Source organism: Pristis pectinata, chromosome 13, assembly GCF_009764475.1.
Source record: "Pristis pectinata isolate sPriPec2 chromosome 13, sPriPec2.1.pri, whole genome shotgun sequence".
NCBI classification, from domain to species: domain Eukaryota; kingdom Metazoa; phylum Chordata; class Chondrichthyes; order Rhinopristiformes; family Pristidae; genus Pristis; species Pristis pectinata.
Genome location: NC_067417.1, coordinates 38,544,902 through 38,689,080, shown reverse-complemented (window position 1 = coordinate 38,689,080; position 144,179 = coordinate 38,544,902). Strand labels below are relative to the sequence as shown.

Sequence of the window (144,179 nt, the reverse complement as noted above, 5' to 3'; positions counted from 1 at the left end):
AACAGGGGACAAAAAGTTACTGTGTGTCATTGGTGTGAAATAATGAGCTGATGCCACACAATTCAGAATTGAGGGATGAGATCATATGGGGATTCAGTGTCAACCGTACAGCAGAAGCGAGACTAATGGTGTGGAGAAGAGGGGGGTGCTGAGAGGTTGCTACAGTATTCAAAACAATGTCTGCTCTAATGATGGGCAGGTTGCAGGATCTACCTAATAAAATGCAAGAAGTGATTCAAGTTATTACCATGAGAAAAAAATTGAGTACATTTCAACAAAAATGGATCACAGATAAAAGGTCAAGACTTTAGCAAAGAGGATCAAAGGAACTAAAAAAAAGTATTTTTATGCACAGATCATTGGTTTTGTATACCAGCTGGGTAGCGTGAATTATGTCACCGCTTCATAATTTAGATTTTCCTTCATTAGTTTCTTTTCACTGCTCAGTTCTCCACATAATCCACCAATCATTGACTTGGGGGGAGGGGTGAAGAACAAACGACCACCTGCACCAAAAATTATCCAAATAAAACTCTTGCCGTACCTACATGAAGGGTGACAAGCCTACCTAGAACCAACGAGCCTTACATACTCCTTTTCAATGCTTGATACCTAATATCAGACTTCTCATATCTCTCCTCCTTACATTCATTACTTATTACTAATGTCTTCTCCTCTATGAACTTTCTTATCTATTATTATTAAATTAAAATGCTTCCCAAACACAACAATGTCTGACTTGGTGGAGTTCAGTGGGCAGGTTCCCCGAATGGGGAATTGCAATAAGTTCCTTCTCTATCAGCTTCCCAGGGAGTCCAAGGTCAAAGCATAGTTAAGAAGTCCCTGAAGAAGATCGGCCAGCAGGTTGTGCCCAACTGTCTGACAATCAAAGGCGTAATGCCAGCAATGCAGCACAGAACTGCTGGAATTTCCCAACAGGTTCCACTCCATAAACTCACTCTCCACAGATGCTGCATTATTTATATTTCCAACATCTTCTCCTTTTATTTGAGATTCCCAGAATCTGCTTATTGTGTTTTAGTAGCAGAAACGTTGGGACCAGCTATTTTCAATGATTTTGGCAGGATAAGTGTGAGGGAGAAAGCCCTGGCAACAGGACTGCCAATGTACTGGAAGGATTTTTAACAAGGAATTTACAGTAAAAAGGTGTCACTGGCAGGGCCAACATTCAAAGTCCATCCCTAACTTCCCTTGAGAAAGTGCTGGTGAGTTGATTCCTTGATTCCACAAACTGCTGTCTGGGGAGTTCCAGGATCTAGACCCAGTCACAATGTCAAGCGAAGAGCGAAATCGCAGAGAACCCAAATGCAACGCACCAGTACGAGACTGGAGTCGGGATGCTTCCTCGGAACCGGACGCAGGCAGTGACCGGAAGGAATCTTGCCTCAGGGCTCTGAAGCAGAGCCCCAACACAGAAACAGCAAAAGCAGGACTGCTCTAGAGTTGACAGCTCTAAGCAACCAGGAGACAAAGTATACCCAAAGGCTGACCAATACTCTGGCAACTAGTGCTAGTGAAACCAGGGTTCTTATGCTAGTCTCCTGATGGGGCTCAGGTGTGTGTCGTTATGTGATTAGTAGTGCATGGGCTCCATGTGTTGCACGACAAGGTACCATCAATGGAGCCGAATCGATGGCCAGCACTCGGAACCATGACAGAAGGGCATGTGATATATTTCAAAGTTAGCTCAGTGTGCAAGTTGGTGGAAGGTCCTCTCATCTGCCTTGTCCTCCTTAGAGGGTAAAGGCCTGCGGTAGTGTTGGTAGATAGTTACCATGCATTTTGTGGATGGTGCACACTGCAGCCATGGTGCACCAGCAATAGCAGGAATGAATGCTTCCAGTGTCAATCAAGCAGACTGCTTTGTCTTAGATATTGTTGAGTTTCTGTGTGTTTTGGAGATGCCATTCTCTAGGCTGGTAGAGAAAATTCCATTCCATTGCACGACTGATTTGTCCTTTGTAAATTGTGGAAATGTTTTGGGAAGTCAGGAGATGAGTCTCTCACTGCAGCATACCCAGCCTCTAAGCTGCTCTTGCAGACACAGTATTTAACTGGCTGGTCTAGTTAACCTTCTGGTTGATAATGACCCCCGGGATGTCGATAGTAAGAAAACTCAATAATCATAATGCCAATGAATATCAAGCTTAAATGGTCAAATTCACTCTTATTAGAGATGCCCATTGCCTGGGATTGGTGCATGAACATTACTTGTGACTTGGCAACACATGGCTGAATGCTACCTAGACTTCATGCATTTTCTGAGGAGTTGCAAGTGAAATTGAATATTGTGCAATTATCAGCAAATATCCCCCCTTCTGCCTTTATTATGGAAGCAAGGCTATTGATAACTACTGCAGTGATGTCCAAGGGTCCAACAACCACAACCTCCTTCCTTTGTGTAAAGTATGGCTCTGACCACGGGAGAGATTGTCCTTGGTTCCCATTGACTTCAGTTTTCACCAGGTCTTCTTGGGTAAAATACTGCCGTGATTTAGGATGTTAAAGGGAAAGAACCCCACTTTCCGGGATATAACTTGCTGGGTAGACTCTAAGGAAAGGAAATATATTGACTCAAAAGAAAAAGGCCAGAAAGTAACTTCTCTGAGCCTGTTGTCCCAAATTATGGAACATAAGATGTAGGAGTATAATGAAAGAAGCTATCACAACACAAGAAAAGGCGGGATCACCAATCCTAAGGTGCCACCTGCAGAATCTTTCCACCCTTGGTTTTATCTATTGTTTTACTTTTCACTTCCTAAGCATGAGGGTACACTCAAAATCCTGCAAAGGGCCCCTTGGGATTATGAAGGTGTCCTATATGTGTAAACATTTTCGAGTGCCCTATGTGTGTAAACATTTTTCAGTTAGAATGGGCACCTTATGAGTTTACACACAGTACTTGGTACCAAACAGCTGAGACCACATCAGGGAGATGATATTTTCAGATCACGTGTGAAGGAAGGAGCAGCCCCTGTCGTCGCGACAGCATGCCTCTACTGCAGCTTTCAGAAATTAAAAATGCATTAAATTCTATGATTTTCCTGGCATGACTGGTACAGACAAATCCGGATTAATATGTTTCTGGGAAACCAAGATAATATGCTTTTATCGGCTGTCATATTCTAACCTCCAAGCAAGAACCACATAACTCTGTATATCTGAATGCAAGTTTATTATAAAATAGTTTGCACAGGGGAACTGCTCGCACCAATACCTCTAACTTCCTCTGATGCACAGGTTTCAGTCACAATTGAATGTAAACATATGCATGTGTTTTCAGTCAATGCATTGTTTTGCCTGTTACCACAGAGTAAGTACTGATGAAGCAAAAAACAAAATGCTGGAGGATCTCAGCAGGTCAGGCAGCATCTGTGGAGGGAAATGGGCAGTCGAAGTTTCGGGTCAAGACCAGATGAAGGGTCTCAACCCAAACTGTCGACTGTCCATTTCCTCCACAATGCTGCCTGACCTACTGAGTTCCAGATATCTTTTGCTCCAGATTACAACATCTGCAGTCTCTTGTGTCTTCAAGTACTGATGAGGATTTTAATGTTATGCATCCAAGGACCTCATTCTACACTAATTCACTACGGGGCTCCAGCTCTTGAAGGACACCTGATGATTAAACATTACCAGAAGCAGAAGTTGTTCCTGAGATCTGATGTAATGTTTATGAGAGAACAGGCCACTAGTTTTATTGACCGTGATTTCAAATTCTGGTTATGAGTCATAGAGTCATAGAACAATACAGCACAGAGACAGGCCCTTCAGTCCATGCCGACCACGGTGCCCACCCAGCTGGTCCCAATTTCCTGCATTCAGCCCATATCTCTCTAAGCCCCGCCCCTCCATGTACCGATCCAAGTGCTTCTTAAATGATACTATTGTACCTGCCTCAACCACTTCCTCTGGCAGCTCGTTCCATATACTCACCAACCTCTGCGTGAAAAAGTTGCCCCTCAGGTCACTTATAAATCATTCCCCTCTCACCCTAAACCTACGCCCCCTGGTTTTGGACTCCCCTACCCTGGGGAAAAGACTGTTACCCTCCACTTTATCTATGCCTCTCGTAATTTTAAACATTTCTATAAGGTCACCCCTCATTCTCCTACATTCCAAGGGATAAAGATCTAGCCTCGCCAACCTCTCCCTATAACTCAGGCCCTCTAATCCTGGCAACATCTTCATAAATCTTTTCTGCACTCTTTCCAGCTTAACCACGTCTTTCCTATAACGGTGACCAAAACTGTACATAGTAATCTAAACGCGGCCTCACCAATAACTTATACAACTGCAACATAATGTCCCAACTCCTATACTCAATGCCCTGACTGATGGCCAGTGTGCTAGACGCCTGTTGCACAACCCTGTCTACCCCGTGACACCACTTTCAATGAACTATGCACTTGTACTCCTAGGTCCCTCTGTTCCATTACACTCCCTAGCGCCCGTCCTATGCTGGTTTGACTTTCCAAAATGCATCACCTCACACTTTTCCGTATTGAAATCCATTTGCCAATCCTTGGCCCACTTCCCTAACTGATCAAGATCCCCCTGTAATTTACAATAACCTTCTTCACTATCAACACCACCTCCCAATTTTGCATCATCCGCAAACTTACTGATCAAGCCTTGTGCATTCGCATCCAAATCATTTATATAAATAACGAATAACAAGGGTTCCAACACCGACCCCTGCGGCACACCACTAGTCACCAACCTCCATTCCGAGTAACAACCTCTGCTTCCTACCTCTGAGCCAATTTTGAATCCATCTAACCAGCTTTCCCTGGATTCCAAGGGACCCAACCTTCCAGACCAGCCCACCACGCGAGACCTTGTCAAAGGCCTTGCTAAAGTCCAAATAGACAACATCCACTACCCTACCCTCATCTACCTTTTTTGTTACCTCTTCAAAAAACTCTACAGGGTTGGTCAATCATGACTTTCCACGCACAATGCCATGCTGACTCCTCCTAATCAGACACTGTCTGTCCAAATGCTGGTAGATCCTGTCCCTCAGAATTCCCTCCAGTAACTTCCCCACTCCTGACGTCAGGCTGACTGGCCTGTAGGTCCCTGGCTTGTCTTTGCTAAAACAATGGAACAACATTAGCCACCTTCCAGTCTTCAGGAACTTCACCAGTGGCTAATGATGAAGCCAATATCTCCGGAAGGCCCTTCGCAATTTCTCCTCTAGCCTTCCACAAGGTCCAAGGATGCACTTGGTCAGGCCCTGGGGATTTATCCACCTTACGGTGCTGGAAGGCTACAAATACCTCTTCACTGGTAATATGAATTTCCTCCAAAACATCTCCATCAGTTCCCCTAATTTCTTGAGCAATCATGATTTTCTCCTCAGTGAACACCGAGGAGAAATATTAGTTAAAAATCCCACCCATCTCCTGCAGCTCAAGGCAGCCCTGCTAATCTCCAAGGGGATCCACTCTCTCCTCTTTATATAGCTACAGACCCTTTTGGGATTTTCCTGAACCTTACTTGCCAGATCCATCTCATACGCTCTCTTTGCCCTCCTGATTTCCCTCTTTAAAGTATTCTTAATCTTTTTATGATCATCAAGGGATTCACTCATCCCCAACCTCCTAAACCCAATTTATGCTTCCTTCTTTTTCTTATCCAGAGCCTCAATATCTCTCATCAGCCAAGGTTCCCAAAACTAGCCAGGTTTACCCTTCACCCTGACAGGAACATGCTGCTCCCAGACTCCTGATATCACACTCTTAAAAACCTCCCACTTGCTTTTTGTTCCTTTCCCTTCAAACAGGAGGGAATTGAGATGCAGACAGAGGCCATCTGGAGCTGAGAGCAAGCGGGACTGGCATGAGTTGGCCAAGGTAATAAGGACCCAGGGGCAGTGCGCACACACACACACACACACACACACACACACACACACACACACACACACACACACACACACACACACACACCTTCTTATGGGTCCCCAGCCATAATCTGTCCTGCTTCTAATGCCCGTCCTCCACCAAAGTGAACCAGATGCATTTTTATACTCAACAGAGTGATTTTGTGGTCACCATTACTGATTGTAATTTAGCTTTAGATAAGTAATTGAATTGAAATTCCACAGATGCCATGGTAGAACTTGAACTTGTCTCCAGACAATTCGTCAAAATCTCAGGATTACTAATTCCGTAACATTCCTACTTTATACTGGATTGTGGAGCATGTTGTTGAGGATTCCCTGTATGAGAGGATCTCACACAGGAAGATATCTTTTTAAAAGGAAGGAACTTGACTTTCCAGAAAGACTGGATCTGTGTATATGCAAGAGAAAATGGCGTGTCACCAGTGACAAACTCTGTGAAATAGGTAGCCGCTCTGAGAAAAAAAATGGGGAGAAACAGAGAAAGGTGACTCACACCAATGAAGGAAGGGGAGGGGGAACAAAACTGGGTGACGGGGAGGCTGGGGTGTGATTGGAACGAGGGAACCTGGGTGGATCACCTGCCAGCCCCTGCCTTACCCCTCCCTCTCAGCTCTATACCAGCTATCTCCCCTCTGCACTCTCAGTGCTGACGCAGGGTCTCAATCTGAAATGACAGCCATCCCTCTGCCTCCACAGATGCTGCCTGACCCACTGAGTTGCTCCAGCAATTTGCTTTTTTCTCCTAAGTACAAGATAAAATAATTTAAAGAAGCATGTTATCAGGGTACTTTGCATAGTATCTGAAAAAATTCAAATGCACGGTGTATATAAAGAACATTGTGCTGCATGACAACATTTCCAGGCCCTAGATTACTAATCTAGAAAACAGGAGTTCAAAGATTACCACAGCAGTTTGGGGATTTGAATTCAATTTTAAAGTGAAAATGGAAAGCTGGATAAAAGGTGACTTTTAAGATTAAATTACTAAGACCCCTATTTTTAGGGTAGAAAACTTGTCGTCTTTACTTGATTGTAGTTACATGGGGCACAACACCCACAAAGTTGACACTTTGCTTCCCTCTGAATTATTCTGCCAAATATCACACTGCAGCCGTTGGAGGAGGAGACTGCTCTAACATAGTAAATATCAGACAAGATGGTGGAGGAACTCAGCAGGTCAGGCAGCATTTGTGGAGGGAAATGGACAGTTGACATTTCGGGTCGGGACCCTTCATCAGGACTGAAAGATAAAGGGGAGATGGCCAGTACGAAGAGGTGAGGGGGAGCGCTGGGGCAAGACCTGGCAAGTAATAGGTGGATCCATGTGTGGAGGGGTGATAGGCAAATGGAGGAGGGAAGGAGGGAAGAAAAGAAACAGGGTGACGGAGGGGGACTGGTGTGGGTGTAGGAGGAACTGAGTAGATCATGAGGAGAGAGCCCCCCCATCACCCCTCTTTCTGTAGGGCAGGCACGGTAGTGTAGCGGTCAGCACAACGCTTTACAGCGCCAGCGACCCGAGTTCAATACCGGCCACTGCCTGTAAGGAGTTTGTACGTTCTCCCTGTGTCTGCGTGGGTTTCCTCCGGGGGCTCCGGTTTCCTCCCACGTTCCAAAGACGTACGGGTTAGGAAGTAGTGGGCGCGCTACGTTGGCGCCGGAAGCGTGGCGACACTCGCGGGCTGCCCCCAAAACACTCTACGCAAAAGATGCATGTCACTGTGTGTTTGGATGTACCTGTGACTAATAAAGATCTTATCTTATCCCCTCCTCCAACCACACCATCTGCCCATCACCCACACACTCCCTCCACTGTTCCCACCTGCCCTCCCCACCTCCCTTTTGGTTCCATGCTCTACCTTCCTTTCCTATCATACTCCATCGCCTGTAGCCCCTTGTTGCCTGCACCTATCACTGCCCACTGTTGTTATTTCCACTCTTCCCTCCTCATCAACCTATCACCCTATCGCTTGCCAGCTCTTGCCCCACCCGTTCCCCTCACCTCTTTATTCTCGCCATCTCCCCTCTATCTGTCAGTCCAAGTGAAGGGTCTCAACCTGAAACATCGACTCTCCATTTCCTTCCAAACAGCGATGAGTCGGTGTGCAGGAAGGAGATAGAGAGCTCAGTGGAATGGTGTCATGACAACAATCTTGCCCTCAATGTCAGCAAAACAAAAGAGCTGGTCACTGACTTCAGGAAAGAGGGTGGTGTACATGCACCTGTCCACATCAATGGTGCTGAGGTTGAGAGGGTTGACAGCTTCAAGTTCCTAGGAGTGAACATCACCAATAGCCTGTCCTGGTCCAAACACGTAGATGCCACAGCTAAGGAAGCTCACTAGCACCTCTACTTCCTCAGGAGGCTAAAGAAATTTGGCATGTCCCCTTTGACACTCACCAACTTTTATCAATGCACCATAGAAAGCATCCTATCTGGATGTATCACAGCTTGGTATGGCAACTGCTCTGCCCGGGACCGCAAGAAACTGCAGAGAGTTGTGGACACAGCCCAGCGCATCACGGACACCAGTCTCCCCTCCTTGGACTCTGCCTATACCTCTCGCTGCCTTGGTGAAGCAACCAGCATAATCAAAGACCCCACCCACCCGGGTAATTCTCTCTTCTCCCCTCTCTCATCAGGCAGAAGATACAGGAGCCTGAGGGCATATACTACCAGGTCCAAGGACAGCTTCTATCCCACTGTTATAAGACTATTGAATGGTTCCCTTATACGATGAGATGGACTCTTGACCTCCCAATCTACCTTGTTATAACCTTGCACCTTATTGTTTACCTGCAATGCACTTCCCTGTAGCTCTGTATTCTGTTATTGTTTTTACCCTGTACTACCTCAATGCACTGTGTAATGAATTGATCTGTACAAATGGTATGCAAGACAGATTTTTCACTGTATCTTGGTACATGTGACAATAATAAAGCAATACCAATACCTACACAGGTGCTGCCTGACCCGCTGAGTTCCTCCAGCATCTTGTTTGTTGCTCCAGACTCCAGCATCTGCAGTCTGTTGTGTCTCCATAGTAAATATCAGACCTGCCGCTGATGTTCACTTCCTACAAAGACTTCTTAATACATCAATTTGCAACAAAGTGTGTCCAATTTCCTGTAGTAGGCTTACAACCTATTGAAGCTGCTTATAGACCAAAAACTGGAAATAGATGCCAAAGGGAAGAGACCTTCATTTAATTAAAATTGGATGCAAGCTTCAGTGTTAGGATTTGAGAAGATGATATATTATTTCACTGCTGATTAATTTCCTACATTGATGGGCTCTTATTGATTTGAGCTTTGGATAGAAGGCTGCAGAATATCTAAGAATAGTAAAGTGGTTCCTTGAACTTCACACAAGTGGTCATATTCACTGATTGGGCAATCTTTTTTATAAAGCTACAGACAGAGTTAGAGAAAGTAATGTCAGACAGTGACAAACACCAGCCTGAAATTTTCAGAGATTAATGTTATTCATATGACAATGGCTATTGGCCTAATTTGCCATGGTGAGATTACTCACATGGTTGGACTGGTGAAAGGAGCACATTGGCGGAAAGTCAAAATTAGCAAAGTCAAATTTAGAGAACAACTATTGAAAGGAAATATTCCAGTAAATGACTAAAATTCTGGCAGTCATTCAAGGGAAAAATGGCACACAAGCCATAGGCCTAGAAATTTTAGGGAGCCTTAAGGATGCGTTGGAATGACATATTTACGGTAGGCTAATGAACCTTTTGGGATTGACTCATTTTCTTGAACTTCATTTGCTGCTGAGCATCAGGCACCTTTGCAACTGAAAATGTGTCATGTGGCCCTCCTCTAAAGGCTGGGATCAGAGGGTTGAACAGTCCCAATCTAGGAGACGGGGTGTGGTGGAGGTGGAGGAGGAACACACTGCAAGTGTTGTTGTAGAGGATGTGGAGGGATCAGAGGAGCAGGAATTCAGAACTTGAAGGGGTGGAAAGCATCAGGTCCAGACAGGGAAGGGGTGTGGGTTGTTGATGTAGATCAGGAGTCAGGGGTTGCTTTCATTTACAGCCCTCCCTGGTTGTCTCTGCAGGAATAAAACAATGTTTTCCCAGGAGTGCCCACTGCCAGAAGTCCCAGGGCAGTGTGGTCAGTTCCTCTGCAATGCTTCAAGAGGAGCAATGCATGGGAAATGACATCAACCTGTGGATTCCTGGTGTGGAATTCACACTGGGATCTGAAAAGTGGCACAGGACTTGCGGCGTTCAGTCACATTTTCAGAGTTGCGCACAATGACCCTCATACAAAAAGTAAACAGTGTCATTCAATTGAACTTCCAGGCAATGGTTTGTTTTAAGGTCAGAGGGATATTGAAGAACAGACAAGCAAGGGAATGGGAAATCTGAGGGCAGGCAAGCGACAGAGCACTCTTCTCCCTCATTGCAACCTGCTCAATACCCACTGCGGTGATTTTATCATTGGCTAATAATGCTGGATATGAGAAACTGCAGACAAAACTCAGGTCACAATTGACAATGAGACAAACAAAAACCTGCATTTATAAAGCAACTTTCACATTCCTTTCAGGGCATCCCAAAGTGCTTTACAGCCAATGAAGTACTTCTGAATTTTAGTCACCGTCGTAATGTAGGAAACAAAGCAGCCGATTTGCTAGGTCCCTCAACAGCAATGCAATAATAGCAGCATAATCTGTTTTAGTAATGTTGATTGGAGAATAAATATTGGCAGGGTCACCAGGGAAAACTCCCCAGCTCTTCCTTGAAATAGTGCCATAGAATCTTTAACCTGAGAGGGCAGGTGGGTCTTGACTTAAGATTTCATCTGAAAGACGGCACCTCTGCCAGGTTCCCTCAGTACTGCACTGCAACGTCAGCCTGGAGGTTTGTGCCAGCTCACACCTGGACTGCCTCTGAATGGTGTCTGCATGGTGGCTGGAGGTGTCCTTGTATGTGAAAGCTCATCTCTACCTCTGCTCCTCTGTTGCTGTGAACACCAGGAAAAGATTCTCGTTGCTAGGGTCATGTGCCAGGACTTCCAAAAGCAATTGGTCATCCCAACAGATGAAAAAAATTGGACATCATTGGCTGCTTTTTACCCACACTTGTGTTCTTTCATACAGTGCCACGGAGAGAGTGTCACCATGGCCATTGTGTCCTCTGCAGGCACCTTCCAAATGTTAGTTTCTTAGTGAAGACAGGGACCATCTTTTGGGAAGAAAAGCTTTCACTGGGACTGATTTTCCACCAAAGTAAGATGTGTTTACTCTGCCTGCAGGTGTCAAGATGTCAAAGTGCATCAATCATGCAGCCTGCACCGTCTGCCTCCTTGAACAATACCAAACATTCATCCCAAATAGACCTTCTTTATATCTGTGGACCAAATGCCAGAGTAGCAGGAGTGACATGCAAGACCAAAAAGTGAACCATTAAATGGCAGGTGAATCAAATACCACTTGTTGTTGACACGTTTCAGAATGGCAAGACTCAAAAACTCAGCACTTTTCTGCCAGTTCAGAATCCCCACTTACTTCCAAATACTGGCAGACTGATTTATTTCATAACAACTGGTAGTATCAGATCAAGAGGATCTTTGGATTTTCCACACGAGAATAAGTTTAGATTATAATGTTTCCTCTACTTCTTCTGACCTTGAGAATAATGAATTAGAACCTGACATGTGATTTGATACCACATCATCACAGTGCATACAAGTAATGTTCTAATCTGCAGGGAAGACACTGCATGTACCTTGACTATATTTAACGAGGGAAAGACTTACTTCACTTCACAGAATCCCAGGAGGTCTCATTTCTAACAGAATCTACTCATTATTCTGGTACAAGCATACTGTGTTACCTTCCTCACAGTCATTGCAACTTTTATGGCTTGCATTGATGGGGGAAGACTAAACGGGAGCTTAATTTTCAACAGATGCCTTCTTGAGAAATTCATTTTTTAATTGAGACTTTATTTCCATTGGAGATGGACTAGTGGACAAGTCCTGGACAAGCAGGTCACCAAGTTCAAATGTTCCCATGCTGTCAACTGTGAATATATTATTACCAGGATTAGTCAGTTAAAATAGAATTTGATTTAAGGCCAGACCGGTCTATTAAACCATATTTCATGTGAAATGTGAATAAGAGCCATATTAAATACAGTTTGTCTGGAAGGGCACTGGGAAAAGGCTAATGATAACTGAGGGAGACTATCTCTCACTACAAACAGATGATGAAATGCAGATATCTTCATTTCTACTGTACCTTAAGGATTTTTTCCATCAGATGGAATGAAATCTTGAGAATAGTCACATTACAGATAAGTGATTCTCTTAGACCCTGACCTTAATACCTTAGAATCCAATGAATAATCTCTGCTTATGAAACAACACCATTTAAATCACAGGCAAGCATCAGTCCATTTTATTGAAGAGTCATTTAACATTATCTGAAATGCATTCCCATTATCGATCTTGATTTCAATACAGCATTGAACTACTATTACTGTCTAATTTTCAGGATACATGCCCTTAGGACATATGGCATAATATTGGGCTGTTGATGTGTAGGTGAAAGTTGTCATTTTGATCAAAAATGAGCATGTTGTTGTTATATCAGATTTTGCTTTTGTTCTATTTTTCTTTCCAGCAGTGGTACAAAATAATTTTAATGGATTTGAATGTATTAACTATTGGAATTGTTAGATAGAATAAAAGGAGTAGGTTCACCTTCTGCTATCCTCGTACAATAATAATGAAGTTAGTGGTCAATCCTGGCAAGTTTGGCTTTGGGAGATAGTGAATTAGCAACCTTCATTACATCTCCCCAGACTATAATGGAAATAAAAAGTAGGTGAATGTAAAACAAGGTAGTTTCAGTCACACAACTTTCACAGACCAACCTTGGTACTCACAGCTATTGAGCCACAGTTACCTCAGTAATGAGGGTTGCCTTGGAGATGTTGCTGGGTAAAAGTAATCAAACAATTAACCATTCCCCTCTGTAGCTACCTCTTCCAAAATTATAACAGATCTTCTCAGTTGGTGGAATAATTAAGAGGCAAGTGACAAAACTGTGAGAAAGCTACACACATTAAACAATTGCACGGTCAATTTCACCCAAAGGGCTATCTTCTATCCTAATGGGTATACATCTTGCAAATTAGGCAGTTATCTGGGTCAACACTTTTAAATCCAATGCACTATTCTGTGACCACCACAAATAAATCCAGAAAATTAGCGAGGGATAATCTGCCTCTTCAGAATCCATGCTGGCTTGAATCTAACTGGGCCCTACATCTTCCTTAAGCCACACCCCATAAAAGTTACAACACTCTCACAATTGAGAAGAAACTCATTTATAAGGCTCGTATGTTGCCTATTATTGAAAAATGGATGTCCATTGATTACCTTCTGCCACATTGGGATGTTACTGGATTCTAATGAACTTCAGCAAGATGAGAGACAATCTGTTTAGCCAACTCTAAAATCCTTTAATGTGAGTGGCAATGTTCATCAAACTGTCAACAATCTCTCTGACGCCTTTGTTTAGGTAACCGATGCTTGATTTTTACTGCTTTAAGCTCCAGGACAATTCAATGTCGCTTCATGGATTCTCATCAAATAGAACATTTAAAAGCCTTGGGGGTGAATTTCTTTGGGTTGAGGGGAGGATTACTCATCATAATTTTGGCAGAATATTCCTCATGCCCAGAAATTCCTCATGACAATTCAGTGAGATACCAACATAACCTAGAAATTGTAATCACCAAACTTTTTATAAAAAGCATTTTATCCTTCCTTATTCATGAGCAGGAAGATATTCTTACTGTTAATTGTGTTTCAAGGACAGATACATTATCATCCATGGCATTATTTATGGTGGGTTGGAAAATGTACTGATTCACAAGGCCAACAACACTATGCCATGTAATGCACAATATATCATTCAACTGGAGTTGCAATTGACTGATAACACAATTGTTCTAAGTAGGCACCTCTTGAACTCAGACTTATTGCTGTTGTTTAGATTCCAAGGCCTTATAGATGCAATATTTAGGTGGCCGGTCCAGTTAAGTTTCTGGTCAATGGTAAACCCAATGGACGGTGATAACAATGGACTCAGTGATAGTAATGCCATTGAATTTCCAAGAAAAATGGTAAGAACCTTTTGTTAGAGATAGACATATCCTGGTACTTGAGATATGAATGTCAGTTGCTAGTTTTCAGTCCAAGACTGAATGTTATCTAGGTCTTGTTGCACATGGATGTGGACTGATTCATTTTCTGAGGAGTCCTGAATGGAAAAGAACATTGTGCAATCAATAAACATCTCCACTTCTGACCTTGTGATTGAATGTAAGTCATTAATGAAACAGCTATAGATGTTAGACCCCAGCCACTGTCCAGAACAACAGCTGTAGTGATGTGTCTAAGCTGGAATGTTGGACATCCAGCAACCACAAACATCGACTTTTGTGCAAGGTGTCACTCCAACCATCGGAGAGGTTTCCCCCTGATGCCCAGCAATCTCAGTTGATCAGGGCTACTTGATGGCGGAGTCAAATGCCACTTTGATATCAAGAAGAGTCACTGTCACCTTTTGTTTAGAAGCATAAAACGGCAAGAGTTTTAAATTATTGAGGAAAATAACTAGCGATATTATTGGCCTCACCAGGGAAAGGAAATCCTCTTTATTCTTAGTTTTATTTTGTGTAAAACTGCTTCAACAGTGCAGCTTGTGTAATGCACATTAACAATAAAAGGAATTTGAAATAATGAACTGCATATTAATTCCTTTGGTTTCTTCAGACTTACACATCCATCAACCTCAGCAATTCCTTCCAGATTTCTTCCATATGTTAATGTTTTTGTCAATACAGTTATTCTGCATGAATACAGTTAGATGATCATTGTTCTTTAGCCCAAATTTGCCATGTTGGTCTCACATCCTTTGACACACTTAATCCTGATTCAGATTTCATTACTCCACCATTATGGAAGAAAATGAGAGAAGCTGATGCAGCAAAATAATGGAAGAGATGACTATTTGTTACGTTCACACATGGGCACAAGGGGATAGTAGGAAACTGAGGTAAGTAATACTGCCCCACATTCTTACTGGCTGAGGAGAACTAACCTAATGCAGGCTAAAAATTAAACCTGCACTTGCTCTTATCCATTGAACTGCCAGAGGAGTCTAAATATGTAAAAAGTATAAGCAGTCCTTAATATAAATTTGTGTATGTCTGTTCCAGATGTTTAGATGTAAAATACATTTAAATAGATAAATATATGGCAAGCCCATCAATATGCAACTATATGTACACTGACAATATGACAGAACCAGAATCAACAGCTATTACCTTAGCAGTACCTGGAAATAACTGCCTGGATCATTCTGTATGCAGTAAAATGACTCCATATGTGCAGAATGCTGGGGTATCACTCCGGTCTTAAAACAGTAGCTACCACCAGCTGCCACTATCTCATTTGCTCACCCGCCATTTTTCTGCACAACCAAAAACATATATATTTGAGTGAAGCAAATTAGTAATTTGCACAATGTTTGTCACGTGGCAGGGAGGTGGGAGTGATTTAACATTCCAAATTGAAACTGGCTTAGTAGCTCTCTACTTACATTGCATTTTTCAGGGGATCTTCAAATGATACAGCAGAGAAGGAGATCATTTTGTGCTGGGTCTAATTGGGCTCTTTCATGGCCCAGCAATGTCTTTTCCTTTTGCTCGTTTATTCAATGTTTCTTTGAAAAGAGAAAAATGGTGATAAGTCTGTTTTAACCTCTCTTTCAGGAAATGCATTTCAGATCATACCAACTCAATGGTTTAAAAAAAAACTCCCCTTATTGCCCATCATTCTTTTGCCATTCACCTTAAGTCTGTGTCCTTTGGTTATCAATCTATCTGCCACCTAAAATAGTTGCTTCTTATTTACTCTGTCAAGACCATTCTTGACTTCGAACACCTCTATCAAATCTCCCCTGGACCTTGGAACAGCTGTAAGTTCTCCACCTAACTGGTAACATTCTTGTAAATCTCATCTCTACCTTCTCCAAGGCTTTGACATCCAAATGTGGTGGTTCATATTGAACAAATTATAGCAGCTGAGGTGAAACTAGTACACCATACTGGTGCAGCATTATTTCTTTGCCTTGGTACAATATTCCACTATTGATATGGACAGGGATTCCCTTTGCTCTTTTTAAAAGTCTTCTCAACTTCTCCTGCCAGCTTCAAATATTTATTTGCATGCAACCCTAATCTTTGTTCCTACGCTCCCTTCAAAATTGTATCATTTAGTCCATATTGTCTCTCTTCGTTCTTACCACAAAACATAATCACTTCAGCATTGCTTCAGCTGTCATTTGTCTGCCCATTTTACAAGTCCGTCAGTGACCTCCTGAAGCCCGTTGCTGTCCTCCTGTTTGCCAGATTGCTGAGATTTGTTTCATCTTAAAACTTTAGACTGATCCAGGTAACTAATATCTATCAGAGAGCTACTGTAGCCCTCCCGCAGCCTGAAACCTTTCGGTATATTAGTTAGTTTTGTACCCATGCTATTATTGCCCTTGGCTCCAAACTTGCTGATGTCTCTTGTGTGATTTTTTTCAAATTCCACCTAGAATATCAAAACACTATCTTCATCAACTCTCTTTTACTTCAAAGAACTAATCAAAATCAGTTAAGCATGATTTATCTCTGACAAATCAATGCAGCCTTTCATTTATTAGTTCATAATTTTTCAAAAGCCAAATAGTTATATCTCTTGATTATTGTTTCTCAATATTCCCCCAAAATTGACATTTGATGGGATGGTAGCATTTAAAATTTTGGCCAGAACTTCTGTAATTTCCACCTCAGTAACCAATGATACATCTCTTCTGGACCTACTGACATTTCTACTTGAGGACAGGGAACCTATTAGGTACATGATCTGTAGGCATTTTTATCTTATCAATATTGCCACTGCCTCCCCTTTACTGCTGCATTGATGTCATCCTTAGATACAAAGCACGCAATCTGAGCTTAACCACTCCTTTACATCTACGGGATGACCTTTGTACCCTGCACAGCCTCTCCCATCATTTGACCATTCCTTACAATAATTATATGTTTATGATAGATTTTTCATTTTCTTTTTTAGTTCGCAACTAATCTATTTTTATACTCTCATTCCCTTTGGTAAATCTCCTCTCTTTGTATCAAACATACAAAGGTTATCGGCCTCCTTTATCTATCCTATTTTTAATCTCTGCATCTTCTGTTATTTTGGAACCTCTAGCTTTGGCTACCCGTCTCTTCTTTCTGATAGGAATGTATCTGCACTGTACCCAAACTACTTCCTGTTGTTGAAGGACAATATTGTCCGCCAACCCTTAATTCCAAGCCACATGCCAAATCAATTCACTGACATTAACCTTCCTCCAGTTAAATATGTTTTGTGTTTGTTCCATAATTATTCTGAATCTGGTAATGTTTTTGTCAGTGCTCCCAAAATGCTCTTCCTCTCAAATATGCTGTACTTCCCCTCTTCAGTCCCCAGAACCACATCCAACACTATTTCCCTTCTGATCAAGAAAGTTTTCATGTTCAAGCATTACTCTCCCTTCTTCCCATTTACAGATTTACCCTCCCTGCATTAGGGTCATTGAAATCCTCTGTTATCATTCAGTTCCTGGATCTATCTATAACTTGCCTATAAATTTACTCATGCGTCTCCTTCCGACTTTTTTTTCCTTTTCCAAAGGTGGTTTATTCAGTGATTACAGAATCACATTAATACAATATTACAGTACTTAATGATTCACACTATTTACAGTTTCAAATTATAACACAGGGTCATCACTATTCAGAATGCACTCAAGTCCCTGTGGCGCCCCCCGGTCCCAGAAATCCCCCATTGTCCGTCCTTCCAACATTTTGATGCCAACTATGGTAGTTCATCCATTGTTCTCAAACTGCAACAAGATAGGCTCTGTTTTGTTCCCCCTCCTTGACCACATAAACACAACACTGCTGGCCTTCACTTCTTCCTTCAATTTTTCCTGACTAGCATATCACCAAGAATATTAATTCTCCCTTTCTTTGAGTCAGGCCTCTGCAATATGCCAGTATTATTGTTCCATGTGGTGACTTTTGCCAATAGCTCCCCAATCCTATTTACTATTCTCTGTGCAATTTTGTAGATGAAGTTTTAACCCACCGTTGAATGTTTCACATTTGTTCTCCATCTGATCCCTCATCAGCATTTTGCTCCTGAATACAAATCTGCTGTGAAGTTTGGACCATCAATCAAAATAATCCAGCCCCAGTAATGTGATACATTCTCAAAATAATTAGATTTGTGATAGCACTAATTTAAAGGGCTTTTAACAATATGAACATTATACACTTTGCCAGAACAAGTTACTTCACTGAAAAATGACATTGTACATCACTAGGTTAAAACATTCAATAACTGATCAATGAAGAGAGCAGATTCTCTGGATTAACACTGGAACAAATCCAAACATAATATTTTGAGATTATGTCGGCCTGTTAGCCTACCAAGGAAAAGTGGACACAGAAGTCCCCAGGGAATTTAATTTAACAGGTCATGGAAAGTAATTAATTGGCCATTGATGTTACCAATTTAATACTCTGTTTTGGATGTTGTGCTATCTGCTTTCTGGTTTTAAAAAGCAAACCTTAATTATTAGCTTGAACTTTATTGCACTTGTGTTAGGCATTAGCTGTCTGTCTGCGTATCTTGATACAACAAAGTAATTTTTTTCAAAAGGGTATGGAATAGATGGCATCAGTGATGAATTATCAAGCCAGGTAACAAACCTCAATTTGCCTCAGGCACTACATGATAATTGAATTGATTATGTTTTATTGGAATTAAAGTCAAACAAAAGGTTTCAAGTGTTAAGAAAATCCACTCCAGACTACTCACACACTGAAAACTTACTTCTAAATACCCTGTGCTCTCCCAACAACTAATTCTCTTTTATGTTTTGAATAGTGATCTCTGTAACTGGTATAGACATATGAATGATAGGAAATCCCGGTGAGTAAAACTGGTTATGTGTCTGGGGCTTTGTAATGATGGGGCCTTGCCACACTTAAAAGTAACCAGATTCTATTGAATATTCATAAACCTATGAGCTATGAGTGAGCAGCCAAAGCTCAGAGGCTGTTTGCATCCTAATTCCAGTCTACAGTAAATAGTATGAATGGGATTTTTTTTAATTGTGAATGTAAACCAAATAAGTAATAGAGGAATGAATTAAAATGGAAAGAAAATAAAAATTGTACAAAGCTGTATTTTCTGCCATTAATGCCCAATTTCACCTACTTTAGAGTTTGTACTTTATGTTGGTAAATCCCCTTCCCGATAGGCTTGTCGTGTATAGTTCTGTAAGAGCAAAGAAGCAGACCATTCGGTCCATCAAATCAATGTTGTTGCTGTTAATCCTCCACATCAACCTAACAGCACCTAACTTCAACTCACCCCTCCTTCTTCTGAATGCCAATCCACTTAACTCTGAACGTACCCATGATTCATACAGGTACTTTAATGGGCTGCCAAAGTTTGATGTTCCACATCACACGATGGACATGAAGGTGGTAAGCCAGTTTTACTAAAGATCAGGCAGTGCTATTTACTCACATATGAAATGCTGCTTATCTGTTTATTTCCCCACCTCCTGTACTTCCTTTGCCCTGCTAACTTCACTCTCACTACCAAATGTGAGGAGTTCACAGACTTTATGTCTGGGTGCATGCTTAATGAGGGGCTGTAACTCCATAACCTGCTGTCTCATCTCTTCCTCCACCCAGAGAATGTTCCGATGGAAAGTGCATCCCTAAAGAAGGCTTTAGTGATGCTACCCACAACGGAAGAACCTAATGGCAGTCAATGTCTGGCCCAGTTATTACAAATGGACACTTGAATGGCAGTACTGATATCCAGGAAGCTCTAATCCCAACACTGGTCATCAACTGAAAGAGCAGAAGCCACGTAAAGGATAGAGAAAGGTGAAACATGGTAAACAACTAACCACAATTAATTGTTCTTCATTATCCCATTTAATATTCCTATATATCTAACACAACTAGGTTACTAACACAGTTTCTTTATGTTAATGTTCACTACATGGAGATGGTGGTGAAGTTACTACTGCAATGCTCCTTTAATCTGGCAATTTTGTAATCTAGGAACCTGTATCCTCATAATGCAGCTGCATATATCACTCCATCCCTCATCAAAGCTTCTTTCAAAACTTCAGTACATAAAATCAACAACCCAGCAACCACACTGCAAAATTCCTCTCTACAGCACATGTAACCTCCAGCCTAGCAACAGAAGACGGACTAATAGTTGTTGAACTTTAGACCAAATCAATCCACTGGAATGGCATTTTCCATTCTTATATTCCAACAGGATTTGAATAAAGAATAAAATGGGTCATCAGCAGCCTCAGAGGTTAAGCTATTCCTAAACTGATTCTATATTAATGAGAAAAAAAGAAACATCTGCTACAAAATATGCCCTATGTTACCCAGTGTGGCCTACTTACCGTAAAGGTTGGGATATAAGTCGCACTGATGTACTAGCTGCCTCTCCCTTCGGGGGGGGGGGGGGGGAGTTTCAATTTTTGTGAAAACATCTTCCTTGAGTCTAAAATGTCTTAGCTTTTTTCCTCCTATTACCTTTGGATGGATCAACAGTGAAAAGGAAATCAATTCAAATTTTTAACTCCTATTTATTACATTAATAATGTGCTGTGTTTGGTTTTGTAATTCATCAAGGTTCAGTAAAATAGGAACAAGCATGAAAGACAAACATTGAATTCTGCCAACCTAACTTTATTATAGGAACATAGGTGTGGTCTGAAGGGCGGCACAACATGGTGGGCCAAAGGGCCTGTATTGTGCTGTATTGTTCTATGGTTCTAACATGAAGGTGTATTAGTCATACGGATGCACAAATTGCATCCTATCCCCTCTTCCGAAAACACCCAGTAAGTCAACTTATCATCCAGTATTTGCTCTAATGACTACTACACAGCAGTGCTATTGTAAAATAAGGTAAAGATAGAGGGACTTTGAAATTGGGATCAGTCACAGACATAATTTGGAAGCTCTGTGGCCTCTTAAAGCATAAAATTGACAACTAGCACATTCATTCCCAACAGGGCACACCAGATAATACACTTGTAAAGAGTCTTGCGCGCAACATTTAGCAGGACGCAGGGTAGACAGACTATGATATTAAGCAGTGCCAAATGCAGCCTGTGCCCTCTTAGCACTGTAAAGACGACCATGGTGATAAATAGCATAAAAGATTCTAGCAGCCCTTCCAAACCACAGCCACCCCTGCACCTCCACACACCCTCCCCCATTCCTTTTCCTTGCACGCCTAATCAATTTCAGTGAATGGAATCACAAACTACTTATAGGTTACCACTTCCAGTTGTTGTACTACTCAACGTATTTGGAGTGCTTTTCACAAGTGATGCAATACACATCAGTGATGTGGCTGCATTGTGGTTGAATAGCTGCCAGTATGTGTTAGCAGTGAGATGTGGGTGCAAAGTTTGTAACAGTGCTCCCTGTGTAAGAATGAGATAGAATGAATGTTTCCTGATGGATACAGAAAAACGTAGGTGAGTGATAGAGATAGGGAGAAAAGAGCAGAAGATGCCTGCAGGTCCTTGGGCTATTCTACGGACCACCTTCGCTTCCCAGTTTTCAGAGGGTGTATCCGGGGTGCTTCCAACTTTCCTCAAAGTACAGATCTACTTTTCAACTCTTCTACCAAGACTTCCAGTCGGTATCCTTCCCATCCGGCAATCAGCAAGCACGGGTTAATCACACTGCAATCTATACAACTGTTTTCAGCAGCCAACCAAATTCAACCCTGCAGTTCTACAACAAAATGCTGAAAACTCCAAGCAGATCAAGCATCATCTATTTGAAAGAAAAGCAATGTTAATGTTTCAGGTCAAAGATCCTTATTAGAATTTCTGCCTAGGATTTCCAGCATTTTCTGGTTTAGTTTCACATTTTCAACATTTGTAAATTTATTTGATTTTCATAACTCTTGAAGTTATTTTAGCTGATTTAATTTTTCTTTTATTATTGGAAGCGTGCAGCTGATATCATTTTCCTTGTGTTAACAGTGTCATCTTGAATTATAATGTGCTTTTTCCTTTCCTATTGAACAAATTGGTTAGTTGGTTTATTATTGTCATATGTACTAAGGTACAGTGAAAAACTTAGTTCTGCATGTCATCCATACAGATCATTTCATCACATCAGTACATCAAGGTAGTACAGAGGAAAAGCAATAACAGAATGGTTAATAGACCTTAATAGAATTTGTTAATAGACCTTAATATTGTGCAAGCATATGGTTTAGGCATTGTTTATATTTGTCCAATTTACCAAAAAAATTTCAGCCTTCAAAGACCAAGAAGGAGGCAGGCCAATTATCCATACATTTTCACAAAGATAAGGAAAGGACGGTGAAAGATCACCATTGTCAAATGCCATGGTGAAGGTCAATAGCTAATGACTGCCGCTCACTGTGTGTTGAAGGGAAACAGCAACATTAATAACTTTTACTATGCAAATTTCATAGTTTCTGTGTACAGCTCAGTTATCAAGAAGATCAAATGTTTAAAAAACAGGAATATGTGTGCTTTCAATAGTAATAGATTTTGATACCATCTCCTCAGAGCAGCATAGATATCGGCATTCATCTCATGAACATTAATTCCCTCTGCTCCAAGTGGGCTGAAGTAGAACCAATAGAAACCAATCAGCCCATCAGGTCTGTAGCTACTTTTCTCCAGAACTATTTAGAATTAATGGGATTTCTCCACTTCCTTTCCATTACCTTGTATCTTACATTGCATACATTTCATGAGCTTTCTCTGATAAGATGCAATGGTTTCCAACTCAAAGCTTCCTGCAGCAAATCATTCTGGGCCCTGCAAAAAGAAATTTGTCAACACTTCATTTTAAGTTATGTTGGTAATCCCTCATCATTGACTTAGCAATCAAAGGAAAAAGTATTTCCTTATTCGCTCTGGTCAAACCCATTCAGAATTTTACAATCTTCTCATTGTCTTAACTATGGGGAATCTCTGCATATAATTAAAATCACTATGGCAAAAATATGCCAAATCTTCTGTTTGATGTCAATGTTCTTTCTCAACTGGATAGACACGGTACTTTGTGGACCAGCCAATCTTATGTACAGATTTATCATTCCGTCCTTGTCCTTCGTGACTCAGCATTTGGTTCTACATAAGAGGGACACCATTTATTAAAGAAATAAGGAAATGTTTCATCAATCAGAGGACTGTGAATCTGTACCCCAGAGTACTGTGATACAATTGTTGAGGGGTGACTGGATTCTTGGATATCAAGAGAATCAAGAAATATGGAAAGAATGGGAGAAAGAAAATCAGTCATGATCATATTGATTAGCCCAAAGATCCTGAAAGACCAAATGACCTACTCCGACTCCTTTATTTTGTGATCCTGTTCATAATATACAAAAATTAAGTACGTGTTATCTGAGAACAGATTGTCAGGAAATCCACTGTTAGGTGACTACATTTTAATGGAGTATATTCACAATGTGATTCAGATGTACGGAGTAAATCAACTCTGCCTGACACACTTAACATAGTTTAACATCATTGTTGCGTGGTACAACCATACGGCAGAGTTCATGAAGGGCACGGCTTTTGAAAATGAGTCAATGTTCACAAACCCAGAATAGAATGAAAATGAGCATCTTCAGGTGCTGCTAGTTTAGGCAGAGCTGGATTAGCTGATGGTTCCTGTGTAAAATCACCCGCGGAAATAAGACAGCTGGTGAATGTGAAATATTAATGGGTTGAGGCTGCAGGAAGTAATAGAAGAATCTGAGAAGAAAATCAATCCAAATCTCCACGGTTATATAAAGAGAAGCAAACAATTCAGGGAATGAATTACTGGATTTGGCATCCAAGAGTCCCGTTCAACTACCTAATAATCGAAGGAATCGACAGATGACAGAAGCAATGCAAGAAAGAGAATGATACCGCATTAATAGAGCCCTGACCTAAAATTCATGATACAGATGCTAAATGGTATTCATAACCCTGGAGAGGTTATGAATACCAGTGCAAGTATTGATAAATAAAATAGTTTAGCTCTACTAAACCATGGATTGTGGTGTCACAGGTATAATACTGTACACTTCCTTTGAGTCTGAATTTTTTGTGTTTGTTGTCAATGTGTTTTTAAGTCAGCAACAGGCAGTATTGACAGCACTGAGGATAGTTTATTTCCAGGTTTCAAATTTTTAAATGGAATGGGCAAGTTTATGTAGACAGTAAAGTAGTAAAGGGGTGGCTAAGTTGGGGTCCTAGGCAGAAGGTACAGAAGCCTGAAGTCCCACACCACCAGGTTCAGGAACAGCTACTTCCCTTCAACCATTCAGTTCTTGAACCAACCGGCAAAACCCTAATCACTACAGTTTAGCAACACTATGACCACTTCGATCACTTTGCACTAAAATGGACATTTTTTTGTTCTAATTGTGTTCCTTCTTGTAAAAATTGTGTACAATTTATGTTTAATTTATGTTTTTCTTGTGAATGCTGCTTATATGGTGCTATGTGCCTGTGATGCTGCTGCAAGTAAGTTTTTCATTGCACCTGTGCACACATGTACTTGCGCATATGACAATAAACTTGACTTTGATTTTGAAGGCATCAGCTTATTTTTTTATATATATACAGCATGGTAACAGGCCCTTCTGACCCAATGAGCCTGTGCCACCCAATTACACCCATGTTAACCTACTAACGTGGGAGGAAACCAGATCACCTGGAGGAAACCCACACAGTCATGGGGAGAACATACAAACTCCTTACAGACAACAGCCGGAATTGAACCCCAATCGCTGGCACTGTAGTAGCATTACGCTAACCACTACACTACTGTGCCGCCTACATTTGGAACATGAAGCCACCTTGATAAAGGAGATGAAGCCAACACTGAGAATCAACGTCGAGGTTCCATTAAGAAACTGATCTCCACTTGAATTCCCTGCCAGGTCTCATTCAAGAAGGTACGTGGGTGCTATCTTGGTACGTTAACCAGTGCCCCTCCTTACAGTGACTGCTTGGGAGTCAAAGAATTAAGTACTTCTTAAAACAAGGAGTGTTTTGCTCATGACACAGTGGAACAAAAAAATTACTCTGTGACTCAAAATAATGTTTTGCGACTGGCACAGGGTAATTTTTTCTTTCCACTGAGCAAAATAGTTTGGCAAACGCTATTTAAGAAATTCAGCTGTCAGTTTTAACTACTTCACTTTTAACTCAAATTAGAAGCTGAAGTGCATAAAGCATTAAATGCAATGAATATGGTAAAGATACAGATTGAGTTACATCATGAGACCAAATCCATCGCTCAACATGAGCATCCAGATCCATTAACAGGGAGAGCAATCAATCAGCCAACCTGCCCTCATTGTTGCAACCATCCAACCTCAGACCCCGATTCCAGGCTGCACCATGAGAGCAGGAGTCCCAACAGTCACATCCCTGCAGGCAGACCCACTCCTTGATCAAAGTTTTTGATTGACAAATAAACTATCCATTCCCAGTCGGGTCAGGATTGACTTTTTAAATACTATCCCATCCCTCTGACATATCAGTGCAAAATTAGCGATTAAGATGTATGTTTAGGACAACAAAAATTAAGCATTTTTATTGTCCAGGAACAAACATTCAAGAGTATTCGTATCAAAGCACAAAACACACCCAGTTCAATCCCCAGCCTGGGATGATATAGCTGGGGTCAGCTGATGACTAGCCTCATTATCGCTGCGCTGAGCAGGAAAGCAGACAGTCTGCACAAATTATCTGATCATTATCTCACTGACTGTGAGGTGCTTTGCAATGTCTTCAGCCCATTTTCCTTTAATCTCTCCACCCAAGATCAGCAAAGTATCTTCATCTGCTCCCGGACTTGTTGCACAGATGTGCCCCATCCTCCACCCTCATCTTGCTGCAGGGGTGGCTGTCGGCACCTCAGTTTCAAAGGAGGGCCACCCTTCCTTCAAAGGTCTCCCACTGAAGCTGCTTCACGATCTGAAGCATGCTCTCCTCACATCTTCCCACAGGACAGCTGTATGGGGAAGCGGCTAAAACCTCTGAACACAGCAAGTGGCCACAATACATTGTAATATTATATAAAAGCCTGATTCAAATTATGGCATGAGATTTGCTCAATGCTTGGAATATACACAAAGCCCAAAGAGCTGCAAGCCCAGTCAACTGATGCCATTGCACCACATTATCTGGCCATGTAACCAGCATCTTTTGGAGAAGGGAGAGGAAAAGGCCTGGAAAGTGAAAGAGGAGAGACTGGAATATACTTTAAAAGTATGCATTCCAATCTCACTTGGCTCAATGCTGATGTTACACCACAGAATCATGACAATTCTTCAATGTGGCTGCATTGAAAAAAAGAACATTACAGCCCAGTAAATGCAAGAAGGGATATTCAGCAGACACGACCAAAGAAATAAAGAAAGGCATACAATAGACTTTTACACAATCAGAATTTTACCACAGAAGACAACACTCATAAATAGTTATACAACTAGATTTATTCTAAAAATGTAACTTTTTTTTACATTTATCAAGGTAATGCAACATAAATAACCAAATACAATTAACATGAAAATATGAACTAAAATTAATTTCACAACATGCTGTTCAATAATGCAATGGTATCATTTCCATTGTTTCCCTCATAACACCAACAGCGCGTTCCTTTTTCAATTACTTACACACTTGCAGAAAATTGGTTTTGACTTTATCATTTGGTCTGTGGTTTATTAATATTACAATGCAAATATGTTTAACCAGAAAATATTTTTTGTTACCCAAATGTATCTGGGTGTCATATATGGTCTTTGTATATAGTCTAAAAATTCATATATTTATACAGAAAATGCTTGAATCTCAATAGAAAATGCTTAATTTGATTTCATTGTATTTCATTATGGCAGATTCTTACACTACCCATAAAGATTTTCTATTGTTTTATTGATCTTTGAATCTTCCTGAGTAAAATTTAAGCACGCACACATTGAAAGACATTATCACAGACAAAAGTCATAATAATGTTCACCGTTAACAACAGCTAGAGCTCATTCTTTTAATGTGATCAATGGATTCAGTGCACTGTCTAATAGGACTATGAAGCTCTGCAATGAATCAAGGCAATATCATTAAGCAGTAGTCAGTAGCCATGCTTCCATTCACTTAGCCATCTGGGACCAGAAACTAGGCAAAGAATGCACATTGCCTCAAATGTCCATCATATAATGGTAGAACCTCACTATATTGAATGTAGTTTCCATTTCTGTTATGAGTACATAGTTTTATAAGATGGTCAAGTCCCTTCTCTGTATAAGTGAATTATTAGTCTCTTTATTTCCCACAGTAATGAGCAATATACTTGATTCACTTCAATTGGCTCACTTTTTATTTTTCACCTCTTTCCTTGAAATTGATCACAGTATCATGAAGAGCGAGCAAGCTTTCCTACTGCAGGACCAGCTAGTCCAGATCCTGCTGTGCAGATTAAGGAGCCTTCTGATTCCCTTAACATGCCAGTGTAATTGATTTCATTTGAATGGCTACCTCTCCTCACACTATTGGAAAAGCAGCAACAAGAATGCAAGAAATCATCATGTCTGTGCCATGGTAGCTGGCACTTTCTGGCTTAATTTCCATCACCCACATGGACAATAGCAGCAGGTGTACTTCCAAACGCCGGCAGAGAGATGTTAAAGACAAGTCTACATTCTTGCATTGTAAGTGGAGAACAGTGCATTCAGTCAACACAGCTGAGGCATCAGTGCTGGTGGTCCTTGACAGACTCCCATGAACTCTGTTACCCGAGGCAAGGGTGGCATGGTAATAGCAAGTCTACAGCTTCATCCACTTGAAGGGATTCAAAATCAAAAGGTTTGAAGAGACAAAATAAAGTCGGGCTGACTCCTCAAGTGGTAATGAGTCACGACAGAAGGTGCTTTCTTAATTGACAATTTTGTTGTTATTCTGTTGTTGTGTTTAAAGCTAGATGAGAGTGTTTAAAATCCATCTGGTTAATGGGAGAGGAGGAGCAGTGGGAGAGAAGGAACTTAGAACTGACAAAGTTCCTGGAATCCATGCAAAGCTCAGCAACAACTTATAACATTGCAAATAGATTTCCCAAGGTCATCTTTTCATCTCTCAGTAAAAAGCGAACTGAATGCTTTGTTACTCATTTAACCAAAACAACAGAATTGTCAGGGGGTTCCAGCTCTTGATCTTTCTGTTACTGAAATATTCCAATGCATCTCTCTGTAAACTGCCAGAAACTAAAAGCAGCTTAAAAAAAAGCAAGAACTTTGCAACCATATTCCCATTCTGTTGATAAATAAATACTGTCTGTTTATACATCATTGTTCATCAGATGTTCGGAAAACCACCAGCAGCCTAGACTGTGTGGAACCCATTGCTCACAAGTGGCTTTTGTCCAGCAGACCCAAAGCAATGAGTTGTCAATGCCCAGATCAAATAAAGCAGTGCTTTTCTGGTCAACAAGAGAATTCTGATACTGTCTAGGAATCCTGAATTAAGAAATAAATAATGAAGGAACAATCAAGTTTCACTGTAGCTAGTTGTACTTCACATTCACTTTGCTGCTGTAGGTTTAATATTTCATTTAGGACAGGGTCCTAACCAGTGAAGTCTCTGCTGTGTCTGTGTATTACAAATTTGTGTGAAATGGGTTCCATTTAATGAAATTTCCCACAGTTTTCCTCTAGGATACATGAGAGGTATCAATAAAATTGTCCAAAGTATCATTTTCATAGTGCCAGCCCCTGTGTGCTAAACTCAGAAGCACCAGTTAATTTGGATGCACTGTTAATTCCCCAAGCTTCACTTCACTGTCTAACGAACATAATATCCCTCTAAGTGCCATCATAGATTCAGCTCAACCATTTGTTTTACATTCTCCTGGTGTTGTACATGAGATCAGTGCCCTGGTTTTATCTTTCTACCACATATGAACACATAATTTCCATGACATAGTTTTCAAACTGCATGTACATAATATTACAATTAAGAATGAGCACTTGATGGCAAGATTGCATATGCAATGACATCAGCAAAACTACTGCATATTGATAGACTTCATATCTTAGATTCGTATTTAAGTAACCAACATCTATAATTTAAGCTACCGACTTACCATGTGATATAAACAGAAAGTATGACGAGAAGCTGCAGGACACCAATTGCATAAATCCCATTTGTACACAGTGTATCTCACTTCAAGGTCAGGTCAATGTGTTCGTGAAATATGAATTATGCACCTTTCTTCATGCTATGAATTTTTTGTTCCCTCTTCTGCTGAATTTCCTGCCTCTTCTGCCCCTCTCCTAAAAGTATTATCTCCTTACCTTGTCGATGGTTCCACTGGAGCTTTGCTCCTGTGATAATGGCTTATGTATGAGCACAGCCAGTGAAAGCCTCCCCAGCGCAACAGCAATTACAGATACACCCACACTTTACAGTGTAATACAGCACAGAAACAGGCCCTTCAGCCCACCAAGTCTGAGCCAACCGTCAACACCCATTTACATTAATCCTACACTAATCCACGTTCCCAGCAGATTCCACCACTCGCCTATACACAAGGCTCAATTTAAGATGGCCCATTAACCGACCAACCCCCCCAACTTTAGGATGTGGGAGGAAACTGGAACACCAAGGGGAAACCCATGCAGTCACAAGGAGAATGCACAAGCTCCACAAAAGACAACACCCGAGGTCAGGATTGAACCCAGGTCGTTGGAACTGTGAGGAAGCAGCTCTACCAGCTGCACCACCTTGTGCTGGCTTCTCTTCCTTTCATGCAACGTAGTCAACCATCCACCCTCACCTGAAGGAGTGTCACTGGCTTCCATCTACGAGTGGGACCACTGGCTGAGTCATCCCACCTCTCTGAAGTGAACACAACAATTGCAAGAGATCAGGTTGTCCATTTTAGTACAGACTAGGACATGAGCAAACCTGGGACTTTCATGGTTAAAGCAGACCAAAAGTGGGCTACAGCATGATACAGCAACACCACCCCACAGTACACTCCATTGTCAGCATTATCCTATGGCAGACAAGCTCATGTGTTTTTGACTGGGAGTTTACCCATTGGGTAAGGAGCAGGCAGTCTAGGACTCTAAGGTCTGTAGCAGAACATTGCCATAACTGTTTTCATTGTAGTAAAGGTGAAGAAAATCAAACACATGGTGGATCTCTGTGCCCCAAGGTTCACTAATACAGCAGTGGAAATACTGTTGAAGCAAAAGAACCAAAGAATGGAAACTTTTTTGATGCATTACTCCTGGCAGGACATCCCACAGACAAAGGAAGGAGCTAGTTGGAGCACTGACCGTCAATGCAACCCACAGTAATATAGCGCAGGAAGAAGCTTAATGATGTTACCAGGTCAGGCAAAATAGGCAAGAATGCCTCCTGAGAATGCACTGTAGTGAGAAAGTCAATGCTTGCAATGACTGACTCCTTTAATTGCTCCCCATCAGTGCCTGTAAAGCAATTGGCTCTATTTTTATTTATTTCTCAGCATGTGCATTTCTCAGTAGGTCAGCATTTAGTGGTGATCCCAGATCAGTACAACTGAGGTGGAACCTGCTAGGGCGTCTCAGAGTGAACCACATTGGTGGCTCTGGAATCAAATAGGCCAGTTCAGCCAAGGATGGCAGATTATATTCTCTGATAGACATCTGTGAACCAGATGCATTTTTATGACAATGCAATAGTTTTATGGTCCTCATTATTACTATTTGATCTTTAAATTCCAGATTAAGCTGCCACAGTGAGATTTGAACTCAGGTCTCTAAATTGTCATTCCAGGCTTCTGAGTTACGAGTGCGGTAACCTAGCCATTGCACCATACAGCAATATGAAGTTCTATAAGACCCAAGAAGTGTTTCTTCCTTCACATCCTACATTACTTTTCATAGAATTTAATCAGCTCGCTGATCCTGTGATCACTCAGTAAGGAGTGCATGCTGACATTTGCCAGTTACTGCATGTTGTGCTTGAGAAAGGTCATTCTCACTTTTGACATTTTTATCCAAGGACAAAGCAGCCCACAACCTGCGAGGTTCACAAACCTCAAGCTGTCACCCTTTAAACTGTACTAATCCCCCTTCTCCTCATCTCTCTGACACAGCCTTCTTCCTTCCTCAATCCCTCCTGCTGCCCTTTGCCGTCCCTGAGCTGTGTCTCTGTCTCGCAGGCATTCTCTCCTGTCGTCAATCCTGCTTCCAAACACTGGTGCACAAAATACACAGTAAATTCACATGGTAGGATTATGAACTCATTTCACTCCACTGACACTCATATGATGCCTGGACTTCTAATATTTTTGTCAGGTGGGGTTGAGATACAGAATAAAATCCTCAAGGCAGTTCATTAAGGAAATTGATCCAATGATCCAAGATCCAATTACTGAATAAAACATCTGTCTTCATTGTTGAATAACATTGTGCCCGATTATTCATCATTCATCACACTTAAGTGGAGGTTAATATCTGGCTTGACTAGTAATGAGATTTAAATGTTTTAGAATACTTGCATGAGATATTTTAATATTAATGTCCATAGTACTGTGCTCTGTAGGGATATCAGACCCTGCACAAAATAAATTTGATTAAAGCAATCTTTTTGGTTTCCAGCATGTTTTAAAATATATACAAGATTTCCAGGTTTATTCTGTGGTGATGACACAGAACCATGCCCAAATTTTAATGGTGAATGTGGATCTCAAATAAATTCAGGTTCATGATAAACTAAAGCCACAGACTGCAGAGAACTTACTTGAATTCTTTGCTTAACTACCCCAGCGTGAAACTCAGACCTTTTGTTCCCGATCATGTCAGGATCCACCTTACACCAGGTTGAACTTCCTAGGCAGAGCATTCAAGGAGCTGCAGTCCTGTTACAGACAAAACAGAAATCTTTCCTGTATGTTGCACCTGTAAATGCCTCAGATTGTCCTCCAATACTTCACAGCCAATGAAGTAATCTGAGGTCCTTCTGAAATACAGGAAACTTGGCAGCCAATTAGAATTGTGCACAGCAAGTTCCCAGAAACAGCAATGTGATGATAAACTGATAATCCATTTTGGAGATTGAGGCATAATTCTCCACCTCTCCTCATCAGAATGTTACCAAAGTATCTTTAATGTCAACCCAAGAGGGCAGACTGTGCCATGGTTTAACATCTCACTGGAAGAAGGTACCTTTGACAATAAAGCACTCCCTCCCTTGGACTTACAGAAGTATCATCCCAGATTTTTGTCAGCCTACTGGGCTAAACTTGGTTTGGAAATAGCAATTAGCCATTTCGGTAAATGAAATGATGTACAGAATCAAATCTTAAATCTCTGTTTTGGTGCTGGACAATACCAGGAATTTGTCAAAATAACTTCAATCAATAGAGCCTGAAAGGAAAGCTTCAAGACAGATCGACAAAATAGCTGGACGATGACAGTCTGCGTTATAAGAAAGGCCAACATCGAATATTTTAAACCTTCTCTACCAAATATGCCAAATGAAAGGTCAGACACTTAATTTAACATGGGATGAGGCAAAACCCCCTTCAATCCCCTGTAGAAAATAAATCTTACAACTACTGTGCTTGTGACGCATTTCAGAATTGTCTGAATAAACCTCTATTAGCTAATTAATTTCAAAAACAACTTTACATGGAATTACATGTTATTGTAATTATTCTGCCCCTTGGTACATGCTAATGTTTATGATTCACAGAAGCAGCTACACATCCCTTTCTCATCCATTTCTATAAGCTTACCTTTCAACTCCTTTCTCCATCATGTGATTAGCTGGCATCTCCTTAAATGCACTGAGCTTACCTTTAAATGCACTGGATGCAGTTATACAGCAATGCAGTAAAACATTACTGGTTTGTAATTAGATTAACACTGACAATGAGCCAAGGGAGGAGGCCTCACAACAGGTTAAGCCTGCTTTTTCAAAAGATCATTTTAAAGGAGAGGTGGTGAAGCAGGAGGGCAATCTCTCGAGTAGACGACAGATTAGAAGAGTCACCAATACCTAACTAAATTAATCCAGATGTTATTATTTGTATGTGCTATCTCCTACTTCCCCAAAGTATTGATCATGCCCTATTTCTGGTCAAAACAGTCCATTTGTGAGCAGTATCAGAACTTCCCCCATGCATGTGCCAATACCATTTCTTAAGCACACTTACGTTACGCAGGTTCTCAGTCTTTGCTTCAACTGTCACACAAAATGCCAATATTTTGAATCCAGTAAAATGCTTAAGAAAAGTAAACTTTTTCACTAACTGTTTTCCAGTCTTCACCTTAACTGGAAAGCATCACCATAGACAGCATCCTATCCAGATGCATCACGGCTTGGTACGGCAACTGCTCTGTCCAGGACCGCAAGAAACTGCAGAGAGTCGTGGACACAGCTCAGCACATCACAGACACCAGCCTCCCCTCCAGGGACTCTGTCTACACCTCTCACTGCCTTGGGAAAACAGTCAACATAATCAAAGATCCCTCCCACCCCTGACATTCTCTCTTCACCCCCCTTTCATCGGGCAGAAGATACAAAAGCTCGAAAACACACACCACCAGACTCAAGGACAGCTTCCATCCCATTGTTATAAAACTTTTGAATGGACCTCTTGTACGATAAAGATAAACTCTTGACCTCACAATCTACCTCGTCATGGCCCTTGCACCTTATTGTCAACCTGTACTGTACTTTCTCTGTAACTGTAACACTATTTCTGCATTCTGTTATTGCATTGCCCTTTGTGCTATCTCAGTGTACTTATGTGATGAAATCATCTGTATGGATTGCATGCAAAACAAAGTTTTTCACTGTACCTCAGTACATGTGAGAATAATAAACCAATTACCAATTAACTTGTAAAGGAAGGAGTGATCAGAGCAAAACACAAGGTCAAATAATGCATTCACACTTTCTACAACTTCCTGATACTTTTTAAACTTGCATTTACTTTCCCATTAAAATTGCAATCAGGAAAAATAGAAGTTTAAATGACTGTTGCTAGATTTCTAGATGTGTTCAAAAACATCAAGGACATCTTCAAGAGACGGTGCCTCAAGAAGGCAGCATCCATCATTAAAGACCCTCACCACCTGGGACACGCCCTCCTCTCGTTACGACCATCAGGGAGGAGGTACAGGAGCCTGAAGAGCCGCACTCAATGATTCATGGAACAACTTCTTCCCCTCTGCCATCAGAGGTCTGAACAGTCCATGAACTCATGAACACTTTTTGCACTATATATTTATTTTTGTAATTTATATACTTTATGCCTTGTACTGTACTGCTGCCGTAAAACAACAAATTTCACATCATATGTCAGTGATAATAAATCTGATTCTGATTATGATTCTGAACATTTAGATATGAGGTCTGAGCCCAGGTGAGCTCATGTGGTAAGGATAAAATGAATGTACTAAATAGTTATTCAGATTTGTATATAGCTACTCAAAGGAACAGCATCTGCAAAGTTAGAAGCATCTTAAAACTATTCTTCAAGAGAATTTCCCCTTCATTTTTTTTCTTTAAGTATTTCTTCTACTTTTCAATATTCTGGCCAGACCCATCTCATCCCAGTCTACTTTGGAGAAAAAGTGCAGAAAGAAAGGTCACTTTGTTTTTTCCCACTGGTACTGTCACAGTATCACGAGCTGAGGGTGACTGGAGATATCTAGGGTTGGGCGATGCTTGTCAGCTCAGCCTCCCACCGAGAACACAGTCCGACAGTTACAAACGTATAATTCAGCTGGTTACTAATTGATAAATATTACCTGTAATTGCAAGTAACATGCTGAAGGTATAGCGCTGCAAAGCTGTTCACAGAGAATTATAAAACAGATTATCAGGTTATTATTTCATTGCTGTTTGAGGGACCTTGTTGTACAGAGTGATTGCTGCATCTTCATTTCTGTTTACAAGTGATTTCACTTAAAATATTGTCCTTCATTAGCTGGGAAGTACTTTGGCCTAAGGGTAGCAAAAGTTGTTAAACAAATGCAACTTCATTCTTCTCTACACTTTCTCAATTTGATTGCTGCCTGTGCGGCCACAGATACTAAACTTATAGTTAGATTTATTACTATTACTGCAACAGGGAACTGATCTTATTTTGTTAATAACTTTGTACCCAGACAGGGATCCTCAGTTAGGTAAGACACACATTGTCGAAGTGAATAATGTATATCTAATTTCTATTTACCATTTTTATCTTCATATTTCTACATATTAAAGAAAAAAGAACACTAAAATATATAGGCATACTCATTCTCCATTTTGCTATAATATTATCACATCTCAATCTAACAAAATTGGAACATTTTCACTCCATTAACTGTAGCAGTTCTTAGCAGAAATTGGTGAGAACTGTAGCAGCTCAACTACCTTCACAAGAGCAACTAGGAATCCCTTATGAGCAGCTCATATGTCAAGAATGAATTAAGAAACATTCTCTGTTATGTTGTGGACAAGGAAATTATCTTTCCACTCTCTTTCTGCTACTGTCTTATCATTTGGTGTGAGGTGCGTCTTTGAGAAATAATATGTATCAATACACGGTACATAGCAACAGTTTAAGAGTAAATTAATTTCTAGCTCATTTGTTGTTTAATAGAAAAAAATCACCAAATCTACTTGAAGACAAATAATAATCATATTATTAAACAAAATGGGTTTGTTTTGAGGAAGATTACATTTGGTGACAACCCTTTCAGTCTGCCAAAGAGGAGATGATTAGGTAATACCCTTGTCAATCAAGCTTGGTGATCACATTAACGTAAGTAGCTGAATTTGACCTCATGCACATAATTTACGGGTAACCATCCTCCACTCACTGTATTTTACTGGGGAAATTACCCTTCTTTTCCTGAGAGAAATTGCTGTAGTCTGCTAGGGAGTACATTGGCTTTGTTTGCTGTGCTATAGACTATTTACAGTGAGTCACACATGCCACCATACCATGGTGTTGGCAATAAATATCTGAGAAAGTTCAGGCATGCCCAGAGATACCACAGTACACACAGCTTATCTGGTGCAGCTCAAATACTAGAACGCAGTGTGAACTTCTTTCAGTCACGGGACCTCTGGTACCGTTAGGGAAAGCAGGCCATGTTAAATAGGAGAAAGACTCACTGAAATTGTGACTTTCTCTGTGCACTCATGTGACACACAAATTCTCCTCTCCCTCCGTTATTGATTAGTCAATGGCAGACTGGTATCCTGCTCAAGGGCTCTCACAGGGCTTCTTCTAGTTGCTGGGAGGCCACAGATATCCCAAGTTCAATTGCTAGTTTGAGCTGAGCTCACCTCATCTACCACTGCTAATCAACCCTGCAGGCACCACAATATCAGTTGCAGGGAGACACCAAACAATGGGATTTGTAAGATCCACACTACTTCAATGTGAATATGATGCACCAAATGTAACTGACCATCTAATTATCAAATGTAACTAACCATTCCATTATCATAATGTTAGCTTTTCCTTCACAAGGAGATTGGCATCTTCCAATACATATCTGTTGGGCACTACGTATACCAGAGCATAAAGAAACCATTTGCAATCAACTCTCACCCTCTCAAGCCTCTAAGACCTTTTGAAGCTTTATGGCTTGCACCATGACTCCTAGATCAGTGCACATCTGTGGAGACCATAGCAGCATTGATCATTTATTTGTTTCATGGTCCTGTTGGCTGATGTTGGTCTGGATGTCAGGAAACCTTCCTGCTCCTCTTCAACTAGTGATTTAAGATCCTCAGCATCCATCTAATTGATGGGATCAGGGAGAGGGCCCTTCAGTTTAGCATTCTCTGCCCCTCTGGTGTGATAACTACACTGAGACTACACTTAGATTATGTTCACATGTCCTAGCAAAGGTTTCAGCCGATGACTAATGTGGAGACCATGGCCAACAAAGCCAAAATGACCAAAGGCAGCAAACATGCAAGTGAGTCCTTCCATTTCTCCACATAATTGCACATTAACCAATTCATTCAGATTCCCAATACAAAGGCACATCTTCTTACTGTTCCTACTTCCATTGATTGGTTGAGAAAATCATAACCTTGACCTCCCCTTGGTTTCATGCCACTCTCTTCTTTAACCCCTTCTTCCCATAACCCACTGAAATTTGTTGAGATGCTTTTCCACAGTTACCGAGAGTCCTCCCCAGATCGAGTTTCTCACTTTGGGGAGCAGCATAACCAAGGAACGCCTTGTCCTCAGCGGTCTGACACCCCCCCCCCAAGTAACTAAACGTCATTCGGGGTGGGCACATTGCCTAATGGTTCCACCCCAATGCAGAGGCACTGAGATCCCCCCAACACGCCCTGTCTGAGAGCAGCTACTTCAGTCCAGAGCAAGGATTGCACCCTCTGTGCTACATATTTGCCCACTAGTCTACACTGGCAGCTACTTTTATATTTGTGTATCAAATCATCTAAAGGTTTGAGCTGTGTGGCTTTGAATGAAACATATATTACATTAGTGTCGTTCCAATGTCACATGGAAAGAACTGTCCTTAATAGACAGAGAGATGCAATATCCAAAGACAACCGAACATTGGCCAATCTTTGTGCCTGTGTCCAGAGTCATCAGAGTCTTGTCTCTCTGGTGAAGGGAGCTGACCCTGAGGGCCTGGTTGGGTAACTTTGCTACAAGTTGACCACCAGCACAGCAATGGACAGGACAGGGGTTGTAAGGCCACACCACAGGGAGCCAGCGGAGCCCGTCAGACTCTCTCTGTTCGATTCACTCCCATCTGAGCTTTCCATGGTGCCAGACGGCCTGACCCTCAGACTGCACAGCTCATGCAAGTTGCCTTGGAACTGCAATTTCCTGGACTCCTTCCTCAGCGACTCCCAGATGGAGGCTGCATCCTCTGGACAACCTTCCAGAACCGAGTCTGCACACGCGTGGAAATCATCCCAGGACCTGGAGACAGAAGCACAGACAGGAGTAACTTGATCTACTCGGGTAGTGTAAAAGGTGCAAGCACAAGATAAGATCCTGGGAAACAGCTCAATCCAGAACTCCCATGAAGCATCAATGGGAAAAGGAGTCCGTTACAACATCACTATCGAGTAACCCCATTGATTCATCTCAAGAGCCTGCTGTTTACTGGGGTGCCAAGTAATGTAATGCCACCATCAACCCTGACTCAGGGGCTTCCCTGAGCCATCTTCCCCTTGCCTTGGCCGTGTATACTCCCCACAGTTTATCTCAGGTGCCATGAAGACTTTCCCACTCTTGGCATCGGACAGCGATAGTTGTGGGCAAGGAGGGGATAGATTTCCACTTTTGTGCGACTATGGACCGGATCATGAATCCAAATAAATAGGTCCATAGAGTTATACAGCACGGAAGCAGGCCCTTCAGCCCAACTCATCCATTCTGACCAAGATGCCCATCTAAGCTGATCCTTTTTGCTTGCATTTGGCCCATATCCCTCCACACCTTTCCTATCCATGTACCTGACCAAATGGTTTTTTTTAATGTTGTAATTGTACCTGTGCACCTCCTCTGGCAGCTTGTTCCATCTGCTCAGTATCTCTGTGAAAAACTTGCCTCTCAGGTCCCCTTTAAATCTTTCCCCTCTCACCTTAAACGTATGTCCTCTAGTTTTAGACTCCCCTGCCCTGGGAAATAGATTCTGACCATCTACCCTATTTATGCCCCTCATGACTTTAATAAACGTCTATAAGGTCATCTCTCAGCCTCCTCTGCTCCAGGGCAAAGAGTCCCAGCTAATCCAGTCTCTCCTTATAACTCAAGCCCTCCAATCCCAGCAACATCCTTTGAATCTTTGCTGCAGCCTCTCGAGCTTAATCACATCCTTCCTACAGTGGGAGAATACAAAAGTGATGCGGCAAGTAATGGCAGAGGGAGATAGAAGCAGCAATCTCAAGCAGTTGTCTGCAGATAAAAAGCAAACGAAAATCAGGTTCTGTCAATGTATGAAAAATGAATTCTGTCGAAGGGTCTCTGATCTGAGATGTTAAATGTTTCTGTTTCCACAGACTCCCTGACCAGCATTTTCCGTTTTTAATTACGTTAAGAAATGTATGATGAACAAAAGCCAGGGGTAAGAGAGTCAGAAAGGATTCCATGATAAAATCGTTGCCACACCTCTCAACGTGCCTTTGCAATTGGTCCTTAGGGTAAGGGTTGGCACTTTTCGGCAAAGGCTGCACCCGTGATGAAGGGGACAGTGTAAGTGGCGGGAACAATTGCATCTGATGAAGTGTTTCTCCTTTCAAGAGATCAAACCTTCCTCTAACCTTCTAAATTATTAAATGAATTCATTATGTTTAGATAGATCGTTTAAAATTTAGCAAATAATCAACATTATTTTTAAATGGATAGTTAGCTAATTATAGAAAACAACCAGAAATATGATGATAAAATTTACTGAATTATTAATTACAAAATCAGTAAGATAATTTATTTAAAACAAGTTTTTATTACTAAATGTACCGAATAAACTTTTTATAAGATTTGGACCGTGAATTAAATTATAAAACTGAATTCCAGCTTAGAGGAATGTAAACTAAATACTCTGTAGGAAATGAATGTATTTAGGAAGTAACTTTAATTAGAAGACTGAACAGGTAACTACTTGGGATAGCACGTTAGTTATAAGGTGGAGGGCAACAGTTCACTGGATGTCCTGTGAGAAATGTCCTGTAATTTGAGAACATAGAAATAATGAAGAGCACATGCACAGCTGGGAAGGAGAAATCACTTGGAGTGAGAGGTGGGGTATGTTGGAGTGGAAAGTATGGTCCTGCAGATCAAGCTGGATTATAAATTGTTTGCCGGACATCTGAACTATCTTGGAAATTATCAATCCAAGAGCAATTTTCTTTTTACTATTAATATTTTTCCAATTGTAGCAATTTTTGTGTTTGTTAAAACACACGAAAGCTGTTACTGCTCTGTGCTGGCTCTGTAGGTTCAGTGGTTTGATTTTTTAACATTGTCACGTTATGGCAGTGATAAATGAGGAGGAAGGTTGCAGATGGTGGGGAAGTGATGCAAAAGGAAAGGAAGGATCACCGCCTGTCTCTTCATCAGCAGATGGAATGTGAACTATCACCTTGGAGCCAGACTGAGCCTTGGTGGAGCACAAGATCCGTGAGGCACCAACAGCCAGCTGGGGTCCACATGTAAGGACGTCGGCCAGGATCCTGTGGTCAGTGTAGGAACAGCAGTGTCCTGAGTGCTGGCAGTCACTGTGGGATCTCCCTGCTCTTTGGCCCAGAGTGGGGAGATATATTGAAGAAATAAAACCATGGCATTCACCCACACAAAGGGCTTGCATTTCTATGGCACCTTTCATGACCTCAGGATGTCCCAAACCACCCTACAGTCAATGAAGAACCTTTGAACTGTACTCACTATTCATATTACAACACAGAAGGAGGCTATTCACCCCTTCAAGTCTCTGCTAGCTCTCACATCAATCCCATCAATCTCACTCCCCCACCTACTTCCCTGCAGCTTATTCTCTCTCACATGCCTCTCAACTCTCACAAAAGACCATGTCTTCTCTTGCTGTCTCCATTAATCCACGGACCTGATAACCTGGTTTATAGCTAATCCCTGGGCCCCACATTATCGGAGATATTCCGTTAATCCTATCCATCCCTCTCCTATCCTCCCTGCAACATTATATTAACTTATTTTCCCTCCTTCCCAGTTCTGACAGAAAGTTTTCAACCTGTGAAGATAACTCTGTTTCTCTCTCCACAGGTGCTGCCTGACCTGCTGAGTGTTTCCAGCATTTTCTGTTTCTGTTTCGGATTTCCAGCATCTGCAGTTTTTTTTAATTTTCACCTGCCCCATATCCTCCAACCAGTCACCCACATCCAGAGCTATTTATATGGGTTCTGTAAAGAATAAGAGCAATGCAGAGAGGTTTATGGGAGAGGGGGGAGAGTTCCAGTGCTTAGAATCTTTACAGGTAGATGTACGTTTGCTTGAATAAATTCAGAGATGTGACTGAATAATTGGAGGAGTGTAAATATCTTGGAGGATGGTGGGGCTGGTGGTCATTAATAAGACAGTGAGAGCTTGGGCCATGCAAGGAACAAAGATGAGGTTTTTAAGGTCAAGTCAATGCCAAAGTGAGTGTCAACATAAGCTTGAAACCATGGGATGAATGAGTGATTGGGAAAGAGTTAATTCAGATAGTAACAGCAGAGTGCTCAATAAGATGAGGGGTTTAAACACCTTATCTAAAAACCAGTCCCCCTGAATGTGGCCCTCCCTCAGTATTGCATTGGGATGTTGGCTTTCTGTGTTATGGTCATCTAAGGGATAGGACTTGAACCCAAAGGTACTGACTCAGAGGCAAGGGTGCATCTAACGGAGCCATGGCTTCCAGTTAAACACAGCCATGGAAATGTCTGAACAGCACTGGCCCTTCCTGCCCACAGAGACAAACCATCACTTCTCTTAAAGCAGTTACAGACACTGGGGAATGCACTACACTGTGAAGGGACAAAGTGGTGGGAGGTAGTTTTAATTGTCGGACTTTGCAGGATAATTGTGGGATTAGCTGGGAGACACAAACAAACTGCTGGAGGAGCTCAGCGGGTCGAGCAGCATCTGTGGGAGGAAGGGAATTCCACAGTTGCTGCCTGACCCGCTGAGTTCCTCCAGCAGACTGTTTGTTGCTGTAGATTCCAGTATCTGCAGTCTCTTGCGTCTCCAGATTAGCTGGGAGTGTTAGCTTCAATATTACTCCCCAGTGACCTCAGACTTTAAAATCTGCATTACACCTGCCTTTGTGGGGACATTTCTCTGATTTGCGGATTGAAAGATGACAGACAGCAGCTGGTGGGGGAGGGGTACCTGGAGGGGAGCCACGAGAGGAGAGGGGTGTGGCTACATCAGAACTGTGACCAGGGTTCCAGTGACCAGCTGGGAGAACACTGGAGTTTGAAACCAAATTAGTTGAAAAGGGAATGGATTGTCCAGTGAGGGTCCTTGTAAGGGATGAGGGGCACATTGTGTGCCAGGAGCAATGAGGAAATACTATTCTAATTTTGGAGCAAACAGACCAGCGTTCCTATCCTCCCCTTCATTTAAGATTCATTCACTTTTATTGATTGTCACATCTGCAGCCGACTGCCTGAAAGGTGAACTTGCGCACTTTCAGATCTTGAACAGACAGCTCAGTCACAGCAAAGGTCAGTTAAGGGTCACAGTTTTTGCAGTAAGGAGAAATTGCCAGCCCCAGCAGTGGTGGTCAGATAACGAAGGCCATGTTGTTGTTGTTCTTGCTGCTTCCTGTCCTCCCTTCAACAGGGGACAATGTTGGAGTGGAGCAAATTCACCCTCAGCATTGGAGACCAGACTCTAATTCTTTGAGAATGTAGGTGGTGTTTGGAAGTCTGATCTCCACAGTCAGGTTGCCACAGTTGAAATGGAACATCTCCATAGACTGTGCTTCTCTATCAGTTAAGGATGATTGGTGACACACTTGTCAAATTACATGGATTTCAATCACAGGTTGCTCAAACATTTAACTGAGTAGGCAAAAATAACAATTGCTACAGCTAGTTTGCGAAATGAAAGCACTTGGTTCGATTCTCCAAATCTGGCTGAGTTAAATGCACTTGCCCACGTTCTACTGTGTTGACCACTTTGGGTAAGTTTCAAATGAGAAATGATATCCATTGTAGAAAATTCCCGTGCCTGCTGGGCCATAAACCTGGTGTTGCTGCAACATTTCAAGGTCTGCCACAAGTTAAAGGTCCGCACGATTGGGTAGACGGGACATCGATGTCGCCAGTGTTCAGGAAGGGAGAGTTTGCCCCATGTCCCTGATGGGACCATTCAGATTCTCCTGGGAGAATCAAGCAGAGCAGGGAGACCAAGGAGAAGAAATAGACACTGACCAGTATTAACAGCAAACTCACCACTGCAGGTACCAACACAACGGCACAAGTGGTTTAATAATTTCAATGGGTTAGTCAATATAAATGAAAGTACCATCAATGCAATGTTTAAAGTATTCATGACACTTACTCCAATAACAACATGAAACTATTTTCTATGTTTGTCACCAAATGGCCTACATTTAAATTCCCACTGTGTTTGATGAATTTTAACTTTTGCAGTTTACTGGAAAACAAAATCAATGAAGTGAATGGAAGTAAAAAGTAAGTAGTATAAAGAAAACACAGCGCGTGATACTTCTGCAATCTGGAAATGATGAATTAGTTAGAATTAGAGACAAAGATTAAAGCAATGACAATACAGCACAGCAGAAGTTATTTGCTGTACAATCATTTGCTGCCATGTGACTTCCTGAACAAACAGAGCAGCCCCTCACAATTGCCATCTCCACTACAGGGTCATCTCAAATATAACTTTCTGTTTATGACTCCCTGTCAGTGATATGTGGTACATGGTTAGCAGTAGGAAGGGAGAATGTTAAGGGGTGAAACCCCACCAGAACTGAACGGCCTGCCCGTGTATATGAACTGACAAGGGTTCTTCAACCTGAAACGTTAGCTCTGAATCTCCCTCCACAGATGCTGCCTGTATCACAATGTTAACACCTAATATGGATGCTTCTACACAAAATAGTCAATACATACTGATGGGAAAATGGTTAGCTTCACAACAGAGGGCATATTAAGCTTTAATTTGTAGCAATTTAGTCTAAAGAAGAGCGGTTATAGGGTGATCTCACTGATTGGTGTGAAGGAAATTGAGAACAAGAGGACATCTCAGCACTGGAACCACATCAATGAAAAGTGAATCCGGGTAAAAACATTCCATGCATAGGAGTGTGAGGATGTAGAAAATATTGCCCCTAAACTGGGTCAATTTAAACTGATTAAAAGAGAAATAGTTAACTACTTCAGAAGTGAAGGTGTAAAGAGCTGTAGAAAATGACCAGGGGTTTGGATTAAAAACATTTTGTTAACTGTAGAAGTTGTACCTGGAACAAACACAAGGGTCCAACATGCTCAAAGCTGTGAGTGACCTAAAATAAAAATAGAAAATGCTGGAAACACTCAGCAGATCAGGTAGCATCTGTGCAAAGAGAAACAGGGTCAACGTTTCAGGATGAAAACCCTTCATCAGAACCAATTCTGAATGCTAAGTGTTTCTGTTTTATGTTTTTTTATTTTTAATTACTGTGAAAAACCTAATCGTGTCCACAAGTCCCCTGAACCCAGGGAAACGACTCTGAGGAATTCCACTGAGAGAGAGAGGGAAGACTAAACTAAAAGCAACCCTTTTTTAGCTTCCCCTAACTTAGTGTAGTGGTTAGCGTAATGCTTTACAGCGCCAGCGACCCAGGTTCAATTTCGGCCACTCTCTGTAAGGAGTTTGTACATTCTCCCCGTTTCTGCGTGGGTTTCCTCCGGATGCTCCGGTTTCCTCCCACATTCCAAAGACGTGCGGGTTAGGAAGTTGTGGGCATGCAATGTTGGCGCCGGAAGCGTGGCGACACTTGCGGGCTGCCCCCAGAACACCCTACGCAGAAGATGCATTTCACTGTGTGTTTCGATGTACATGTGACAAATAAAGATCTTATCTTATCTTATCTTCCTGTAGAAATAGGATTCCTACCCACAGGCACTGCCTTAATCTGGATATAATTATAAAGCAGAAAGCAGCATGGTGCTCTCTGGTTAAACCAACATCTTTATGAATGCGGACAGAAAGAACCTCCTGGGGTAGTAAAAAGCTATTGGCTCACCGGCACACAGTGTCCAATTCCTTCACCTCTTCACTTTCCCCTTCAATGGTTTTGGCCAGGCTGTCTCCCAGCTTCAGCAAACATTCAGCAAACCCTTTGTATATGTGGTTGCATCTCCTGCCAGAGGCACCAGCTTCATTGAAGAGAACTGGAAATAAAGGTAAAAATCACTACACATTCACTAGACTGTAAGAACAATAACATAGAACACTACAGCACAGTACAGGCCCTTCGGCCCACAATGTTGTGCCGATATTTTATCCTGCTCTAATATCTATCTAACCCTTCCCTCCCACATAGCCCTCCATTTCTCTATCATTCATGTGTAACATGATAACATCAGTACCTGCAGAATTTCAGTTTTCCAACATCTGCAGTTTTATTCATTTTCATTGAGAATGACCAGGTCTGGACATTAATTTGCGACCATTGTTTAATTTTCTCAGCCATTCGCTTCACACTGGGTTAGACCCTGCCCAATTACCTCAGCCGGTGTGGGTACGTGAAGGGAGGAAGGGTAGTGGGAAAGGACCAGTGAAGAAAACCAGATGCTGAATGTGACTGGGTACTTATGGTGTAGGTGTCAGAGGTCGCTGTTTGTACAGGGCACTTACACTTAGGGGTGTCTGGGAACATGCAGTGATGTCAGTGGCAGAGAGATTCATTTGACCTGTGAATGGGGCCGCCCATTTGTATAGAAGCACAAGACAGGTCCAGGGTACTTTTCTGTTATTTAAAGGTCAGGCCAGCACTTGAATCATCTAAAAGACAGGAAATCGTTGAGGAATTTTTAATCCCTTTGTTCCAACCACCAAATTCTCCCAACTCCCTCCTGCTGTAAACTTCATTCAACCAACCCTCCCCCATTGAACTCCTGCCCATATGGAACCCAACCCCATCTGGCCATTCCCATTCTTGACCCTTAATCCCCGAAATCCTGGCCCTTCCCCCTTCCCGCCCCGCCTCCACTACCAACCCTCCAAATCCCAATTTCCTTGATAATCCTACTCCTCAAAGCTGATCCAAAACTCAGAGTGAATGATGGGAATACTCAGGTTGTTGCAGTAAAGTATTAATATTGTTGTGAGAATGCAGACATAACAGTTCATATTTTATCATGTTTTTATACTTTTTCATATTTTTATCAGCCACTCAAGAAAATTGATATGTGAAGGAGTGAAGTTTATCCAGAGAAAAGGTCCATCAGGCTCAGCCCCTTTAATTGACCTGCACTAATAGAAGTTGTACAGATTAGTAACTGTCGATCACAACAAGAGTTGCTGTTCAAAGCAGGCATTCCACTGGGAATCTTGGATTGTAACCAAAAACATTCAGAAAACATTGCCCCACACCAACAATAACTAGCTTAAAAAAACAGGTTTCAAATCAATATCCAACAAAAGACTGATCAAAATATTGCTTCAATAATAAAATTGTTCATGTGCATAAAATTTGAAGGCTGTAATTTAAAACCGAGCAGTCCATTCCTGTTGAGTCAAAAGAGAGCAATGAATTTGTTCAGAATACTGGAAGGTGGAGCGTAGGAGACAGGAGATGTCGGTGTTGTAGTCCTCACTGGAGTCTTCCTGACCAGAACTGGTGCATGGCCTTGTCCCGTTGGGGAGCTGGAACACCACCTTTGATAGCCACTATCCCAACTACAGCCTACTACTGCTGGGTTTCCCACCATGAGGGGTTGTGTGCTGCTAACCTAGCCTGTATCATCCTCCTGGTGCCAGGTTCTGAGAGTCCAGGCTCGGTGACAGTGGTACATGGTTAGCAGTACGTCCCCTGCAGGAAGGGAGAATGTTAAGGGGTGAAACCCCACCAGAACTGAACGGCCTGACAAGGTTATGAAGTATATACAAGTATATGAACTGACAAGGTTCTTCAACCTGAAACATTCACTCTGAATCTCCCTCCACAGATGCTGCCTGGCCTGCTGAGTTTTTCCAGCACGTTCTGTTTTTGTTTCAGACTTCCAGCATCTGCGGCTTTTTTGATACTACGTACATGCACATGTCTGCTGGCTGCTCCGCTTCACAACGTCAAGCTTCATTATTGCCATGCTCTTTTTTTTTGTCTTTATCATTACAGAGCTGCGGGTGTGACCACTCACCCTACTGCCCAGAGAAGAAAGTCCTAAGCCATGAGGAGGAAGAGGGGAAGATGGGCAGCCATTGCACCTGGCAACTGTACTGGTGCAGCCAAATCTCCCCTGTTCCCACTTCCTAAAGCCCACTTCAAATTCCAGAGCATTTTCTTGCTTCCCTTAGCATCCTGATATAGATCCCGTTAAGCCCTGGGGATTTATCCATCCTAATGTGTCCAATATTTCTAACATTTCCCCCTTCCTGATGCAGACCTTCAGACGTACAGTCCTATGGTGCCCCCCTCCCCTCCCTCTCCGCTCCCTCCACATCTTTGTTTGAACAGAGGAGGTTTTAGGTTGGAGCAAAACACCGGAGGAACTCAGCAGGTCAGGCAGCATCTGTGGAGGGAAATGAACAGTCGATATTTCGGGGCGAGACCCTTCATCGGGACTGAAAGGAAAAGGGGAGATGGCCAGTATAAACAGGTGGGGGGGGGGAGAGGGGGTGGAGCAAGAGCTGGTGGGGTAATAGGCGGATCCAGGTGAGGGGGAGGTGATGGGCAGATGGTGTGGAGGGGGAGGGGAGAGTGGAAATGATGTCAGAAGCTGGGAGGTGATATTTGGAGGTGACAAAGGGCTGAAGATGATGGAATCTGATATTGGAGGATGATGGAAAATAGAATAAAGGGAGGGAGGTGCGGAGGGGAAGGAGGGGGAAGGAATGTGTGGGTGATGGCAGATGGAGAGAGTGGGGGAGGGGACAGAGATTGGGTGATGGGGTCAGGTCCTTCCCAGGTTTAGGTTGGGCCTTTGCTCTCATCCACCCTTGGCCCCAGTTTGAAGGTCAAATTCAATCTCCACAAGTAGCTGACAAGATAAATCAGTTCTATTTTTCTCTCACCATTTGCAATTATCGAATAGTGTGTGGATTTTCATGCACTATGCATTGCTTTGACCCATTATTCCTCAGAAGGCTTTGATTCTTATTCGAATACCTTGAACCCTGGATAGAATTCCAACTCTTAAAGGGCACCTGACTTCAGACCGTGGCACAGCAGAAGTTGTTGGCCAGGATTCTGCTGAAGTGGCTGTGAGGGTGTTAAACTGGGCCGGTGATACCAGTCTCAGTGTTTTGGGTGGTGAGGAGGAGGGCAACATTTGGCACCTGGGGTAGCCCAGAACTGAGGTGAAATGGCACCTACCTCCTCCTTCAGTGATGTTGACAACACTTAGAAGAGGTGGTGAAAGAGTCCAAATTGCCCTCAGCATGGGGTGGTTTCAATGTCCATCACTGAGATCAGCTTGGTAGCACCACCACCACTGATCAAGCTGGCTGTGTACTAAAGGACAAGCATGAGAGAGAAACCCCCACCTGGTTTCATCCTCACCCTTCGACCTGCTGCAGATGTACCTGTCTGTTCAAGCCTGAGCCAAAGAGCAGCAAGTAACTGGCATTCAAATCACCTGAGCATTCATCAGTTGTTTGTTGTCATGGCAACTCTTAAAGGGGACCTGACCACTAAACCACGGTTGGAAGGTCTTCCAAAACTCTGTGCAGAAATAGCAGTAAAGGTTGGGCCGGGAGAAGGCCCTCAGATTTAGTGGCCACAGCAATGTCCATCTCCAGCGAGAGAGGGTTGGTTAAACAAGACTGTCCATTACCGTCAACACCTGGTGTTCAGCACTGATGCGAACCTTTACTGGAACAGCCGTGTAAGTACTGTGGCTACAAGAACTGGTGAGTGTGGCTACCTTGAGTGAGTGACTCACCTCCTGAGGCGAAAAGCCTTTCCACCATCTAGAGAATAATGGAATACTTGCCAGCTGCCTGGATGTGTGCAGCCCCCATTCACCTCACTAAACCTTCATTCCCTCCAACACCAGTCACTGGGGTCACTGAATGTGTCGTCTAGGAGGTGTGCTGCAGTTACTCTCATAGAAACACACACACACACACACACACACACACACACACACACACACAGTTTAATTTGTTGGCCACTACTTCAGGCTGCCTTCACTAGGAACCTATCGGAACACGTTTTCCTGCAATTAATTAACCCAGCGAAAGCCAGACAAGGATTGTGTTGAGTCAGTAAATCATTGCATTGACTGAATGTGATAGGCTTTGGTTAACCATGGGTCTGAAGGGGTTGGGGGAAAGCAAAAAAAGGAAGGTGGGTCACAGATTAGCCCTGGTTTCAATGAAGGGCCGAACGAGCTAAAAGGCTCACTCCTGTTCCAACATTCCTATTTGCAGTGATGGCCCTGTTTACCTTTCAGTAAGTGGTTCTCGGGATAGAGGGAGACCTGGAAGTTAAGAACTTGTTGACATGGACACTCAAAGAGAAAAGGATGAATGTCATTGTTTTAAATAGGAGATAGCAAGTTTGTTTAGAGGGTGGTCATTGGTGAGGGCTGAAAGGAACAAATTGTAATCCTGAAAGGCTGAGCATTATTTTTCATTAGAACTTCCAGCATAGGTGACGGTATGACATTCTGTGACATCAATGAATCAACAATATACAATGTGTACTTGTTTTCCATAATGTTTCAGGGACAATTCATGGTAAAAGACATTAAAAACATTCTAATAATAGTAGAAGATCACACAAGATCTGGAGGCAAGAGGTAGAAAGGAACTTCGAGTAATAACCAAATACATGGCTCTGGGTAAACTAGTGGGACTGAAGACTGACAAGTCCCCTGGACCTGACCACCTGCACCACACAGCCAGTGTGTACGTTAGTTACGATCATCCAAACTCCACTGCCTTTTGGAAAGACCTTAGAGTTTAGGAAAACTGCAAATGTCGCTCCTATTCAAGAAAGCAGGAAAACATAGGAAAGTCACCTTAACATCTGTCACTGGGAATTGCTGGAATTCCTTGCTAAGTAAGTTGTGACAAGGTACTTAAAAGAATCATAATATAATTAAGCAGAGTCAATATGACTTAGTGAAAAGGAAGTAATGTGTGACAAATTGACCGACATTCTCTGCGGAAGTAATGAACAGGATGAGGGAATAAAGGGGAACTAGTTCATTCTGGAAGCATTCAGAAAGGTGCAACTTAAAAGTACGAACTTGTGTCATGGGGGGTGGGGGGTAATATATTAACATTGGTTGAGAACTAGTGAAGTGACAGAAAAGGTTGGGAGAAGTGAATTAGTTTCAGGTTGACAAACTGTAACTAATGGGGTGCCGCGGGGATCAGTGCTGGGGTATCGACTATTTACAATCTATATTAATGACAAGAGTGAAGTGATCAAGTGTATTGTGGCTAAAATTTACCAGTGATTCAAAGGTAGCCGGGAAAATAAGCTGTGAGGAGGATGCAAAGATCCTACAAGGGAATATAGTTAGGTGAAGTGAATGGGTGATAATTCAGCAAACGGGGTATAATTTCAGGAACAACTGGGTTATCCACTTTGGTAGGAAGAATAGAGAAGTCGAATACTGTTTAGATAGAGAGAGAGACTACAAAATGGTGCCAAGGGATCTGTTTGTCCTTGTACATGAAACAAAGTTAATGTGCAGGTACAGCAAGGAATTAGGAAGATAAATAGAATGTTGGCCTTTATTGCTGTGTGGGTTCAGTATAAGAATTGGGCAGCCCTACTGCAACCGTACGGGGTGTTGGTGAAACCATACCTGGAGTACTGCACACAGTTTTGATTTCCTTATTTAAGGAGGGATATATTTGCATAGGACACACTGGTTTACTAGGTTGGGATGAAGAGGTTGAATAGGTTGGGCCTGTACTCATTGGTGTTTAAAAGAATGAGAGTAATCTTATTGAAGCAGATAAGCTTCTGAGGAGGCTGGACAAGGTGGATGTCGAGATTATGTTTCCCCTCATGGGGTAATCAAGGGTTAAGGAGCACAGGTTCCAAATAAGAAGCCATCCTTTTGGGCCAGAGGTGAGGAGGAATCTCTTCTTTCAGAAAGACGTAAGTCTTTAGAATTCTCCACCCCTGAGAGCGGTGGAACCTGACTCATTGGGCTTAAGCTTCTGGTCAACAGGGGAGTGAAGAGACATGGGCGCTGGGCAGGAATGTGGAGCAGGGGCATTGATCAGAACAGTTGTGATCTAATTGAATGGCAGAGCAGGATCAAGGCACTGCTTGGCCTCCCCCTGCTGTTATTTCTTCTGTGGTTAGGGATAATAACATAGTTTAAACTTTCAGCTCAGTCTGTCAAAGCTTTCTGTCAACCTCAAATTATCTGTTTTGAAGAAAGTCTGCAAAGGTTCACGGAGGATATCTGAGTGCTATTTTAATTCTAACCTGCAACAAATCTTGCAGCCATTTCTCAAGTGTGAACATAACCATCTAGGATCAGCAGATTATTAAACCGTGAGGTTCGTCAGAGTCCACTCTTCCCCAAGGTCACACCAAATCCACTCGCGTGCATTTTCCAACGTGAGTTCCTAAGTGATATCCCAGTGTGACTGTGTTCCCCAACCAGCCACTGAGGTCAAATAAAGCACCACAGCTGTCCACATCCGCTGAATGAACACAGATCAAGCATCGAACCTTTAAATATCCTGAACAGTGTGCCTGAACACAATTCCTAACAGGACAATTATGCTTCGGCCCAGCTGGAAAGTTATCATCCTTCCCTTTTACCCATTCTACATCCATCACAGGAGCTGGCTAATTAATTGTTAGCAGGCTCTCAGCTCTCTACAGAAGCTACTTGGTTATCACCCCAGGGTGCATGAAACCAGTCCAGGACCAATGTCACCCTTGGTTCCCTTTCCTTTGCCATGGGAAACGCCCTCTTTTAATGGCACTTCTCAATGAGAGTGACTTTGCCACAACCCTGGTGTTCTGTGTAACTTTGGAAATCACGGCTTTTACCCATCTCTCCAATTCCAGTTTGTAACCGACATCTATTGAACATTTCTAATAACCTGTTTTTGCAGCTAATTTCCATGAAGGAAGATGCCAAATATTCCAAGATGCTCAAAAGGACTAAATAATATAATGGCATGTTGGTTAGTTCAGATTTCCCAGTTGCATGCTGTGTTATTGAAGGAGGGACTGAAGGATTGAACATTGCGTGCAACCACTGCTGTTTACTTCAATTCCCTAATTACACAAATGAGTCCCCAGTGGACAAAGGCAATTAGGGAAGTGCTTTTCACTATAGACTCAATCATGCATTTGATAATCCGTTTTGTGAGTGAGAAAAAGATTATTGGAATAAATGTATTTTGTCCTTGTTCCCAATGATTGTGACGAGTGTGCAATCAGAATATTAGCAACATAATCTTCAGCTGATGAAAGAGATATTTCATTCATTCTGACTGAAGCAAGTGAAGCTTCCAAGTGAAAGTGGACAATTGATTTAGGTTTATTTTTAGAACACAAGCTGTTTATTTTTAAGTTTCAGGTAATATGAACTAGAATCTTGTACAATAATAAGTTTGTGAAGTGCCAACACTTACTTCATTTGGTGAGGTTGCAGCACAGGTAACTACACCACGCAATAGCACTGTAACTTTATTTGCAATGAGTACTCCCAGTCTGTTCAACGTCATTTCTTGAAGATTGGCTTCGTGGAAATTCCTGTATGTGACAATGAATTAATAATGGGACTTAACATGGACAGGGAGCAGTCCATGTCCCAGGTGCATGATCTCAATTAGTTACTTAACTTAGATTTAACTTAATTTATTTTATTCCTGATCTCATGCCAAGATAATCAGTACCACTAGCACCACCTACACTGAAGAACAAATTTAATCAGAGAGATGCCCACTAGAATTTAGGTTGGGATCAATCAACGGAAGCAGGCATACATGATGAAGTGTTTTTGTTTACCATTCTGAAAGCAAATAGCTCATTGACGTATGAGTAACTGTATAAATATCTGTGCTCCTCTCTCATTCAGCATCACTCTGCAGCTCCTCTTATCTTGTCTCACTGATACTTTTATTTCTATTGTTTTGAATCTGGGTCAAAACCTCCCAGGGTAAACCTGGGCCTGGTCATTGGTCCATGTTGAGATTGCGTCTCTCCACTGGATCGGTGACATGGGCACCAACACGTCGCTCTGCACCTCTGTGCTCGGAGTGGCATGAAAATCTGGTAGGAATCCAGGTCCTTATTAGTACCCAGAGGCCCCTCCTGGCAACCCTGTGGTTGCTGGGTGAAGGTAGGAGCAGATTCAGCTGCGGGGCCTGCCACTCACAAGTAGTCAGGTAACTGTCGTTGCCTAGCCTGACAATTGGAGATACAGTCACCTAATGAAGTACATGAGGGTGTGTGAAGATCGTAAAACCATACCCTGGCCAATGACAGTACCTTCAGAACGGGAAAGAAGAAACTGGAATGGCATGATTCTTAGATTTATTTGCATTTTCTGAATCTAATGCAACCAGTGTCTTGGATTCCCAAATTCATTCAACGGAAGTGCTAGGAGCTTACCTTCTGATTCATATTCCCTTAGAACATGAAGCTAAGTGATAAGTTGGTGTACACTAGGATAGATTGAGACCACAAATATTTAAGCTTCGGTCCTTATGGGTCATCGGTGTGCATGTCATGCATCCTGATGGCCAACGTTTGATGTAATATTGTCATTTACTTATAGACACCTATAGCTGCAGATACTATGGATTGAGTAAGTCTAACCTATAAACTCTCCATACAAGAGGCATAGCACTAAAAGCAAACCATTTCAGACAATAAAGTGAGATGGGCAAACCAGAAAGAGCAAGGTCTCCCAGGAGACAGGGAGTGAGGGTCATAAACAGGACTACAATCTAATAGCCCCATTCCAACATAATGAACATCATTATCCCTTCGAGGCCTTGTTAGGAGCTGGGTTGCCTAGACTTCAAGGACAAGGTTATCAATATTTGTTGTGGGTGAAATTTCTTTCTTAGACTTGATGACCGTTAAAAGGGCTTCATTTTTTCAACACAATGGGATGACTTACACAGGAAAGCAGTTGTTATGCCAACCACTTTGATGCTCTTGACATTTAATTCCAGTGACGCATTCCAGGCCCACTCATCGTCTACTGTTTAATCCAGGAGCCCACGTGAGCAGCTCTGGCAACGGTGGATGCTCACCCTGTCTCCCCAGCACACTCTGTGGCAGCAGTGCTCCATCCCTACAGCCTGTGTCCTCTTTGCCCAAATCTATCCCAAACCCAGTACAGGGTTGTTCTAGAGCTAGTTAGATGCCAATGAATCCAAAATCACTGACAGAATTTGGACCTACTAAATGCCAAAAGTTTAACATGTTGGGATTTTACAGTCACTTCCTCCCCCAGATTCCTGGAGGACTGCATTCAGACTGAAGAGGATCAGAACTTGACATTTAGGACAAACAGGCCCACATATCCAAAGAAACTCATTTTAAATCCCTTCTTCACATGTGAGAGCACCCATCAGCACACCTCACTACTTTCCCCATGTCGCTTCTACCTGGTTTACAGCTGGTCACCAATAAAGTACTTGTGCATTTTCTCCACAAATTGTAATAATCAACAGGTCTGTAACTCCCTCATTCAAGCCTTGCTACATTTGAAAACTAGGATAATATTCCTCAGTTCTCAGAACAGCTTTTTAATTTTATGGAGCCTTTAGATATTATGTAGGGCCTGCCAATTTCCTGTTTCATTCCCTCCAGCAATTTAGATGGTGCTCATGTAAAACATGTCCTGCAAGTATTCCAGTGAAGACAAATTCACTAGTACCAGTTTAACTGGTACACTGCACTCACTGGGCATGTCCACTGGAGGAACATGGCTAAGTGGGTTAAGGTTCTCAAACCATGTTCTTAATAGTTCTGTTTCAGAAATTATTTCAGGTCATCCAAAGTGTTACGAACCTCTCCAATACAATACCTCTCCACAGTTGCATAAAACCTTCTGAAGAATTATTAATGAGTGGTTATTGTAGGGAACTGGAGGCAAACAATCTTCAATCTTTTTTTCAGCAAACAAACTGGTGAAGGAACTCAGTGGGTCAGGCAGCATCTGTTGAGGGAAATGGACCAGCAGTTTATTTTTTGCTCCAGATTGCAGCATCTGCAGTCTCCTGTGTCATCTTTTATTTTAGTTTTGGCTGAGGCATGAGTATTATTTAGCACATCAGGAAAACTGCTTTTTTGTTTTTCAAACGTTGCAACAAAATATTACACATCCTCAAAAGAAGTCAGGCAGGGTCTCAGTTTACACTGAACACCTATCGTGAACGGTGCAGCCGTCCCTCAGCACTGCACTGAACTACCAGCCGAGATTTTGTGCTCAAGTCTTTGCTGCATGCTCTGAATTGATAACTTAAATTCTGAGGCAAAAGCACCAAGACTGACCTCTCATAATAAATAGGATCAACTCTCCTTACATTTATTGTCTCAAACAACTTAATTTTTCTTGCTTTGTTTACTAGTCCAATTTTCCATTTAAACTTTATTGGGGGCATCTTGTAGAGTTTGTAGTTTGTTCTTATATTCTTGTTTTATATAATTATCAATGTTTTTATCTTCAGCCTTTAAAACAAACACAACATGTGTTAGTGTAAAGATTGCAAGAAGACAAGTGTTCACCTTCTAGGTATTGATCAACTCTGATTAGTATTGCACTGATAAACAGAAGGTCAAATGCAGCATCTGTGCTGCTCCTCACACTGGACTAAGAAGCAGGCACTGATTACCTCTCTCAGTTTGCTTGAGCTTTTATTCCTGGCCTTTGATTGTTTAGGGAGAGTCCAAGTTACCTCTGGAATACTGAATTTGTCTAAAGAGCAATGAGTGTGATGGCAGAGATGTACCTGGCAGTCATTCCAAAGTGATAGCTGACTGCCAGATGCCTCAGGCATAAACTAGTAGCTTGCTCGGCTTATCGTCATTCTCATAATACTTTGGATTAGAAAATCTCATTATTTATTCAGCGCTGTTTCAGTCATGAGTCATGTCCCATTCTCTTTTGCTTTTAGTGAGCTTGGCAGAGGTCGCAATCTTTATTTTACATTTCAAATCAGAACGAATTGCAGTCACTGTGTGATGTAAAGACGTTAATATTCACACTGTGAGGCCTCTCAACTGGCAATCAAAGAAATTGATTAAATCATGGGCTAGAAAGTAAATAGCGTGTGAAAAGGGTGCACTGGGTTGGCACTCTGCAGTGGACCTCATTGAGTCATAGAGTTGTACAGCATAGAAACAGGCCCTTCGGCCCACCGTGTCTATGTCGACCATGGTGTCCATCTATACTAATTCCACTTTCCTGCATTAATTCCATATCCCTCTATGCCTTGCTCATTCAACTACCTCTCAAGTTGCCTCTTAAATGTTACTGTTCCTGCCTCCACCACCTCCTCTGGCAGCTCATTCCAGACACCAGCTATTCGTTGTGTGAAAAATTTATTCCTCATATCTCCTTTAACCTTCCTCCTCTCACCTTAAACCCAGGCCCTCTAGTTTTAGACATCCCCACCATGGGAAACAGACACTGGATATCTATCCTATCTATGCCTCTCATCCTTGTGTGTTCCTCTATCATGTCACCTCTCAGCTTCCTTTGTTCCAGGGAAAAAAGACCCGGCTTATCCAATCTCTCCTGATAACTCAAGCCCTCCACTCCCAGTAACATCCTTGTGAATCCTCTCTAACTTAATCACGTGCTTGTTATAGTGCAGTGACTGGAACTACACACAATACTCCAAGTGCGGTTTAAACAACATTTTGTACAACATAACATGACTTTCCAACTCTTACATTCAATGCCTCTGCTGATTAAGGTAAGCATGCGACATGCCTTCCTCACCACCCTCTACCTGTGTTCCCATTTTCAGGGAACTATGTTCTTGTACCCCAAGATCTCTCTGTTCAACACCACTCCTCAGGGCCCTGCTATTCACTGTGATTAGTCTACCCTGCTTTAACTTTCCAAAATCATCACTTTGCAGTTGTCTGAGTTAAGTTCCAGCTACCATTCCTTTGTCCACTTTCTCACTTGATCTATATCCTGTTGTTACCTCAGACAACCTTCTTCGCTGTCCATTGCATCGGCAAACTTACTCACCTTGCGAAACAAAGGACTGCAGATGCTGGCATTTAGATGAAAAACACGGTGATGCTGGAGGAACTCAGCAGGCCAGGCAGCATCCATGGAGAAAAGCAGGCGGTCAATGTTTCAGGTCAGGACCCTTCTTCAGGACTCACCTACTTTCTTATCTGAATCATTAATATATATATGGCAAACAGCAGAGGACCCAGCACTTACCCCTGTGGCACACCACTGGTCACAGGCCTCCAGTCTGAAAAACAACCCTCCACTACCACCCTCTGCCTCCTACCACCGAGACAATTTGCTACTCTCCCTGGATCCCACATGTTCCAATCTTCTGCACCAACCTACCATGTGGGATCTTGTCAAAGGCATTGCCAACACCAACCGTCCTGCCCTCATCAATCCACTTGGTCACCTCTTTAAAAGACTCAATTAGATTCCTCTGCCAGTTTCTTGTGGGGCTGTGCTTTGCTTACACATACCACAAGCAAGAGGCAGTGTGTTTAAATAGTGCTCATCCCAGAGCTCCAGTGTGCACATTGAAGGGACACAATTTCAAGCTGAAATGTGTGATCTTCTGACATGGCAGGAGCCAACTCTTCAGGTTATGGGCTTCATTTGAAGACCTGAACCAGAAGCAGCACATCAGAGACATCTCCAACAGGTCGCCAGGCAATCTGGAAGAGATCTTGCTCTGTCAAGAAAAAGGTGACCTTCCCTTGATCGTGGAGATGTGTGGTCTGCCTGTTCAATGGCACCCATCAGTGACCGATTCCCCAACACAACCTTAGGGAAGTACGGGCCCTTTCCCTGCACTCGAGCAGGACTGCCCCTTAATCAGGGGTAGTTCTTCAGTCAATGCCCCTGGGGTTTCTCCAGCAGCTATTCACATTCCAACCTCAGAGCACAGGCATCAAACATGCTTCACACATTGACCAATATCACAGCTCCTTGCCCAGCAGCTCTAACTGTAGGTGATTCTTGTGTGCAGAGACCCCAGAATGCAATTTCACAACACACTCCACAGAACTGCCAATCACATTTTGGAATCATTTTTTTCTGCTTCAATTCAATCATGTAGCATTTACAAAAAAAACAGGCATTGCAAAATTTAATTTCTAGGTTCACTTGTTTTGAGGAATAGATGTTGGCAAGGAAGCTGGGGAGAAGACTATTCTCCAGAACATGCTTGGGGTCTTTAGCATGAGAAATAGAAAGAATGCAGAGGGACCTAGACAGTTTAGGAGAATGGGCAAGAAAATGGCAGATGAGATTCAATGTTGAGAAATGTGCAGTTGTACACTTTGGAAGTAGAAATAAGCGGGTAGATTATTATCTAGAAGGAGAGAAGATTGATAGTGCGGTAGTACAAAGGGACTTGGGGGTACTTATACAAGATACCTTAAAAGTTAACCACCAGGTTGGATCGGTGGTTAAGAAAGCGAATGCTATGTTGGCATTCATCTCGAGAGGTATAGTGTATAAAAGTAAGGAAGTGTTGATGAGGCTCTATGGGGCGCTAGTGAGGCCTCATTTGGAATACTGTGCGCAGTTTTGGGCCCCGCATCTTAGGAAGGATGTGCTGACGTTGGAGAGGGTTCAGAGGAGATTTACGAGAATGATTCCAGGAATGAAAGGGCTTAAGTACGATGAGCGTTTGTCGGCTCTTGGACTGTACTCGCTGGAGTACAGAAGGATGAGAGGGGACCTCGTAGCGACATTTAAAATGTTGACAGGTAAGGATAGAGTAGATGTGGCTAGGCTGTTTCCCTTGGTGGGCGTGTCCAGGACCAGAGGGCACAATCTTAGAATTAGAGGGTACAGTTTCAAGACAGAGATGAGGAGAAGTTTCTTTACCCAGAGGGTGGTGAAATTGTGGAACTCCTTGCCACGCACAGCAGTGGAGGCCAGATCAGTGGGGGTGTTCAAGGAGGAGATAGACAGATATCTAAATAGTCAGGGTATCAAGGGATATGGGGATAAGGCTGGCAAATGGGATTAGAATAGTTTTTTTTTTCTCTCTCTTTTTTTCCCACCCCATTTCTTTTTCCCTTTTCCTTGGAGCAGACTCGATGGGCCGAATGGCCTGCTTCTGCTCCCTTATCTTGTGATCTTGTGATCTTGTGAAGTTATCAAGGAACTAACATTTAACATTCATCTAAACAACTATATCTTCACTGGTGTGGTAGGTATCCTCTCAGCATGGTTCTCCTCTCTTATGGGACCCAGTCCTGTCATCTTTTACCTCTGGAGATATCCCTTTTCATTTTTTAGTCAAACTGTAAATATTTAACTCATCCTTAGGCGGTGACTTGGTAAGTTACAATAGAAAAAGAAAGGCTTACACTGGGGACTATGAACGGTGCCAGGTGGGCCAGAAAGCAGCTCTGGATCCTTGATGTTGACCACCTCTCATGGTGTTGGGACGTTTATTTGAAAGGGGTGTGGGAACGGATGTGTTGCTCAGTATGTACAGCAACAACGTTTCAGTGAGAAGTAACAGCAACAAACATTGATGCAGTTGCTTAGCACACTTATTGCATAAAACATGTCCCAAGGTGATTCATGGAGATACAAGTATAAATAGATGCTGACCCAAATTAAAAGATCTTAGATGAAGGGACTGAGATCCCTGTGAAAGAAGTAGATCTTAAGGAGTGCCTGAGAGGAAGAGAAAGGCCTACTGAGAGGTTGGAGAGTGCAGTCAAAAACATGAGGTTTAGTGACTGAAAACTGGTCCCCAATTATATGGCAATAGATCAACAAAGGAACTGAAAGTTTGAGTGGATATCTTAGGGTTGGATAAGAGACAAAGAAAGGGGAAACCATGAAGCAATTTAAACACATCAGAGAATTTTTAGCCCACAGTGTTGGAGGCAGGACTGAACAACATCAAAAGGACAGAGGTGAGGGGTGGGGTGAGCCTGGTACAAGACAAAACAAAGGCAACAGAGTAGCAGAATGGCTAAAAGCTACAGAATGTGGAGGATGTTGAGCTACATGAGATCACTGGTGTAACTGCCACTGGAGGTGAAAAAGGAATTAATGAGAGTCTTGCACACAGACTGGCAGGGACCGAGGCAGTTAATATTATGGGATAGATGCAGTGGATCTTTGCGATGGAGGAGATGGGTGGAGGGTGGTGTTTGTAGTTTACACCCAGGAACAAACAGGATGTTGAGATTGCAATCTACCTAAAGCAGCTGAGGAGATAGAAAAGGTTAACTGTGAGAATACAAATTTTCTAAAAAAAATCAATGAGCTACAAATAATAAAAATAATCTCAGTGATTTGCTGGACCAATTTATGGCTCATCCAACAGACAGCACAGAGGACTCAGGGGCAGGGGAAGAGAAGTGACAGCGATGTGGGGTTGACTCTTGGGCCAAACTTGTGATGATGAAGAAAGTCCCAAAGATTCTGAGTTTAATCACTCTGAAGTAGATGGTGTATTTACTGAAGAAACCACCCAGCTGCCCATAAAAGAAGATGAAAGAAGTGTCCTGACTTCGCCTGATGGAACCTTGTGCATTAGTTGCAATAAGCAGACACATCTCAGTATTAGTTTCCCATAAGGAAAGAAGCTGTAGATTCAAGCTGAAAGATGAATGTGAGAGGGGAACAGTAGCAACTTTGCAGCCAGTAATGTTGTAGAGGTGTAAAATGGAGGTGAATTCAAGATCAGTGGACAGTTTTGAGACAAATGTGAAATCCTATACCTGAAAATGTATTGACCATCATGCAGTCTCCAAATCCAGTTCACTGAAATGCCACTGTAGCACTCACATCTTTCTTGAAAGCAATGCTGAAGAGTCTGGCATTTTATTGATTCTCAGATATGGTGCACAGTTGAAGTCTTTTGTTATCATTGTACTTGATATTAAGAATGGAACAAGGATGAGACCCACTTTTTCAATAAATTCAGTTAAGAAAGGATCTTTTTATGTTCACTATGCTGATGAAATCAAATTTATATTAAATAAGTACAGCCTTTCAAACACGCTAGCTATTGCCTGTTAGTCCAGTCCACCCTGTTTCTCTAAATCTGTGATCTTACAAAAAATACACCATTGTAGTTTATTTAATGCTGAGCCCATATTGAAGAAAATCCCTGAGCAGATTGTATTTAGACCACTTTGCAGATTAAAACTCTCATGGCATCTTCTTCCTTCTCAAGAAGACAACTCCTTTCCCCTCTGAGATTTCCCAACACAATTCAAAGTAAAGGAACCTGTCTGCAACTTTGAACTTTCCCTTCATATTCCCCTTTCTAAATACTGTCAGCATCCATTCACTTTCCCCTCAAGATAATGATAAAGCATACTGGAGATGGCAGTAACTGGTAAAGTACCAGAGAATATATAAAATATATTCTGGACCTGCGCTGGGGCCAGATGAATATAACCACCAGGTATAGTTGAGTGTAGTCTACCAGAAAGTGGACAGCACTGTTTGTTTTGGGGTGGGGGCTTCACTATAGCGTTCCATGTTGCCAACTAGTGGCCAGAGACGGCAACACAGCATGACTGTTGACATAGCAAATGTAAATGGGAAATTTTGATACACCAATTTACAGCGCGAATATTTACAGAACAATATTTCCAACATCATTATACATGTGTAATTTACTTCTTAAAATAGAATTGCACATGTTTCTGACAAAGTAAGTCATTTAACTAATAATAATACGTAAACGAAGGGACTCCATACTGCCCAGGAAATATGGCGTGTCACTGTCGGAGTGATGACTGCAGTTCATTGCTCTCGGCAAACGTCAGTTTTAATGTTATTGTTTCCCGCCTGTAGCATTCTGGGCGAAGGTTAAATGAGGAAGTCGCATGCAGCCTAGCAATTCAGTACAGACTAGTTGTAACTTTGCGATGGACAAATGTCATTTGGTGTGAAAAGATCTGGGAGCACTCCCATAACATTGCAAATTCCAAAGTGCTGAACAAGTGATCGATAAACCACAGGGAGCAATGGAACTGGAATATAGTAACGTTAATTGCAGAAAGGTGCAAGGCACTACCGACTGCGCTCTGTATATGAACCCACCCAATTATTGATATAACCGCAAGCCCGCTCTTCAGCGTTGAGTCTGGTTGAATTCAGCACCATGGAGAAATCCGCTGGTTTACTCATTGACAAAAATGAGCAGGCGCCAACCCCACGCTGAGGACAGGTCCGTGTGTTGCATTTTATTTGCAACAAACAGCTCAGCCTCTAATCTGGCTCCTTCGACTCAATCCTTGTAAAGTTAGTCCTCTCTGTACCTCATTGTTTCCACTGTAATTAGTTGGAACAAGAAGGGTAACGCCGAACCGTGTTAAAGTTTCAAATGTCACCATTACCTCCGGGAAAAAAATGCTGCAAGTAAAAGTTTTTGTTTCATTCCAGGAAATAAATTACACTGTTACTTGTGTGTAACGAATGTGGCAAAAATCTTAGCTCTGTGTAATGAAGTTTTGATACCACGAGGGTTTAACCTTTACAGCCGCTTCAAGAGTTGGTGGATGTGTTAGGACACATTAACGACGCTTCCCCTGTAGAACAAACCTAAACACCCTGAATACTCGAGCGGCACATACACCCCGAGACCATTGAGAGTGGTGATCACCGACCCGCCCCCCCCCCCCCGTCAGTTTCCCTCGCACTCGAAATCTGCAAAACTAGAAGCACCTCTATTGACATCCATGACCTTAACTATTACTTGTAGCAGGTTTCAATTCTTAAACCATGTCATCAACAATCTTGCCTTCCTCTCCATCAGCAAGCGATTCAATAACGACACCGATAAAAGGTACATGTCATTTCTTAATATTTCTGCCATTGGTGCCTCTAAGTGCCTCTGTCAGAAATTATCACAATTACCATCTTCAAAGTGAGCCTCGACTTACCCAGCTGAAAAAGCATTGACAGACAAATGTACAGGGATCCCAAGCGGTGACCCATCGCAGGAGCGGGAGCCGACCTGTCTATTTTGCAGCTAACTTGCTGGAAGCCAAATGCCACGTTTAAAACAAAAACCCAGAACGCTCCGAAGAATTGGGATTAGATGGAGATCAGACCCAGACCACGCCCCCAACAGCAGGCTGCGACTTAGCTCTCCGGGGAAAGGGAGCTTTCACATAATATCGTTTTGCTGGCAGATTAAAATTTCATTTCCGTATGACTTTGGCTAAAACATTATGAAATCTGTCCCGTTAAAGGATTTGACGGGGCTTGCCTGGGTCAGGTCTGAGTTGGCAGTGTTCTGGGAATAATTTGACGGAGGGAGATCGTTACCGACTGCGGCGCTGGGTCCCGGGCGTCAGGAGCAGCTCCAGGGAGGGTGAGAGCCACCCGTCTCCAGTAAAGGCAGCGGGGAGAGGGTGGATACAGGCAACAAACACAGTACAATTCCGGAAGGCCGATCGTTTTCTGCATCGTTATTTTTTTCCTATATCCACCACAAAATTCCGGGCAGGATTGAGCTGGTCTCGGCCAGAGATGGCCCAGAACCACCGGGGTGGAGCCCTGGTGAAGGCGCGGGGTAGGTGGTATTGGCCCAGGGTGTTCTTAAGGTGGAGATGTGAGGTTACAATTGCAAATGCCTTAGATGGGTTGCAGACTCGTAGATTATTCACTTAATTCATACATTTTTTTATTTAAAGTTTCCAGAAAGTTTTATTTGTGCGTGTATAATCCCAAACCCTACTGGGCTCTGGACAGTTACAACAGTTACTGTGTCTTGCCTGCTAGTCACTTGTGTGTGTTCGGGGAGGCTCAGCACACGCATCGTTTGTTGCAGTGGGCATGAAACTCTGGAGGCCTTGCTTCCTCGTGGCTTACCCATTAGGTGTATCATTCTTGGCAATAAAGCAAAAAGATTAACTTGAAAAACTTTCAACCTCGTCAAGAAATGTGGTTTATCTTGCTTACCGCTGAGACTAAGGTTTCACTGCCGGTGAATACGGGGACGGGGGAAGCTCGCTTCACTTCTGAATCTGTCACGGGGTATCCTGAAATGTAAGTGCATAATGTAATGGCTAAATTACTAGAAACCAATTCAGAGATGAGTTCTAATTGGTGAACTTATTCTATATTTAATTACTTGGAAAAACGAAGCAAATGACTATGTATTCACCTCTTTGTTTTCTGCTTCATTAACAAGCCTTATCTGACTTATCAAATAGTTTCTTAAAATCCATGTAAACAATAACCTGTGGGGGGAAAAATGTGTTCCTGAAGCAGAACTACCCCTCCCCTCATTTATTTAGCTTTCTTAGACAACTTTAGACAAGAGGACTTCATCTCAGCTATGAAAATATTTCTTAAAGGACGAAGAACTAGTCAACAAAACGTTTGGGTACTTTACACTAGGAGGACAAGGTTGGGTGGATTAAGCAGTGCACTTTATGTGCAAAAACAAAATGCACGTTAAGTACTTTGGAATGAGAATACAAAAGTCTGACTGGAAAATCTTCACTGTTTCCTTATTGACGAAAACCAACCTGCAGAATGTTTTTAGTATTTTCTCTTAATTCCACAGGAGGAGAGATCTGGGGAGTACTGGCTGCAGTTTAACTGTCATTTTAATCTAAAGAAACCATATTTAAAACAATAACAAAGGAGGATGAAGGTAGTGCAGCAGATACTCTGTATATGGACTTCCAGGGAGGAACAAAAAATGTAGGCACAATTAAATCCCATGGGATTGAAGGGACAACAGCTGTGTGAATATAAAGGACAGAAATGGGGAGTGCATGTTTTTCAAAAGCTGGGGATAGGGTAATGTACAATTATGAATAGGATTTTGGCCCTTATTGATATATTAATAACACAAATTTAAGTATAGAGGGCATGATGTCAAAGTTTGCAGACAATGCTAAACAATAAGGTGCTTCATAACAGACTGAATTAAAACCAACTGGAGAAGTGGACACATTGTAAAAAATTTACTACAGAAAAATATCTTATTGAATCTACTGAATATTGAAAGGTCTGGATAGAGTGGATGTGGAGAGGATGTTTCCAGTAGTGGGAGAGTCTGGGACCAGAGGGCACAGCCTCAGAAGAGGACATCCCTTTAGAACAGAGATGGGGAGGAATTCATTTAGCCGGAGGGTGGTGAATCTGTGGAATTCATTGCCACAGACGGCTGTGGAGGCCAAGTCATTGGGTGTACTTAAAGTGGAGGTTGATAGGTTCTTGATTAGTAAGAGAGTCAAGATTTATGGGAGGGCAGCAGGACAATGGGGTTGAGAGGGAAAAATAAATCAGCCACAATCAAATGGCGGAGCAAACTTAATGGGCCAAATGGCCTAATTCTGCTCCTATGTCTTATGGTCTAACTATGAAGTGATGTATTTGATAGGAAGACCAAGAAAAGGCAATACATGCTAAATTGTACAATATTAAACTGGGTGTGGCTGTACTCAAATCTATGAAGGTAGAAGGACAAGGCAACTTTCAAACAGTTCACAGGATCCTTTGGCTTCACTAATGGAGGAACGGAGTACAAAACACATCTGAAGTCTTTGGAGAACACTGCTGAGGCCGCAGCTGGAATAGCTTTCAATACCAGGCATTGCTTTTTCGGGAGAACATCAAAACCTCAGCGAGCACAGAAGGGATTAACAAAAATAGTGCCAGAGATGAGAGATACTTTCAACACGGATAGAAATGCTGAATTGTTCTCCTTGGAGAAGGCCAATTGAAATGAAGACCTAATAAGCGTGCTCAAAATCTTGAACAGTGTTGGTAGCGTAAATAAGAAGAAATTGTTTCCAGTGGCATGGATTTAAGATTAACAAAAGAAGAAGCAAGGACGGAAAAATAAATTGTAACACGTTGTTGTGATCTAGAATGCATTGCCTGAAAGGGTGATTGAATCAGATGCAATCGTAATTTTCATTAGGCTATTGGATAAATACCTGGAGGTAACAGAAATACAGGGCTCTGGAAAAAAGGGCTCTTTGAAAGAGCCATCCACATTCCAAGTTGACAGAATGGCAAACCTTTACACTGTTTCATTCTAAATTTCCAATTGCAATTCAGCAATAAATGAGTAAGTTATTCATTAAAGAAAAATTCTGGTAACCCTTAAATGAGTTGTGCTTTTATGCCTCAATTCATTTAATTTATCAAGAGCATCATATTACCTATAACTCCAATGCAGTCTTAAAAAATTAACTGCTAAAACCCATCATAAATCTACTAATTATGAACAGGACTGAATAGTAATCCAAATAACGCCTTCGGATGAACATAAACCACTCGAGCTTTGCTCCATTAGTTTATCATGCCATGCAAACCATTCAAGTGGATTTTACTGCTTTGTAATTAACAAAAGCTACCCACAACCAGCCAAGTATCACAGAAATTTTGACACAAGCCATTCGGCTTTTCACATCTGTACTGCCATCACAGCAAAGCTACCTAACCTAAATTTATTTCTTTGTATTCTGTAATCGTCTACATTGCCTAGGCTTCACCAATGTTTCTCACAGAAGTGCAGGAAATTCTCCACTACCGTTGATGAGTTTTAGGACTTCCATGCAAGCTTACTGGCTGTGCTCCACCATTAGAGTTCACAAGGAGTCCAACTGAGGAGCAGAGGTTTGTCGAATCCACTGCCCCAGCATTTATGTGGCAGGGCTTTGGTGTCTGGCAAAAGGCTTCCAATAGAATTTTGTGTCAGGGTTTGTTATGACTCACCTGCGCCAAACCATTCCAAGCTCCTGGACTATCCAGGTAAGCAAGAACTCCAGGTATGGAAAAGGCAAGGTCAGAGGATCATGGGAAGTAGTTCTTCAGTTCCCTGTAAACCAATTTCACTTCATATATTACATTATCACATGTACTTCTATGCCTGGATTCAATAATCTACCCTGGAAATATAAATACATGTTGTTCTCATACATTTTCAGATAAAGTACTTCTAAACAGTCCTGTAATTTAGTCGCTAAATCTTTGCCAAAGGACCAGTTTCAAACACAAACAATGATACTGAACAATGAAAGCTGGAATATTTATTCTGATGGATGTTCAAAATAGGCTGAAGTATTGCAACCAATCAATAGCTACAAAGCAAAGCTTTGTGAAAGACAAGTACCGTGAAAGACAAGTTTTTCATGGTACGTGACAATAATAAACCAATTCCAATAGGACTTTGAAGAACATGGAATAATTCAGAGGCCCCTTTGAGAAAATATACTCATAAAAATTAAAAAAAACACAAGGAGCAGGCTATTTAACAGCATGACATGCATCTGATCCCATTGTCACTTGACAGCATTGAATTTCTACTCTACTACTTCAACTGCAACAGATTTGCTCAAGATCACATAACTTAATGTACTTTAAAGTGCAAACTATTTCTACTGTAAGTTCTAGCAGTCCTTTTAGTATATCCCACTATAAATACACACAAGCAAAAATTTACACATTCCCCAACAGGCACCGCAGGTTCTCCAGCTTGACATATAAAAAAACTAATCAAGGGGTGAAACGTGTTTGGAACAAGCAGCTGTACTCCAGCATTTGCTGGATTGGCCAATCTGCTGCAGAACACCATCTGGCATTTGGTCCCAAATGGCATCCATGCTATCATTTCTTTTGATCACACTAGCAACATATGTAAATGAAAGAAATGAAATACTGTAGCAAATCTCTGGAGGCCAGCTGTTGCCTCTTTTTGATCATTTTTACATTATCTTCCTAGAAAGGACTAAATCACATTGCATTGTTGCTTTGCAAAGACTCAGCATATCGTTTTCTTCCTCTGACTAAACCTAGGCTTTAAGTCACTTGTTTTACCACATCCTACTTACTCTTTTCCTACTTTTGGAAGTGGCTTACACAAATTCTCTCATCTGGATTTTTAAGAAATCTTTCAGCTTTTGGTTTGCTTGGACATAGAAATGGGCTCAAGTACAGATGGATTCAGTCCCATTTGTATAAGCCTCCAATGTTGGACACTGTTCCAGTTGGTTTACATCATTGACTAATTATAGATTAGTCTTAAAATGACACATTCCAATTTTGTAAAATTATGTTTTTCAAGATTTTTTTAAAATTTCTGAATTATATCAAGTCCACCAAGATATGGCACTGGCATTTAAATAAGCATTTATAAGATGCATATATCCTGAATATGGAACTCAATGGGCTTCCCAACTTCAGTAATTTACTGAAGGGTGAGGTGGAATTAACACCAGCACAGTATCTGTACAAATATTGGCAATTGTCAAACCAGTGGATCTTACAGATGGTTAGCCATCTTGAGAGATATGAAAACTTTGTCAGTAAGTACCAATTATTTAGCAAAACACTTTCACAGAGCCCATGTTGAAACAGTTGTGATTTCATGGGGTACTGCATATTTTTGTTTTCAATTTAAAATTTTGAAGTTATAACCATGATTGCAATAGTTTAGACTTTTGAGAGCTGAACATGAACACACAACTATTCAGGACACTACATAAAATGGCTTGCAAATAATACACCGCAAAAGGCCAAGTCACTCAGAATAATATCCTTTAAGTGACATTTTAAGTAAGCATATCCTGAAATTTTATGCATTTTCCAACATGTGTATATATATCCACCAGTTTTGTTTGAAATTTGTATTTATTTTCAAGATTATGCTTCTAAAATAGTGGCTACAGAAGTTTTCCCAAAGTTATAACTTTTTTTTGAAGGATCATAAAAACACAAGAACCAAAAAGTTACAAAATATCATACAAAAGGTAGCAGTTACCCTGACAACTGGTTCAGTAAAACAGATATGAAACATTTTGCAATGTTCAAAAGTTTAAATCAATGCTAATGATTTAAGGATAAACCAATCCAGATAATTTCCAAAAAGTCATTTTATTGTGAATGTTTTTGAAACATTATCCAAAACAGGAAATTTCAAGATAAAAAGGAAGCAAATGTAAAATTACAACAAAATCGTAAATGCTGAAAAACATCATCAATAAACACAAACTTGTTTTTTTTTCTTTTAAACTAACATGATGGAAATAAACTATTTGCTGGGTGAATTTCAAATAGTAACAGCCCAACACTAATTAGAAATATTCTGAAAATATATTTTGGATGCTCATTCAACTTATGACAGTTGTATTCAACTCTAAGCCTTGAGGTCAGAATTTCATAGTGAGATGCTGTTTAATACCTAAAGAATTTGGGAGAACAGAAATCTGATCTTCAGTTATTATTTGTATTTGATGCACTTATGCTAACATACTGATTATGCATTCTGTGTTGATTTCGCCTTTGCTGTTTCACAAATGTAACTATAGAGTAGGAAAGCAAATGTTTATATTTACATAGTTTTGTTTTAAACTGAACAACATATAAAATGGACTATCCAAATTAGAGAAAGGTCATAAAAAGAAAAGTAACTAATGCATTAGGCAGACTAACCTGTGGCTCCAAACCAATTTTCTTACCACAGGTAAGGGAGACACAATCCTAGAGTCTGTTTCTTTATATAAAACAAAGTTATATTAATTAGTAACACACAGATGTGAATCGTATAGTTATAACACAAACTTTACAGATGGCGGAAGCACAATCAGCCATAGAGTTCGATTTAACTCAGTGGAGTCACCAGTCCTTGAAGCATCATTGTAAGTCTTCGAGCTCTTTTGCTCACATTATTGAGAGGTTCTGCTTGATTGAACTGATACAGTTTCTGTCGCACTTGATTTAATACAGAACCCATATGATCCCTAGCAACTGGGTCTGTGTGATCTAGATTCATGACTGCATCTTCCAGGTAACTGAAATGAAAGCAAAGATTAAATTATTGTATAAAAACAAAGTAGTTGGCCTTGTGCCCATTTGAGCCTGTTCCACCATTCAATACGGTCATGACTGATCTTCTGTCTTAATACCAGAGTCCTGTTTTCTCCCCTTACTACTCCATGCCTTTTGTGTTTTGTGTCTAGACATCTATATACCTCCTAAAACACATTCACTGACCTGGCCTCCTTCACCTTCTGTGGTAGGGAATTCCACAGGTTCTCTACCCTCTGAGGGAAGAAATCTCTCTCCATCTCTGTCCAAAAGGACTTACCCCATAACCTGTCACTGTCACCCCTTGTTATAGACCCTCCCAAACCCCTCACAGGAAACATCACCCCCCACATCCACTCTGTCAAGCCCTGTCAGAATAGGCAATACTCAACGTAAATAACTATGATATTTTTCACATGGAAAATATGGAAAACCATACAAAACTCAGGAACCGAAGGGAAAAAGTACAAACAATGAACTTGCATTTATTTATAAATTCCCTTTCACGCTGTCAGAATGCTTAAAAAGTGATTCTTGACATCATTTTACACCTGAAACACAGTCCTTCTGAGTGTGGAATATAAAAAAGGCCAGAAAATAATTTGCAAGGTCCCACAATGGATTAGATTATTGATACTTTTTGTTAAGACCATAAGCTATAGGAGCAGAATTAGGCCATTCAGCCCATCGAGTCTGCTCTGCCATTCAATCACAGCTGATTTTTCTCAACCCCACTGTCCCGCCGTCTCCCCGTAACCCTTAACCCCTGTAAGATGGTGCTGATTGAAGGATGAATGTTGGGCAAGACTTCAAATTCCTTCAAATTTCCTCTAAGAACTTGATGTACTTTGATTTAATATGTTATATGAAAGATGGCACTTTTTACAATGCAGCACTGCACTGGAGCATCAGAGTAGAATGGTTATTCAAATCTTGAGCTCGGTTATCATTACACAAGATGCCTCCTTGAAACACAAAAAAAATCATTCTAATAAAAGGTATCACTTAAAACATTAGCCCTTTTCTTTCCAATGTTAACTGATAGGTTGCTAATTCTTAACTTGAATATTTCAGCTCTCCAGCACTCGTGATTCTTCCTTTATTTTTGCACCTTACCCAAGTTTTAATTCTGTGCGAGAGTTGAGATCAGTAGAGAGCTGTTGAATCAGTGAAAGCAAAACTGGTTGAGTTAGGGGGCAAGGATGCTGACCAAAGACCAGGTGAGAATCCACAGTTTCACAGACGTAAAGTACCAGGTTGAGATCTGCTGCAGTCAAAGCCTGATTGACAGAACAAAGAATTAATGAAGCAAGCTAATGGTTAAATTTATTACAAAAACACAAGCAAATATTTCCTGCTCAAACCATTGCATTTTTACTCATAGCTTGCTGCATTGTCCAATGATCAGTGTAATGATTTGAGTAGCACAAGTAAATGACCCATTTCTGTAAAACTTTAAAATTATACTCCATAACAGGAATCTTTTAGAATCATGCTCAGCTACAATCCTTTACACTGTTAAAAAGTCTGCTATCTCACTGTTGTTGGCATTGGGTGGCAACAAGAGTAAAAAGGAGGAAATTCGGAGGATTAGTAAATCAAATTTCAATGAACTGCAATTCATATTACACCATAATACTATTACTATCACTGCAAATCATTTAAACTCAAAAATTAGGAGCTCTTGGGGGAAACCAGTCTGTCAAGATTTGGTGGCCCAGTTTCTCTCTTTTCTATATTGCAAAGTCCAATATGTTCAATTAAGAGTTTTCCTAAGAATACACTAGCAACATATATTTGGTATTTGCAAATCTAAAGGAAAATTTGGTTTCTCAGGTTTTGTTAAATGCTATATTTGGTGGCTGCTACTTTTACTTTCATAAATTTTGAGAACATTTTCTCAGAGCCTACAAAGCCTTTCCATGAATTGAATTCATTGTATGAAATTAATTGAAACATTTCATATCTTCTTCTACTTTTAATTATATGATCAATCCTACTTGTACAGAGTACATTTTCAGTTATAGAGTCATTGATCATACAGCACAGAAAGTGGCCCTTTGGCCCACCATGTCCATGCTGACCATCAAGTATACTCATCCCATTTACCAGAACCTGATCTGTAGCCTACAATGCCTTGGCAATTCAAGTGCTCATCCAAATGCTTCTTGAATGTTTTCTTAGACACACCTATCATGGGGAAAAGTTTCCTGCTATCTACGCCTCTCATTTTGTACACTTCTATCAGGTCCTTCCTCAACCTCCTCTGCTCCAAGGAAAACAAACCCAGCCTATCCTCATAACTTAAACACTCCATCCCAGGCAATATCCTATTAAGTCCCCTCTTTCAGTGCCATCATGTCCTTCCTTTAGTGTGGCAACAAGAACTGCACACAATATTCCAGCTGTGGCCTCGCAGTGTTTTAGAAAGTTGTTCCAAGACCTCTCTGATCTTAAGTTCTATGCCTTCTTCACACCCCCATCTACTTGTGCTGCCATCTTCAGTAATCTTTTGGACTAGTACACCAAAGTCCCTTTGTTCCTTAATACTCCCTCAGAACCTACCATTCATGGCACATGTATTAGATCCTCCAAAATACATCACATCACACTTATCAGGAGTAAATTCCATCTGCCATTGTCCTGTCCAACTTACCAGTTGATCAATAGCCTTAGACCACCCTCCTCACTATCAGCACCACTAATTTTCATGCCATCAGCAACTTATTAATCAAACTTCTGCATTCACATCTCAATTCTTAATGTATATAACAGCAAAAACCCCAGCATAGATCCCTGTGATACACCTCTAGTCAGAGGCTTCAACTCACAAATGCAAAAAAAATGTACATAAAAAAATTACTAGAGGAATGGCATTGGACCAAATCAGAACCCCCTCTGCTCACAAAGTAAACCATAGACAGCAGTGTTATGTCAGGAAAGTTGCAAACCAACAGACTGTATTATGCTTTAGGTCCACGTCAATGCATGTTCTCATCTTTTGGGATGTTATTGTATGGTAGAGTGCAATAATAACTTACTAAAAACAGCATCCAGTAAAAGAAAGACGATTTTTCACCCTACACAATCTTAATTACTTGCAACTTTAACCTTACTTGTGGCAACATTAAACTACTTGAAGAGGGCATGATGCTTAATTTTAGTTCCTTTGAGAATGCTTAATTCATAGAAAATAATATCCTGTTTGCTAATTTAGTACAAAAGCCAGTTATTGCCAGGCAATCATTTCTATAAACTGTACACAAAGCACAGTTGCAGTGATTCAGCTTTAATGAATCTGCCTTCAGTAGACAGTACCCAGTAATATAATCTTTGCAGTAGTTCTATCTGAAAGCAATTTAATGTTGAGATTTTCAGATTGCCTTACTATTACCTTTGGGCAATTTGTAACCATGTAAACATGGATCATATAGCTCCCAACTGGAGAAAAACTCAGAACACTGCAATTCAGTAATATTTCTCAGGAAACAAGTTACCACGTTGGTTCACTTGCATGCAAAACTAGATATATGATGGCCCTTGACAAGTACAACCAAGAATTGTCAAGAATTCCCTTTATGATGCAATCATCTGACAAGGTTCCAGAAGGACGTGGAGTGAATGGTCACATATTCTTAAAGACAGGTGAACAAGGTAGCTAAAAAGGCATACAAGATGCTTTCCTTTACAGGTTATCCCTGGATAATAAAGGGGTTCAATTTTACATGTTGATTCTGAGCATAAGTTGGAAAATACACAAAAAAAAATCACTCAATATGGTAGGCATACCACCACAGTATAGTAATGAGTGGCATTAAAAGCACACAAGACTGATAAGAAAAAAACAACTGCTAAAAGTGGAGAGAGTGTGGAAGTTACTTATAAGGTGCAAGGTCATAACAAGGTAGATTGTGAGGTCAAGAGTCCATCTCACCATATAAGGGAACCATTCAATAGTCTTATAACAGTGGGATAGAAGCTGTTCTGAGCCTGGTGGTATGTGCCCTCAGGCTCCGGTATCTTCTGCCTGATGGGAGTGGGACAAGAGAGAATGACTCAGGTGGGTGGGGTCTTTGATTATGCTGGCTGCTTCACCAAGGCAGCGAGAGGTATAGACGGAGTCCATGGAGGGGAGGCTGGTTTCCGTGATGTGCTGGGCTGTGTGCTCTCTGCAGTTTCTTGCAGTCTCGGGCAGAGCAGCTGCCATACCAAGGCAGGTTGCATCCAGATCGAATGCTTTCTATGGTGTATCAATAAAAGTTGGTGAGTGTCAAAGGGGACATGCCAAATTTCTTTAGCCTCGAGTAAATAGAGGCGCTGGTGAGCTTTCCTGGCCGTGGCACCTACATGTTTGGACCAGGACAGGCTATTGGTGATGTTCACTCCTAGGAACTTGAAGCTCTCAACCCTCTCAAGCTCAGCACTACTGATGTAGACAGGTGCATGTACACTGCCCCCTTTCCTGAAGTCAATGACCAGCTCTTTTGTTTTGCTGCCATTGAGGGAAAGGTTGTTGTCATGACACCATTCCACTAAGCTCTCTCTCTCTCCTCCCTGTACTCCGACATCGTTATTTGAGATACTGCCCACTACAGTGGTATCATCTGCAAACTTGTAGATGGAGTTAGAGCAGAATCTGGCCACACAGTCATGAGTGTATAGGGAGTAGAGTAGAGGTCTGAGGACACAGCCTCGTGGGGCACCAGTGTTGAGAATAATCGTGCTGGAGGTGTTGCTGTCTATCCTCACTGATTGCGGTCTGTTAGTCAGAAAGTCAAGGATCCAGTTGCAGAGGGAGGTGTTGAGTTCCAGGTCTTGGAGTTTGATGATGAGTTTGCTTGGAATTATAGTATTGAAGGCAGAACTGTAGTCAATGAACAATAGTCTAACATTGGTGTCTTTACTGTCCAGATGTTCCAGAGATGAGTGTAGGGCCAGGGAGGTGGCATCCACTGTAGACCTGTTTTGGCAGTAGGCAAACTGCAGTGGGTTGAGGTTAATGCGTGCCATGACCAGCCTCTGGAAGCACTTCATGATGGTGGTTGTCAAAGCCACTGGTCGGTAGTCATTGAGGCATGTTACCTTGCTTTTCTTCAGTACCGGAATGATGGTCATCTTCTTAAAACAGGTGGGAACCTGAGCTTGAAGCAGGGAGAGGTTAAATATGTCTGTAAATACCCCCACCAGCTGATCAGCACAATATCTGGGGACACGGCCAGGGACACCATCCAGGCCAGATGCTTTCCTCGGGTTCACTCTCTGGAAGATTGATCTTATGTCCTTAACAGTGACCACAGGTTTAGTTGCATTGGAGGCTGTCAGGGTGGGTGGTGACAAACCAATCCCCTTCTGTTCAAAGCATGCATAGAAAGCGTTAAGCTCATCAGGAAGGGATGTGCTGTTGATGACTACGCTGCCGACTTCAATTTGTAGCTGATTATAGCATGTAAGCCCTGCCACAACTGATGGCTGGTCTGGGACTATTTTGAACTGGTATTGTCTATGGGCCAACTAACCACTTTGTGTTGTAAATTTTCTACAAATATCTGAAACTTCTTTGCTGCAACTAGTTTAGAATCAGACATATCTTCACACACTTAAAGGGGAGTCAGATAAGCACGTGTGGAACATGAACATGCGACTGGCATGGACCCTGTTGAGCTGAACAGCTTGTTTCTGTGCTGCAAATATTTGTCAATAGTAGTTTTAGATAATGGAACCATGGGCCTTCACAGTGTCAATGCAAGAAATTCATGTGCAAAACTCAATACTCTCAAAAGCATTCATATATGGCTCTTCCACACTCAACCAGAACTGGAATATTGGAAATAGATTATGAAGTAAGAACTCACTGAGTAGTACAGAATGGTCATATACTCCATTTTAAAGTTGAAAAATTAAAAGTAGTCACATTACTGGTTCACTGTAGAAACACAGACAACAAACCAAAAGTTCTGATGAATTGCAAAAACAGGGCTGCTAAGTGATTTAAAAAAATGGATTCTTGTCAAGCAACTAATATTAATCACAACTTAATTATGGTTTAAATATACAATTAAACAATCATAGAATACCAACATTCTTAAATGTTTCAATGGTAAATGCTTTGCCATTTATAATCTTTAATGATGCAATTTCAAATTCTCGTGTCAAACCCCTCTTTGGGCTTGCCTATCCATATGCATGTAACCTCCATTTCTCTCTAAATCTTCCCCCCTCCGAACACCTCTGACCCTCTCCATGCAGAAGCCACCATTTCCCATTTCCTCCCACCAACCTAGCACAATAGGTACAGCTTTTATTTTGCCTTTCTCAAACTGCTAATATGTGAAATCAATGTGTTCACATCAACCACACATGCTAAACTAGTGAACAGCTGGCAGCCTTAGATTTTTACAAAGTAGACAAACAGTTTCATTTTCATGAGAGCAAAAAGTTAGATGTTTAACATGGTGGACTTCAGGACCACATAGACACTGTGGTTTAATTGTTTCACCCAATAGACTTTAGGACCCAGCGAGGCCTCAGTGCACTTTTGATTCACTGCACACATAGACTACCAAGTTCTGTAGGGACTAAGCAGCCAGTGCAATTTAAATACTTTTGTTGTTATCTTGCAAATATCATGATAGGGAATTAGTGTTCATTTCACTTCAGGATAATTGCACATTAACTACATCGGCCATAGTGAATAACCTTCCATATTTAGAAAGTTGTTGTTCATGCTCAGAATTCAGTTCAAAATATGGTGATTCATTAGATATTATTTCCCTTTAAAATACCTTACCTAATAGTCACTTGAACAGGCATAACAATGAACACTCAAACAAGCAAATATCAATGCAGGTACAACATTTAAACTGAGGGAACAATTTAATTTTGATGAGGAAATGTCTATCAAATTTACTTTTAAATTATTAAATCAGACGGTAATGCACTGTGAAAGTTTGCGTTAGTTTACGTAACAAATAGATACAACTTCTTTTGTATGTATCCAACCTTTCTGACCTAAAGTTTAAAGACAGAATTGGATAATGTGTTTTTGAAGTACTAACTTCAAGTACTGGCGTTTGTGCTACTTTTATCATTCTGGTATTAGGCAGCAGAAATATCAGTAACCTGGAAAAATATATGACATGTAATGTAAATGCTAAAATCATGCAGCATCTATTGGAATCAAAGATTCAAAACAGACTTTCTAGAACAACTGATACAAGAGTGTCAGCCAATAAATATCAAACTTCATCTCCACTAAAAGTATGTCTTTTGACTGGTCTTTATATAACAAATGACACTGCACAAGCATTTTCTAGAACTTTTTCCAATAATAAACCTTCCAAAAATTAAGCTGATGTGAAATTCAGCAAAAGGAACTGGAGAACATTTAGTATGCACTGAAGACTGCTGCTCATGTGAACAAAACTGGATCAAAAGATTCTTATGGAATAGGGATGAACACTTGACCAAAATATCTCTACGTGGCATGCAAATCTTAAAGGGATACTAAATGTTTGCATGTAAAAAGGTTAAATCTATTAAAAGCAAGGAATTTAAAGTATTTCATGAAATAAACCAGATAAATGTATGTTTCATCTCAGGGTAACAGGCTTCATTAATCTCCTACCCATACCTGTTGAAAAGCTTGGTTAAGTTGTCCCTGCTGCAACAGCTGCAAAATGTGGGCCTGCTGGGATTGGAAATCCATGTGAGTCGATGGGATTGGGGTTCCAGCAGCTGATCGCATGGCCTGCATAATGCTAGAAGCAACAGCAGCCTGTTGTTCCTTCATTGCTAGTCCAACTTCTCCTTTAACGATTCTTTGCACTTGAGTTAAAATTGATTCCTGCAAACTGTTGGAAATCATTATTAATGTCATGAAGCATTTTTCATTGTCCTATATATGGAAAATGCTGTGGATACACTTGATAAAACAAACTGTCTCTTATCTAATAATTAGCATGCTGAACTATGCAATTCATTTATGACAAATAAGAAAAAAAATCAACTTTTAATCTGTAGTTAATATATTCTAGTTTTTATATGATGTTTTTCAACTGGCCTTAAAATTATGTATAGAATAATATCAAAAGAATCTGTACATAACTACAAATATTCTGTTTTTAAAATTTCTCACCCCACATGTACTCAGCTGCAGTGGTTCCACCTGAGTTTTATCCCATGGGGGCTTTATCCAGAGATCTCAAAATGCTACAGCAGGTGACTCACCAAAGAACTAGGCTGCCTTACAGGCAAAGAAAAAGCAGGCCAGCACCTGCGTGCATCCAAATTAAAAGACTAGAAATTAACTGTGATCCTGCTAAACATGGCATGGCACGTGCTATTTAGGTTTAGAATACATAGTGTGGATATACAATTTGTTCAATTACTGTTGATGATTTAAAATTCTTTCACCTTGCTCAGATCCACATAGGTTTATACTAATGTTTGGCTATTGACTAAAGGCTGGAAGGTGGAATTGAACCAAAGACTCGATAGGCCAATAGCCACCTGTGTAGTAAATTCCCACATCGTTTGAAAAGCCAAATTTATTAAGATCTAACATGTTACAAAAATAGTTATGAAACTCTGTGTTGAAAAATGGTCATAATTTACAAAACCTCTCATCAAGGAGCACACCTTCATTGTTCCTTGCACTCAAAGTACGAAATGTACAACTTGTTGCAGTTGAAAGCAGAATGGAATATTAGAGTGATACATAACGGTTTACTCAATTCATAATGATCAAGAAGAAAATTCACAGTTCAGTAAAGCTCTGATAATCCAGCATCCAATCATTCAGTAATTGTGATGGCCCGGCTTCTGGCTCACTCATTCATCCAGAATGTGAACTGGGGATCCAGAGAGCAAACAGGAAGTGTGGCTGGGGCCGTGATCCAGAATGTCGGTCATGTTTGCAACCAGGGCTGGGGTTGGGGTCTGGACTGTGGACTGGCAAGCTTGTATACTCCCCACTCCCTTTAAACTCACTGTGAAATTTATTATACTCCTGTATAACATTGAAAACAACGACATAAGTATATTTGGGTAGTAATAGCAGTAGCATGTAATGATCCAGAAAATCTACTAGTCCAGCACCAAAGTCCCGAGGATGCTAGATTGTCAGAGTTTCACTGTATTGTTTTATTTCATATTTGTAGAATCCACAATAATTTGATTTTGTACCTTGCGATTTGAGGAAAACTACATATTAGTAAGGAATATGTCCCAGAATCTGGATGGAAATATATGTTACACAGGTTATAAAACAAACATGCTACCATTTTGGCAAACTAAGACCACATATTGCACCTTCTGTAGATGCCAAATGCTCTCACCTACTGAAATATAAGGCTTCAATTTGCAGCTCCCGGCAAGGGAGGGATAAGCTCACAGGAAAGACAATTGTGGGCCTGTTTTTGGTTGTGCAGAATATCATGTTGAAACACTGGTTCAGGACACAAGGATCACCACAGAACTGTGCTCAGTTCTGGTCACCTCACTACAGGAAGGATGTGGAAGCCACAGAAAGGGTGCAAAGGAGATTTACAAGGATGTTGCCTGGACTGGGGAGCATGCCTTATGAAAACAGGTTGAGTGAACTCGGCCTTTTCTCCTCGGAGCGACGGAGGATGAGAGGTGACGTGATAGAGGTGTATAAGATGATGAGAGGCATTGATCGTGTGGATAGTCAGAGGCTTTTTCCCATGGCTGAAATGGTTGCCAGAGGACACAGGTTTAAGGTGCTGGGGAGTAGGTACAGAGGAGATGTCAGGGGTAAGTTTTTTTTTACTTGGAGTGGTGAGTGCGTGGAATGGGCTGCCGGCAAACGGTGGTGGAAGCGGATACGATAGGGTCTTTTAAGAGACTTTGGATAGGTACATGGAGCTGAGAAAAATAGAGGGCTATGGGTAAGCCTAGTAATTTCTAAGGTAGGGACATGTTTAGCACAACTTTGTGGGCCAAAGGGCCTGTATTGTACTGTAGGTTTTCTATGTTTCTAAGTTTCTAACCAAAACCTCGTATTATTTGTTCCACTTCGCTATTATATATTTTATTTCCACAGATAATTCCAATTAGTGAAGAATTTATGCTGGTAAATGGACAACTTTCCCAATCTAGATATCTAGCTGTTGATTACCACTAAGTGGGAATAAAATTGGTTTTGTGGAATAGTTGAGTATTATGTAAAGTGCCCATTTTCTATTTTTATTGAAATTAATGAGCATTAAAATTAGGTGATTTCTATGACAGCAGACAACCATCACCAGTGTAAAGACAGGTTGAAAATCTATCCACTAGATTGCATCAAGCATTCTTTGATTGGGTTTTGCAAAGCCATTTGTGGTCTAAAAGTTCCCTCTGCTTTGCACTGAAATGCCATGTAGCCGAGCTCAAAATATTCTCTACAGCAGTACAAAATTATTTTCTACACTGTACCTTCAGCAAACCTGGTTGGTGGAACTCAAAAATTTTACAACAGTAGATCATTAACATCTTGGTTTAACTTAAGCCTTGGTCCTGGTGGCATCATGACAATACATTCATAGCATCTACATTTTGGCACAACACTAAGTAGTAACGTAACTAGCTTTTTTGCTACTCACTTGCCAACAATGATGTGAAGCTGATGTTGCATCTCTGAACGCATACCATTTGTGATGGTAGCAGCAAGGTGATCTGTGGCATTCTGGAAGTGATCAATCATTTGTTGTAACTGACTGATCATTGGATCTCTGATTTCTTGCTCTTGGGTCTTCTTTGACTGAAGGTGGATCTCAAGTTGCTGGATATCTGTGTGGTGAAATACATGTTTTAAAATGTAAACATCCTAGGTTAGTGAGTGAATTGAAAATTACTTTTTTGATTTCATCTGAAAATAATGCACAATTTGCTTTCATCATGATCTTATGATTGTACAGGCATTGACTGTCATCAGGGCAGAGAAGCCTGTATCACCCTGTATCAGTCAATTACCATTCCCAAACCCCCTCCCATCTCTGACACATTTTGCTGATGCTAAGCCATCTCCTTGCATCTTCAGACCTTCCATCCTAAACAATCCCCAAACCTTCCATTAAAAACATTTTTCCTTCCTGTAATTCCCAGCTCTTTCTCATCGACCACCATCTTCATTCTATCTTCCATATCCCTCCCTCCCCTCCTCTCGATCTGAACCCTCCTCCCATCATCTCCATCTGTCTGACCCACATTAACACTTCCTTCATGTCCACCCAATGCCTCCACCCCTTCCCTCCCCTCCTCTCCTCTCCATCCAACCACCTCCCTTCCTCCGCACCTCCGTCCATCCCAGCCCATCCTTCCCTTCCCCTTCCCTCCTTTCCTTCTGGTAATTCCCCTCCCTCACTCCCCTTCCCTCCCCTCCATCTGTCCAACCTCCTTCCATTCATCTGACCTCCTCAGCCCATTTGTCTCAACATACCAAAGGTCAACTTTTCCTTACCTGATGACAATACACACAAGCAAGAATCACTTACAAGTTGTCTGAATCAGAAACTCCTTCCTTCCTGATCCAAAGGCTGTCCCACTGCAAGATCTTCCAACCCTCCCACAGCCACTAGCAGAACACAAATCAGCTAATTCAGCCCAGAATATTAACAATCCAAATCTGCCTGCTCAGTACTGCTGCAATTCCATACAGCCCTTTGATTTTACCATAAAATGAAAAAAAATCATCATTACCATTGTTAAAAGAATCAAAGCTTTGTCTTATGTATGTAGAGTTTTGGCTCATTGTGACTATAAAGGATATTAATATAAGTAACACCTACATTCCTGAGTTCCCTGTTTGAAGCTGTCATTTATTTGCTGGAACATTGACTGGCATGCTTTTTCAAACACCGGTACAACTATGCTCTGGAATGCCTCTCTGTACGTAGTTTGTATTGGTCCTTGCAAAGCATCAGCTGCAGCTCTTCCAATACTCTCTGCAGTGTTCTGCAACCACAAGCCAGAAAAGAAGTAAACCAAGCACATCTGATACTTTCAAACTGGATAAAAACAAACATTCAAGTAAAACTTTAAATAAGGAAAAGTAGTACTTAATGCTGGCAGCTTTCCAGCGTTGTATGGTTGGGATCCAGCATATTGTTTCGGCACATATAAATGTGCATTTTCAGTTATACAATGCAGCAAACGTAGTACTTTCTTTCTCCCCAGAAGCTGTTCACCCAAGAGGTAATAGTAGCTTTATCAAGTCACTCTTTGCATCACATGCAACCATAACAACCTCCACCAACTCTCCTCTCCTTCCACCAACCAGGAACATGAGAACAGTGGCTGAGATCCAGATCTCATTCACAATGATAATGTACACTAGGGACTTAAAATAAATAAGAATAGATGCAACATGAACTTCATAAAGATGAATGATCAAATTGAAGCTTACCACATGCATAGCTTCTAGCATCAGTATTTGTATATAATTTTGTTCTGGTGACAAAGCTAACTTAAAATTGAAACATTTTTAACTTTAAAGCATCAATACTTGAAGATTTTAAACAATAAAAAGGGAAACATTCGCCCTGACAAAAAAGTTTGTTCCCATACAGGTTTTTACCCAGTTCCTTTAGAACATCTCAATACACAAACGAAAGTTCAAACTTAATGGACTAGAGTGTTTGTGTTTTATAATTCCATTCATTTATAAAAATTACTGCACCGTCTCATTTAAAAATATTGTTGCAACTAGTACAGCTGGAGATGCAAAACCAGAAAAACTCCCAATAAAGATGGACTCAAAAATTATATACATTACAAATGTGGCATGAACTAATTAGGGAAGATCAAGTAGTTGTTGAAGTTGAACACAGAAATGTAGCACCTGTAGGATGACCATTCAAATCCTACCCCTGACTGAGGTTTGAACTTACCTGTTTTTGTTGAAAGTTTTGACCACTCAGAGGCAGGACAGATGCTCCCGTTGGTCGAGTTGCTGCAGTGAAGATGAATCAATGCATAGCGAGTAGTTTCCAGAGGAGAAACAATACAATTGGTGTCTGCGTTCTAAGAAAAGATCCCTAACACTGGGTAACATCGACAACAACCATGGAGAAGTCAATGATCTAGACAGCCTATATGGAGGTGGTAACTGACAGTAGGAAAGGAAATCCCAGAGAAAAGGGAAGCAAGTGTAACAGGTGCAACAGGGAAAAACATGATTGGGATGTGAAACATGTAAACTTGCAGAAATAGATTAACTGAATAATAAAATAATCCATCTTTTTTCATCTAGGTCACATTATACAAGGTGAAATTGAGAATATTTTGATACTTAAATGGTCAAAATTCTTACCTTAGATTTTACCATTTTTGTTACATTTCTTTTAATATTCCTTCAATTGCTGCAAGCTTGGTTGCAATCTGATTATTCAACTGACCAGACACTGGCTCCAGACTTTTGGAAATAGCTTTGAAAAAAGATTTAATAATTTTGTGTTAACAATTCTTCAATATGCATTTAGAAACAAGGATTTTCACTAAATTCATTGCATTAATGCATCAATAAGGACATAAGTATTATCCTTGCATTCAATGCTCCCTTCATAGTAAATACACAGTTAAACTATAATTGGCATGTACATCAATTTTTCAGAGCTTAATGCTGTCAACCTGTGTTGAAAAGGCTACTTACATTGTATGAGCTGAAAATTGCAAAATTAAGAGGAATATAAAATCAAGTAGTTTAAAATAAATTAAACAAAATTCTGGGATTTAGAAAAACGTTAGCCTCAGCAAAAGTAAACACTAAACTACTGGATTGTTATAAAAATCAATCTGGTTCACTAATGTCTTCAGGGAAGGAAAAACTGCGGTCCTTGCTCAGTCTAGCCTCTATGTGACTCCTGACCCAGGAAGGTGATTAACCTCAAATACCTTCTCAGTTTCAAGCACAATTAGGAATGGATAATAAATGCTCATATAGATCCAAATCAATAGGTGAATTTACACACAGTCTCAACAGGCAAAAGCACTGCAAGAGGCAAACAAGTGATACAAGTAACTGTGGGAATCAGTATTTCTTTGAGTCAACCATAAACTTTGTAAAATATTTACAATATCGATAAGCCATATCTTCTCTCTATCCTCATTCGGCAATGGTTGCAGCCAGGGATGAAAATAAAAATTATCAGCGACAGTATAAGGAATAGTGCAAAACTCCAATAAGCCAGTATCCAACCATGTGGAAATCTCGATGACTTGGCATCTGGGCTCATCAGATAATGTTTGCCATGCTCCCTCCTCACTTGCTGAGGCCCCAGTTCCCAAGTTCCCTTTAGACATGAGGTCACTGGGAAATTTATTATAATACAATGTAACATCTGAAAAAATTAATACGAATAATGCCCAATACTCCAGAAAATCTGCTCGTTCTGGCACCAAAGTTCTGAGTGTGCTGGATCATTGGTGTCCTACTACACAAGCATAATGGATATACTTATGCAAAATAAAATCATTACTATTCTGTAAATTGCACTATTCAGTTCAATGAATGAATAATTTTGTTAAACTTTCATAATGCCAGAAGTTTCCCTATCCCAGTAGCCAGTTAAGTGAATTAGGACCATTGGCACGGTCCTGATAACATATTCTCAAATTCAATTGTACACGTAAGAGGTAATGAGTGTGCAGCAAATGCACATATCTGCAACCAATAGGATACCCTATAGCAAGATAAGTGCAAATAGGCCATTTGGCTCTTGTGCCTGCTCTGGTATTCAATAAGATTATGGCTGAACTTCTAACTCAGTGGCACTTTCCTGCACTAACCCAGATTTCATTAATATCGAAAAATATATCACTCATCCTTGAATATATTCAAGGAGGTTTGAAGCCTCCACAGTGCTCTTGGATGGATAAGTCCAAAAAAAATCACCCTCTTCCTCTGGGTGAAGAAACTTCATCTTTTCCTGAATTAATGACCTCTGCATGTGATCCTTGATTCTAACCCTGTTAGACAATGAACCGTAAAGTCTAACTTGAGTAATAAGGTTGTTTTAAACTTGCATTGATGGCAAAAATTTGGGCATTGATCAAAATCAAATTAGACTTGTTGCCCTACTAAAGAGTTTTATACAATTAATTTTCCCCATGTTTTCAATTATTTTGAATCAGTGTGCTAATAGCAATAGTTTGACAGAAATGAATGTCCACTAAAGTAAATTTCACAAATTGCTTAAACTAAAAGGCAGCCTGGAAATTATCGCTGAAATTGCTTTCCCTCATCTGATCATGCGGAGAAAACAATTGCAGAAATGACAATTCAGTAAATTACTTAAAGAAGAATGGTAAAAAATTAACATAAAATTGTTCAAAAAGCTTTCATCACTATCTGCTGTTAATTTCAAAGATTGCTGCTGGTACCATAACACTAGGAATTTTTGTCTGTAATCACAGATGTTCTTCCTGAATTTATTTTAATTTCTAATAAATATCTGCCTTGATGAATATTTGTTACAAACTTGTGCAAACCCAGTGACATTTCTGGCCAGTTGTGTACAAATATAAAAGCTAATGCATTCAATCCCCTTCTCTGTCCCAACCTCCATTTCGTATCTCCATGTGATTTTAAAATCAAATACTCACTCTTGGAACACAATATATTTTTCCAAGTCTCACCTTTGTTACTCCAAAAAAGCTAGTTTTCCTATTCTTTCTCACCCACACAACTTCTCGCTGGCCACCCAAATATGATCCAAGGTGGGATCCTCTAATTTACAAGTTTGCCTCTGACTGCAGCACAATGCAACCAAAAGGAAATTCAAACCCCTGAACTTGATTCCTTACAGTTATCTTTTAACTCAATTGGAAATGAGCACTCAGCTAAATCGACTCATTTGCTGATGCAATCAGATGGCCAAATAAAACTTATTGTCATGACTCAAAATGTGAGCACAATGTCATCTCCAGATAAGACCAGTTCAGTAACCAGGAGTTCCAACAAGTCAGAATTGAGTAATGTGACAAGGTTGCAAAAATATTCACATATGTAGTTATTTCTATAGTAATAAACAGAAAAATCATTGTATAAACTACACCACATATAGGTAATATCAAAACAGTAGGTTTCATTACATTTGTCATATGGATGCTATATAATGTGCAATAGTTTACTTAGCAGCTGGAGAAATGGTGGCAATATCACACAATATTTCAGCAGGGAGATTAGTACTGACTATCAATGATCAATAAAGGACCCATCACATATGGTAATTTATTTGAAATAAAGAAATGGAGGCTTTAAGTAGTAATAAAGCAACTCTACAAAGTTGCCAGCAAAAAACAAACTGTTGGAGATGAAGGGCCTCGACTCGAAACGTCGACTGTCCAGTTCGCTCTACAGATGCTGCCTGACCTACTGAGTTCCTCCTGCAGTTTGTTTCTTTGCTTCAGATTCCAACATTTGCAATCTCTTGTGTCTACATATTTGCCAGTTTGTTCACCACTGCTGCAGTACTTAGTATTTGCTCATCAGACTCAGAAGTAGAGATTGATAACTGACTTATGACTGAAAACAATATAGAACACCAGTGAACTGACGAACCCACAGAAAATGCCAAGATTACTCATCAAACCTGCAGCATCTATGGAGTGAGAAACAAGTGATAACAATGTTCTGATAAAATGTCTTCGACTTGAAACACTGAGCTGGAACCTGCAACCAACAATGAGCCACCCAAGCTCAATGCTGACCTATAAGGTTACATTTTTTCTGGATCCACCAAAGTCAATGCCTTGTGTAATGGCAGGGATTTGAGCATAATGTCGTCTCATGAGTAGATCGAATAAAATCTCAAATAGCTAAAAGAAAACTTTGGGAACCAACTGCACCATATCCTGTTTTTTTGGCTGTCAAACCTATTAAACATTTTGATTGTTTTAATAGCTCAACAGTGAAAAACATTCAAAAATCTAAAAATCAATAAATCAATTTCAAAATAATTAAAAACATGTATAACCAAAACATTTGCAAAACAAAAATAAGTTAAAATCATTAACTGAACTCATAAGAACATAAGAAAATAGGTGCAGGAGTAGGCCTCTTGGCCCCTCAAGCCTGCCCTGCAATTCAATATAATCACTAATGAACTCAATTATGAATTAAAAATTCCTCCAAGTAACTAGAGGAAAACTGAAGTAAATTCATGCTCTAACATTGGATTCCATAAGACATCCAGTGTTAGTGTAAAGGCAGGAAAGCTCCAGCACAAAGCATCCAGCAAGTTTGAGACTTAAGTTTCGCACAGGAGATACAAATTTCATGATACTTACAGGAGTAAATGCTGGCAGTTCAGCACATAACTGACAGCATTTGCCAGCAAACTTTGACCCATTAACTCTTTTTCCTTACTCTGTAGTTGCTGCCTGACCTGCGAACCACTTTCTCTTTTCAGCATCCACATTATTTTGGAGCAATGAACACAAAATGCTGGAGGGAGTCGACAGGTCAGGCAGCATCTACAGAGGGAAATGAACAGTTGACATTTCGGGCCGAGACCCTTCATCAGGATTGGAAAGGAAGAGGGCAGAAGCCAGAATAAAAGGGTAGGGGGAGGAGCACAAGCTGGCGGGTGACAGGCAAGTCCAAGTGAGGGGGGAAGGTAGGTAGGTGGGGGTACGAAAGGGAATGATGTGAGAAACTGGGAGGTGATAGGTGGAAGAGTCAAAGGGCTGAAGGAGGAGGAATCTAGTAGGAGAGGACAGTAGACCATGGAATAAAAAGGAAGGAGGTCATCAGGGGAGGGAAAGAAAAGGGCTGAAGGGGTCAGAGGAATTGAGGGGAAAAAAGGGGGGAGAAAGGAAAACAGAGGGGAGTCATTATCAGAAGTTAGAGAAGTCAATATTGATGCCGTCATATTGGAGACTACCAAGAGAGACTATGAGGCACTGCTCCACCAAACTACATCTGGCCTCAATATGGCAGTAGAAGAGGCCATTGGCAGATATGTCAGTGTGGGAATGAGAAGCGGAATTAAAATGGCTGACCACCAGGAGATCCTAGCTGTTGCGGCGGACGGAGTGAAGATGCTCGATGAAGAACTCCCCTAATCTGCGTCAGGTCTCACCGATGTAGAGGAGGCTGCACCGGGAGCACCGGATGCAATAAATGACCCAGATGGATTCACACGTGAAGCGCTGCCTCACCTGGAAGGACTGTTTGAGGCCCTGATGGTGGTGAGGGAGGAGATATAGGGGCAGGTGTAACACTTAGCACAGTTGCAGGGATAAGTGCCTGGAGGGGGATTGTGGACAAGGAAGTCACAGAGAGAGCAATCGTTGTGGAAAGTGGAGAGGGGAGGGGAGGGGAAAACGTGCCTGGTGGTGGGATCCTGTTAGAGGTGGCGGAAGTTGCAGAGAATATGTTGGATGCAGAGGCTCGTGGGATGGTAGGTGAGGACAAGGGGAACCCTATCCCTGTTATAACCGGGGTGGTGGTGGTGGTGGTGGAGAATGGGGTGAGGGCAGACGTGCGGGAAATGGAGGAGATGCTAGTGAGGACTGCATTGATAGTAGTGGAGGGGAAACCCCATTTACTGGAAAAAGAGAATATCTCTGATGTCCTCGAATGGAAAGCCTCATCATGTGAACCAATGCGGCAGAGGAACTGAGAGAAGGGAATAGCATTCTTGCCAGTGACAGGGTGGGAAGAGGTGTAGTCAAGGTAACTGTGGGAGTCAGTGGGTTTGTGAAAGATTCAGTAGATAGTCTGTCTCCAGAGACAAGAAAGAGGAGAGAGGTGTTGGAGATGGACCAAGTGAATTTGAAGGCGTGGTGGAAGTTGGAGGCAAAGTTGATCAAATTGACGAGCTCTGCATGGGTGCAGGAAGCAGCACCAATGCAGTCATCAGTGTTGCAGAGAAAGAGTTGGGAAGCGTCATCGGTGTAGGCATGGAATGGACTGTTCCACGTAACCGACAAAAAGGCAGACATAGCTAGGGCCCATGCAAGTACCCATGGCTACACCTTTGGTTTGGAGAAAGTGGGAGGAGCCAAAAGAGAAGCTGTTGAGGGTGAGTACCAGTTCTGCCAGACAGAGTAGAGTGGTGGAGGGGAACTGGTTAGATTTGTTGTCAAGAAAGAAGCGAACAGCCTTGAGGCCTTCCTGATGGCGGAAGGAAGTGTATAGGAACTGCACGTCCACGGTGCAAATAAGGTGATCAGGGCCAGGGAACTGAAAGTTATTGAAGCGATGGAGAGCGTGCGAAGTGTTACAGATGTAGATGGGAAGGGATTGAACCAAGGGGGACAAAATGGAGTTGAGATATGAGGACATGAGTTCAGTGGGGCAGGAACAGGCAGAAACAATGGTCCTACTGGAGCAGTTAGGTTTGTGGATCTTGGTTAGGAGGTAGAAATGGGCAGTACGGGGTAGGGGAACTATGAGGTTGAAAGCTGTAGATGGGAGATATCACCTCTGTGGTCAGTGATGGTGTGGGAGACAGTGGCTTGATGCTTCTTAGTGGGGTCCTGGTTGAGGCACAAGTAGGAGGAGGTGTCCGAGAGCTGCCGTCTGGCCTCAGCAAGGTAGAGGTCAGTCCGCCAGACTACAACAGCACTGATGAGGTTCGGGTTAGTACGGAGAGAGTGGAGGGCAGTGCGTTCAGAGGGGGTGAGGTTGGAATAGGTGAGGGAAGTGGCGAAGTTGAGACGGTTACTGTCCCGTCGGCAGAGATGAAAAGATCCAGAGTGGGTATCGGGCTAACGTGTCTCCACAGTATTTGCTCTTGTAGCATTACAGAATATTTATTGAAAATGTGACTAAATTCTCCTCTACAAGATTCAGCAAAGCAGTTTTCAGCCTGTACTCACATTGTGGTAAGCTTTTCTTCATCTCATCACGAACAGTCTTTTCTATGCGATTACTGATAGAATTTGCTAATGTCTGAGATAGTTGATGAGAGAACTGCTCCTGAAGCTGTCCATTTCTTTCACGTCCTTCTGCCAAGATCCTATCTGTTCGTCTCTCTAAAGGTTCAAAAGTTAAGGCAAATCATTTAAAATCACATGGATTATGACTAAGAAAACCAGTAATTTTGCACCTTTACATCACATCAGTTCTACAGCTTGTCAGGTAAATGATATTCAGCAAACAATATGTTTTTAATAAAACAGAAAGATGGGAAAAAGGGATACAAGTTTGCTGTTCAAAGTGTTAAGGCTCATAATACAGAAAACTGCCAAGATTCAAAATAGTAGCAATCAATAAGGCAAAAAAAAGCATAAGTTTATCAAAGTCACAAATTGAGGAGACGGAGAAAGGTGATGGAGGTGACACTTATGAGAAAAGGAAAATCACAAACATCTCAAATAATTAAGTCAAAAGATCAAAGACATCAAACATTGCTGTGTTAATAGGATTCATAAGACTATAGCTAGGGATGAAATCAAAAGCAGCATCCTGCTGTGCTGCTCGAAAAACATATTAAAACAATCCACAAATATGATCACGATAGGTCCCCTGGAATGAAAAGTTTTTTTTGTTCTAGTCCCTGAACAGCATTATTCCTTTCACAGGACCATTTTGAAACCATCAGAATTTACAACATGCATATCAATAATGAAATTTGCAAATAATGTCTCTTCTCTTTAGGCAGTCCCTTAGATTATGGATGACTTACTTCCACTCCAGTTTTGTGGGTTCTGAGATGGTTATGGAGGCCAATGTGGGAACTGCAGACTCTCCATAGGAGAAGGAGAACCTGCAGTTCTAACATTTGCCTCAATACACAGGGTCCCGATGCACAGATGTGAGCTTCTCAGTACTATCCAAAATGCTGCTTGTCCACTTTGAGCGTATTAGCCACAAGTCCCCAGGATTCAGTGAGGATTCTGCACTTCAAGGAAGTTTTGAGCACACTTTTGAATCTTTTTCTCTGTCTACCTTGCAATCTCCTCCCATAATGGAGTTTAAAATAGTGTCCTCTGGAATCTGGTGTCTTGCATGCAAACTATGAATCTCTTGTATTTATTTTTAAATAAAATCACCACACAATTTCCTCAGTTCCAAATAAAACAACTTGCTTTACCTGTTTCTCTACATAACTGAAGTCCACCCTTCCTGGCAACATTTGAGTGTACTTCCTGCGCAACTACTCCAAGATGCATATGTTTATCTTTTCAAAAGCACCATGCCCAAATTGAACAAACTGCACATCCAAGGCCCGATCTGTGCTTTACCAACTATTGCTTCCTTGTTTTGTGGACTCTATACTCTATTAATAAACCTAAAGATGATATATATTGTTTTGTTTAACAAAATTGTTCTCAACTTGTCCTGCTACTTCCAAGGATTTATGTATCTAAAACCCCAGGCCTCTCCTTCCTGTTTTCTTTATCAACTTTTGATTTCGAGCAACTGGCAAAGACCCTTTCTCGGCTCATGGAATTTATGCTTCTTCTAATTAAGTACATTTATGCTTGATTGTTTCTTATCCTTTTCCATAACTTTTAGCCAGATATTGCAATCATGATTCCCATAGGCTCGCCACAGAAACACATCCCACTTAATTCACACAATTTGCTGTAGAGAGCTCCATTTATTTTAACACTGTTTCATGTTTTAGGACGCCTCAATGCTTTTCCACTCAAATCCATAAAAATAGATTACAGGTGCACACATCCAGAAAATAGTTTTATAGTACATGTGGTCTCAGATTGCATTCTTGATAATTGTGCAATGGTTTGTGGCAGGTGTTTTAGCCAGAATTACTTGGAAAATATTCTTTCATTTTAAATTGCTCAGAAAATATAAATCTCTGACATGTGTACAAATAAATCATAATGAAATATTTACAAAACATGCAAAAGCTAAAGACTTGCTGTTTTTGTCACCAGAGCAATCACGCAGAAGCTGAATATGACCTATGATCCAATGCCAATTATTTAGTAATTGTTTCATGAAACATTAGTCATTCAGATGAAAATAATTAGTGGAAAATACAGGACAAAGGGAAAAGAAATCCACCATTCTAGTCTGAAGTCCTAAATCTGAGGCACAATTTAGGTTCTTATATAAAGTCACAAGCTCATTTCTTCAGAATAATTGGCTTATTAAAAGTTATCAAGCTCCACTTGTGTTTAGTGTTAGTTTGCAAACACTCTAGTGCATTATTCTAACCTTTCTAATCAATTATAAGAACCATTTTTTTTAAAAATCTATAGATGTTGTTGCTACTGAAAAAGCAAGCATTTATTTCCTGTTTCTAATAGCCCTTAAATAGCTGTGAGTCCCTTCTTTAAATGCTTCCATGTTTAAAGACGTCCATCTGGTGCAGGTCCTTTAAGGGAGGGAGTTCCTAACTCCCCAAGCAAGTATAAAGAAATAGCAACACCATGTCATGTGTGCAACTTGGAGGGAAACTTGTAAGTGGCAGTTTTCCGAGACGCCTGTTGTCTTTGTTCTTCCAAGTATTGAGGTTACAGTTTTGGGAGGATCTGTCAAAAGTTTTGGTGAGAACTGCAATGTATATTGCACATTGTGACGGGAGCAGTAAATGTTTAAGGTGGTAGACCAGCAACCGCTTTGCACTGGATGGTATCAGGTTTCTTGAGTGTTGCTGGAACTACACCATCCTCTTAAAGCAAGGTAGTATTTGAGTGAATCTGCACCAAGGATAGCAATTCCATTTTGTTCCTGACTTGTACTTTATTAGTAGTAGATAGGCTTTGTGGAGTCAGGTGAATCACATGGTACAGAGTTGCCAGGTTCTGGCCTGCTCTTGTAACCTCAGTGCTTCTGTGACTATCATTAAATTTCTGGTTGAAGGTAACTCACTGTCATAATGGTGGAATGTAATATCAGGAACGTCACTGAGTATCAAGGGATGGATCACTGATAAAACTGAAGGCTGCCAGGCCAAGGAAAAGGTCTGAGGAAATCCTGCAATAATATCCTGGAGCTGAAATGACTGCACTACAACAACCACATTTGCCTTTGTGGCTGGTTAGATACTAGCCATTGAAGGGTTTTGCCCAAGCCCTAGTAACTTTACTAGGCTCTTTACAATCAAGAGGGTCTAGCAATTATAATTCTTAACTACTTTTTAATATAATTACTGGACTCTCATCATCTGACCTGTTAACATCAGGTCCAGTTGAACTTCATATGCAGTCAATCATGTTGTGAGGCTCTGGTCTTCTACTGCTACCAATACATTACTCACATTGGACAGAGATAACAGCATCTTTTGTAGCAACTTAATAGACTTTCACCGCACCATACACATCAACATCCAGGATACCATCAGTTGCATTTCCTTTCTATAGTCTAGTGTTTCTAATGAGATAACATCCAATTCCATTAAGCTACGTATTAGTGTACTGTTACCGCCCAATAGGTTAAAAGGATACGTTCTTGTTCTTGCTGCGTGACCATAATTCGCTCCACGTGCCCCATAATTGAGCCCTGGACTGCATCCATGTGATCAGTGAGCCTCTGCACAAGTTCTAACTGATTCTGTCTCAATTCACAGAGCTCCCTCTGTTGACTGCGTATCAGGGACAGCAACTCCTCCTGTTGGTTTGTGTTGAACTGTTGCTAGGGAAATAAAATAAATCTTTTAAAATTTGTTTAAATAAAGATGAATTCAGACATAGATCAGAATACATGTAATGGCACTTAAATTCTTCTGACATGAATGTAATTATTTTATATAGAGGGTAAAAACAGTTCTTTGAGCACCACGGGGTGGGGGTCTGGGGAAAGTACACCAGGAACAACGATTAAGCTCCTTCAATGACTCTAGTAAGAAGCTAATCCATAAAGACTAGGAAGAGAGTATTCTGTTTGTCTTAATTTGTAAAGGAGGAGGAGGAGCCATCAGCTGATTAAAAAACCCTTGTGTATAGTAAGAGAATATGGGAGAAGGATTAGACATTTAAAAACAAATTGCCCAAGAGTCATTTGAAAACTCCATCCAACATGTATTAAATTAGCCATGTTTAATGTATTTAAACTAAATGTAAATCAAGCTGAAGACAGACACTTGGTTGGTCTTGCAACTTTTCACAGAAAAGTCAGAGGGCATTCTTCCCTATTCTTCAATAATAATAATTATTTTTTTTTACAAACTCTGGCAAATTAATCAAAAGATCAACAGAGTAGAGAGACATTCATTAATACACATTAGATCTTTGCCATATAATCCTATTGGCCAATATCCAATTCTGTTTGAGGAAGATCTACATTTTATGAAGCAGATCAAAATTTAATTTCATAATTCTGTTTGTTCAGATTTGTGTTTTAAATATTTAGTAGGATGATTCTTAATTTCACTAGTTATACCCTTGAGAGTTCAGTAGGACTACAAATACTTGTTCTAACGAGGAGAACATAAGAATATAATAAGTGGGTCGAGACCACACATTAAAGAAAATAGCAATATTAATGAAAACATCAACTTGAGGCATCACCACTTCAAAAGAACTCTAAAATTTAATTATTTTCCCCATGGATTCAACTTCACAAAAATTCACTCACTCTGGAATCTTACAACTGAATATTCTAAAATGCCTCCCTGCGAATGGAAAAAATAATAGAAATAATAACATTTAAACATTTCAGATCTTTGCTTTCTAGATGTGACAATAATAAACCAATTACCAATTAACAAAGATGTAACATGTGAATGCTGAAGCCTAAACAAAAGGCCAAACAGCATGAAACAGAATTAAGCGAATTTCTGCATTCTTAGTTATCCCCATGAAAATATGCATGGGAAAAACAAATGTTGAAAAATTTGCCATGGTTTTGCCAAATATAGACCATGCTTAATTCAATATTTACCAAATTCAGTTTGTTTTAAGCATTTGATTTCCCCTTTATATATTATTTCAAATTATTAGTTAATTCATTTTTGTGTGCATTCAATCAACTATAAATGCATTTTAAAATGAATTAACCAATAATTTGAAATGGTTGAAAAGAATCTGCAAATACCAACCTGCTGTTCTGATCTTGGGGACTGTGTGGTCTCCCTGAATAACAAAAGGGGGGAAAAAAACCAAGAAAATTACTTTATCACATTTAAAATTTGAACCTGTAACAACACTTCAAAAAATTAGTAGTCTACTTTGCATTGAGTCACAAGTAGCAGACATAACTCAATCACATTTTAATCAACAGCCTAGACACAAGTGAGGTTCAATGCACAGTGATCAAAAAATGAACAATAGTTGACTTACCTATCCCTAATCTAAGGGCACTGAAATAAGTTCTGTATCTTATCTTTACTTTAATGAAGTTAGTTCTCTGAACATAGGAACTATTTGATTTACATGGTTAAACTCCTTTGTTTCAACTGCGTCATGAGAGTAATCCAATTTAGTTTGTACCTCATTTCCAAATTTTGCTACTTCTAAAAATATTTTTAGAACTCAGCACAATGCATCAATTTGTTGAATTTAATTTTAAGAAACTGTGTTTTTTAATTGAGCCAGAGTATGCTCTGTCTCAAAATTTCACAAAGAAATATTACTAATGAACAACTAGCGTTTATTTTATACTTTTAACATATCGAGGTGTATCCAAAGAACATTCAGGCAAAATCTGATACCAAGCCAAAACAAAATTAAATCAAAACATTGCCAAATTGCAATCTAATACATGTTAGGAAACGAACAACTGACAGACAACCAAAATTCTGTGCAAGTTAGCTAACTTTTGGATGAACTCAGGTTTATACAGATGATGATTAACCAGGAGTAGATTGAAATAGTCAAATCTGGAGGTGATAATTGATTAGATCCAGGTGCCTAAGAAAAGTAACTCATAAGCTGTACTGGGGTCAGAAAACCCAAGAGTCATATAGTATAATGCAACAAATTGATTCAATCTCTGACCGAGGGAGAGACTGGGTCAATAGCTAGGGAACAATGGTTTCAGACTTCCCAATATTTAACGGGGCATTGCCCTGTACTTTACAGAGGTACATACTCTACTTCTTACGTCAGAAATGTATCCATCAAACCTACAGGTGCTTCACTGATAACATCCGAAAGCAGCTATGATACACCAAAACTTAATTCAAAAAAGTTTGAAAAAGCAATAAAACATATTTAAGAGCCCAAACCTACAATTATACCAATCCAACTATTCTGTACAGAGATGTTACTCTCGTATGACCAGCTCTATTAGTAACAATATAGCAACAAAACAACGGTGCCTTTAACAGAGGTAGTGTTCCTCAGGAGTTCCTCTGATACAATAAAGATAAACTTCATCTCAATATACCTCATCATGGCTCTTGCTCTTTATTTGTCTATCTGTACTGCACTCTCTCTGTAACACTATATTCTGCATCCTGTTGTTGGTTTTCCTTTTGTACTACCTTGATGTACTTACATATGGAATGATCTGTCTGGATGGCATGCAAGCAAAACTGTAACTTGGTACATGTGACAATAATATACCAATTACCAATGCATTTCATAGGACCATTTTCAATTAAAGTTTAACATCAAGCAATACAAGATGATAAAGCAAACATAGGTTATACGGAGCCAATAGTGGAGCACATTTGCCAATGGTGAAACAATTAAATATTAATGACGATTACATGGCAGAATTAGTGCAGTGCAGATCTCAGAGGGCTGAAGATTACAAAAGTAGACTATAAAGGGATTTTAAAACTGTAAAACAGAAATTGTGCTTATGAAGAGCAAATCTAGCAAGCACAGGGTGAAATGCGAACAAGTTTTGTTGGGATTTGGGACATAGGCAGTAGAGTTCTGAATGATAGCACACTTCAAAATCAGTGTGTCACAAGTTTAATCATTTCTCCAGAAGTTTTAGCAAATAATTTAGGCTCACAGTCCAGTACTGTATTGAGGGAACATCACACAGAGGCTTCCTCTTTCAGGTAATGCATTTTAATGGCCATCTAATTATTGTCAGAGACACAAACATCCCATTGCATTTTTCAAAGACAAATGTGCACTCCAGGTAACCAGACTAGCAGAAATCCCTCAACTTAGTTAGATGGCATATATAGTTTACCGTTTTGGAATCAAATTGGTTGCTGTTTTTCCTCCAAAAATCTACAGTAACTACACTTCACAATACTTCTACGGGAATGTACAGGAGTGAATTTACTTTGATAATGAAATCACTAAATTTGAGTAAGCCAATAGCTAAAATATGTAAGAGAGAGAAACAAAGGACTGCAGATGCTGGAATCTAGATGAAAAATACTATGATGCTGGAGAAACTCAACAGGCCAGGCAGCATCAGTGGGAAAAAAAAAAGCAGGTGGTCAACATTTCAGGTCAAGACCCTTCTTCAGGACTGAAGATAGGAAGTGAAGAGAGTAAGAAAACTTGTTCTAAGTGGGCATCCTTGAAGAGACTTTGCAGTGGAGCAGTAATACTAGAGAAACAAACGAAGAGAGGAAGAAAACCTCTTCAACGAAGAGAGGAAGAAAACTTCTTCACAAAATATGCAAGTTGTGCTTAAAAACCTTGATCAGATAATGTGACGTAATTAACTTTGAATAATTTGTGGAGGTGTAGACTCCCACCAACAAAGCCAAGCCTAATCCTAGTCAAAATGTGAAATGTATTCTTTTGTAAATGAATCACCTTCCCTCCCCTAGCTTCAATACCAGAAAAAAAACACAATTCACAGTCAAGCACAAATATCAAGCAGTACAACTAGATGAGAGTTTCCACACAAGAGATAAGAACGTGCCCAGAACATCAAACACTGTGTATATACTTCCAACCATGAAACAATTGCCAAGAAACACCAGATAGTTTATTCAAAAGGTCACTCTCACCACATCAGGCAAGAGCATCTGGCATTCATAAAAGGAAAAGGAACAAATTCCTTAGAAGAAATAATAAGTTGTGGAAGCCAGAAAGCATAGCACATGCTTAGCTTAAATAAAAACTATCTTGCCTTTACTGGAGGAAAAAAAATTACAAAACATTTGTTCACTAAATGTCCAGTTAAAAAGGATGTTCCACTTAAGTAACACATGATAATCTTAGTAATACTTTAATAGCTTTTACTTCAAGGAAACTTACTATGGAACGAGTTTTATTTTAGGCTTCATTCACCATTCAACAACACACTGTGGTTCACTAAATCCTGATTTTGGATTAGTAATCCAAATTATTAAACTATAGATTAAAAGATAAACCAGTTCAAACTGCACCAAGAAATTGCATCCCGTGTTACTTGTGCTGGCATTTTAAATAGGTAAACAAAAAAGATTCATACCCATCTTCCTTTTGTTTTTTCTCTTCAATTTGGGAGAGGATCGTGGAGATATTTTTGATTTCCAGTCTTTAACTGGAAGTCGATGAGAGGCAGATTTTGAACCAAAGCTGCACGATGTGGTAGCAAGACTTGCGACTTCTTCATCGTGATCACTGAATTAACAAAAATAATAGAATATACATTTGAAGTACATACACAATGTTTTATCAGCATTTTAAAATTCATGAGCAGTCATTCATTTTAATCGCTTATCTATTTCTGCCAATTTCATTCTGTAAATACAACTGGCATACATAAAATTTCCTTGAGACATCTTAGCACACAGTTAATATAATTTTGATGAGTTTTTATCTGCAATTACACCATCATGGCAAACTTTAGCAAGCAAACCAATCACTTCTCTCCTTGCTTTCCTCATCAAGCAATGGCCAGTATTCCTTTGCCCCAACCTCCTCCTGCTACCACATATTAAAACTGTTAAATAACTAATGAGCAAGACTGGAATTTAAGCCAATTCTTTTTATGAAGTACAGATTTTTATTGAACTAGTGGGTCATATAATATTTGCATGCGACTCTGCATTACCTCTGTTCAGCACTGGCATCCTGACTGTCATGCTGATGTAGCTGGTATGGATGCCTATGGAAGGTGGAGTTCTTATGCTTCTCTTGCATATCGTCTCTGGAGCTTAAAAATAAAGGAAGAGTTATATGAAACTTTTGGAAAGAAGGATATCTGCACCAATATTATCCAGAGGCAGTAGTCTAAATCCACTCAAAGAATTCCCGGAATGTGGTTTCATTTACTTCAAAAAAAACAGACCAAGCTTTATGACCAAAGGATGTGATGGATTTATTCTACTGACTACAAAGGGTATGATATTCTTTTTGACATTAAAGATGTGTTTCATTCTTTTATAGATTGTGCATCAGTCCAAATTTAGATTGCAATTTTGAAATCATTTAAAATAACAGGTGAAAACTTTCACTGAGAAATAATGTTGATACAGAAATTTTGCAGAAAGATAACAAAGAATTCTCGGTAACAGATGCCAAGCCTTTATACAGAATCTAATGACTTCCAATCACATAATATGATCAATTAAACAAATATATTGTATTGCCGATTTTTTTGCACTCACACATGTAGGTGGTATTGATATAGAAAACATCACAATACACTTTAGGGAAGAAAACAAGTGACAAAGCAAAAGGCTGATCACAGAAGAGATGGTGGAGACATATAATCACTATGTTTAAGAAACATTTTGATAGGCGCTTAAATAGGCAAGACAGAGTGATTTGGACATAGTGCGGGCAAATGGGATTTGTGTGGATGGACAAAGGTCAACAATGGATGGTGGACTGCTTTTCTGCACTGTACAACTATAACTCTCTTTATTCTGCTATTATGCTATGCAATTTGCAATGTTCACCTTACATTGATAACAAATTTTCAAGATTTTATTAGCTAATCAAATTAAACTTTTCTTTGTTGTACAGTATAATATTTTCATACTTGATTGAAAATGTAAGGAACACAAACCACAGAAAGTTCCAGAATATTGGCTGAGGAACCATTAAGTTATGAAAGCAACAATAAATAAGCATGGAAACAGTAGTTTTTTTGTCTTAGACTAGGCTGCTATCGAGGTAGGCATTTTTAGCAAAGGAACATGTGCCGATTAGATACTTGAACTAAGTCATTTTTGTTCACATTTCTACCGAAGGAGGTGAGGTCATTGGGTAGAGAACTGAAGAACTGCCATCTTACAAAACAAGGCTATTTGGTAGAAATGGCCCAGCTAGTTCACCAATCTACAACAAGAGGCTGCTCACAAGTGAGAAAGTACTGAGCAGACTGACATCACTGTTACCCAAACCATGGATCTATCCTTTCAGATACTGACCAACTTATTGTGCGTCTCTATCATGTTTAATTACTATTTCTAACTTACAATATGCAGTTTCTTTTCAACTCCACAGCTCAGGCTTGGAGATTTTTAGGTCAGCCTACTTATGTAAATGGCAATAATGGCAAGATACAATTCTTTTTGCGGCTACCCAACTTCAATAAAGTGCCTCCAAATTGATGTATTCTGACAATTAGTTTACCTACTTTTAATCCAGGATAAAATATTTATGTGCCAGACTGTTTCATCTGAAGAAAACAGCATGGTAGATATAAAATTAACTGAGAAAGATTAACCGAGAATTAACCAATCCAGCTACAATAAAAATCTGCATCTTTAGTTTTCAGAATTTCTATAATGGCAAATATTCCCAATAATTTCTCCACTGCACAGCTGAGAGCACGGGAGGTTGAAAGTAAAGTTGGTGGAGGAAACAAGCAATTGCTAATGCTGAACTAATCACAGCAAAATTGTAAGAAATACAAACAGAAGTGAAGGCAGGAGCCATTCCTCACCACAATCAGTATTCTCTACTACCCAACCCCTCAAAAATGAAACATTGGTTGTAGATGGTTCTAGCAGTTGTTAACAGGGCTGGACATATAGAGGGTCTGAGTGTCTACTGCTTTCACAGATTTTCTTCCAAGGAATATTACATACCACAGACAAATGAACTCACAAGGTAGCAGGGAGAAGGGGAGAAAATTCAATGATCTAAATGTTCTGAGTCATATTATAAAATTTCTGCTTGTACCTCTCGTTGATGCTGTTACGAGTCTCTCGAGTAACATCAGGTGCTGCTGGCCAAGGTTGGCTGGCGACATTCTCCCCTGCTGTATTATCCTGAGACAAGACTGTTTCTAAAAGTGATGGAGTGCTCAGCCGTTCCACTTCCATCTGAGGCATATCTAGAGAGTGATGGCTATGTTCTGAGTTAGGCCTACTTCTTGGAGATAACAGATGCAGGGCTGAAGCTGCAGAGGCCATGCTATCCATATGGTGGTTAGGCTCCAGAACCTCACTGGGTAACACAGAGCCTGCAAATGCACGCTGAAGGGTCTCTGAGGCTATTTCTGGAATGTCCTGAGACATTGCTGTGGAAGCAGAAGAGATCACATCAGGGGAACGTTCCCGTGTTGGTGAACTTTGAGGCACACAAAGGGGGTCCACAGACTGAAGCTCCAAAGGAAGTGATGAGTTAGCACCAGTAACCTAACAGAAAAAGACAACCTTGTTACAATCATAACAAAATTATGATACACAGTGCGATTTAGTTCATCGTGTCTATATTGGTTATAATGTTCAGCAATATTCCACTTAAATGTCAACTAAAAATTAAACCTTAATTCATTATACTATATGAAGAAGATTACAAGCTGCTTCAGACAAATTTTACTAATATTTTGGAAAACCAAAAAGTTGGTATCACCACGAAGTAGATGTTCAGTAGAATTTATATATGGACAATTAAAAACTTGCACTTAGTCTTTAACGTAGAAAGCACAAGGTATTTCATTAAAGAAATGCTGATATAAAGCTAAGGGAAAAAAGGTGCCAAGTAGAAGCTTGTTAAAGAGGTAGGCTTAAAGGAATACTTTAATGTAGAGGAGTACTGTAGAAAGGACACAAGAATTAGAGGGGAAGCTGTAGTTGATCTACATCATCTACTTATGTTGGAAAGTCGCCTTTTTTCCTACTTCTCTTGTCCTTTCTAGTTTTTGCACCAATATTAGGTCCTTTCATTGTTGTCCCAAGTTGTGTTTCACAAACATTGTGCATTATCCAAATTGTACCTGTCAGTTTTATAACAGCAAGACAACACCCAGCTTTTTAGTACATCTCTTTTTCTAATGGGCATACCTGAAGAGGTTTTGTAGGAAGCTGGTCAGAAAGTCCTGGGATAAGCTGTATAGAATTGTTTCTGGGACTAGCTTGGACACTGTTGCTTGTACTGCCACCAAGAGTCACACTCTCTAACGTCACCTTTGGACTTAAACACAAGTCTTCAGCAGGTCTAAAGAAAGAAATGGCACAAGGAGGGAAATCATTAGATTTTGAGAAGGAATTCTATCAACAATCATTAAAATAATTTACATCCCAAAGTTCCAATTTAAAAACATACACATCTATATTAATCTCTTACAATATAGGCATGGTATTGATATATAAAAGGAGGGGTTGTGCTTTTCTGATTTTCTCAGCTTTCACATTCATAAACAATCAGTAAAAAAATTCAAAAAAAGTCGCATCCAAATCATACAAAAGGTAGATAAATTAAAATTGAGCAGCCACTAGTTTATGAAAACAAAAAGAATGAGCAATTGCAAAATCTACCCATAAGCAATGAAAAGCAAAAAAAAATCAAATTATTCAATTGTTTTGAAATCCTTTGTAACCACCATATGCACTGAGAAGTGAGCCTATTACCTGTTCAGCTTCATGAACTTGTGTGATCTACAGACCCAAGTAATCAGTACAGGCCTGTGATGCAAAGCTTTGTTCTATGCTTTGTGCAGCTTTGGGGAGAGGAAAATGATTTTTTTAAAAAAAAATTAAACTTGCCTATCTATGACATTTCTGTATTTGAAGTGGCAAAGTTTTTGCATCAGAGGCTTGTGCTGACTACTTGAGTCGATGGCTTACACAAGTTCATGAAGCTGAACAGATAATAATCTGCTGTCCTCTGCATGGACCACTGCCTTCAATCTCTTAGAGCAAGATTTTCAATTTACAAAATAAGTCAAAACAAAACCATGACCCTCTGACGAGGAGGAGAAGGGTACAGGTTCCCTGTGTCACACAGCATTTGGATTGAAAATATAATCGCCATTCCTTGGGTCTAAATTCCTGAATGCACTATCCAACAACACTATGGCAGTACCATCACCAGAATGACTGCAGCGGTTCAAGGCAACAGCTTACTAACTCCTTAGAGGGCAATTAGGAATGGGCAAAATATGCTTTGTCAACTAGATCCATATCCTGTAATACTTGGCAAGCTCAGTTCAATAGAAAATTGCTCAGAATTAAGGAAACAAAATTACTGAATGTAATCAAGTTTTCTTAATAAAATCAAGCAAGGTAAATAATGAAATAACAACATAATAGATTCACAGCAATTATAGTTCTGAGAGGATGCTTCCTCTGGTGGACAAAATAGTGCCAGGATAATAAGTCAATGATTTAATACTAGTCATAGTTACACAGCACAGAAACAGGCCCTTCAGCTCAACCGGTCCATGCCAACCAAGATGCCCATGTAAGCTAGTTCCATTTGCCTGCACTTGGCCCATATCCCTCTAAACCTTTCCAATCCATGTACCTGTCTGAGTGTCTTTTAAATGTTGTTAATATACCTGCCTCAACCACTTCCTCTGGCAGCTCATTCCATAAATGGACCACCCTCTGTGTGAAAAACTTGCCCCTTAGGCTCCTATTAAATCTGTTCCCTCTCACCTTAAACCTGTCTGGGTCTATCCTGTTCATAAAATGTAGGACAATTCCAATCAGTTTATTCTCAAAAATCAGCAAAATGATGAAAGCTGACATCAAACAACATTTACTCACCAAAACCACTCACATGCTCAGTTTAGGTTTTGCCAGGGCCACTTGGCTTCAGATCTCATTGCAGCCCTGGTCCAAACGTAGACCAAAGAGCTGAATTCTGAAGGTGAAGTGAGTGTGACCGCCTCTTATATCAAAGCAACATTAGAATGTCATCAAGGAACCTTGGTAAAACTGAAGTTGATGGGCAACCAATGATTGCACAATGTTCAATTCCATTCACAGCTCCTCAGCAGATGAACCAGTCCATGCAGCAAGACCTAGGCAATACTCAGCTGATAAGTGGCATGTAATATTCATGCTACAGAAGTGCCAAACAATGACCACCTCCAACGAGAAAGAGTTTAATCACCTCCGTTGACATTCAATAGCATTATCATTGCCAAGTCCTCACCATCAATAGCCTGGTGTCAGCAGTGACCAGAGACTCAACTGAACCAACCAAATACCATGATTACGTGAACAGGTCAGAGGCTAGGTATCCTGTGGGGAGTGACTCCTGACACCCAGAAGCCTTTCCACCATCTACAAAGCCAACAACTCTCAAGAAACTCAGCACCATTTTGACTACTTGATTGAATTTTTCAAAAAGAGGTAACTAGGTGTAGCAAAGAATACAACTGATGTAATATTCAGAAGACCTCTGACAAGGTTAACCATGGGAGATGGGTTAAAAAAGTAAAAGCCCATGGGATCATGGACAGTTTGGCAAACTGGATCCAAAAGTGTCATGGTGATAAGAGACAGAGATGACGGTTGAGGGTTGTTTTTGTAATTGGAAGTCTGTGACCAGTGTTGTACTACACAGATCAGTGCTGGGACCCTTGCTGTTTTATTCACATACATTAACAACCTGGATGTGAATGCAGGAGATATGATTAGTAAGTTTGCAGATGACAGAAACATTGGGGTTGTTGATAGTGAGGAAGTTATTCTTCATCAACAGAAAATATTAATGAGCTGGTAAGATGGACAGAGAAAGGGAAGATGGAATTGAATTCCGAAAAAAAAAGTGAGGACTAATCAAAGTTAGGATATACACAATGAAAGGTATGACATTAGAAAGTACTGAGGAACAGAGGGAGCTTGGCATCCGTGCTGCACAATTCTATGACTCTATAACCATCCAGGACAAAGTTTCCCACATGACTGGTACCCCATCAACCACCCTAAACATTCATTCCCTCCACCACTTGTGCATAATGGCTGCAGTTTATATCAACTAGAAACTGTACAATTATTCAGAGGCTTCTGTGAAATCATCTCCCAAATCTGCAACATCTAGCACCAGAAGGGGCAAAGACAAGAAATGCATTTAAATACCCCACCAGAATCTTTCCTTCTAAATCACACAATGTCCTGACTTGGAAATATATCATCGGTCATTCATCATCGCTGGTCCAAATCCTGGAACAGCCTACCAAACAGCATTGTGGAAACACCAGTGGAATGGTCCAAGAGAACAGCTCACTACCTCCTTCTCCAGGGCAAATAAGGGATAGAAATAAATGCTGGCCAAGCCAACGACACCCAGATCTCAAAAATAAATATAAAAAAGAACAAGAAAGTGGAACCAAGGCCAAAGATCAGATTAACCTCTGATCCTTTTTACATGGCCTTTTTAAAGATTCATTTTTGGGATCTGGATCATATTTGGGATACTTAAATAGATCATCTTCTTGAATAATAGAGGGGCTCAAGAAATCTTATGGAGTATTCCTGCTACTATATTTTATATTATTATTTTGGATATACTTGGTCACAAAATCATTCTTCACACAATTATGGCAACAACTTGAAAAAGTTTGTACCATCAGTTAAGTTCAGATAGTAGGTCTGAATCAATTTTTTTTTAATTAAACAGTCCAAGTAATGATGTTTTGCTTAAGCTAGGAAGGTGGAAATAACTTCAGAAATATATACTTCAAAAATATATACTTCAAAAATGATCAAGTATAAAGCAGTCATGCTTAAACGTGGGAAAAAAGATAGAGGCCTGCTCTACTTATCTACATTACAAAGATAACAAAATCTAATAGGGTAGCGGAATAAGAGAATCTGGGAATACAAATTCACAAATCATCAAAAGTATCAAGATAGACTAATAAGGCTATATTAAACAAATGTTCAATTCTAGATGGACAGAATTGAAAAGCAAATGAATTATGTTACTTGTGTTTCAAACTTTAGTTAGACCACTGCTGAAGTGTGCACGATGCATAGTTCTGGTCTTCATTTTTGTAAAAAGTATATGGAAGAACTGGGAAGGTACAAATAAGTGTCATAAGGACAATATACTGATCAGGAAAGCCTGAACAAGATGGAATTTTCCTCTTTGATAAGAGAAAGGAGAGTAGTGATCTTTTACAGATCATTAAGATTCTGAAATGCAATAAAGTCACAAGGGTAATTCAGATCTTCACAAATATGTGTGCAGCACTGCAAGTTGGAAAATCATTCAAAGACTACCATAAAGAATTCCAATAAGTATACTGATGGCAATATTCCTTGATTACAAGCATTATACCAAATAATGCAAAATATGCTGTGTTATAATTAGTTTGCCAATATATGAAAAAAGCGGCCACTTATTAATTTGTAAATGCTGTTGTTTTGTTACTCAGAACCCCAAGAACAAGTAGGTTTCTACTTTGGTTCAAAACCTCTATTTCTATTGTTTTGATACCTTGGTGTTTGAATCATCTAAAGTTATCAGATCAATTTATCAATCTCATCAAAACTTTGAAAACTTTTATCACATCACCTCAAAATGCTTTCTTTCTCAACACCAACAAACCATCTATTTGTAATGGTTATCAGCATAGCAAAAAGAAAATCGAACTGACTGACTGACAACAGCCTCACATTGTACAATCTCACTTAGGTACTTTAAGAAAGTCATCCAGCAACATCTAAAAGGTCTGAAATGTTGCTGCATGACCACCAAATACCTGTGCCTTGTAGCTTCAGTTCAGAGTTGCGAGAGCCCTTGCTATTCAATGTGTTCACTTCAATTGACAAAAATGTACTCTTATGTGTTCAGTACCACTTGGAGACAATGATAATTGAAGGCAAGAGCACAGTATGCAGTCTGGTAGGGAACTTCAACATACATTTGTATTCTCAATCAAAAGGCAAAGACAGAAGCAGCCTTTCATTCAATTTGTCTTGGCAATGTGAACAATGCTTTTTCCATCTACTGCAGTAGTCAAGGAAAATGGGTGTATATTATTACACCCATGTGGTTGTAATAATATACAACCAATGGGAAATGGGTTATAATATCAGAAATCCAGAGGAAGTAAATTAACTAATTTGTGGCAAGTGTAAAAATGAAAGTTTCTGTTATGCTGTAACAACCAAAAACTGCTCAATCATCCTCAGGGAATACTGAAATCACAGGGTCAAGATGCCCTTTGATTCCAGCCTTAAAATATATTGTTGACTCTTGAAAACCTTGTCCAGAAAGTGACTCAAAATAGCTGCTATAATAAAACATCCATCAACCATTTCCAAATAAATAAGGATGGACCAAAAATCCATACATAGATGAAATATTTCTAAAAAATTGCTTAACAACTGCTTTGTACAACTCTAAATGATATCAAGCTATTTCATTGCATTGAAAAAACACCTCAATTCAGAAACGTATGTTATGGACTAGTCTTGTCAACTATAATAATAGATAAACTCCCAACAAGGAGTACAACATAAAGGGATAATTACATTATTATCAGTGCATTCATATTATGTACCAACTGCAGCAGTTAAGGAAAATGATTGTGTGGCTCCACACAACTGAAAACATTTCTGAATTCAACTTAATCACACAATTGAACTTTAATCAAAAAACCTCCTTCTAAACTACCACCACATCCAAAGTAAGGCATTTTTAGTTTTCCTCCCTCATCTTAATTTATTGAAGTTTAGGAATGAAGCACTGGGTTGTGGCCACAATAACTGAGTTCACGGCCAACTCCATGGCATACTCTATGCCACTCATTATCCACCAGCCTGTTGAGCATAAGATTGGGGAAGATTACATCATTTCCTTCATTTCACAGGTAATTGATATGGAAACCCTGGTGACATTTTGGCCATGTCAATTTGGGCTATGGAGTGGCCTCGCATCCATACCCATGTCAACAAAAGAACGCAGCTGAAAAATGTCACCAGGGCTTCAATATCAATAACCCTGAAAGGAGAAACAAGTTTGAAAAAGTATATTTAAAAAAAAATAGGGTCAGCGTCTGCCTTTGTTTAATTGTTACCCAATTTCTTTCCGCCTTATAGGGTGGTACTTCAGAGGAAAACAAATCACATGAGCAATGGTCACCAAGTTCACTCTTCGTGCCCACAGTCACGCCCATCCCTGGAGCCCAGAGCAAGCCCAGAAACGCTGGGAAAGGCCTAGGTTTCACTCAGAGGCCCTATCACCATTCAGCTGTCCAATGCACTGGAAAAATCTCAGTATGGCTGAATCGTTGAATGCAAGGCCAGCTGATTCCACCTACCAACAGCACTGATGAGGCGGGCCTGGCCTTTTCAATGAATGAACAATCGAAAGGCAGCCGACATGACAAATCTACAAATCACTCCACCAATCCACACACCATCTGACTAGAAACAAAGACAACTCCCAGCAATTCCCCCAGTGACCACTAGTCTGTATGCTCAATAATCTGGCCAATTTATGGCATGATGTTGTTCAATGTGACCCAAGAGGAGAGCAAGAAACCAAATGAAGGGGGCGGGGGGGGGGGGGGGGGGGGTGGGGGCTAGGTGGAAGCTAGAAGAAACGCAGAGAGTTGAGAGGCCAGGAAAGATCAATTCAATCTTTAACAACGTAAATTATTAATTTAATTGTTGAAATTATGTGAATTCCTTCTATTCAATTGACTTTTGAATCGCTACCTGATATTTTTGTGCAGCTAATGTAGGTTCCCTACCTTGATGCTCCAGTCTCATTAGCAGAGCTAGTACTCAAACCAGTCACTGCTGTCAAAGTGCTTACGCTGCTTCCTGGTGACACAGAATCTGTCAGCAATAAAACATAGTTAAATCAGCAAGAAATGCAATGGACAGGTGTAGCCACTTAACGAAACAATTTTGTACTTGGCTGTTATACTTCTGCCACTATGGTAATTATATTAACATTTTACACATCAGAAGACAGGCCACTTGAGAACAAAAATCTAAGACTACATTAAAATGGTGCTAGAAGTTTGACTGGCAGTAGCTGACAGCTGAATATTTATTTCAAATGCAAAATGTTTCAGCACAAAGATTTCTAACTGATTAACTTTATCAGCAGTAATTTATTCATCATAAGGGGACTGGGTTAGCTTACAATGGTCAGTCCAGCCAAAATGAAAATTTGTTAAAGATATAATATGAAATCAGTTCTGTAGTTTGTTTGCCTTAACTCCATACTTATACTTTCCAAGTTCATGAATTTTATTCAGAATCCATCTGGAATGACTGGTATAGGAATTGATGAATTTATACAAGACCAATCTGGTATATACTCTTCTAATGTTGGGGGATTAAGATACAAGAATTATTTCCCAAAGCAGGGGATCTCAAATTGTTGTTTAGGAGCTTTATGTTGTATCCACAGTACCTATGCTTGATAGTGACAAAGTGGAAGACAGGAGTCAAGTATGTCACATACCTCACAGATAAATTTCATTAACAAGAAAAATTACCAGAAAATAAAAAAATTAAAATCTACCTACAGGAACAAATATTAATCACAACCTGTTGCAACAAAGCACTAGGAGTCATGAAAGCATCTGGAGTCATTAACTTTGGTTTCACATCATTAGCAACAGAAAGGAAATCTGCAGGTGCTGGAAGATCAACTATACCGCCGCAGGTCATGCTGAGAACCTCTACCAGAGCCTTATCAGATGATGCACCCTCAATGCTCACATCTGTTAGATGGTCTGCAAATGATTCAAAACAATTAAAAATATACTGAAAAAACAGAATTAACTTTGAAAGCAATATGACTGTCACAGGAGGGAAAAACATTAACTACTTTATTTAAGCAATATTCAATGCTAGGATCTGAATCTGCAACTTTGATCCTCAATAATTAATGACTTAAACCACAGCATATTTCATCATTGATAATGAATGTGAAGCTTCATATGTCTCTCCAGATAAATATATAATATACTGAAACTTGGCATACAATTATGTTCATCTTTACCATACACAAGATGTCAAACTTTACAGAGAATAAACTGCATAGAGAAACCATAATGAGCATTTTTAAGCGCAAGACTAAAATGAAATCTTTAATCAGTTGCTCAGAAACTTCAGCCCAATAATCTACAATGAAATGTAAATACTCCTGCATTACAAGTCCCATATGCACAACAGCTTCCATATTCATTGTAATTTAGCTCATTGATATCTCAGTAATAGATGTTTAATCTTCACATTCTATACAAACATTTGAATATTTACATTTGTCTTATCAAATAATGATTATCACTAAGAGTTGTTTAGTATTGGCAACCTAAAAACAAAGCCACAGAAGAAACATGTTAAGCAGCAGCTTACAGGAGCACATTAGTTTTTTCACCATTTGGGAAAAGAACACATTACGTACACTTAACTCGAGTATTTTAATCAACGTTAGTCATTTTATCCATCTTGTTGGACACATCTGCATTCCTCAGATTTCCAAATTTCAAGTATTAAAATGGATTGTGAAAGGAAAAAATATTTGCTATCCATTTTTTTGTAAAGTGTTCTGATAGAATGTTAAGTGACAGATCAGTATACAACTTACTGAAATCTTCATGGGAAACAGCAGAGGGGCATTAATGTAGGTTCTTCTGCATTCTGATGAGGTTGAAAATAAATTTGCACATCCTGAAGTGTTCTAAAACAAGAAAAATAATGCTCAGAACGTGCTGGAGACAGCAAACAGTTTGTAAATCGACCATCAGCTTCCAATGTCTCCTAATGATTTTGACAACAAAGGAAACCCAATATTTTGTACACCTTGCACATCGATGGAACTTGAAAATGCCAGATAATGTAAAATCCAAAGCTCCAGCAAATGGAATATTCTGATGTTGTCATAAATCAAAAACATTACTGGTTTGTCCCTCCATAGATGTTGCCTAATGTGTTGAGTATATCCAGCATTTTCAGCTTTTATTACAGGCCCCTGGAGTCAACATTAACCATTTTCCAAAAGACACCCAAAAGACATATCTATGCTATCCAACCTTACCAGAAAGCTCCTAAAGCATTAAGAATACTAATTGAAGCTTCTAAAGTATTAAACACATATTTCATTTTAAAAGGAAGTGGACCTGCATGCCCAATCACAGGTTTAAGTCATTGTATGGATCATTTCATTCAATGTAATTCATAACAGAAATAAATGCAAGGAATGTTTAATACTGACATAAAGAAATTTATGGCAATGGAACCTCAAAAAAATATTTTAAGATGCTAATTTTCAGATTGAAATCATCTTTCAAGTGTCTATCTTTCCCCTTGGTTGAAATGCTGTTCAATGGGATCACTTATTAAATATGTCTCACCCTCACCATGTTTGAACCTGACATTCATTCCTTTAGATTAAAACCATCAGAAAACCACTTCTCAATTTTTATAATGAGAGACTCTTAACTAAAAGTGATGTCATTAAAATGAAACAATATAGAAAATGCAATTTGAACACTACACACACACACACACACACATATATATATATAAATATATATAAATATATATAAATATATATATATATATATATATAGTATATATTATATATATATATATATAATATAATAAAAGATGTCTCAATACTAGAAAATGTTCTCTGGATTCAACCAGATCTAAATAAGTGAAGTCTTCTTCTCTGAAATAGCACTCAGCTATTATGAAAGGATTATGCACCTAAATTATATGCTTGCACACTACACGAAAAATCTCATGCCATGATGAAAAACTGGTGTCACTTGAAAAGTTGGTGCTACTTTCAAAAGGTTACGGGGTAATTTGATGAATGAAAATATGAAGGGATGGAACCATAGTGAGCAGAAACATAATTTCCTGGTGATTGAGCGATCAAGTACAAAGACCCAGAAACAAGATTAAATGCAAAAGACTTTGGACATGGCAGCAAAACATGTTTTTATTTTTAAAAAAGAGTACAGAGACTGGAATGGTCTTCCAGTTTAGCGACTATTGAAGCTAAATGGTCTATTCCATTCTGTAATTTCTTTGCAACTTTGACTAGCTGAAGCCAGGCCACAAAACTTTCAGGATTATTCAACTGGTTATAAGAATAATTGGGAAAGGAGAAAGGAGAAAGAAAGAATTCATCCAGAACTCATGCTTCTATCACTATTCAGAAATCTCTGCCGATATGAAAACTTTGAAGATCAGATGCACCCATGACATTCTTGAAATGAAACCATTCATTGGTAAACATTACGGTCATGTGTAAATGGGCAAGGTACCACAAGATACGCCACACATAGAACTTGCAGCACAGTACAGGCCCTTTGGCCCACGATGTTGTGCCGACATTTTATCCTGCTCTAATATCTATCTAACCCTTCCCTCCAACATAACCCTCCATTTCTCTATCATTCACGTGGCTAACTAAGTCTCTTAAATGTCCCTAATGTATCTGCCCCCACAACCTCCGCCATCAATGCACGCATCTGCCACTCTGTGTAAAAAAAAATTTGCCTCTGACATCCCCCTTATACCTTCCTCCAAATACCTTAAAATTATGCCCCTTTGTGCTAGCCACTTTCACCCTGGGAAGAAGTCTCTGACTGTCCACCTCGATCTATTCCTCTTATCATCTTGTACACCTCAAGTCACCTCTCATCCTCCTCCTCTCCAAAGAGAAAACCCCAGCTCGCTCAATCTATCCTCATAAGACATGTTCTCCAATCAGGCAGCATCCTGGTAAATCTCCTCTGCATCCTCTCTAAAGCGTCCACGTCCTTCCTATAATGAGGCAACCAGAACTGAACACAATACTCCAAGTGTGGTCTAACCAGAGTTCTACAAAGCTGCAACATTATTTAGAGTGAACTTTTTACCTTTAATTAATTACATTAAACAATTATTTACTCAATGGTCCCCATTCTCTTTATCATTGATTGGCTGAATTAATGCAGTTAAGATGAATATTTTACCAAAATTTTTGTATCTATTTCAGGTGATTCTAACTTTTATTTCGAAATCCTTTTTCGACACTATTGATTCCAAAATTCTTTCATATACATGGCAGAATAAAAACCCAAGGTTAAGTAAGAAATATTTACAAAGATTAAAAAAAGGATGGTGGTATGGCTTTGCCTAATTTTAGATTTTACTATTGGGCAATTAATATTAGATACTTAATTTTCTGGGCACAAGATTTAGATGCAATTCATTGTCCCTGATGGGTACACCTTGAGTGTGAATCAGTGCAAGGATTTTCATTAGTTTCTATTTTAGGAGCTTCATTCCCTTTTGCACTTACTAAATTGAGTAAACAAATGACTAATCCAATAGTTAAACATACAATACGGATATAGTTTCAATTTCGTAAATTCTTTGGATTGAATAAATTTAATTTATCAAGTCCTATTCAGTCTAATTTTTTCCTTCAACCATCTAGAATTGACTCAGCCTTTTCCTTATGGAGAATGAAGGGAATAACAAGTTTTCGAGATTTATTCATTGATAACTTTTTTATCTTTTGAACAGCTGTCTAATAAATACAATCTGCCTAGATCACATTTTTTTCAGTATTTACAGATTAGAAATTTTTTAAAAGTTACTTTACCTTCTTTTCCGACACCATATAAAATTGACATTACGGAAAAAAATTTTAGGTTTTAATCCTTATCAGAAGGGCCTGATAGCAATAATTTATGATCGGATTATGAAAATACGTTCAGAGAAACTTGATAAAATTAAGAATGAATGGGAAAGAGAACTCCTGATTCTTTTACCTACAGAGACATGGAAGAAAATTCTTCAATTAGTTAATACATCTTCTATGTGTGCTAGACACTCTTTGACACAGTTTAAGGTGGTTCACAGGACCCATATGTCCAAGGACAAGTTAGCCCGTTTTTATCATCATATAAATCCTATATGTGACAGACGTAATTCGAAGGTGGCTTCCCTGACACATATGTTTTGGTCCTGTCCCCTTCTGGAAAAATATTGGAAAGACATTTTTAACCTTGTTTCATCTGTATTGAACATTGATTTACAACCTCATCTTATTACTGCAATTTTTGGGTTACCAATGATGGAATCTCGCCATTTATCTGCTTCTCCTTGTCGTATGATCGCCTCTGTCACATTAATGGCCAAGCAATCCATTTTGTTCAAACGGAACGATCCAATACCTCCCACCACTTTTCAGAGGTTTTCTCAAACTATAGCATGTTTAAACTTAGAAAAAATTAGGATTGGTACTGTTGATCCTTTGCTTAAATTTGAGTAAGTTTGGAGTCCATTTATTCAATATTTCCATATAAGCTGACCCTTTTCAGATCCCTTTCAATAACCTTTGAATACAGAGCAGCGCAGTTGACGACATAATAATGTTTTTTTTCTTTTTAATTGAAGAAATATCAGTCCAGTCTTTTGTTTGAAGTTTTTGGTTTATTATCAATATTTTTTTGATTTGGGGGTTCTTCTTTCATATAATTAAATTTCATTTCTTTTCAGTTGTTCCTTTTGTATTTGTTCACTCAATAAGAGAACGGGAGGTCTAGATTACTTTTTTTTTACTCCTTGTGATTTTATATATTAACTGTTATGATTGTTATCCTGATCTCTTTGCACCATATGTATAATTGCTAATGTTATATATATTATTTTGCACTAATTTGAAAATTGATAAAAAGATTGAAAAAGAAAGAAGAGTTCTATAGAGCTGCAACATTACCTCGCGGCTCTTGAACTCAATTCCCTGACTAATGAAGGCCAACACACCACACACCTTCTTAACAACCCTATCGACCTGCACGGCAACCTCGACGGATCTATGGACGTGGACCCCAAGATCCCTCTGTTCCTCCACACTGCTAAGAGTCCTGCCATTAACCTTGTATTCTGCCTTCAAATTCGATCTTCCAAAGTGCATCACTTCACACTTTTCCGGGTCAAACTCCATCTGCCACTTCTCAGCCCAGCTCTGCATCCTATCAATGTCCTGTTGTAATCTACAGCAACCTACTACACTATCCACATCACCAACCTTCATGTCATCAGCAAACTTCCTAACCCATCCTTCCACCCTCATCCAAGTCATTTATAAAAATCACAAAGAGCAGGGATCCCAGAACAGATCCCTGCAGAACACCACTGGTCACCGACCACCAGGCAGAATACTCTCCATCTACCTCCACCCTCTGTCTTCTATGGGCGAGCCAATTCTGAATCCACACAGCTAGGTTTCCCTGGATCCCATGCCTCCTGACTTTCTGAATGAGCCTGCCATGAGGAACCTTATCAAATGCTTTACTAAAATCCATGTACACCACATCCACTGCTCTACCTTCATCAATGTGCTTTGTCACATCCTCAAAGAATTCAATCAGGCTCGTGAGGTATGACCTGCCCCCTCACAAAGCCATGCTGGCTGTCCCTAATCAGCCAATGCTTCTCTAAATACCCATAAATCTTGTCTCTAAGAATCTTCTCCAGTAATTTGCCCACCACTGAAGGAAAACTCACTGGTCTGTAATTCCCAGGGTTATCCCTACTCCCTTTCTTAAAACAAACAATATTTCCCACTCTCCAATCATCTGGCACTACTTCTGTGGCCAGTGAGGACGCAAAGATCATCGCCAAAGGCGCAGCAATCTCTTCCCTCGCTTCCCGTAATAACCTTGGATATATCCTGTCCGGCCCCGGTGACTTATCTATCCGAATGTTTTTCAAAAGTTCCAGCACATCCTTTCCTCACGTCGACACGCCCTAGCACGTCAGCCTGTTGTACGCCATCCTCACAAACATCAAGGTCTCTCTCACTGGTGAATACTGAAGCAAAGTATTCATTAAGGAACTCCCCTACCTCTTCTGACTCCAAGCACATGTTTCCTCTTTTATCCCTGATTGGTCCTACCCTCACTCTAGTCACCCTCCTATTCTTCACATACATGTAGAAAGCCTTGGGGTTTTCCTTAATCCTACTCACCAAGGACTTCTTATGCTCCCTCCTACCTCTCCTAAGTCCATTCTTAAGCTCCCTCCTGGCTACCTTGTAACTCTCCAGAGCCCTGTAGGATCCATACTTTCTAAACCTCAGGTAAGCTTCTTTCTTCCTCTTGACAAGATATTCTACAGCTCGTCAACCATGGTTCCTTCACTCTACCATCCTTACCCTCCCTCAATGGGACAAACCTATCCAGAACCCCATGCGTGTACTGCCTAAACATGTGAGAGCAGACACTATTAAGGAAATAATATAATGGGAAATGGGAAACAGTGGGAACAAGTAGAAGGCAGGAAAATACTTCTGAAGATTTCTTCACATTAAAGTTGAGTTTCTAAAGTAATAAAACTGTTGAATTTATCTTTACATAAAACCAGTCAGGGAAACTCATTCATTTCTAAGCATCACTTCACAGTAGTGTCATGAGCCAAACCAGCTGCTTCATCAATGAGCTTCCATTCAAACAGCTTCCCCTCCTTGGACTCTGTCTTTACCTCTCGCTACCTTGGCAAAGCAGCCAGCATAATCAAAGACCCCACCCACCCAAGTCATTCTTTCTCTCCTCTTCCATCAGGTAGAAGATACAGGAGCCTGAGGGCACATACCACCAGACTTAAGGACAGCTTCTATCCCACTGTGATGAGAGTATTGAACGGTTCCCTTATACGATGAGATGGGACTCCGAGCTCACGATCTACCTTGTTGTGACCTTACACCTTATTGCACTGCACTTTCTCTGTAGCTGTGACGCTTTACTCTGTACTGTTATTGCTTTTACCTGTACTACCTCAATGCACTTTGTACTAACTCAATGTAACTGCACTGTGTAATGAATTGACCTGTACGATCAGTATGCGAGACAAGTTTTTCACTGTACCTCGGTACAAGTGAGAATAATAAACCCATACATACTAACAACTTTAAGGATGCTGGCTTATAACTGCAGATACAGTTCCATTCACAATTCCTCAGATAAAAAGGCAGTAAAATATCTGGACTTATTATGACAAAAAGCAAGGACAAAGCACCATTAGACCACACTAAACATGAATTCCCTTGACCACTGGTGGAAAATGGCTACAGGGCCTACCATTTACAAAATACCCAGCAGTCACATCTAAACCAGAGAACCTTACCATCTAGAGAAACAAAGGAAAGAGATACAAGAGAAAACCAAATCGCACATCACCTAGAGTGGGAAATACACTGCTGATCCTTCATCCCTCGTTTAAAATCCTGGAACAACCTAATAATACTGTCAGTGTTCCTTCAATGTTAACTGCAGTGATTCAAGGAGGCAATTTAGCACCACCTAATAAGAGGCAATTAAGGAAGTGCAGCATTTATTGCTGAATGAATGCTGCTTATATCCTGAGAAAAACTGTTAAAAATTGGTCTGTCCAGTTAGCGGCAGTCTTTGACTTTCTTTTATTTAGTTACTGCATATTTAATAGCTACTTCTATTGTGAAACCTTAGGAAAATAAAACATAAACTTGCATCATTATAACTCAGATGTTAGAATAAATATTCAACAACACTGGCTTTTGTTTGGTGTTCCATTCTCACTTTGAGTTAGGTCTAGAATTAAAAATAATACAAAACAGAGATAAAGAGCAACAACTGTATTTAAGTATTAATGCATTTCTTAAAAATATTTTTAAAAGCCTGTTTAGCCCAAAGAGGAGCTTGGATCTTCTATCAAATGTAAAACCTGACACAAAAAAATGCAAGACTACAGTGCTAGAAAATGGAATAGGCGCAGAAAATGAAATATGAGCAGAACTCACCAAAACACCTACAAGTACCGAAACTCTACAGAATATTTTTAAAAGGAAACTTTTAGCTTTTTCTTGCATTACAATTAATCATAACTTCCATGATTTATTCTTAGGCATAAATAATCTACCCAAAACAAAACAATTAAGTATCAACTTGGTGCCCATTTACTCTCAGAAAGTCATCAATAAATTCAGAAAACCCTCAACTCTGTCACTTACTTGGTGTGTACACAGTACAATTTTATCTGTACTACTGAAGATTCAATGGGGCCAGGATTTCCTTCTGCCAAGAAAATAAATGAACACATTATTAAGGAAATATCACATGAACCTGACTTCCTGTGCTCTTTGAAATTAAAATTTGAAATCAGCCCCTTTTGGCCTGCTTTGCCGTTCAACATCAAATTGCCATTCCTGCAAAACCTCTGTATCCTTTGAGTATCATATACGTGAATTAAGATTATTTTTCATACTATAGATTTTAGTCACTTCACAACTCCAATAAAAACCACTGATTCATAATCACAAGCAAATAGAGTTAGTCATACAGCACAGAAACAGGCCATTCAGCCCAACCGGTCCATGCCAACTAAGATGCCCCTCTAAGCTAGTCCCATTTGCCCACATTTGGCCCATTTCCCTCGAAACCTTTCCTATCCATCTACCAGCCCAAGTGTCTTTTAAATGTTGTTAATGTACTTGCCTCAGCCACTTTCCCCGGCAGCTCATTCCATATAGCAACCACCCTCTGGGTGAAAAAGATGCCCAAAGGTTCCTTTTAAATCTCACCACCCCCCCCCCCCCCCCCCCCCACTCCACTTAAACTTATGCCCCATAGTTCTTGATTCCCCAACCCTGGAAACAAAAACTGTGCGTATTCACCCTAATTATGCCCCTCATGATTTTATACACCTCTATAAAATCACCCCTCATTCTCCTACGTTCCAATGAATAAAGCCTTATTCTCAACCTCTCTCTATAACTCAATCCCTCGAGACCTGGCAATATCTTTGTAAATCTTTCCAGCTTAGTGGCATCTTTCCTATAGTGGGGTGACCAAAACTGAACACAATATTCCAAATGTGGCCTCACCAACATCTTGCCCGACTGCCACATAACATCCCAACTTCTATACTCGAAGGCCAGCGTGCCAAAAGCCTCCTTCACCACCCTGCTTACTGTGATGCTACTTTCAGGGAACCATGTACTTGTACTTCTGGGTCCCTCTGTTCTACAATAGTCCCCAGGGCCTTTACCAGAGACTAGGAAAGTCGAAAATACTGTTTTTTTTTCTAAGTTCATAATCTTTTTTCCACAATCACAGATCTAGGTGAGGAATTTCTCTTCCCCGCCCCATCCATATAAACATTAGTAAATGTAAAAGACAAGTTCTGCATAAACTTGACAAGAGCCACATGAGTAGCATCCCAAGACCAGAATACCTGGCAGCCTTTGCAGTAAAAGAATTGTACAGAATGAAGAGTAAAATCTAGTCAGATCACACACATTATACTGAAATACATGCCCAATCCAACCAGCAATATCTATTCATCCATTTTTTTTCTATTACTGAGACAGCGCCAAGATACTAATTATTTTCCTGAAAAGAAAATATACAATATTCTACAATATACCATTAATTGTTTGCAGACCTGCACTTAAAGTCTCACTGTCTTCCTCAGCAGGCAGGACCTCTGTGTGTCTCGGCCGACATCTGCTGACATCCTGAATGCCAAAGCTGAGCACTGGGTGGGTAAGCAAAAATTCGGATATGGAGACAAAATGGGCTTTGCCATCATCCTGGCTCTGATGTAGCTCCATCACGTACAACACCTGCAGCAGCGAAATAACAATTTAATTTGATTTGAACAATATAGCGTAAGGAACACTATATTAGAAAATTATATAAAAATAACCTGTACTCATTAACACCATTAAACCTAAACTGTTTCATGTCCAAAAATTAAAGGGGTCCAGTCATAAAGGAGCAAGAACAATTACAAATGGCATTATAGCAGACAGAAAGCAAGATTTCAAAACAGGCAAATAGTTTTATATGTTTTGCCAGAACATTAGACTGAAAAACTGAGATAGAATACAATGGAGGACTACTGAAAGAACAGAGGGCTCATTCTAGCAAACTAAAGTTGTAGATGTAGCAAAGATCAAAGCCACAAAATGATTTGTAAATAATAAAGATTTAAATACAGTTGGAAAATTAAAGGATTTAACAGAAACCAACTATGGATAGTAAGAACAGAAGAGCTAGATTTAGTGCACGACAGTATATTGGTGAAGTTCTAATCAAATTGAAAACCACAGATGCTTTGGAAGAGTGGACCTTCCTGTATTTCAACAATGGTGTAAAAGAGGTGGAATGAGACCAACAATATTTAAGTAGAGGATTTTTAGTGATAGAAAAGTATGGTTAGTAGCTCAGCTTAGGATCAAGGAGAATATTCAGAATATGTACTAGCACATTCAATGTGGGCAAGCAGATGAGGAGTTGGAGGCTGGAATGAAGAGTCAAGGCTCAGCATTCCTGGTAGGTGCCATATAGGACAGTTTCAACCTTGCCAACATTGGACTAATTTGCCAGACATCTCAATTAACAGGGACCTCTGGTCACAGGTTTACTTTGGTTTTTTTGAATTCCAAGCATAACTGCCAGGCTTGTCTTCAGAAGCAGCTGGCTTCAGAGTACAAGAAATGAAACCATGTTTGGAGAGAAAACCAGCTTTATTATTTTAAACACCAAGGAGAGCAGAAAAATATCAGGGCATATGTTCCCCTGCCCCCAAAGTCACTGCCCTTGGGTCATCCCCTTCCTTCCAGTGTGGTCCCTGGTTCATTGTTCAACAAGGAGCTTAGCTCCTAGCCCTCCCAATGACAGAGGGTAGCATAGGAGCTGTCTCAGTGTGAGCAGCTACTTCCACTGACAGAACTGCAAGGCCTCAGGCTCACTGTTATTGGATGCCTGAGAATTACTTTGACATCCATAAGCACTTGAACTCACGTGAGACATGCTAAAAGTAGAAACAATTAAAAAAAAGATTTTAAAATTTGAAGACAATAAAACAGACACAATTAAAAACATTTAAAGTAACTCCATTAATTTTTTTTAAATCTCCTGGAATGTTGATGTAGTTTTGTTTTATTCATTTATGGAAGGTACCAAGGCAGAACATTATTCATGCAATTCATGTGCCATAACAAATGTGTTTATTTACATCTTTCATCCAGTATATGTTTGATTCCATAAGGACTGCCACCTTCTATTTTTGTAGGATCAGTGAGAACAAGGTGAAATGTGATTTGTCAATGAGAAAAGTCTACTAGTTTGACAATCCTATTTTTAAATTGTGAACGATAATTAATGCAGAGATTCATTGCAAGAGATCTGAAGAAACTCACTTTTCTCTGAACATCACTGAGGATTAGATATTCTGCAGATAGATCCAAGCTAGCTTTCAGACTTGGCTGCACATTGGTATTAAAAGTGTCAGGCATAAACCTAAAGCATAAAAAACAAAGATAAAATTCAACGTGATACAGTTTCCTGTCATGTACTACATAACTTGGTTGCTTGTCACAAATAAATTGTCACAAAAAATATCAACTATGAGAAAGGGAAAAAAGTTGAGGGAAAAATACTTTTAGACCAATTTTAAACAAAAAAGGGATAAAACTCTCTAATCTAACATAGAAGCAGGAACAAAAAGTGCAATGAGAAAACAATCCTGAACATAACAGCAAGTCTGATCATCAAGGTTTTGCAACACTGGCAAACAAATGTAGCATTCCAGTGGTTGACAATAACACACTAACATGAACTGGAAATGTCCACTATCCAGGCTGCAACATGTTAAGATCCTATTAAACATAATCTGAGATTTTTTAAAAATGAAATCAAAACTTCAGGGCACTTAAGCTATAACCTACTCACAAATTTCTTACTTTAGCAAATGGGTAAAGTCAGCACTAACGATTTAAACTTGACCCCAAAGATTAACATAGACACAATATCTCAACTGTTCTATTTTAACGTTATACCTGATAGTCTGTAAACAAGTCCATGACACAGTACACCACATCTTCAGCTCTCTATTCTGATCTGCTCCAGTAATCAAGAAACGCCAGAAAGGGACTCTATAGAATAGAGGAGGAAAAGAAATAAATCATTAGCAGTAGACCCAACTAGAGTTAGCATGTGTCAATATAAATAAAATGAAAAATAGAGGTGGAAATGTATAGTGCCTTTTATGACCTGAGGACAGCCCAAAAAGCTTTACAGCAATGAAGCAATTTGGAGCAAAGCAGTTTGCAATATGGCTTTTTTTTAGTATTAATCAAGAGGTTAAGTAGTTGATCTATTCTTGGTCTTTTCATGTAGTTTTACTTAAAAACCAACTCTCCCACAGACAACTTAATCTTACTGGGAAAATAGAAACTTCACAAGCAGGTTAACTCTGCACTCTACTCTTCATGATACAAATAACTTGAGATCCTGATTTCATTTTTTGAAAAATACAGGTTATTATCTGATTTCAGATTTACTTTGAAGGTAACAAGGTAACAAAATGAAAACTTGCAAAAACTGCTGAAGGCACCAACTCAACAAATTGCTTTTCTCAAGACAATAGGAACACTTTATATAGATGCTCCTCAAGAATTTCACCTTTGGACATCAGTGTCTATTATCTTGGTTCTGTGTTTTCTAACCTGTCAGTTATTCTCACATCTTATACTGGCATGAACTATTTCAGATAATGCTGGAAAAAAATGGAACATGGCCTTCCAGAAGTAAACAGACTTCTGAGGTTTTAAATCAGGGCCTTCTAATCATACTGAAGAATATATTTCAAGAAAAAACACCCAGCATATAGCAGTTTAAAATACTGACCTTTACTAAATATCACATGGAAAAAATAATCATAGAACCTAGGCATTAGTCTAATTAGTACAAACCACTTCAGTGTAGCCTCAATTAGCTTCACTTTTCCACTGTAAATTTGGACTTGCTTTTAAAAAAAAACATTATTCTTTCATCCCACAAAAAATACTCAAACTTTGCAGTTTGGCCTTCATTATACAATGTTCATTTTTAGAAATCCTGCAAATACTTAATTAAAAACTACTCTAAAGTAGTACATTAATTGTCCTCTTCTGTAGTTCTTGCTTAAATCAAACTTTTTTTGATATAAAGAAATCAAAGCTGGTTTGACGTTTGTTTTAAGAAGCTGACAAGTGAGGCAGCTCAGTGGAGCTCCAACACTGAATAAAAGAACCCATGTCTATACTCTTGATTCCCCACATTGCAACTCCCAATCTCATCCACAACGCCAAAGGAGGGAGCTGAGCTAATGCCACACTCTTCTCCAGTGAAGGATTGCAGGGAAGCAAGATAATACAGGAAACCACTCCAACCTGCTTTCAAACACTTCCTAGTGGACAGTTTCAAAGTAGTACATGGTCCAGAGACCTAGAAAGAGGAAATGGGAAGAGGAAAAAAAAAATCCCAAAATAACTTTGAAAAATTGCATCTAAGATCTTCCACAGTCACTTAGCCTGTCCGTAGAGTCACAAAAATAAAGCTGTGTTTCTATCCTGCAAAGAGCTGGGGGGTTTTATAGGAAAAAGGTCAGGAAAGTTTGAGCCCTCTCCCATTTCGGAGCAGGTTTGTGTACAAGCAGAACAAAAGGAATTGCTTTGAAATGTATCATTTGTCACCTCAAAATAAAGTGAGTTTAAAAGATTAATCTTTTCATTCAGCTACCAATCTTGAGGACCATCACTTTCAATAGGAAATTATAAATTCATGCAGCACATTTCCATAAGCACACTTGCATATGGCACAAAAATGTTCTTGTGCCTATCAAATGGAATACATGCATCTATAGATACACTGCTCCAGTACAAACTTACTCTGGATCCTGTTTTAAGTGATTGTCACAAAAGAGAAGGCAAGATAACGGTCTACCATCATGGGGCTTCCATTCATGAAGACACCTGAAAAGGTCCACAGAAAAGTAATTAGGAAACACATTAGAGATCAAAAGAATTTCAGACATCAAAGCTGCATTAGTTGGCCAATGGGATAATTAGAGAGCATTTAAAGGACAATTCTCACTGATCTAACATTTCGAATGCATACTAGAAATGAATTTTCATCTCAACTATAAATGGAAACTTGGGAACTACATTAACAATAAATACACTTAATCTGATTTTACCTGCCATGTGACTTCACCCTATCAGAGAAATTCCCGTTGTTCCACCCATCATCCTCCCCCACTTTAACTGCTGCCTTAGACTAATCTGTTTCTTTTTCAGGTGTGATGAAGGGTCCCTTATCTAAAACATCAACCGTTTCTCTTTCTATAGATGCTGCCTGACCTGCTGAGTTTTAGTATCCAGTTGGCTCATTTTTTTTTTCTTATCCTACTCATTCAGGTCTGGCCTGCGAGGCGGGTCTCAGAACCTTACCACTACAGAGACCAAGCAGCTTAAATTGATGGCAACTGCCCCCATTCAGTCATTTTGACTCACCCTTTTATTCACCACACTCCTCCCCACCTCCTCTCTTACTGAAAACTAACTTGCATCTCTTTTCCAGTTCTGACAAAGGCCCGCAGACCCAAAACCTTGACCATTTCTCTCTCCACAGATGCCTGACCTGCTGAACGTTTTGCAGATTTTTTCTGTTTTTATTTCACCTTGTCAAATGTATGCTTATAAAATGTTGTAAGCTCAGAGCTCAGCAACAACCTCCTACAAACAGAATTTAATTGCAAAGCAGTGAAAACAGCCAAGGGAACAAAAATACATTGAAGAAATTTCCAAAAGACACTTCATTACATTGTACTCTTCATTAAAGACAAAGATGGGGGCATGGGGGTGGGCAAATTTGCACCAACTAGCTTGTTCATACACTAACTTGATAGTCATCAACAATTAGTCCTCACATTTTACATTAAAAAAAAACATTTTAAGCAGAGTAGTTACCTTTTCTTGAGCAGGGTACTGTGTAGAGTAAAATGGGACCAAAACAAAGGAAAGCATACAAAGGACAAGGAGGGTACATTACACAAAAGTTATAGTCAAAGGAAAAGTTCAGCTTCTTAAAAAGAGTACAATCAATTCAGAAAACACCAGAGTTAAAAAGCCGGCTGCAATAAGAATTCTGAAAACAGAATTTACAATTTGCTCCAAAACTTAAAGTTTTTGAAAATACTGTATTCTTTTGCCATCTGAATTGTGGACTTCCTCCAATAGTTACAACAAGCAGCACTTTCTCATTGCAAAAGAAAAAAATGCCTACATCTCACCATCATTAATTATTAACTTCAAATTTGTGTTTAAGCACAGAAATAATGCACAGCTGAAACTTCAGGCTCAGACCAGCACAGCACTGGTTCTAGAAACATAATCACATCACATGTCACAACTGCTCTGAACAGCCTAGCCACACGTTCCCTCAAGAACATAGAAATGCCACTAACATAAAATTCATAAACGTTACCACAAACACTACTTAACACCATAAAGTGCATAATTAGAATACACGGGTAGATGGTTATGCGACTGATTTGTCTAAACACTCTAACCAGTTGGTGCTACTAGGTTTGATTATGCAAAAATTGCTCCATATCACTTCAGGTCTAAAATGACAAAATATAAAGATACAACAGACAGCCAATTTGGGGGTAGAGGTGTGGGGACTGTAACCTTGCTTTTCTTTTAATATCCAGTAACTCTGCCCATAAAGTACCTCAGCAGCTGAGAGATGCAATGTTTTAGTTGTCATCAGATTTTTCATTCTATAACAATGCTGGCAATTTTTTGCTTCAAAAAGTATATAAAAAACTATTCAAAACAAACCAAAAAACATTATTTGCCATGATTAAACCTCCAACAGTTTAAATCAATCATCCGCAATTTGCATTTCTTCAGAGTGAGATTTCTCTAAAGTTGTACAACTTTTATTTACTTTTTATAATTTGTGTAATTTTTGTAAATATAAGTACACTATTTGAATTATAGTAGTAATCTGATCATCCAGCTTCAGCCAAAGTTATATATCTGTACCTCGGCTGATCTTGCCCCTCTATGTAGATCTGCCAAAACTTCACATATCCATCATGGCTTGCAGTTGCAAGGACTGTTCCATCTGGCGATAAAGCACCTTCACTGATCCGCTGAAACAAAGACCAATTAGAAATGTTGGAAACACCGATTACATTCACTTCAGATCTTTGTACATTTCTGAAGCTTTGATAGCTTTTGAACAATTAACATCAGATACACAATTAAAAAGGACAGTGAAAGAATCAAACTGCTGGAGGAACTCCAGATTTTTTTGCTCCAGATTCCAGCATCTGCACTCTCCTGTGTCCCCAGCAAGCCAATCAACCTGATTTTATTATTACCGAGTAATCATTCTGTAGTGCAACTGTCTGCACACAATTCTGCTTTAGACATGTGCCAACTTTAAAAAAAAATTGACAGCAAACTCAATTTAAAGATAATCAGAACTCAACAACACAGGTATTGGGAGTTGGGGGAAGAGAATCAAAATATGTTACAAATCAGAGCAAGAAGAAAAACAAATAACTCCAGAAATTGTAATTTTCAAAACCATTTGGACCTGGAAATAGCTTATCCAGACTACCTCATGCAATTTGGTCTCTCTACTTCAAAAAATATTTTCAATTATTGGATGGTGTACATTCGATACCAAATTTAGGACAATGAGATGATGATAAAAAGTGCTTCTCAGCCAATAAAGCACTTTTAAGGTGTTGTCACTGCTGCAATACATGTAACCTGGCAGCTGAATTTCTTCACATTTTCAAATGGCAATGTAATAATGACAGCTTCTTTCGTAAATAAATGTTGGCTGGGTGATAAACAATGACCAGCACAACAGTATTCTTTAGGTCCATGGGATCTCAGATGGTAAACAAGGCCTGTTTAATGTCTTAAAAGAAGATAACCTCTAACAATGCAGAACATGCCTATTCTGGTTCAGGACTATAGTGTTGGCGATTCTGCATTTTGGATGAGATGCCAAACTGTCAGGTGTGCAGAAGCAATTCTTTCGTGGTCCTAGAAAAAAATGGAAGAGTCATTCCTGGTGTCCTGCCCAAAGTTTTCCCTCAATAAACGTCATTAGATTGACTCCTCTTTTAGTTGTTAGGTCCATCCTCCAAGGTCCCAGACATCCCCCATGACGAACAGAAAGCAAAGCCTGAATAGACACGGCCTGTCCTCCAGCAGCAGGCAGATCATGAGATGGTGCAGTCACAAGTGTCGGTCCATTGGTTTCAAGACACCAGAGTTCAAGGTCACTCTGTAGGCTGAGGGATGATGGTGGCCAAGTGAGATGTTCCCACTCTCACAGGATGAATCTGTTTCCATCAGCTTGGAAACCTTACGCCAGAACACACCAACAAGCCCACAGAACACCTGAAGACTGCAATCTACCAACATCAGGCAGCGCCTGAAGTTTTATGGGAGAAGGCCAGGATTTTGGACTAGGCTGCAGGTTTCAGGTGGCACAATTGCACAAACCAGAGTTCAGGGGAGACCCAATCAGCATTTGGAGATTAAGGCAAATGGCGGTGATTAAAAGACAGCCTCACAATGGAACACACCAAGCAGCTGGACAGCAAGGGATGGACCAGTGGTCAGTGGGAGAATCAAGAGGGTAGGGGATGAGTGAAGGAGAGGGAGAAAGAGTAGTGCATACATGTGAAGACAGTAAGTACATGCATGCATGTCGACAAGATGATTAAGTATGTGCCATTGTGTAGGGTATAGAGTGAGTGAGTGTACACAGAATGAAAGTGAGTGAGTGCGTGATCAGAGAGAGACTGTGTGCAGCAAAGCTTGATCTCCAATCGTCTTGGACCTCCTCACCATTGGACCAAGACCTCCCTCTGTCAAGCCAGTGTGGTAGCTTTAGTGTAAGTTTGAGGAGAGGGGTGGTGAATACAGGATGGAAGGTGTAATATATGAATGCACACAGTATAAGAAATAAGGTAGATGAGCTTATAGCAGTTAGAAACTGGCAGATATGACATTGTGGGCATCACAGAGTCATGGTTGGAAGAAGATCACAGCTGGGAGCTGAGCATCCAAGGATACACATCCTATCGAAAAGACAGGCAGGTGGGCAGAGGGGCTGGGGTGGTTCTGTTGGTAAAAAAAAAATGAAATCAAATCCTTAGCAAGAAGTGACATAGGATTAGAAGATGTAGAATCCTTGTGGGTAGAGTTAAGAAACTGCAAGGGTAAAAAGACCCTGATGGGAGTTATATACAGGCCTCCGAATAGTAGCCAGGATATGGGGTACAAATTACAACAGGAGATTAAAAAAAGTTGTTAAAAGGGCAATGTTACAGTGGTCATGGGGATTTCAATATGCAGGTAGATTGGGAAAATCAGTTTGGTAATGAACTCCAAGAGAAGGCATTTGTAGAATGCCTACAAGATAGCTTTTTAGAGCAGCTTGTGATCGAACCCACAAGGGAAAAGGCAATTCTGGATTTGGTGTTGCGCAATGAACCAGATTTGATTAGGGAGCTTAAGGTAAAGAAACCCTTAGGAGGCAGTGATCATAATACGATAGAATTCACCCTGCAGTTTCACAGGGAGAAGCTAAAAGTCAGATGTATCAGTATTACAGTTGAGCAAAGGTAACTATTGAGGCATGAGGGAGAAGCTGGCCAAAGCTGATTGGGAGGGGACCCTAGCAAGGATGATGGTAGAGCAGCAATGGCAGGAGTTTCTGGGAGTAATTCAGAAGACGCAGCATCAGTTCATCCCAAAGAAGCAGCATCAGTTCATCCCAAAGAAGCAGCATCATTCTAAAGGGAGGTGAGGGAACCGTGGCTGACAAGGGAAGTCAAAGGCAGCATAAAAGTAAAAGAGAAGGCATACAATATTGCAAAAATTAGTGGGAAGCTAGAGGAATGGGAAGCTTTTAAAAACCAACAGAAGGCAACTAAAAAATCAATAAGGGGAGAAAAGATGAAATATGAAAGTAAGCTAGCCAATAATATAAAAAAGGATACCAAAAGCTTTTTCGATATATAAAGAGTAAAAGAGAGGCAAGACTGGACATCGGACCACTGGAAAATGACGCTGGAGAGGTAGTAATGGGGAACAAAGAAACGGCAGACAAACTGAATAAATATTTTGCGTCAGTCGTCACTGTAGAAGATACCAGCAACGTGCCAGAAATTCGAGAGAGTCAGGGGGCAGAAGTGAGTGTAGTCGCTATTACCAAGGAGAAGGTACTTGGGAAACTGAAAGGTCTGAAGGTAGATAAGTCACCTGGACCGGATGGACTGCACCCCAGGGCACTGAGGTAGCTGAAGAGATTATGGAGGCACTAGCAGTGATCTTTCAAGAATCACTAAGTCAGGAATGGTTCCTGAGGACTAGAAAAATCGCAAATGTCAGTCCACTCTTTAAGAAGGAAAGGAAGCAAAAGACAGGAAATTATCTGCCAGTTAGCCTGACTTCAGTGGTTGGTAAGATGCTAGAGTCCATTAAGGATGAGGTTTCAGGGTACTTAGAAGCACATGATAAAATAGGCTGAAGTCAGCATGGTTCCTCTAAGGGGAGATCTTGCCTGACAAATCTGTTAGAATTCTTTGAGGATGTTACAGGCAGGATAGACAAAGGAGAGTCAGTGGGTTGAGAGGGAAAAATAAATCAGCCATGATCAAATGGTGGAGCAGACTCAAAGCGCCTAATTCTGCTCCTACGTCTTACGGTCTTAACAACTGGGATTTAATACTAAATGTCCACCAAGGAAATATTGCAGACAGGCACGATAGACCACTGAAGGCCTTTGACAAGGTGCCACACATGAGGCTGCTAAACAAGATAGGAGTCCATGGTATTACAGGAAAGGTACTGGCATGGATAGAAGATTGGCTGACTGGCGGAAGGCAAAGAGTGGGAATAAAGGAAGCCTTTTATGGTTGGCTGCCATTGACTAGTGGTGTTCTGCATGGGTCTGTGTTGGGTCCGCTATTTTTCACATTTTATGTTAATGATCTGGATGATGGAATTGAGGGCTTTGTGGCCAAGTTTGCGGACAATACAAAGATAGGTGAGAGGCAGGTAGTGTTGAGGAAGCAGGGAGTCTGCAGAAGGACTTGGACAGGTTGGGAGAATGGGCAAAGAAGTGGCAGATGGAATACAGCGTAGAGAAGTGTATGATCATGCTCTTCGGTAGAAGGAATAAAGGCATAGATTATTTTCTAAATGGGGAGCAAACTCAGAAATTGGAGGTGCAAAGGGACTTGGGAGCCCTAGTGCAGGATTCCCTAAAGGTTAACTTGCAGGTTGAGTCGGTAGTAAGGAGGGCAAATCCAATATTAGCATTCATTTCGAGAGGACTAAAATATAAAAGGATGTAATACTGGGTCTTCACAAGGCGCTAGTCAGACCACATTTGGAGAATTGTGAGCAGTTTTGGGCTCCATATCCAAGGAAGGATGTGCTGGCAATGGAGAGGGTCCAGAGGAGGTTTACAAGAATGATCCCGGGAATGAAAGGGTTAATGTATGAGGAGCGTTTGATGACTCTGGGCCTGTACTCACCGGAGTTTTGAAGGATGGGGGGGGGTGGAATCTCATTGAAACCTACCGAATATTGAAAGGCCTGGATAGAGTGGAGGTGAAGAGGATGTTTCCAGTAGTGGGAGAGTCTAGGACTAGAGGGCACAGCCTCAGAATAGAAAGATGTCCCTTTAGAACAGAGAGGAGGAGGAATTTCTTTAGTCAGAGGGGGGTGAACCTGTGGAATTCATTGCCACAGTCGGCTGTGGAGACCGTGTCATTGGGTATATTTAAAGTGGAGGTTGATTGGTTCTTGATTAGTAAGGGCGTCAAAGGTTACGGGGAGAAGGCAGGAAAATGGGGTTGAGGTGGAAAAATAAATCAGTCATGATCAAATGGCGGAACAGACTCGAAGGGCCTAATGGCCTAATTTTGCTCCTACGTCTAATGGTCTTAACAACTGGGATTTAACACTAAATGTCCACTAAGGAAATATTGCAGACAGGCACAATAGACCACAGAATTTCCCTGAAATTATTACCAGGTTTTCTTCCTAAACTTCATCCTATTTCTACTTGCTCTTTTCAAAGGTAGTCCTTAAAAACCATCTTTGACCAAGTTTTTACTTCTGAAGTACCTTGGGAATTTTTACTGCTTGAATGCTATTAAGTTAATTGTATACAAGTAGTTTGTTAGTTACTCAAAATATCTGGAAAACTGACAAGGTCTGAGCTTTGTCTGATCATAATGACTTTATTCAAAGTGAGATCTGTAAGCAACATACTAAGAGACTTCTCCTTGACCTTTACTGTATAGATAGAAAGTTAATAAAAACACAAACATTTCTTTTGATGGAAAAAAGTTAATGTGGTATGAATTAATGCATACAGGTTGAATTTATTGTTTAAGAAATTTTCATTTAATTTTATACTTACGGCTGTGTGTCCCTTCACAATAATAGAGCCTTCCTTTATATCTGTTGCCTCAACAGGCCAGGTGTTATTGCTGTTTCTTAGAATATCCAGATCCCAGACCTCAGCCTGCATCAAGTCACAAGCACAAATTATTTAATACCTCAAAAAAACAAGAATTCACTGACCCATCAAGCAGTAGCAATAACCTGATTTCCCCAATAGCTCATAGATGGAATGAGATGCTGAGCAATGAAAAGTAAGGCAGAACTGAGTATTACATCTTATTTGTTATAATATCAGGAAACCGTGTCTTCGCTGGTAAACAGATAATTAAGTTAAAACAAAACTAGCAATCTAGGATGCACAAACACCTTTTAACATATCTTTAACAACATTAATGTCTGCAATCCACACTGCACATTATCTAGTGAGCAAAGACAGGTTAGATTTATTTAAAGATTACCATTTTTGAAATATGCCGATCCATCTTACCCTATCTTCGTGTAAAACAGCAAGTGTTTGACTTCCTTCACCATTTTCCTCATTTTCCTCTGGAATAAAGGGGCACCAGATGATTCTCCTGTTTGGATTTAAAGGTGTTCCATCGGGTCTCTTAATATGCACTACAATTTTTTCCCTGAACATTTAGTATAGGAATAATCTTAATCACAAAAGCATTTAACAATCTTAGAATTTTTTAAAATTAAAAACTAACTTCCTTAAATTCATATCACAGACCTTACAAATGTGGGTCAGAATTTCACAAAAAGGCCTCGTCACTGTTCTACTCATTGCTCTTTTATGCTGCATTGCCTGATGATTCGATCAGCTCATTGAGCCAGGGCTACCCTTCGCTATAGCTATCCAATTAATTTAATATCTAAATACTTTCCTTTTATTAAAAACTGAAATTTGCTTCCACCACTCTTATGTCATACATTCAGGTTTATGATAAGTGTTTAAAAAGTTTTCAGTCTCTGATTCTGCAAATTACTTTATTTCATCGATATCAATCCTCCTGTCTCTAGAAACAGAATTTCAGTCTAAGTCTAAACATTAATTCTTAACTTCTTCACTTTTGTACTATATCCCTCTGGAGACTCTTATAGGTCCTCACTTCTTGCTAACACCCCTATATTTGTATTAGCAAATTTGACCACAGAACGCCCTTGTGATTGTGGTGAATTTCTTATAACTGTGGTAATCATCCCTCCTCATTCTCCTTGACTAGCCTATGATACTGTTAACCACACCAACCACCTCTCCTTAGTTCTTCATCAGGGTAATACATAATTTCCTGATTCTATTTTATCTATTGTACCAAAAATCATTTGCAATGGCTCTTCTTGCAGGAAGTAGGGTGGAAGGAAGTAATGTTGGGTTGTAATGCATGTTTGTTGTTAACCTATCCCCCAAGATGGAAACAGAGAACTAGAAAGAGAGGAGAAGAGGCAAAAGATGGACCATTTAAAAGTGTGAGCAGTTGGAAATTGGCAGCAAAAGTAATGCAAGTATTGAGTTTTGCATGAGTGCAGGAAGCAGAGCATAAGAAGTGCAAGGATATAAGTGGGAAGGGACTGGACCAGGATATAAAAGGACGAAGTATGAGCAGGAAATTTACTGCTTTCACCTAATCTGGCCTTTATGCGACTCCAGACCCACAACTGAGATCAGTTCAGGAGCAGCCAGGGAAGGACCAGAGTGCTAGCATTGCTTGTACTATTTACTTCCAGGAACAAATAAAAAAATCCCCTCAGTCTGAAGGAATAACTGAGATTCTAGTAGATTCTCCACTCCCACTTTGACCTTAGTCTCAGTGTTCCAATGAAGCTTAATGTAAACAACCAACATCTGGATTCAGTTCCCATTTCTTTCCTGGTCCAATTACAACCCCCTTTTGTCTTGCATGTCATGCCTTTCGTCATTTAAACTCTGCCTTTCATCCTATTATTATTATCTATTCCCCTCCTCACTTTCATTTCATCAGTACTTAAAACAGGTTACACGGAATATTTTTCTGATGAAAAGTGTTACCTGAAACATTAACAGTCTTTTTGGAAATGCTGTAAGACCTGCTAATCACTTCCAGCGTTTTCTGTTTTTAGTTGAAAGTTCACCAAACACAGCTTGCTTTAAAACAAAACTGTACTAAATTAATCAGCATACTTTTCTGAGTGGCAATTAAATAGGTCAGTGAAGGATTACTGTTTCTCAGTCTTTTATTCCATAAATGATCGACCAACCATCTTCACTCAGCTTGTCCCTTGCCCTTTTAAAACCATTAAGATTTGGCATCCCCAGTCCTCTAGTGGCACCCCTATAACCAAAGAGGACTGGAAAATTTTGGCCAAAGTCTTCAAAAATTTTTGTAAGAATAGAAATAGGAGTAAGCATTCAATAATTGGATCATGATTGATCCACTCTTGGCCTCAGCTCCACTTTCCTGCTCACTACTGAGATTGTCAAGTCCTCTATGGTCCAAAAATATATCCATCTCAGCCTTAAGGGCATTCAATGACAGCCTTTGCAGTTCTCTGGTATATTTCCAAAGATTTAAGATCCTCAGAAGAAATTAAAAATGTGTAACATCTTATTCTGTAACTGCCAACCCCAATTCTTGACTCTCCAATGGACGGAAATATCCTCTCAGAAGCTAACCTTCAGAATCTTACGTTTCAAAGATTACCTCTCAATCTTCTAAACTGCAACAAAGCCTACCTGATTAACTGATCCTCACACAATGCGAGCCCTTCATTTCCAGAATCAACCGAATGAAACCTCTTTGACCACCCTTTGATGCAACTACATCCCACCCTTAAGTAAGGTAACCAAAACCCAATGCAGAATCCAGATGTGTTCTCAGCAGTCATGCTGTTGAGCTGTACCAAGACTCATCTATTCCATCCCCATTGCAAAAAAAGACCAGCATCCCATTTGCCTTCCTAATTATTTGCTGCATCTGCAATGCAAACTTTGACCTTCAATCTCTACTTCCCTCAGTACCTCAGATACATCTTGTTGAATAATGTGACTTCTTTTTCTTTTAGGAGCATCAACTTTTTAAGTATTCATTATCTATTTCTTTATTTCCTTTACCACTAACTGCATTATTTTCTTCTCTAGACAGATGCTAAGAACTAAATAAGTATGGCAGCCACACCGTGACCTACAGTAGACTATCTCCTTATTGTCCCAATCAGCACTTTTACTGCATACATTAATTAAAAAACTTCAAATTCCATTTCATTTTAGCTGATATTCGAATTTTATGCTCTCCTTCTGCCTCTTATTCCAAAATTTAAATAGTCTCTGTATCTTCCATGTTCATCTTTTCCTGCTACTATGTTATGAACTTTGAAACTGCAAATAGCCTCCTTTTTCCTATTCCTTTACACATCAATCTTTAACCACCATAGGAGCTCTAAGCTTTGGGTATGCTTCCTTCCCCATTCCTGAGAATGTGTGATATGCATATTAAGTCCTTCCACATCTGAATTACTGTTTTGCCCACCAATATTTTAAAAATTCTAACCTGATAGCCTTTTCAACATTAAAGTTAGCCTTCCTCCAGCTAAATATTTTATACTAAAATGTTCTTTGCCCTTTTCCACATCTATCCTAAACCAAATATTGTGATTATTGTTCCTCAAATATTCACACACAAAAACATCCTCGCTGTTTTCCACCAATCTCAGAATTAGATCAACTCCTGCTTCCCGTCTGACTCACCCAAAACATATTGATCAACAAAGGTCTTGTTTCAGGAATTCCCTCTTTTCTTTGCTCTTTACATTCTTACTATCCCAATCCATGTTAGAAATGAAGTCCCTCATTGCCACAAACATGTCATCTTTGCACAATTTGCCTGAAAATTCATTCTTTCTCACTATTCAGTACCCAATGGTATAAAATGAGTAACAACTCCACAACCGTTGTTTAATTTTAACAAACCGGTTTCTAGTTCCTCACCACATCGCTCTGCAGTTATACGGTCATCTCTAGTCGTATGTGCCAATGCCCATTTTTCTCCTTCATTAACCTTCCTGAATTTAACGAATTTTAAAGGTGTAAATTATCACAAGTAAGTCTGCATAGCTACTCTTTAAGTACCTACTTTTTCTACTTATCTATCTCCTTTACCACTTCATTGGTATTCTCTTCCCTAGGCTAATCCTAAGAATTAAATGAGAGCTAATTATTCAGCAAGCAAACATGCTACAGAACAGTCTTCAAGGAACAAGAGAATAGAACAGGTTAATTCTCATCTTGTGTTAAGTTGATTGCCCTCAGTTCAGATGGGTATGGTGGCACTAAAATCTTTCTGCATCAAGAGGCTAGGGTTGGGGACAAAAATAACATTTTCCACTTCAACTCAGTATCCCCAGTGAAAATTAGATTGAGCTCACTTGGGATTTCCTTGGGAGCTATATAACCTGATTAGAAACACAAAGAACAGTTGCTCCTTTGCTTGTACCACAAAAGAAAAACAAAATTGGAAACCAAATTTGTAAACCGAAAGTATAAAGTAATTCAACACGCAAACATAACAAAATAACATGAACATATTGAAAGCAATCTTCTAAAATAACTAACATGTTATTAATGCAGATGCCGTCAACAAGGTAACCAGAGAAAGCTGGGAATACATGGCAGGCCAATCAGCAGTTAACTACAGTTCTGAGAAAGGTTTAAATTTATTCATGGATTATCGTTAACCTGCTCCATGTCCCCAATTTATCTGCTTCTGAAAACCTAAATTTCTCTTCAAATTATAGCTTTCATTGTTTCTGAAACATGTTCAGGTTTGCATTCTCATCCTACAAATTTACTTGCACCATCACACAACTTAAATCAACAGGTCAATATTTCAAATCATTATTAAATATTATATCAATATTAAATAATCAATATTAAATCAACAGTTTCCCTGGATGTAAGAGAATGTCTCTCGATGAACATATCTACTTTCAGCATTAATACTTTAACTTTGTAAGTAATGATAGCAATCAAGTTTTTCAGAATGCACTGTAAATTAATTTCTTCAATGCAGAGGATACTGTATCTTTCCATTTTCTTCATTCAGTTGCCAGACAAAAAGGTTGCCTGCCTCATCAACGCAGGCTAGCTGGTTAGAGTTGAGGTGTGCAAAACCCAAATCAGCAACACCACCAGCAAATCCTTTCAGTAAAGTCCGTTCGGCCATACCAACACTCAATACGCGTACCATGCCAATGCCATTAGCCCCTAAGAGGAGGGGAATAAAAAAGTTATTAGGTTCCTTTGTTAGTCCACTTACACAAGTTCTAACCCACACCAATGGCTTGCAGGTTGCGATACAACGATAATACAACTCTTATCTAATATAAATTTCTTGGGGCACCTATTTGTTCTTACAGGAGATCGATTTTAGTTGATAAAATTTTAAATGTTTCCACTACAACAGAACTGCATGACTTGCAGTTCTCTAAATCCTGTAGGGTTCTTGTATTAAAAAAAAGCTTGCTTATGTGCAATTATGAAGAATGCTCACCTCGAATGGTATATGCCAAGTACTGATTGGACACAGCTATGAGGTTGCCATAGTAATATTTCTGCTCCCATTCATATTTTGCAACGGGTTGTATTTTTACCTAAAAGAATAATACACCAGTTACTTTCCTGGAATAACAACAAATCTCTAATTACTCAATCGCATCTTTCCAGCTCAGTATTTTGACAATCTTACTTTTTCTATCATTGACACTCAGACTGACAAATTTACAACTAAGATAATCTAATACACTGTCCAATCCTGCACAAAAATTGAAAACTGTACACATTTGCATATCTTGAAATTTTCAATATCTTGCCAATGACAAGATGTGTCCAAAAAAATTCAAATTAAGGACATGAAGTTTCACATGTTAAAGAAATATAATGCAAATGTTAGTTCAAACATTTTATTTGGACAAATAGTTTCCCTAACAAAAAAAAATCAAATCAGGTTTCAAGAGGTTGGTCAAATAGCCATAGGGAAATGCAGCAGGTATTGAAAGTTGAAATAACACCAAAAATGCAGGAAATACTCAGGTCAGGCAGCATTTGTGGAAAAAGGAAGAGAGATAACATTTCAGGTTTCATTAGAACTGGGAAATGTTAGCGATGATTTGTTATCACATTAATAGTGATTAACTGACAGTCCTAGTAATAAATACACCATTTTCCTTTGCTAGATTCTTCGACATGAGATATAACAGAAGCTGAACAAGCCAATTACAATACCTGGTCACAATGGAAACGGAATTAAATCCAACTATCAGTATAGGTATTACACATCTACTCTTCATTGTCTGCAAGTTGCTTCACTTGACATCCAACTTAAAGATAAACATTTTAACATATTATCCCAACTCTTCTGTTTCAACAAGTTTGTTATTAATTAGATTCCAGACCATGTATTGTGGGGAAAAAAATAGCTATATTGTATTAATGACAGAAGTCTAAAAACCAATAGTAATTTTACATTGAAGATTACATCTATATGCTGTATGGAAGTCAACTATAATTGTTTTCTAGAATGGAACTAATTAGTATGCCACATTACCACATTTATTCAAGGAACATATGCCAGATTCATAAGAATAATGTCCATGTGCAATAATTCATTAGAAATTTTAAATGCATTTAAAATCCTAATTTAATGGCATGCATAAAAACATTTAACATTTGGTGCCCTTTAAGAACAATATGCATTACCTTGTTGCTACCCCTAGCCTTATTACTGACACTGGAGTCATTGCTTGCTACAATTTCCACTTCTTTGGCAGATATAATGCAGTTAGAACTGTCATCACCGGAGAGGTATCTAGAAAAAGACAATTGGATCAGTGGAACCTTATATTCTTGAAACGAAAGTAGCATACAACCCAATACTGCAATGCAATGAGTGTTGCATCCTGGAAACTTTTCCACAATAGCAGATTTTTATTTTTGTCCATAAACTCATGTCTCACATGGACAGAACAAGGTCATTCCTCAGCAGGAAATAGCAAAATACAAAACCAAACACACAAAAAGATCTTGGTAACCACAAGGTCATGAGCAAATGACCAATACAATGATACACCTTGTACATCCCTTCTATTTTCGATGGGAGGACAGGGGGAGTAATGGAGAAAATAGTTCATATTTTCCAATAGCAAAGTGCATATTACTTGATATTAACCCAAGATGTATAAATGGTGCAGCATCTTACATCTCTTGATTTTCTTGTAGGTTCAGCCTGTGTGCATTTGCATGGTTTGGCTCTCTGAGAACAGGCCCATCTCCAGATGCAATTGGATCTGGTACCAACAATCCATTTAGTTCTCCATTGTAGGGCGTGGTTTTCTTTTGGCCATCAACTGTCGACTCTAGAAAGTGGAAGCAGTCACATGAAATAACTAAAACTCACTGTGTACCCTCAAGATTTTGATAAATCTCAAAACAGGAAAAGGAGCAAATTAAAATAAATCTGTTTTGAATCAAGAGGGTTACATTTAACTAGAGATAAGTGTAACAAAAAATCCAATAGTGCAACTAAAACATAACCTACATGTTATCAAATAAGATTTAGTATTTTAAGAGTTAAGAAGAGGAAATTTAATTACAGACACAATGACATTGGTAGCAACAGTATTGCATCTGTGGTGGAGAGTGAAGATAATAGATCCAGTCTTACGAATAGTTACTTTTGAAATCATGGTTCATTCAATATTGATCACGTATTGAACAAGGAAAGGGACACGACTGATTGCGTGTACGTTTGCAAAGGGCTCAAAGGTTGGTTAATTGAAGGTATCTTATGGTGATTTTGAAATCAAGGATGAGGATGACAGTAGCCATGGAAAAGGAACCAAGGAGAAAATACTTCACACGGGGATAAGTTGGTAAACTAAGCAATGAACAATTTCACAAAAAATAGTCAGTTCATGGGTGAGATAATAAGACTGAGAGAGTGGAGAGAAAAAAAAGCTGGGCCAATAAAAAAAAATTGAGAGCATGCACGTGTGTTTTTCTTCAACATTTTTCAACTCCTTCCAATTTGTAAGTCCTCGTTATATATATCCTCCAGAACCTGCCATTGATTTCTTCTGATAGAAAAGCAGATTAGGAAGTGTTACCAACAAAGCCTCTCAGACACCAGATTTACTAACATTGGCAGTTTTTGAATTTGAAAGTGCAAATGTGAGAACTGTGGCTGGGAGCAGGGGCAGACAGAAAGTCTTGAAATTCTTGGAGACTAAGGAGATAAAAGGAGAACCAAGAGAGCTACCAAGGTCAAAAATATACTGATGACGGGTGTTGTACGTAGCTAGATAGCCAACATTCCATAACAAGTTGTCAGCTCTAATCATGGCTTCCATCAAGTCACAGGCTGTTAGCATTACTCTATGCAGAGAAGCAAATCTCATTTGCAGTGGTCTGCTGGGTAACGCTGAAACAGTGGGACCTCTTGTTTAATCAAGGAACTAAGAGGAATGTTGGGAGATTTGCCTTTTGTTCATGGAGTGTTTGCCAGAGAGAGGGAATGAGCAAATTTAGCTGTTGTTTGAGTAAGATGCTGGATGCGCCATATTAGAAGACATACAAGGCAGACAGGAGAGTTGTAGCACAGTCAGTTGACTTTTGACCAACAAAAGGCATTAGTAAAATGCATATGCACATATTTCATACACAAGTTTGAGAAATGTTCCATAACTGCAGAGTTTCAAAATCAGAAATGCAGTGCATACTACACAATGTATTTGGCAGACATTTCTTGCACCTTTCCAAAGTAATTGAAAATTGCCCTGGTTAATCTTTACTTCTGGCACTCCTGTTAATATCATACTTATTTCCATACAAAACTTACCCCTCACCCCAAACAGTCCACCCATGCATAAATCTCATGTACACATGGATGCTATGGCCAAGAAAGCACACCAAAGCTACTTCCTCAGAAGGCTAAGGAAATCCGGCATGTTCCCGATGACTTCCACCAATTTTTACAGATGCACCACGGAAAGCATCCTATTCAGATGTATCATAACTTGGTATGGCAATTGCTCTGCTCAAGACCACAAGAAATTGCAGAGAGCTGTGAACACAGCCCAGTCCATCATGCAAACCAGCCTCCCCTCCAGTGACTCCATTTACACTTCCCATTGCCTCAAGAAAGCAGCCAACATAATTAAGGACCCCTCCCACCCCAGTCACTCTTTCTTCTCCCCCCTCCCGTTGGGCAGAAGATACAAAAGCTTGAGAGCATGTACCACCAGACTCAAGGACTTCTATCCTGCTGTTATCAGACTCTTGAACAGTCCTCTCATACACTAAAAGATGAACTCTTGATCTCCCAATCTACCTCTTTGCACTTTACCTGTAACTCTAACACTACATTCTGTTTTCCTCTTCACTACCTTGATGTACTTATGTATGGAATAATTGTCCAGATGGCACACAGACAAAAGCTTTTCACTGTATCTCAGTACATGCGACGATAATAAACCAATTCCAATATTGTAAGAACTTTCTGGTCGACCAGATTGGAGCACATGGATCAGAGGTAATATAATTGACATGGATAATGAAAATAAAGCAAAGAGTGGAAATAGAGGGATCCTTCTCGGGTAGGCAGGCTGGCTGTGACTGGCGTACCCTAGGATACTTGGGCCCCAGGTATTCACAATGTTAACATTTTCAGAGAAAAACAAAATCACGTTTCCAAATATATTGGTGATGAACTATGTAGGATTGCAAGTACAGAAGAGAATGTAAAGTGGGTTCAGGGGGATATGGATAATGAGTGAGCATGCAAGAACGTGGTAGATGGAACATGGCATGTAAAAATATGAAATTATCCACTTTGGTGCACAAAACAGAAAATCAGATTACTTTTTAAACTGGTGAATGAGATTGGGTGCTGTTAAAGTTCAAAGCGACTAGGGTGTGCTTAACACACAAGTTACTAATGGCCAACAGGTGAAGAATGAGAGGCTTTGATTATAGGAGTAAGAAAGTCTTACTACAATTATATAGGGCTGAGGTGAACCACATCTGGAATATGGTGCACAGTGTTGGTCTCCTTACCTAAAATAGGATTAAGGGAGTGCAGTAAAGATTCTCTAGTTGGTTCCAGGAATGGCAGGTTTATTGTACAAGATAAAATGGAACTGTATTCTCTGGAGTTTAGAAGAATGAGAAGAGATCTCATCAAAGCACAACAAAATCATTAAGAGACTTGACAGGCCAGCTGCAGGAAGGATGTTTCCCCTGGCTGAGGAGTGTAGGACCAGAGAACATGATTTTAGAATTAGGGGTAGTGCTATTTAGGACTGAAATGAGGAAAAACTTCTTCACTCTGAGGACTGCCCATCTTTGTAATACTCTACCCCAGGAGGCTGTAGGTGCTCAATCATCGATTTCATTCAAAACAGAAATAAACAGACTTCTGAATATTAGGGAAATCAAAAGATGTGGCAACAGTGATGGAAAGTGGGACCGAGGTAAAAAAAATTAACGATGATCCTGATGATTGGCAGAGCAGGCACAATGAGCCACATCTTGCTCCTATGTACTTAAATTACAGAAGAAAAACATTATCCACAGTCTCTAATGCAAATCAACTGCTTAAACAGTAATTGTACTGTGAGATGTATTTTTCCAGTGTGCAACATGAAACATTATCAAAAATTGTAAATTTGTAAAGTAAACCACTCTTGGTTACAACTAATTTTCAAAAAGCTTAAGAGCAAACTTAGATAGACATGAGGATAAACAGTGATGATGATCAATCAACATCAGTATTATTTGTATTACCACGTTCTAACCGACATACCCTTCAAAAAAAAACAACTTTCAGAAGTTAGAACAGGAGTTCTTAACTCGAAAGTGAGATTAAAGAAAAATGTCATCCTGATTCAGATAATTTATAACTATCAAATGTAAGCAATGTACCCAAACCAACTTGTCAGCAAAAAGAATGGTCAGCCATACAACAATAAAGATTGACAACATGTTGATTGTCAGTGTAGCCATGTTTTAAACGTCAAAAATGTTAACACGATGAATATATGATGCTGCTGTCTATGTCGATTGTTACCCTACAGTAATGCTATACCAGGAAACGTTTGACGATTGCCCAGAATCAGGAAAACAAAACTCTTGAGGGTGGGGCATGAATTATTGGCCAGAAATAATTATTCTATTCGACGAGCATCGAAGGCAGAAATTTCGATCACACATATGAAAAGAATGAGAACAAGGACGCGGCCATCAGCCGAGGGTGAGGACGGTCGCTCTGTGCCCAGGACACCCGAGCCACGCCGGCATCGGTTCGCGCCCTGTTCTCGCCACCCGCCACAGGACGGGGCCAGGGCCGAGGACCATCCTGTCGCATAGCCCAGCCCCGGTAGCCGAGGCCCCAGGCCCCGAGGTACAGCCAGCGCTGCCCCTCTCCCCCGCCCCCGGGAGCCGGCGCAACCTCCGCTTCATCCAGCCGCTCAGGCCCCCGCCCCGCTGCCTGTGGCTCCGGCAGCCCTGGCATGCTCCATCCTTACCGGACACCCGGTCCAGCTTCAGCATGTCGCGCAGGTGCTGCGTGGCGTTCTGAATGTCCATCTTGGAGGCGGAGGTCGGCGGCGGCGAAGCCATGGCGGCGGCCCGGGAACCAGAGCGTGAGTGAGTGCGCAGCCGCCCCGCCAGCCGTGCCGCGGCGAAAAGCGTCCCTTCCGGTGCAACCGGCTCTACCGCCTCCCGCCGCGACATGACCCGGGGCAGATGCAGCAGCTCCTGCTCGTCGCCGCGCAAATACAGTAGGTATTAAAACAAAATTTGTGTGGCGAACGACGCATTGCAGAAGGAATGAGAATGGAATCGCTCATTTATGCCAGTACCGCCGCTTTGGCAGATCTATCCACTAGGTTCCACTACGACTTTTCCCAGATCCTTGTGTTTTCTCCCCCTCCAGCTGCCTGTTCAATTCTCTTTAGAAAGTTACTATGGAATGTGTTTTTTTTTGTGTAACGGCGCTGTGTAATGAATTGACCTGTACGATCGGTATGCAAGACAAGTTTTTCCACTGACAATAATAAACCAATACAAATACAGAGAAAAAAAACTTGGTTTTCAATGCCACCCATACAGATCATTTCATCACCTCTAGTACATTGAGGTAGTACAATAACAGAATGCAAAGGTGTTACAGTTACAGAGAAAATGCAGTGCAGGCAGACAATAAAGTGCAAGGCCATAAAGAGGTCGATTATGAGGTCAAAAGTCCATCTTATCATACTAGGGGACCGTTCAATAGTCTTATAATAGCGGGATAGAAGCTGTCCTTGAGACTGGTGATATTGCTTTCAGGCTTTTGTATCTTCGGCCCAATGCTTCTATCAACCTTTTGCATGGTAATAATCCATATGGCAACAACCTGGTTCTTTTCATAGTCATCTTGTATCTCTGTTTTTTTGTTACTAATCTATCTGCCACTTGAATGGAGTTTATTTATGCAAACTAAAACCATTCATGATATTGAAATTTATCTAACCCTCTACACTCAAAGACCTGTATCTAACAACATGCTTTTCCCAACCTCAGGATTTCCCTAGGTACATTATGATACTTAAATCAATGTTATAGGAAACAGCACCCAAACTGTACTTAGCTGGTGCCCAGAGTTTGTCATAGAGTTATACAGCATGGAAACACACCCTTCAGCCCTACTCGTCCATACTAACCAAGTTGTCTACCTAATCTAGTCCCTTTTGCAATTCAAAACAATACTCCAGGTAAGACTTAATTTGCAGTTTGTAAGAGTTGAGGAAAAGGTTACTGTTATCACATTGTTTTTCATAGTCACTGTCCACAAATCATCTGCTGGGTTTTTATAGCAGTGAATAAAATTCAAAAGTACTCCTTTGACTGTGGGATGCTTCAGAATATAGAAGGTTGTAAAAGCCATTACATAAATGCAACTTGTTCTTTTTCCTTTATTTTCCACTTCTAACAATAAAGCTGAAGTTCCAAACAACCTTCTCAACTGGTCAAGTAGTCCTCAAAACTTTGGAATTGGAAGAATGAGGAGTGGTCCTGTTGAAACATTCAAGATCCTAAGAGGGCATGATAGGGGAGATGTTGCAATGTTTCCACTATTGGGAGAGTCTCAAACAAGGAGACATAGATACAAGATAA

At 40.1% G+C, this 144,179-nt stretch overlaps 2 protein-coding genes across 2 annotated transcripts; both read right to left on the bottom strand.

Moving 5' to 3' along the window:
- Nucleotides 1-37,738: 37,738 nt before the first annotated feature.
- nrn1la (neuritin 1-like a) lies at nucleotides 37,739-62,979 on the bottom strand. Its single transcript, XM_052028009.1, has 3 exons — nucleotides 62,899-62,979; nucleotides 44,881-45,028; nucleotides 37,739-38,087 (listed from the first exon to the last, which is right to left on the bottom strand). The coding sequence occupies exons 1-3, from the start codon at nucleotides 62,951-62,953 to the stop codon at nucleotides 37,808-37,810; spliced, it is 483 nt and encodes a 160-aa protein (XP_051883969.1). The 5' UTR covers nucleotides 62,954-62,979; the 3' UTR covers nucleotides 37,739-37,807.
- A 5,683-nt stretch (nucleotides 62,980-68,662) lies between these two features.
- edc4 (enhancer of mRNA decapping 4) lies at nucleotides 68,663-143,007 on the bottom strand. The gene is given in 33 exon segments (XM_052028710.1): nucleotides 68,663-69,774; nucleotides 70,907-71,070; nucleotides 77,421-77,640; nucleotides 80,395-80,581; nucleotides 81,580-81,745; nucleotides 83,103-83,140; nucleotides 83,143-83,217; nucleotides 89,618-89,773; nucleotides 93,158-93,344; nucleotides 94,750-94,783; nucleotides 95,040-95,163; nucleotides 98,028-98,179; nucleotides 98,613-98,714; nucleotides 100,694-101,151; nucleotides 101,800-101,953; nucleotides 108,453-108,540; nucleotides 109,242-109,371; nucleotides 109,373-109,451; nucleotides 110,305-110,336; nucleotides 110,338-110,401; nucleotides 117,716-117,779; nucleotides 119,149-119,329; nucleotides 120,911-121,010; nucleotides 121,550-121,645; nucleotides 123,422-123,505; nucleotides 125,585-125,694; nucleotides 131,010-131,114; nucleotides 131,481-131,625; nucleotides 136,046-136,232; nucleotides 136,519-136,618; nucleotides 137,724-137,832; nucleotides 138,223-138,379; nucleotides 142,547-143,007. Coding segments are annotated over 33 exon segments (4,446 nt in total). The 5' UTR covers nucleotides 142,755-143,007; the 3' UTR covers nucleotides 68,663-69,584.
- Between the last annotated feature and the right edge of the window lie 1,172 nt (nucleotides 143,008-144,179).

What these genes read in the sequence shown, in the direction of transcription:
- nrn1la (XM_052028009.1), bottom strand. Translation starts at nt 62,953, where the DNA reads ATGGGTCACCGCTTGGGATCCCTGTACATTTGTCTGTCAATGCTTTTT. An exon ending in GTCAATGCTTTTTCAGCTGG is followed by an intron (nt 45,029 to 62,898) that starts GTAAGTCGAGGC and finishes CTTTATTTCCAG; the next exon opens with TTCTCTTCAATGAAGCTGGT. An exon ending in GAATTGGACACTGTGTGCCG is followed by an intron (nt 38,088 to 44,880) that starts GTGAGCCAATAG and finishes TTCTGTCTCCAG; the next exon opens with GTCCTGGGATGATTTCCACG.